This window comes from Manis javanica, chromosome 15 (genome assembly GCF_040802235.1).
Source record: "Manis javanica isolate MJ-LG chromosome 15, MJ_LKY, whole genome shotgun sequence".
Lineage (NCBI taxonomy): Eukaryota > Metazoa > Chordata > Mammalia > Pholidota > Manidae > Manis > Manis javanica.
In genome coordinates, this window is record NC_133170.1 from 49,908,655 (window position 1) to 50,052,833 (window position 144,179).

The following is a 144,179-nucleotide window of genomic DNA, read 5'->3' on the forward strand; positions in this document are numbered from 1 at the left end:
CTAAGAGGGCCACTTTGGCACCAATTGTTAATGTCTCCCAGCTTTTTTCCCCCCCAAATTTCTGGCATTGCACACTGAGTTGGCTCACTCTATCTGTTAAACTGCAGAAATAAGAATATTAGCCTCCCTGTTGGGACTCTGAACCCACCTTCTCCTTCTCAGACAAAAGCCAATATCTGAAAATTAACAGGGAGACGTGGAGGGTAATGGAGATCTTAGGAAGAAATGAAATGCCTGAGACACACTGGTGATTCTGTCTTGTGCACCTTGGTCCTGATTTTAGTTAAGAGAATGAGAGACAGAGCGAGAGACAGAGAGACAGAAAGGCTATTTGCCAGGTACAGTGGCGTGATATACTACTATCTCAGTTGATTCTTGCAACCATTTTGTGAGATGAGTTTTATAGAATGGTTCTCTCTGATAGTTAGGGACACTGATCAGAGAAGTTTTAAAACTCCAAGTTTTGATCTTTCCAAGTTTAGGCCTAGTTTTAAAAAACACTTATTTTGAAAGTTTTTCATGTGTAGAAAGAAGTGTTGCAAAGAGAATACAGTGCATCCTCCTGTGCCCTTCACCAGCTTCCCCTAAGGTTAACATTTTGCATCATGATGTGGACATAGCATTACGAGCTTTATTGAGATATGAGTCACATACCATGTAATTTAAAGTATAACTTAAAGTGGTTTTTAGTATATTAACAGATAGGGGTAATTATCACTCCTGTCAATTTCCAAACATTTTAATCACCTCAAAAGGAAATCCCTTTAGCTCTCGTCTGACCCACCCCAGCCCTAAGTGATTCCTAATCTGTTTTATGTCTCTGTAAATTTCCTAATCATACAATATGTGGTCTTTTGTGACTGTTCTTTCACTTGCCATAATGTGTTCAAGATCCTTCCACCCTGTAGCATGTATCAGTATCTCATTAGTGTCAAAGCATATTCCATTGTATGGATATAACATATTTCATCTATCCATTTGTTACTTGATGTATATTTAGGTTGTTATCACCTTGACTTTTATGAATCATGTGGACCTAATTTTGATAGAATAAAAATGTCCACTGTATTGCTGTTAAGACTAATTCAGAGCATGATTTTAGATCTGTATTAGGAGAGGGTCCTAACACATCACTTCTGAATTAAACTGACTTATCCATCCAGTTGCCAACCAAAGAACTTCCCCAGAGGGAAAGCCCTCAGGTGCATGGCAGAAGGCGGTCCAAATATGCACGTCCCCTAAGGAGAGGGAAATGTAATGGACAATGCTCAGTTTTTTTCTTTCAAACCCATTGCTCAGGTAATCTGACCTTCTCTTTATGGTTCCGAATGGAAAATCCAGAGAGATATCCTGGCTTCGGTTACCCCAAAAGCAGACCCTAAGATAAAGGTAAGAGTTCAAGTAGTTTATTTGGAAAATTCTTGTGGAGGTCTAGGAAAGTTAGACATGGAAGGGAAGGAAGCCAGTCAAGGGCTCATTGTTGAGCAAGTTAGTGTTGTGGGTAATTGGGGCACAGTCATACCGAGGACCACTTGGACCGAGTGTAGAATGAGCTTCAGAGTCAAACCAACAGAAGAACAGTGCATAGGATGTTAATCCATCGACTCCATCGGTCACTGGGGGCAGGGAGTAACCTCTCCTGCCCTTCCAGGGCTCCCCGGGGAGCAGGCCTGGAGAAGCAGGTGCTTGCACCAGGAAGCGGTGGAACTGGGGATGGTGATGCCAAGGGAGCATGGTGGAGCACCAACAGCTACTAGAGACAGGAAACATGTGAAGTTCCCTTGCGGAAAAAGGCAAAGGGAAGAAGAGAACTGCCATCCCGAAATTGAGGCTTTTCAGGGAGAGACTGGCTAGAAAGCACTGGAGGTACACCACAGATCTGCACAGACCTGTTTGTAAAATAAAGACTAATCCTGTGTTGCTGAACTCCTCGATAATTAGAGCTGGAATCATATATGAAGCAATATTCCATTCTGACTCTACCCCCTTTCAATTTGTTGCCCCAAAAGAGATTTCTGCCCCAGGTGGTTAATATGTGATTGTGGTGTGTGAAAGAGAGAGAGCACCCATTTTTAGAGACTGATGCTCCTCGGTTCCAATCCTGACCCCAACATATAGAATCTGTGTGTAAACTGTTCGAGCAAACTATTAAATCTCTGCATTGAGTTCTCTCAATCCACAATTGCCCCCTACCTTCACTCCAAAGTCTGGTAACAAATTAAACGAGATGTTTGATGATACTTAGCTACTGGCTGGTTTACATGTGGTTCAATAAGCAGTAGTTTTTCCTATTACTGTTGGGAACAAGGAAGAGATACAACAAAGAAATACACTAACTCATTCAACAAATACTTATTAAGCCCTTACTCTGTAGAATTCCATCCTAGTCATTACGGTATAGTGACAAAATTTCCAGATCTCTGTTCTCCTGAAGCCTACATTCTAGTAAATCACAAACCCTGGGATCCTCCTTTGTATTTCAGATCCTCTTTTCATTGCCTGGAAAAATAAGGGTTCAAATGGTGCTATTCACTGGGATTTTCATGTCTCAAGATGTAAGCCTCATACCAAAGTGTCCCCAAGGACTCTCTCTGAACTTTAATCAAACATGTTCTGAGAAGCATTTCTCAAATCTTTCTTCAGTGTTGCATTAGTTAGAATTCTTTGGGTCCCAAGTGACAGAAACCAAATTTGAACTAGTTTAAGTAAAAAGGTGAAGCATTGAAAAAGGGGGATGAATTAAAAAGCTTTGGGAAAAGCAGAGACACGGCTAGACCTCCAAACCGCTGGAACCAGGGACCTAGACCCTGCGGGTAATCGCCCTTCCTCTGCCCTCTGGCTCTGTGTGGCACCTTTCCCCCCCCACTCTGCAGGTTGGCCCTCTCCACGTGGCAGACAGCATGTCTGCTCATGGCTCCTATGATTTACAGCTTGCACCAGAGAGTGTCACCAGAAAGAATAATCCAATCTTCCCAGTTTTCTGGTCCAAAATTTCCAAGGAAGAAGCTCAGTTCCAGCTTGTGCAGCGTCTTTTGTTGGATCATTCAGCTTTGTAGGTACATGGCATTTCCCACAGTAATTATATAGCTAGGGACTAAGAGTGTGCTCCTAGAAACCCACAAGTCCACACTACCTGTCAGGACATAGAATCCCGGGAAGGTTGATGCTTACATCCGGGCACCTTTCTGTCAGGAAGCCTATATAAATAGTAGCTCTGAAAGCTGGAGAAATGAACAAACAATAGAGCTAAGAGAGGCCACGTCTCATTCAGTCTACACAATGTGTCCAATAGTAGAAATGAGCCAGCAATACATTACTTTCTGCAAATTTGCCCAGTCTGTTCAAAACAAATACGTTAAAAATGGATTATTCACCATTTATGTGTCAGGGAAGTAATAATAATGTCTTTATTGCACATATTAATGTTTTTGAGTGCTTCCAAAGTACTGTGGAACTTCAAAACATTTTCGAGTTTCAGAGAATTAATTAGTTCCCCTGTGGAGAAGCTCACGAGCAAAATTGCCATTTTGGAGATGAAACGATTGAGTTGGAAAGGCAAGGGGTGTTAAATTATTCATCTTTTCAATAAGCAGGCATCAAGCACCCACTCCATGCATAGCTCTGGTTAACAGTTATGGGGCATAAACTGATTGGAATAATGTCACTGCTTTCAAGGAACTTACAGTCTAGTGGGGAAGTGAATTTGTCAACAGCTAGCTCTAATACAAGTCAACATAAGGCCCAGATAAGATGGATAAACATGAGAAGCTAGAGGAAATTATGATACAGGACTGGGAAGAAAGTTAAATTGCAGAGTCCCATAAAAACCATGAGAAGGAATTTGGTCTTTACGCTGTCATCATGAAAATTCAAAAAATATATATAGAGAGAAATAATTATGAATTAATTTAAATAGCTAATCCTCCAATTAAAAAAAATAAACCCATTTCACCCACCCTCCAAGCACCTCCCCCTGGGGTTGGGGAAGGAGGTCTGGCAACTATTGATTTTTTTTCTGTATTTAAGAGTGTTTATTGTTTTTACATTCCACATATGCATGTGATCATATAGTATTTGTCTTTCTGTCTGATTTATTGCAATTAGCATAATGTCCTCAAGGTCTATCCAAGTTGTCAGTAATGACAGGATTTCCCTTTTTTTAATGGCTAATATTCCATTGTGTGTATGTGTGTGTGTGTGCACATGTATGTATCATATTTTCTTTATCCATTCATCCATCAATGGATATGCAGTTTGTTTCCATGACTTGGCTATTGTAAATAGCCCATTGGACATGGGAATATAGATATCTTTTCAAGACAGTGATTTCATTTCTTTCAGGTAAATACTCTGAACTGGAATTGCTGGATCATATGGTAGTTATATTTAAAAATTTTTAAGGGACCTCCATACTCTTGTCCATAATGGCTGCATCAATTTACATTCCCAACTAGTCCTCCAGTTCTTAATGAAATGATCTCAAGAAATGGAAGAAAAATCGAACCATTTGCCTAAATCATCCAAATGATGTGCTAGTTCACTAGTTTACTTTGCCTGGTGAGTTCTGGGTTAAAACTTATACGCAGATGGAATTGTTTGTAAAATGGGCAATGCTTAGCTGTTGAGGTTTTCATTATCCAGGGAAGGTCTGATTGTTATTGGGGCTGCCTTTGTGAACTCAGCTGCATGAAACAAGGAACATTATGAGAAACTGTAAAGATGCACAAGAGGTACACGTGGAAAGAAACTGAGGTCCCTGGCCCTCAGCTCCCACTGAACACAGCATGTGAATGAGCCACTTGGGAAGTCAGTCCTCCAGTTCTGAGCCCAAGGGCCCTAAGCTGACCCTGAGGCAGCCATAAGAGAGCCTTCCAACCCGAGCCTTCTCCAAATTCCACATTCAGGCTGATAAGCCAAGAAACTGTAGGGTGGTTTGTTATTAACAATACTTAACTGAAACACCTTCCACAAAAGATTCATGATATTAATGTCTTCATGCCTTGATCCAATTCATTCAATAGAAAGCAGGATTTCAGGCACCTCTACTCTTCAGATTTCAGTAACTCAACTCAGGGCACATAGAAATGTATTTCCATTTCTGTAGAGAGTTTTAAAGGGAGAATACAATTCAGAATTCAAGGAATTTGCTTTACCTGTACAATTATTGGAACACATTGACTTTAAAACCATAAATAAACTGACCACACCAGTAAATGACATTTGCCTCTCTATTTCTGTAACATTTGTAATATACACAGACAAGTTTTACAAAAGCCCCACCTCTCTGAGGTCCATACTTTGTTTTGTGGAGTGTCACTAAGGTAGATGTGAAGGTCATTCAATCTGATGGCCCTTGAGTGCTAGGCTTCCTTCTCTAATTCCCTAATCAAGTTACAAATAAAGCTTTTCATACCTCCTCTCCTCTTCTTTTTTTATAGGCTGTCAAGACAAGTCAGGGGCAGAAGCCAATCAGCTCTCTGTATTAAACAACATATTTTGCTGAGCTGGACTTGACTCCCGGTTGCTACAAAACAAATCTAAGTTTATATCAGAGGTGACAAACTCCATGCCCTGTCATTTATCCTTTTTATAGCATGGGCAACACCAATAGTCAGCATGTCCTGTTGATTATGTGATCAACTAGAGCAGAAAGCATCCAAGTCTAGAGGTTTCTTGTGTCAATAGTTGGAAATTGTTTCCTTTGATTAAAAGAAAAACAAATTAAAAACAAATCCCTTTGCGTTTGGTTACCATATAATTTTCTGAACAGATAACCATAATCCCAGGGATAAGTACTATTAATACCTGACTGTATATTACTCTAGCCCTGAGTCTAAATATACATATTCACCTCTATACAATTAATGATAGTTGAAAGGAAAGCATGTTGAGATTTTACTATGCACTTGGCACTGTATTAAGTGCTTCAAAATACTATGTAAGACACAACACTATGAGGTAAATAACATCAAGACATTTATATAGTTGAGGAATTGGAAGTTCAAGTCCAACATCAAATAGCTAGCAAGTAGAAATGTCTGGCTCTAAACTTTAGATTTGTCAACTCCAAATTTTAATTCTTACTCTTCTATCTCTCATCTTGTGCATCTAATTTTTTAAACTAAAATTATATTATAATCATCTTTCATGACAATATTCAGCTATTCTTACAACAGTTTAATGTCTGGTCAGTATTCCATTTATAGATTTACAAATTATCTCGCCATTCTTCTCTTCATAGATAGATATTTGAGGATGGTTTTGTTAGTGTTTAATTTTCCACTAGTATAAACAACACTGTGATGAATAGTTTCACTGCAGTGAATAAATTTTGCTGTACATCTATAATTATTTCCTGGCGATGAATTTCTGAGTTGTAGGGACAATGGCATGCAAAAATTTTATGCTTTCAAGAGCAATGCCAAATTTCCCTTCAAAAAATTATACCAAATTACGTACCTGTCATCCATGTGTACCTGTGTCTGGGTCCTAAAACATCATTTTAACAACACAAACCAGACAGAATAAACAAAACTTCAAACCTCAACCTTTCTAATCACAGTATTACCTTATAAGTCCTTTTTGCAAATCTCCTACAAAGTATGGGACCTTTTTCATACTATATCCCCTGATCTGGGGTATCTACCCTATAATTCATAGGAAATGGGGACAAAAAAAAGAACAATTTTAAATATCCCCAAAGTACAAAGCACATTTCTTACCTCTCAGCAATGAATGACTGCTCAAACTGTCCTAAAATATATCTAGAATAGAAAACCTCATTGTATATAAGGAAACCTCGGCAGGCTTTCAACATACTTGACATAAGTCAAAATGATAAAATTTTTTTAGTCTTTCTCCAGCTGGAATGGGTTTGCTCTGGGTGTTAGCAGCTAGCACATCTCTCTTTGCTCTATACGACTTGATTTCCCTTGCCTCTGAAAATTCAGCAGAGGTTGGGTGGTCAGTGAGAGAAGATCATCTAGAAACAAAAATGAATTAAATAGTTTTATACTTTAGGCCAAACGGGCTGCATGTGTGACTATATGTGTCCTCTTGTTCCTCCAAACTCTTGAAAATTTCAGCGCCCAAGTCTCTAATTCTAGACACACTGTGATTTAACTGTGTTTGAAGGAGAAAATGACCTTCAACTGGTTAAGCTTTCCTTGAGTACCCACTATATACAAAACAGGGCTGGATATTGCAGTGCAAACCAAAAAAGGAAGAAAAAAAGAAAAAGTAAGAAAGAATCAATCTATTAAAAAAATCTATAAATATGTAAGTTCTGCAAATGATTGGCAAATACAGTGTGGCAACAAAGAGAAGGGAAAGATTAATTCTGCCTGGAGTGAAGGGTTGGGGGGGGTGGCAGGAAAAGTGTGGTAGAAGAAAGTGTCATTTGTAGATGCTGGGAAGGCCGGTTCCTCAGGCCTCCACCGCCCGCCTTTTTCCCTTTTTTTTTTTTTGATGCAGATCTGATAAATAATTTAAATCGTGAAATATGAACATTATTAAAACCAACAATTTGCTTTCATCTTAGGGCACGCTTCTTACAGGGCATATAAACTGTAGACTCCCTGTCGGCTGCACATTAAATGTCATCCCTGGAAAAGGAAGGAAACGCTGAATTCTCCTAAGACTTTCTTCTGCTTGGGGAAACTGGGCTGGTTGGGGGTAGGGATCAGGAGCCACCAGTCAACCCCAACATTCTGGGCTTCAGGAAGTTCAGGGGGGATCATTCTGAGATCTGATCACGGAGCGCTCAGGAGGTACCCCATCTTACTCAGTCCCCCGCCCCCCAGAAAAAAACCACTACAGTACTTGGTACCTAGTAGACAATCATTCGTGGAATGAATTTTAAGCATCTGCTTTTTTCCCCATTTAAGGACAATCAGCGCATCACCACGTTACGCTGCTTCTGCTAGTTTAATTCAGCTCTGATCTCAGTTGTTGGAAAAACGGGAGAAAGAACGGGGCTGTAGAGTCCTCAGAGCGGAGCTCTGCAAGGGGGTGTGAGGAAGGCAGGCGCGGGCGGCGGAGGGAGCTGACGCTCCCACCCAGCTCCGCGCCTCGCTCAGCAAACGCTCAGCCCCCGCCCTCTCTCCATTCCCGACCCCCAGCCTGGAGGGGAGAGGGCAGCGCCGGCGAGAGGGTGGCACGGCTCTGACCGTCACGTTTACTGCCTGCTGCTTTCCTAGTCCTCGGCCTCCTCGCTCCTCCTCCCTGAGTCCCGACCCGGGTTTGGAGGCGATTCCCCTCTAGTGACTGAGCTGGTTGCATCTCCTGGCCAACGGCGCTTCGCCTCCCTCGCTCCTTTGTCTTCTCCTGCGAGGCTCCGGGGCCGAGCGCAGGGTCTGCAGAGGCCGCCGCAGCAGCGGTAGCCCAGCCGGGCCCTGCGCTGCCGCCCGGGCCGCACCCTCGCTCGGCGGAGGTGCCGGAGGACGCCAGCCGAGCCACGCACAGCCCGCGTCCCGCGCTCCAGTCGCCGCGCACCAACGCTGCGGCCGCCGCGCACCAACGCTGCGGCCGCCGCGGCCGCAGACAAGCCCTCCCTCCCGGCTGGTCCCGGCAGAGGTGGGCAGCTCGCCGGGCAGCCGGCTGAAGAGAACGGCCGCAGCAGCCCCGGCAGCACGCACACCCCCAGGCACACGCATCCAACGCCTTGTCCCTGCGCCACGAGGATGAAGCAGCCACCCCGGACCGGGCTGGCGCAAGGTAAGGTGCAGCCGCCTGTTGCTTTTCGCAAAGCGCGGTGTAGTCCCTCCGCCAGGGTGTAGGCCGTCCCTCGCGGGACAAGTAGAGAACTGTCACCCCAGTTTGGAGCCGAGTCTAAAATCTATGGTCCTCTTGGGCGCAGACACTTGGAGAGACCCCTTCTGGCGAGGGGGAGGCGACCCTCTTTGCTCGCGTGCAGCCGGCTGGCTGCCTTGGCAATAGTCTGCAAACTTTTGTGCCCCCTCCCTGCCCTCACTTCGTGCAGTGCTCACCTGGGGCCGTGCAAGTTGCACGTCTAGTTCCCGCGTGCGCCCTCTCCCCAGCCCCCACCCTTCCCTTGCCATATGCTTCTGCCCATTTCCCCCTCTGTGTTCCTGCCAGTGGACTTTTCACTCCCTGCAGCTCCCACTAGAGAGGCGAGTGTTTGGGACCCAGCAATGCTCCTCCTGCCCGTAGGGGTTGGCTAGGAGCCGAGATTGTGAAATAGAGGAGGTGGGACGCAGGAAAAGCCTGCGGCCACACCTGGGGTTCGGTCTAGCGTGGCGAGAGTCGGGCCACCCAAGGGAATGCTACCCCCAACTCGGTAATGAAACCCTTGGAGTGGCTTGCTGCTGTGCGCCGAGGTAACAGCGAGTGCAGATTCGGGAGGGGGAAGTAAGTGATTCGGGGAGGGAAAGGTTGCTGGTAGGTGGGGGAGGAAGCTGAGGATCGGGGATAGATTTGGTTGAGAGGGGATCAGAAGGCTCTGCTGAAGTGGGCGAGGGGCCAGCCCAGAGCCGTCACCTGACCGGGAGGAAAAGGGATATGAGTCCGAGGGCGCTGGCCCGGGTGTGTACATACAGATGGGGGAAGGGGCCAGGCACCTGGGAAAGCGCAGAGGGGCCGAACGGAGCGCTGGGACGCGCCGCGGCCTGGGGGGTTTGGGAAATAAGACTTCTGGGTGCCTGAGATAGGGTGATCTTCCTCTCCAGGAGAAACAAACCTCCCTGCGAGATTCTGAATGCTGAATGCATCTTGGGCTGTGACAGAGTGGTCATACGGTGGACCAGGGATGCTTTTACTGGCTCTGAGAGGACCATAGTCCCCTTGCCCAGGACCTCGCTTTTATACCTTCCACCTCGGTACCCGGCCGGTAAACCCACGCCCACCTTCCCTGCCTGTCGTTCGGGAGTCCAGGACGCCTCCGCACCCGCAGGGTGGGAAGGGCATTCCTGGCCCCGAGCCGGAGGAGTTTGTGCAGGGCAGAGGGGAGTCAGAGGGAAGTCCCCAGCGCTTGGAGAGTAGACAGGGGTCCGAACCGGTTGGAGGTGAGCGCAGGGGCGGAGGCTGCGGTGGGAGCCTCCTTTCCCCCCGCCCCTCCGCAAATCGCACCTGGGCGGAGCAAGGGAGTGCGGGAGCCGGGCGCTGCGCCGGGAGGCTGGAGCGCAGAGCCGGAGGGCGTGCAGAGAAACGCAGGGCGAGGGGTGGGCAGCGGGTGAGAGAAACCTGGTTCCCATGACCGGGGTCCGGGCGGAGGTGGGTCTGTACGCCCTGCAGCCCCTACGTAGACGCTTCTGGTTGTTCCAGACGCTTTGGCGGATGCCGGAAGGCGAAGCTCTTTCCTCCTTTGCACCCCAGCAATCTGGAATAAAAGACCGTCTGCGGGAGGGGGCCTAGACTGCTGCGGAAAAGAAGGGGCAGACCCCGGGCTTCATTTATCCTGGTAGGGGACGCACTGGACTGCCAAAGGCCTGGAATCACCTCATTCAATCCTTCTCTTTCCGAGGAGGTGCACGCCCCTCTCCTAGAGGCGCCTTTGGCTGAGAGTCCCTTTACCGATTCCCACTGGCCCCATAGAAGAATTTGGAGGTTGCATCCACGTAAATCCTCTGGTCGTTCCTGTTCAGACCTCCCACATGCAGGTTTTCACGGGCACAACCTTGCCTGCAGTTCCCCTGTAGAAGTCTCCTGCCCTCCCATACCAACTGGGGGAAAGCAGAGCTCAGCGCAGTTCCCTTTTCTGGGCCCCAAGCCTTGGCCAGACCTTGCTGGAAGAGACGTCGACTAGCCAGGGCTCCGGGAGGAATCCCGAGGTCGGTCTCTCCTGTCCCGGGGCAACCCCGGAGCAGCGAGCTCCCTGTCTCCCCACCGCAAGCTTCCAGCCCAAGGAGCTGGACTGGGAATTCCCTCCGCACAGGCTCCGGGGGCACCACCTGAGCACAAAGGCCACACCCTCACGGGCCAGGCTTCTGCCGAATTACCGGGACACCTGAGGTAGGATCCCAGAATTCATTCACGAGATTTAGCTTCCAACACCCCAGGGCTGGTTTCTTTCTGAATACTTAGCACCTGGATGTTGCTCAGGCCATTTCGCTTTTCATGTAGAAACAAGTTGGAACATGTCCCTTGGGGTTTCTTAAAGGAAGACTTCAAATCCACAGTAAGGTGGTTTCTTCAGGTTGCTGCGCTATTTGGGGGAAGACAGGTGGTAATAATAATAAGGGGCACTAGCATGTACTGAGCTCTTATATTGTGCCAGGCACTATTCTGGTATTTTATATTCACTGTTGTAGTTGTAATCTTCACAACGACTCTGGAAGATCAAGTTGTTTTCCCCATTTTATTGGTATGGAAACTAAGCCTTGGAGAAATGAAGTTATTTGCTCATTGTTATTCAGCCACCAAGTGGTGGGGTTAGTTGGTTTTGCCGGTGAACGCTGGGTGTGTCTCATGCTCTCAGCCCTGTTTGGAACTGAAGACCCTTTGTCCACAAGGAAGCAGGGATTTACTGCAGACCCCAGGGGCATACTCTAAGCCCCCAGCCCTTGCCTGTGAGCTCCTGAGGCTGTAGCACAGGGCAGACTGATGGTGCATGTTGCCCTCTTCAGAATCTGTTTGGGGGTGCACCTTGGTAGGATGGGATCCTGATACTGGAAGCAGATTTGGGGAATTGGCTGCTGCATTGGACTTCTTTTCTGAGCCTTTGATGGTCATGCCTATGTTAAACAGGCATGGAGAGAGAAAGGGAAGGAAGGAGGAGAAAGGGAAAGAAGGATCCCAATGTGAGTAGAGATTTGCTCTGTGGTCACAAACTACCGAAACCATATTCTGCACCTGAGTCCCTTTCTGGAGACCGAATCACAGAATTATTAGGGCTAAAGGGATCTCAGATATCATGGTTCCCAGTCCAGATGCAGGGAGGCGATTCAGTGATGTGCTCAAGGCCACTGTGTTTCTAGCATGACTGGTACTTGAACCACTACCTTCTGACCCTTGGCCCAAAAAAACTGTTTCTGCATAAATAGATTGTGTTCACTGCTGCTGGTTTTCAACATCTTAAATTTAATTAGGGAAAAACTTGTTTATTTAACAAATAGACCATTTTGCTAATTTTTCATAAATGCCTCAATCAGCATGACCAGAAAAAGTCACTGTCATATAATGGATAAGCCACCACAAATGTGCTTCTTTTGCAAAAAATTGCAGTGGAATATTTATTAGCCTTCAAATCTACAAAAATTAACCATGAAAGCCTTCAGATGATTCTAAATGAAGTTAAATGGATTCTGAACCATTTTAGCATAGTCCTCTGTCAAGTTGAGTAGCTCTGTCCTGCCCTGCTCCCAGGGTTTGAGAAAATAAGAGAACATCAGGGAAAACTCCTTTTCAATACAGTGAAATTATTTTGTTATTACATCTTCTGGATATCTGACCTTTGGTTACAGTTTGGGCTAATGTAAATCTGAAGCAAAACAGTGTCTTTCTGGTGGACATATGCGGGGCTCAGAAAGGAGAACAGAGTTATCTGCCACTTTCTCACCCATGCACCCCTTTAGAAAAGGGGACTTTCTCCAGGCCCTTAGGAGTCCCATGTACCCCTAGGCATTCTTGAAAGATAGATTTCTGGTTTCTAAGGACACCCCATGTCTTCTCTCTGTGACTACAGTACCCGGATGCCCTTCCCCTGGAGACAAATCAACAAAAAGTCTGTTGGAGTAAAAGGTGGGGAGGACTGGGGGAAGCTTGTTCCTCAGATCACATCTGGACGGGAAGAGTTACAGGCACACAGATGGTGGAAACTTGGTGCCTTTTTTGTGACCTGGAACAGGATTTCCATCCCTGATGCAATGACAGGACAGGATAGGGGTCCTTAGGCTATAACTTGGGGTGGGAATAGTGCTTCAAGGGGGCATGGGGTGGGGGATGGAGATGAGACTTGGCTGATCAAGGGCTGTGGTGTGACAGAAATGGCAGTAGACTGCCTGACCTAAGAGGTGCTTTTCTTCCTTCTTCTCCTGATACTCACCACCTCAGTGGGCCATCAGTGTTGAGTTAACTGAGCTGAATCCCAGAGTCCCCAGTTATCTCAAGGGAAGTGTTCATTTTCTCGAGAATTCATTAGTAATGTATATTGTATTTAGGTAAGTAGGGAAAATGTAGTCACAGCTGCCCCATTCTTCAGAAGAACCATTGAGAAAGAGACCATCCCAGAAAGGTAATCTTCTGAAGGTCAGGACACCAGTTTAGCTAGACTATAGCAGCACTCCAGAAAAAACAAGACATAACACTGAAATCAAGTAGGACAAAATCCAAAAGAAACAGTCTCCCTTCCTGTCCTGACTTGTCACAACATCATGGAAGAAGAATCTGTTTGGACCTGAGCAGACCTCCTGGTTGGTAATTCTTAGCTTTTCAGGGATGTTAGGGGAGAAAGATGTAGCCTCATCCTATTTTGCTGACCTGCATCTCCTCTGTATACTTTACTGTGGCTCCTGTGTGGGGTAATGTTCAAGGGCCCACATGGCACTTTTGTTGGGGCAATTCTTTGGGTGTGTATTTATCTTAAATCATATCAATATGAGTTTGTTGACAGAATAATCATTATTATTATGTGACACGTTATGGGAGAAAGCTTATGAAAAATTGAAACCTTTTCAGAATACACAGAATCAATATGTTTATGCGATACACAGTGTGAATGAAAATTCCCAGTTTGGGTTAGATATTTAAAAGTAATAAAAAAGTGAGAGTTGCTGAACTTGACCTATTTTTAGTAACAAGAAAAGCCAAAGGATAAAATTCTATGGAATTTGACAAAGACATCAGCAGAGAAAAGAAAAAAAAAGGGATGGCTAAGTGGAACTTGAGAAACTTTACCCTCACAGAGTGTGTTTTATCTTAAATAAATATATATCTTGGTCTCTATTTAGGTCTGAATAAAACATAAGATTCATAATTTAGTATTTTATCTGCAGGTGATGACTTTGATGAGCTTTATTCTACAAGTGGTTGGGAACCAAAATGGAAGCTCTTATATCTGACATATGAGCATATATATCTGTCTATGCTTTATAAAACCTTAGTGAATTAATACATCACAACATGACATACAACATGGCCATTTTATATGAGAGTGAAGTTTGTAATCTTCCCAAGAGCTGATTGGCTTAGAACAAACTATTTCCTGAAGGGGATAAAAATTAATAGTAAGGGCGGAATAATTAATTTAAAATAAATAAATGAATGAATATTGGAAAAGAACAGCCCTGATCAAAAGGCAGATTTTTTTCTTTAAGAGGAAAAATGAACAGATCAGTAAAGTTCATAAAAATATATGGTTTCATTTTATCCTGAGCTCTGTGAGCTGCTTTTTAGGTTAGAAGTTATCCATTGCAAATGTCACTACACTTCCTGACAATTTTCTTTAGAAAGAATTTACGCCTTTTATTGTAGGTGAAATGGAAACAAACACACAAAAAATCAAATATTGGGAGTCATTCGCAAACATGGAGTAACACTTATAAAACTAAGTATGTTTTCAAGGGCAGATTAGTTTTCTTTCTTCCTCTTTGTTTTCTTTCTATCCTCCCTGCTTTCTCCTTTTCTTTTTTAGAATCTTTGATAGAATTTTCAATCTGCATGTAAGTATTCAGTACCTTGGTGGGAGAGATGGCTGTTTGAGGACAAATATTTCTCCTGGTGAGGGCAGGGAAGAGGTGCTATGTATTTGTCCAAAGCTAGAGCACAAAGCTCATGGCTTTTTCTCTGGTCTTCTAACCTCAGCTCTGATTTAGAAAGGCAGTCCTTGTAAAGGCCTGCTTCAGAGGGCTCACCCTCTTGGCAGTGACTAAGCAGTATACTTTCCTTTTGCTACACTGGGACTTACGCACCGAGAAGAACCCTGGTCCAGTCTGCTGGCCTGTCTAGAGGCCTGGTTATCAGGGATTATCAAACAGGAATGTTTTCCATCCTCCTGCAAATTATATCTAAGTGTCTGTTGGCAGAAGTGGGTAGCCTCCTGACATGGAATGTTTTGTAGTCATTTTTCTGGGTGGTCAGTCTGTTTTTTAGTTTCTTCTTAGAAACACTTCCTATAAAAAAATGCATAGCCTTCCCAAATGGAAGATGGGGTGGGGACTCTCAGTGCCCAAAGGGTGTACTCTAAAACCCAGGCAGGAGGGCTGGCTGATGGCAGCCCCATGCGGAGGGCCCAAGGAGGGCTGCAGAGAAGCAGCAGAGGGTGGGGTGGAAAGCCGCTTGGAGAGGTGGCCCGGAGGGGAGAGCCACCATCCAAAGGAAATCAACACGGGAAGACAGAGACCTTTGGTAGCTGAAACTGAAGGATAAGGATAAAAAGGCATATAAATAAGAACAGATAAAGAAAGCTAATGGGAGTGATAAAGACCCAAAGAAGAAGTGTACAAGGAAAAGTAATGTACCACAGTCCCTCCTGCTGTCAATGACCTCAGAGGCAGGCCAGCTCCTCCTCCAGGGGGCCTGGTCCATTTCTCACATTTGCATGTCCTTTGTTAATGTGGCTTCTCAGTCACCAACCCAAAGGCTCTTCATCCTTATGCCAGAGCACTCTCCGGCCGGTCGATACACCCAGGAACCCAGGTCTATGTGTTTAAATGCACTGTATGAGATTGTAACACAACTTATGTTTATAAACTATTGTGACCTACATACAGCAGGTGGGACTAATGGCTGCTATCCTTTCCAAGTCGGGGTCAGCAAAAATGCTGCTGTGACATAGTGAGCAACTGTACTGTGACATGAAAATAGTGGTGACCAAAATCGCTGGTGGACTACTACTACATTTGAGGTTTGTGGCCTGCAGTGGTAATGCAGTAGAATACCAAATTGTAGCTCCATGTTAGTAAATAAAGTTGTGACATTTTTTCCATTCAAGTTCATGGATACCTTGAATTCTGTTGATAAATGCCCTAGAGGCCTGGGACCCCAAGAGCTGCAGACTGACGCAGTATCTGCCCCAAGGTGTAGGATGGTAGGTGTGAATTGGGATGGGCTTGGGCACATTGTAATGTACTTGGATCTTCCTGGGGTCACTCTTTCTCCAGACCAGTTTTTACTTCTCTAGCTCAGGGAATTTGCTCAATCTGCCCTCTTCCTAGGGATCATGGCTGTGGATGCGACACACACTGGTAAGCAGAGAACTGTTAACAGAACAAGTTGCATGTTAGGACCATGACCATGCTGTGTAATGCCTCTCTAAGAGCTGTAGAACACGTTTCCGGAGCGGCCACCTCTGGCTCCTGGCTGGGTGCATGCTGGCCTGCGTTTCAGTCCCTGGTGGATGCCTTGGTCAGAGGCCCTGTAGCCTTCACCAATTTCACCTGAAATGAGGTTGAATTTTCAGGCAATATTACATTTCAGCCCAAAGTTTGAGCTTCCCCTCCAATAATTTTTTTTTTTCAAAGCAGAGCTGTCACAATGGCTTTTAAAGGTTCACTTCCTTTCCCTGCCCACTTCCTAGTTATCAGGAAATGGCCTCCGTGCAGGCAGGTAGATAGAGACCCAGGGGAAAAGGGCAGGATCTGGAGAACTCTCAAACTGGATAATGAGGCCCTGAGTGGTGGAGAGGGGACTGCGGTCATGGCGTGTCCCCCAAACAGAAGGCTCATATTGTCCTCTGTTGTGGGAAGATGACAGGGTGGCCCTGATCTGGGAGATCGTCTTGTTGTCATTTGCTCTAATTGTTGAACTAGAATCTGCTTAGTAGGAGAGAAAGCACTTCTAAGAAAACATTTGACTTTTCAGGGGAAAGCAACATTTTGGAAATCACCTCCTTGTGTGCACGTAGAGTATTTGACTGGGGACCAGGTAACCTAGTTCAGGTCCAGCTTTGCCCTCAACCTGCTCAGGGTCTCTGGGCTGTTAAGTCATCTGCCTTCTTCTCTAGATCCCGGGGACAGGACAGCTGGGGGCTTTCTAATGCCCTGCCAGCAATATGGCCTCTAATGTCCAGTAAGTGTCTGGCATTGTTTAATGTATGCTCCATTGGATGGCTTCTCTGTTTAGCTGGTTCAAGTTCACTGCTTGGTGTAGAGTGATTGGAGGCTGTCCTTGCAGTGATACTTGTCATTGAAGAGAGATGTGGGTGAGATGAAGGAGGACTTCCTGAAATTTTGACTGTGTGCCCTTCTTGAGTCCAAGTCTTCCTAACCATATGATAATGTCACTCCCTGCTAAAAACTTGTGAATGACTCTCTGTTGATGGAGGGGGACTGCCTCCTTAGAATGGTCTCACGGGTCCTTCATCACCTGGTCCTGCCTGTCTGTTCATCTGTCAGTTGCCTCGGCGTATCCTCTGCCCCAGGGTGTTAGAGCTGGTTCTCCGTACTGGTGGGGATGGCCTCTTACTCACGTTTCTTCTCTCCAACTCTGCATTCAGTGTTACCATGTTGGCAGCTTGAAATCATCCATGGTAGGATCATTTACCCCATGGAAACTGACAGACCTACAAGGCAGGGCTTTTTTTCCCAGAGAATCCGTTGTTCAGATTTACCAGGATGCACCACTGCTCCTCCCTCACCCAAAGAGCTGCAGTGCATGCCCTGGAAGTGCTCTTCCATGCCTCTCTCTGCTTATCATTCCCTGGTCCTGACCCTTCACCTGTCCCTGCTTCTCTCTCTCTTTCCTTTCTTCTCTGCCTCCCCGCCTTCTGTCTAACTGACCAAATACCTCCTCATCCACCCATCCATGCAGAGACAGCCAGGCTCTGATTCCTTCTCCGCCACTGGATAGCTGAGTGAGTGACTCAGGGACAATTTCTAACCTTTAAAATGCCTCAGTTTTCTCTGTGTGAAATGGGTATAATAATAATAGGTTGTTGTGAGGCTTAAATGAGTTAATATGTAAAAGGTGTTTTGAACAGAGTTTGGCATGCTAATGTGTGCCCAGCACTGAGTATGCGCATACAAATAGACGTTCAAGAAAACAAGCGCAGGAAAATGTTCATGAGCCCTGAACAAACCCTGGTTAGTTCTCCCAGGGGTGTCAGAACTAATTTCATGGTGCCAGGGACATTTGAACTGAATCCCGAATGATTAATCACTTCTACCCACCAAACTGGCAAGCCAGATACAGTTGTCCTGGGAGGCAGGAAATCACATGAACATGGAAAGAAGACACAAAAGAGGGAACAGCCTGATCTGTTAGGGTTTTATATAGTGAGCATGGCATCAGGGAAAGAGAGGGGTTTCTAGTCATGTTTGGGTTATGGGCTGTCCATGGGGAAGGGAACCGTCTCCTCTTAGCTCTGCTTTTCATTGCCTGCCCAGGTCTGAGCGTTGGATTTTCCCCAAGAAGTCAGAAATCCAGATTTTTATGCTAAAGCTCCTGATGTTTAATGGTAGGTAATACTAATTCAAGTTAAAACAAGACTAAACAAAATATAAAGCCCGTGCACAGGCTATGTGCAGCTCCCCCCAGAAGAAGGGAGTTCCAGGTTCCTGCGCCTGTGTTGATGCTAATATCTGCAATTCCTCATTTGGAGCATGATTCTGCCATTTGCTGTGTGACCATAGATAAGAGTCCCATAAACTCTCTGAGCCCTGGTTTTCTGCCAAATGGCTGTCATATTTCTTGTCCTACATACCTTGCTGTGAGAAGCCTTTGGACTATGGGGATAAAAGCCCCTGCAAAGAAACAAAATTATTCCTAGGCCTTGCATGCTGTGGCAGAGACATACACCCAGCACAACGCCAAGACAGACTGAAGTCACCCAAAGAAACCGGCATGTCCTCACCTGCCTTTTAAATGTTAACAATAGATGGGGGAAGAGAAATGTAGGTGTGGTTTTTCCCCTTCATTCTGTTAAAAACATCAGAAGGAGCTTGACATTCCATTTTGGAAGTCTGTATGTCAGAGATCCAGCCGAGAGTTACTGATTGCTTCTGCATGGATTCAGGATCCCAGGGAAGAGGCATGCTCCCCTTCCACAGGGTGTGCTGATGGTTTCTTCGCGGAGGCAGAGGACTCTCTGAAAAGAAGCCAGCTGCACTAGGTATTGGTCGGGGTCATGCCGAAATCTGCACTTGGATTTGTGCAATTTCTCCTCTTTTCTATCTCTTTCCATTCCAGGCTGGCTTTGATTGTATAGCTTTTAATGAAATAACCAAATCTTAGAAAAGTCTAATTATTTCTAGTTGAGGGGCCGAGCTTGGTAGATGTTGGCTTTCACTCAGCAAGGTGGTGGATAGGCCCCCAGCCTTCTTTGTCAGGCCTGGTTAAAAACATTCTGTAAACCAAGCTTTGTGGAAACCTCCATGCTTATAATGTACTTACAACTTGCTGTTATTCTGATTTTTGTATTATCTTTGTTTTGTCCCATTGCCTGATTGAACTTGATCATGAGAAGCTTCAAAGATACAGGCTGGCTGTGAAGTAAGGGTACTTGACTTCCTCAAAAGCACATCAGTTCTGGATTCTGGTTCCATTGCAGACAGCTTACGACCTCTGCTTCAGGAGCTGACATCAGCCTCAGCGTCTGTTTCCCTCTCCTGCAAGCCCCAAGCCACCCAGACCCTCAGAACTGAGGTGTCTGATGCCCTGTGGCTCTCATCCCTTGTTGGTGTCTGAGGCCCTGACCCCCTGAACCGTTTCAGAAGCCAAGACCCAGAGGAGCCAAGGCCCCACTCTTCTGAGATGGATTTGAAGCACCTAGATCTATTGAATTGAATTCACATTAGAGGTGGAATAGTATATTGATGTGAAGAAGGTGCTGAAACTCTATTCCCTAATATGATGGCCCTAGAGGTGGGGCCTTCGGGTAGGAATTAGGGCAGATGAGGTCATGAGGGTGGCCCCTCATGATGGGATTAGTGCTCTTGTAAGAGGAGATTCCAGAGACCTTGCTTCCTCTCTTTCCACCCACACCTACCAAGGAAAGGCCATGGGAAGACACAGCGAGCGTGTGGCCATTTGCAGCCGCCATGAGACACTGGCCGTGCCGGCACCTTGTGCTAGGACTTCCAATCTCTAGAACTGTGAGAAGTAAATTCCTGCTGTGCAAACCACCCAGGTGGTGGCATTTGGTTATGGCAACCCAGGCACAGAAGCAGAGGAGGTCACTAGAGGCTAGCCTGGGCACCAGGCCACCTGGTGCAATATGTCTTTGAGCAAAGGTGTGCCTGTTTTTATTCCACTGTGTCTAATGCTCACCATCTACCTAGCACATAGTAGGTGTTCCATGACTTTTGAATGAATGAATGAACCCTAATGAGTGGGGTAAAATAACATCTAACTTATCAGCAGGTATTTGGAAAACAATAAATACATTTGACTGTTGGGATTTTCTGCAGTCATGGTTTGAGATAAAGGAAAAATAAATTATTTTAGAATATATTGTCTGTGTGTGTGTATATATCCACACAAACACACACACACACACACACACACACACACACTCCCATATATACACACATACCATGCTGTTAATAGCCTGCACTTTTTTACTAACTCACCCCATGAAGACATAATGATAGTAAAATAAATACAGTCAGCATGCTTTCCTATTTACCCAGCATGGAATCCAGTGACTATTTCTAAGCGTTTGCAATTACATCAAGGTCTCTTAGAACTGTTCTCCATAAAGAGATGCTGAGTTGGGCTGCTGACCTGCTAAAACCTAATTATCTTAAGTTCAGTAAAACAAAAAAGAAAAGTCATTTCTTTATAAAAGAATTGTAGAACCCTGACACTGGAAGGGCTTTTGAAGTTCCTTTTCATGGGCAGGATGCTGTAGAAGGACGCTATTTTAGTGACAAAGAGGTGGCTTCAGGGTTCTTTCTTGTTCCTTGGGGAAATCCCTCAGATACTATGAGGTGTTTGCTCTGTGGCTTTTGCCATTTGAGAATGGAGAAGCTATTTCCTCAAGATGCTGTTCATCTTTATTCATATCTGGGTGCAGATGAGTTCAGAGTGTGTGGGTGTGGGATTCGAAGTCTGAAGTGCTTAGGTAACAGTTGGCATGCCGGTTGTGTAATGAAGAACATGTATTGACAATATTAAATTGTGGGCTGCATCTTGTTTTTGGTGTTTAAAGAAAAAAAAAATAGAACAAAATTTCTAAAAGCGACAGTTTTGTTTCTCTGCTGGGGGTGTTTCTAAATGCTGGGATAACAGTGCTGAGAAATCTGTGCCTCCAAAATGCATGGCTTTCTTCTGCCTGGCCTGGTTCTACTGTAGAAGCAGCCCCAACAGGCTTCTTTCGCTGGGAGGGACTGTGGTGTTTCTAAATATACATTCATACTGTGCTCAACTGACTGAAGGAAGTGGCTTCAGTAATACCAGGCAAGATTTGAATTCATGTTTCATATGCGAGGTGGAAGAGCCAACAGGCTTCTGAAAAAATAAATAGTAATTTATTGAGTTATTAGGAAGTTATCATTTGTTTCCAAGCTCCAAAACTTGTAAGCTGTCATCAACTTCTAGGGCTTTCTCAGGTGAAACTGTGCACCATTACTTCTTTGAAAAAGTCACATTCCTTTCTTTTCCCAAGAATAGAGAAATAATACAGAGAAATCTTCTTTCTGCTTAGTTGTGAGTGGACGGGAAGTGTGAGCATGTCTGTGGTCAATGCGAGGTAACAACTGTGGACTGCATGCAGAGCAGGCATCTTTAGTAAATGTGACAAGGATAGTCAGGGTCCTAACATTGTAATATGATGCCTGATGTCAGGGGGTTGAACCGTTTAGCCTGCTGTGTATCGTTTTGGCAGTCTAATGAAACCTGTTCACCCCTTCTTATTTTTTTAATGTGAGGTCTATATATAATTATTTAAACTAAATGGAAAAATATTTTTAAATGCAAAAATTAAAGTGCATAGGATTCCAAGGTACAAAAAACACCCCCATAAAGCACTGGGATGTTCAGGGACTCCTAGGATCTCTGCTGTGCTGAGCTTACAACATTATATATGACCTGTGTCTCTGCCCACCGGTCATGAGTATGAAAAAAATTACTTTAAATAACACACTTCAGTAGTGAATTTAACTGGCAGATGTGTTTGAACTTGCCTCATCTAGACTTATATCCTATACACTTATATTTCAAAAGACAGTGCCTACTTACAAAGAATTAAACATTCTCATTTGAACTGTCCAGTTTTGTGAAACTGTAATGAATAGTTTAAATGGCTGACTTCTTTCCAGGTCTCTGTGAAGAACAAATAAGTGTAGCTAGGGATGACCATAGATCCTCCTAGAAGTCTGGATCGCTAGGTAAGAAGATGCATCTTTCCCTTTTCTGGCTGAATGACCACCAGGTGAGAAATTGACCAGTGGTTGCCTCTGTGTATTATGATGGGCTATAACCAGGAGGAATTAACTATCATAATTATAAAGTTGTGATGTGCATAAGTGATACTTAAAAATTTCTGGAACCAACTGTGATGCCATATAAAAAAAATGCTGTGTTTTTATTAGTGGTATTGCAGGTACTGATAGTAGAAGTGGAGTCTGTTGCTTGCCTTTAAAATGAAAGGGAATGCCAAATGACAATTGATGATTAGTGGAAAAGAAAGGGAGAAGAGACCTCCTACACTCACAAATCCCCACATTCTAGCGGAAGCAATGGACCCCACATGAAAAACCTTTGTCTAAGGGTGTGAGTCAACACCTGATAATGTGGAAAACAAGATCCAAAGCAGTTGACAGACAGATGAAATCTGTAGAAGGGATTATGAAAGAATGCCATTTTCTGTTTGGTAGTATATTTAGTAAACATGACAAAATTCAACCAGCTTCATAAATGGTCTCTTTGGAGAGAGATAGTGTTGCCTTTGTTCAAAATAGTGTTAGGTCTTCTTTGAGAGCCAGTGGTGGAATGTTTTGAATGCTCTCATCAATGTTGATTCTTAAACTGTTTTGAGGTGGGTTTGGTGTTTTGAAATAAGCCAACATTAATTGAAGTATGGGTGCTGAATGTAGAGGGTATCCAGGTGTGTCAATGCCAGATGGGGACTTGAAAATTCTAAGGCTTCTTTTCAGAAGGGACTCATTAGCCACCCTGAAGGCTGCCCCATCGTGGATGGAGACAGAGTAGCTTTGAGATCTCGGAAAGATTGTGTGTCCAAGATGATAGCCTCCTTGGAATCAGTCTTCAGTCCCCTGGAGTGAGTATAGTGGGGACCCATTTCCCTTTATCAAGTGGTGGCCCAAGGTGGTTTAAAATATTTACTGGCAACATTCTATAGTCACATTTTATACAGTCTCGAACAGAATGCACTATCCAATAGAAATATAATGCTAGCTACTTATGCAGTTTAAAATTTTCCAGTATCTGCATTGAACATATAAAAAGGAAAGGTGAAATTAAGTTTAATAATTTATTTTGCTTAATCTAGTGTATCCAGAATTATTATTTTAACATACAATCAAATTAAAATTTATCAAAAAATTTTTTCACACTGAGTCTTTGAAATCTAGCTTGAATTTTATATATAAAGGGCACATTGTACTTTGGACACTGAATTTTCATCAGAAACATTTGACCTGTATTTGTAGAACTGATAGTTGAAAAAAAGAGGTCCATATATCCAGGTTGTTTCAGATGCACTTAGATGTTTTCCAATAACCAAATGGAATGTTCAGTTTTGAATTTAAATTTAATTTAATTACAAATAAAAATAAACATTTACTTCTTTAGTCACAGTGGCCCCATTTCAAGTGCTCAGTGGCCACACATGACTAGTAGCTATCATGTTGGATTATACCAGGTCTAGATTACATGGAGAAACAATGGAGAGGAATCCATAGGCACAGGGTAGACATTTACACTCTGGAAAAATTAAGGAGAGATTCCCATTGTTTTGTCCCTTCTATAAAGCAGTTTTTTCAGTCTTTTTGTCAAGCCAGTATTTTTCCAGAAGCTCCCCATCATCTCCTTAGAATACTTTTATATTACCCCCAAAGAGCCTTTCCTTATGAGTATTCACCATTTACATCCGGGGCACCATATGGCCTCTGCTTCATAGACAAAAGGATCAAGGACAGGTTTAGATGATTAGATGGAGACAGGAAGTTAATGCCGTGCTCCATTTCTGATGACTAAGGTCATCCACAGAAATAAAATTTCCTGACTCTAAGCTCCACTGGACACCCACCTCTGATTCTGATTCTGAAGGTTCAGGGTGGGGCTCAGGAGAGCGCATTTCTATCAGATTTTCCTTGCTCTTCCCACCTCCCCCGCCGAGTGATGCAGCCAAGCTGAACTTCAGATCTACCCCACCTCCACTGTCTTTTTGCTGGTGGCTCTTAAGGTGTGCTCTGAGGCCCCCCTTTTCAGAATGCCCTGGGTTTTGTTAAGCTGAAGAGTTCTAGGCTCTGTCCCACACCAGCTAAGTCAGAATACCTGAAAGCATGGCGCTGGGAGTCTGCACTTTTAACAAGCTCCGTAAGTAATTCTTATGCCCAGTAACTTTCAAAGCCACTGCTTGAACCCGAGCCCTCACCAGCTTAGATATAACGGGATTCCTCCATCCCACTCATTCTCGTTCTTCCTCTTTCCCCACGTCTGATGTTTATAAATCCACAATGTCATATTTATTCTATATCCCCTGTGTCAGGTCATTTAACAGGTATGCCTTTGCTCCAGGGACTGGAGATATACAGAGAGAGATGTGAGATGCTGTCTCTGGCCTCAGAGCCTGCAGGCTTGAAAGAGAGAGAGAGATCTATGGAAAGCTGAGTTCAGAAAGCATCATAGGGGCCGTGCTACATATATGTGCTGGTGCAGTGAGCACACGAAGACAAGGGCTGTATTCACCTGGGGCTTGAGTTGGTGAGAATGGCTAACCAGGGCTTCTGGGACCCTGGACTGATTCAGGGAAAGACAAAATTGGTATTCCACAGATAGATGGCAAAAGGGAAGGACACCAGAGGCTTAGTGTGAGCTAGGATGTGAACAGGGAAGCAGAGCCATTATGAAGGATCTGGAATAATGGACTTGAGTAGCTATCAGACCTAATGGACTTATGGGGGCTGCTCGGGATGCAGAGTCTGGCAGAGCACGGGCAGAGGAGCAGAGAAAATCCCTGAGCAGGGACCTTGAGGGGAGCTGATGAGGAGATCTGCAGGGGGTGCTGGCTTTCCCAGTGGTGGGCCTGAAGTTGCTGTCGGTCAGCAGGGCACAGAGGGGAACAAATCAGGACTGCAGGGAAAGGAGGCAAGGACATGTTGGAACCTGTGTGGGTGAATCGGAACCTGTGCCTGTAGAAGAAGCCAGTGCCCTGTGCCCAGGAGCTGCACACGCAGGCTCAGAAACTGAGGGTGGAGACCCGGTGTGGCTCAGGAGAGCCATGGCCATCTCTGCCCTCCCCAGCGAGTAAGCCAGCCAGCCAGTGGCAGTGTGTGAGAGCTGTGTGGAATGCTGCCACTTCACTTCTGCTTCCAGATTTCACACAGATTTCTACTGTGGCTATCCTTAACTTGAACCCAATAGGGAAGAGAATTCTGGGAAACATGCTCAGATCGGGCTAAGTAGGCACAATGCAAAATGGTCACCATTGGCTTAGGAAACCAGTGCTGGGGTGGCTGGATGAGGCACAGGGCGTATTGGGCTGGTTGTTAGGTAGTGAGGCAGCTATGAGCCCACGTGAATAAGAGATAAAGCTGCAGAGGGTGGCCCTGTGGGCTCTACTGAGTGGAACGGGCTTTGTGCTCTGGATAGCAATGGATTATGAATGGAGGGTGATATGATAAGGTGGGTCTTCTTCAAGAAAATAACCTAAGCAATGGTTCTCAAACTTTCTGATGTCAAAACCTTTAATCATTTAACAATTATTGAGGATCCCTAAGAGTTTTTTGTTTATGTGGACTGTATTATCCATATTTACCATATTAGAAATTAAAACTGAGAAATTAAAATAAATGTTCACTGATTCACTGAAATAACAGAAATAAGACCATTACATGTTAACATAAAAACACATTTTTATGAAAAAACAATTAATTTTCCAAAACAAAAATTCAGTGGGAAGAGTGGTGTCATTTTACATTTCTGCACATCCCTTCAACGTCTGGCTTATGAGAAAGATTCTCGTATCTGCTTCTGCATTCACTCTGTTGTGATAAAACCTTTGGAAAACTCCTAGCCCAACCGTAACAGAATAAGAGAAAAAAAGCCAAGTCATAAGAGAAGAAAAGGCAAATCCTGTCTTCAGTGTCATGTCTGTAGTATCATGGCAACAGTCTATATCATGTCTGTAGTCAAATCATGTCCACAGTATTGCAGAAATCATTTTGTCCTCATGGATTCCCTGGAAGGTTCTCAGGGACCTCTAGGAGTCCGTGGACCACACTTTGAGAGCCATTGCTGTAGATGGCGACTTGGCAGCAGGCAATGGGCAAGGAGGGCTAGGAGGAGATCTTGTAACAGTATAGGGAGGAAGATGAGGGCCCGCACAAAGGAGTATTAGCAGGGAAGAAGAGAGTGGAGGAGAGAGGTGCTAAGGGGAGATGCCACAGAATGCAGTAACCAGTTGGCTGTGGGAGGAAAGAAAGGGGAGAGTGCCTGAGAGGCACTGGACAGCTGGATGTCTACAAGCTGCCCGTACAGGCGCCAATGCTCCTCAACCCAGTCCTCACCCAGCCGGGCCGTCTGCTCTATGAGGGTTTGACCTGAGATGGAAAGGAGGTGAGAGGTCCAGCCCTGGACTAATTATCTGGAGGTCTGCAGCTGACATTATAGTGTGATTTTACATGGGCAGAGTTACTAAAAACATTTGAGTGCAGGCTGGCCCAGTCTGCACAGTTCACGTATGCAGGGACCCAGGGGGAGATGGGTGTTTCATGAGTAGCCAAGATAACAGGGTGAGGTTTGGAGACTGCTCTTTTCTTTGGGGCTAGACACATTTGTGATTGCAAGAGCATTTAGAAGGGATTCAGGAAGCTAGAATGTGGTTTTATGTGTGTGGTTATATAGTTATACTGTTATATATGTATGTGTGTATGTGTGTGTATGTGGTTATGTAGTCATATTGTTATATATGTTTGTGTGTGTATGTGATTGTATATATATGTTTGTAAATATATATGTGTGTGTGTATAATTTTATAATGAATAGCTCTACAGGCTCAGGCCTCAGCATGGGTAGTGGCATGAACTAGCCTGGGCATCTGATGTTGTGAATAAAGGTCCTGGTTTTCCACCAACCAGTGTGTGACCTTGGACAACCTGCCAAGCATCTCTGGGCCTCAGTTTCCTTCTGGGAAATGTAGACAGTGTGAAACATCAAGAATTCTGTGATCCAATAGGCATGCTTTTCAGGCCCAAAGGGTGATGTTCTGCAGCCACCATGATTCATTCCATTAGTGTCAAGAGTCTGACTGGGCAGCATTTTCAGAGCCCCATTTTCCATTTTGCCTGTTGAGCAACAGGAAAATGAAAGGAGGAGCAGTCAGCCTGGCATCAGAGGGTTGGAGAGAGCAGCTGCAGCCCTCAGGCTGCCGTGCTTGTCATTTGTTTGTGTGTTGTCTGCAGCTCAGCCTGGCAACCTCAGCACCTCTGGTTTCCTTAGTTCTTGGGAAGGTCTCTTGTGTCACCGCTGTTCATATGCACATGCATGTGCATGCACATGTGCACACATACACATACACACTTACACTCAAAGCAACTTGACCACACTGTCCTCAGGATTTCCCCAGGGTATGGAAGGTAGTTTTAGATGTGCAGATTTTTTTTTTTGGTGTTTATGTATACTTTGATTTTATTAAAAAAATATAGCAGGCATAGCAAAACCATTTACACTGATAGTTCTTAGGATAAAAATATAGTTGAAATAAGTGTATTGAATTAAAGAAGAGGTTGCATAAACACTAATACGGGCAGAGCTTTGTGTAGCAAAATTCTTGAAGGCAGTGTGAATGACTCGTGGGGGAAGCACTACCTGAATTGCAGTAATGAGGCTTTCAACAAATTCAGAAGAGACTCTTTATCAGGTGATACATAGCACCTATGTCTGAAGTGTTTTTATTCATCATTGGTTGGTTATTTCAGCTGAAAAATCTCTTTTGGGAACCTGAGCTATTTCATATCTACTTTATATTGGTCATGTTAGGTACTTAGAATGTTAGATCTTAAGCTGGATATAATTTGGGGAAACATTCAGGCAAATTAAAATGATGGGAAATCCTATCAAACTACTGGCCCTGACTTTTACAAAAATGTTAATGTCATAAGGGACCAAACCCCCCCCCCACAAAAAAAACAACAAAAGATGAAAATACCTGCCTGGAGAGCCATCCTAGATTAAAAGAGACTAAAGAGATGTAAGAACTAAATACAGTGTGTGATTCGTTGACTGAACCCCTTATCAAAAACAGGAAGTTTAGGGACACTTAAGGTTAAGTTTGAAAACCAACTGCTTATTAGAAAGTCATATAGTTTTAAATTTTAAATTTCCTGAGTGTGTTAATTATAGTAGAGGAGACTATTCTTGTTCTTAGGAGATTCATGCTGAAGTATTTAGGGATGAAGTACATCAGTGTTTGCAACTAATTCTCGAATACTTCAAGCCAAAATATACATACATGCTACATGCTCACATGTATACACAATACCCATACACACATGCACACATATATGTAATACACATGCACATGCATATACAAAGATGTACGTGTCTGTACTCAGACACATATATATGCATGCATGTAGCACACACTCATACAAATATGTAGAGACATTCATATCCATACTCAGACACACATGTATGCATTCATGTAATGCATATTTGCATATACATGTAGAGATATGCACTCCCATACCCATAGACAGACATATACATGCATGTAATGCACATTTGCACACACATGTATGTGCACATTTACACACACAGACATGCATGCCCATACTCATAGACATGTGCATAGACACATATGTTTACAATCACACATACATATTCATATATGTACAAAGACAGGGAAAGCAAATGTAACAGAATATTAGTGGTCAATCCAGAACATTCATTGGGCAGTTCTTGCACTCTTTCTGTAGAGTTAGGCTTAACATTTTTTTAAAATTAAAAGTTGCAGGGAAACATTAGACTTCTTCAGGTAGAGAAATCTCACAGGTAATCTAAGATTTTCATCACGTAGATGAAGAGGTAGGTGCTGAGGAGCCAGATACCATTTTTCATGAGCCTACTAAGAAGCATGCTTATGCTGGTGCAGAGAGCCGCAATTGCTCTTATCTCACAGCTAAGATTCCCTCCACCAAACAAACATGACGTTTAAAGGTGTTCTCTGTCCAGCAGCACTGAAATGATTCATGGGTACTGCTTTGATTCTAGCTTGCATTGGCTTCATTATTACAGCTGATAAAATAGGACAGTTACGTACAGAATAGCCTCTGCTGTGGTGTAATGAGATTTTTGTGGATTCACAAGTCCTTCACTAAATAGCTGTCGAATACCTACTATGTTCCCAGCCTTATTCCTAAGGTCTTATGGAAGATGGTTGAGATCCTCCTTGCATTGGAGATCATTTTCTGGAATGGGAGGGATAGGAGTGGCCAAGCAGGCACTGAGATGAATCAAGTGATTTTAAAACTTCTCTACTTCAAATAGTCTAATGTTCTCCTGGACAAAGTCTGCATTCTCCGAACCTTTGAGTTTGATGTCAAGGTCAAGGGTCTCCTGACACCCATGCAGTGGGGCTGCAAGGGGGTCAGTGTTCCTGTTTGGGTCCACAGAGTGGGTCCATGCTTCGGTGTGCCTGTTTCCCCTTTTGTTGATGAATGTAGAAGTTCCCTCTACACATTTTATCTTTATGATGGACTTTTGGGAAGTTTAATCCAAAAACCACACAAAGGCCCATCATTTGCTTATACCGACTCACGGTGATGAAAGTGAGTTATTATATCTAAATAATGCTACAGGAAGCCTTCCAACCAACAATTTCAATACTGCCACATTGGCACCCCACTGAACTACTATCTGCTTTTGCTAATTCAATGTGACAGGTTTCTAAAGCAATTTGACCCCGTGTAAAGGCAGGGACAGAGTATTCAAATGTGCTCTAAGGAGGGCAGGGGAAAAGGACATACATTGAATTCTCCTTGTAATACTGATCAAGATCCATTTGGATTCATTTCTTAGAGGCACTAAATATGTTTTATTTTTTTATTTTCCAGTCATCTTTTCAGTTGCATCTATCTGCAGTGCTTGAGTTTGCCCCAGAACGTAGACTCGATCAGCTGATTCTGCAGCCCAGAGTCCTCCAAGGATAGGAAGTGGAGACAGTATTCTTTCACATTTAGAGAAATTCCAGTTTTTATAATTCAGGCAGAAGGTATGCTCCTCATTTGAAATCACTCAGGAGACAGGCTGGCAGGTAAAAAGGATCCTGTGTGGGATGCAGAATATCAGTGTGCCTTCTCTGTCCCATTTCCTCCTGGGTGAACCAAAGCTGGCCTTCCAGATGGCAGGGTGGTGGCCGGGCAGCGTGCTGTCATATGAGACAGACAGGATTAGGAGCAGAGAACCTGGTTTGGGTCCCAGCTCCAGTGCCTGTGACTGTGAACTTGGCTCAAGGCCTGGCCGGAAGTAAACAGTCAACAGCCATGAGCCTAGGGGCCGCCTTCTCCGCCATTTTGGTCCTTGTGGGTGGGTATGTGTTTTCAAGAAGGGAGTCCCTCCCCGCCCCTCCAGCTCAGCTCTCACGTTCCCTCCCTTGGCTCCTGCCAGTCATGCTGGTCGCTTCTCTGTTTGTAGAGCAGTATGCCAAGCATACTGCTGCTTCAGAGTTGCTGAACTTTTTCCTCCTTCTGCCCAATTTGCCCCTTCTTCACATACCCTTGGCTTGCTGCTCACTTCTTTCAGCTCTCATCTCAGGTGTCACCACTAAGAGCAGCCTCCCATTTCTAACGTATTGCCCCAGTGGGTTTTCCTCTCAGCTTCTCTCACAGTCTTAAGTTTTCCTGATGACTTACTTTTGTTGTGTGTTTTTTAATCTGTCTCTTCCCTCAACCCTGAGCTCCATTGGAGGAAGAGCCCTGACTATTTTGGATATAATACCCAGTCCATCCTAATTGCTCAGTACATACGTGTTGCATGGATGTTACTGGGAACTCCATGAGAGATGGAGCAGCCATGCAGGTCTGTTCTGGAGATTTGATGATATCAAGTTTTGAGAGTACTTTGGAAATTGAAAAACACTGCAAATCACACTTACTACTAAGCTTCCCCCAGCCTCATCCATGAAACAGCCCTTCTCATTGCCCTGGACTGAAGAATCCTCTTATTCCTACAGCATTTTCTGTAAAGATCTGGCATGTCTGACACATGTTTTAATTTCTGATGTAGTTCATTGGCAGGAGTTTCAAATGAAACTTGGAGGATTGAGAAGCAAGAGGAAAAATACCTCCCATTTGACAATTGGTCTTCAATAAATAGTTTACAGGTATAAGTTTCAGTCCTCTAGAGCACAGTGAGTGTGCAGCATTTAAACAATGCCCAGCATCAGAGAAAGACTGTATTAAGAATGCACATTATTCAGAGAGCTTCCCTGTACCATGGTTAGCTTAAAGAAAATGTCATCATATGGCTGGTTTTGGTGCGGGACAGGAAATCAATGCAGGGGGTTCAGCTTGGAGGCCAGCACAGTGGTGCCACGGCCCCTTTGCATGCCCTGTCTTTCTTAAACACAGCAGCACAGCGATGGAGGGGACAGTGCTGATAATGAGCTGTGAATACATCTTGCCCCGGTATAGGATATGATTCTTTTTTCATCTACCTGCTTTTGTATAAAAATTTCAGCCTTTACTATTTATAACATTTTTCAGGTTTCAATCAAGATGTAGTATGTTGGCTTTCAAAGAGCTTGATTTAAATTGTGGAGGGAAAGGAAGGGGATTTGTGAAATCTCAATCCATTATTCATGATGTTTAGAAAGATGTATTTTTTTAGAAGTGTGAAAATCATCCTGATGGAGACAGAACCCGACAGCTAACAGTGCTGATTTCATGGTGAACACCCCTCTCTCGCTGCCACCTTGTAGACACAGTGTGCAAGGATGCCGTGCCTTGTCCCCTCCCAACTCCTTTTTTTTTTCCCCAGGAATTAAAAAGAGATTCTTTAAGTTTCAGTGTAAATTAAAATCTCTAGTTTAAGAAAATGAAGCCGTATCTTGAATTTGGGAAAAATGACTTTACCTGCGGCTCTCAATACGGATGTTCTCCGTGTTTCTTGGAGTATAGGAATTTGGTAAAATGAGTCAGAAAAGGAGACTGAACATCCAGCCTGTTTTTCTCCCCTCCCCAGATGAACAGCACCCTGTGTACTCCTACCATGATGTAGGGTCTTTTCTCCCTAGAGCAACCTTCACATACATGCTCATATCTACTGAAAAACAAATATACATAATGCAACACAAGGATTTTGATGCTTGGTGCAAAGATATTTTAATTATATTATTTTTAATTGGAGTTATTTGAAGAATGGACAATTGAAACACTAAATTTGTAATATGGACCAAGTCTTAACATCAGCAGTTTATCTATAATAAAGAAAATATGCTAACTGTCTACTTAAACTCTCATTTCTCCCTTAAAACAACTCACAAATGAGAGTGAAGTATTTTTCTCTTTGGGAAGCTGAAGATTTCTTGTAGCTTTATTTAAAGAGGAAAAGTGGGTTAAGTAGCAGAGGAGAAATCACAAATTAAGTGCAGCCCTGAAATAGAGCTTGTTCAGAGGATTTAAAACACACCTCTTTTTTAAAAGAGTTTATAATTGAAGTTACTTATGGTTTCAAAATTAAAAGAAAGAATTAGAAGTAGAAGGTAGATCTTAAATTCCTAAAGAGGTTCAAGGGTTTCATATTGTTTTATGGGACGTTAGGCCAGGTGGTTCCTGGTAGGGTTGACCACTAGACAGTTTTCTAGGAATGTCCTGCCAATGATTCTCATGTTGGTTTGCTTGTTTTTGTAGACAGGAAGCTGCTGACTTTTGTGGAGAAACTAATATTTGAGTTCCAGTGTTCAAAGAGAATTATTTGCATCTCTTATTTCTCTATACTGTTTCCTTGGGAATCTTTGGGTCAGATACCATGTCAGTGAATTAAAGGAGCTTACCTAGATGGCAATTTGTGTGACTGTTTTCTCCAGACCCTTATTTTCATATTCCATAAGTTAAAAATTACTTCAAACTCTGGATTTTAATTTTGTGATGTTTGATGCCTTAACTAATGTCATACATGCCCATTACCTTTGAAGGAGAAGTTCCTCAATTCAGGGTTTCATCACTTTGTGCCTGTATCCTAATTTGCTCCTTATTTACCCCTTTACCTTTATTTCAGTCCTTGCTTCATGTTACCAGGAGATTCGCTTTCCCAAGATGCCACTTTAATTTGGTTGCCTCCTTGCTTAAGTCAGCAAACTCCTTAACGTGCTTTCAAGTCCCCCCATGACTCTATTCTGTCTCCTAATGATTTTCTTGGTGCATGTCAATGCTCATGGCAAACATCATCCAAAATGTTGCTTGACTTTTTAACACACTTGGCATTTTTCTGCACCCCTGACATAGTCTCCACTTAAGCCTTTCTCCCTCTCTTCCTCTTCTCTTACCAAAAGCTTCTGCATCTTTTTGCAACTCGGGTCAAACACTAATGCAGAAGTTTTCCTTGACCACCGGTGATTAAAGCAATCCCTCCTCTTTAATACATTTCTATTTCATGAGATTATTTGCTTTATGATTTTTGCCTTTTATGAGCTCTGTCCAAGCTATGTCTTAAGGTCCAAGACCACGTGTCATAACTTTGGGTACTCTATTCACTGCATACTTTGCCATCTCATACATTATTGGTACTCAATAAATATCTGTTATCCGCTCTCAAAAGTGAGGTAATGCTCTTTCTAACAGATACAAAGGCTGGGTGGCTCCCATTTGTATGGGAGTCAAATAAGCTTCTTTGCTGACTCTCAGCAACCGTGTCAGATCACTTTACTTCCAGGATATGGGCTTTGTGTTCCAGGGTTGGAAAGGTCCATGAAAGACAGCATGAAACATTCTAGAGGAAAGGATCATGCTAGATACGCAAATGAGGAGAGAGGGGTCTCCCAGCTTATTCCATAGGGGGCAGGCAGGTCTCCGTTGGGGTGGTGGCAGTAACACAGTGTGGGGACAGATAATAAGCAGGTGTTTAGAGAATTTAAAACTATCCTAATGCCCACTGAGCTGTTCTGCTTCTTATGATCACCAGTGTGAGTGATAAAATACTCTTTCCGCCCCAAAATACATGTTACTATGGTTACTGTTAGATTTTAATAGTATACGTATGCTCCAAATTAGCACGTTATTATTATTATTTAATAAATTCTGTATTCTGCCTGCACATTAATTCAGAGAAGTCACAGTTAATTTGACCTGCACACGCGGCCTCGGGTACCTGCTCAACAAGAAGGATGTAGCAGATCCGCAGCCTCCTGCTTCGCACACAGCTGTGCTCCCATGTCTTCTTGTATTTAAATCATAGATTTGGGATTAAAATTGGAGCACAAGGATTGTGAAAATGAATACACCCTGGGTTACACTGATTCTGTCATTCTCTGTGACCACTTGGGGTTTTTATTTGTGTTTCACATTTGGGTGCTTCAAAGTCTGTGCAGCTGTTTGGTGAGCGCACAATTTAGTTTATACCTGAAATGTATTTGTTCTAATCCATTGTTATCACTGAAAAATCATTATTTTATATAGCGGAGAGATATGGTACTAATGATTTACTCTGAGAGTCATACTGAGGTTTACTGAAGAAACAGTTTCCAATGAGGTCTCCTGAGAAGGCTCTACTCAATGTCACCTCATTAGAGGGGCTTTCTCTGATGGACCATCTGAAATATGTAATCACTTCCCCACACCACCTGCCCCACTGTCCGTCATTGTTACCCCAGTTTGTTTTTCTTCACAGTACTTATCACCTTCTGACATGTTGCACATGTGCGTGTGTGTGTGGGCGCGCATGCATCCACTTGTTTAGTATTCTACTCCCTTGCTTGTCTCCAGTTACATGAGAGATAGGAAATTTGCATTATCATGGGACCTATACAATAGTCTGGCATACAGTCGATGCTCAATTAATATTTAAATAAATCAATAAATGAATGAATGAGAGAGGTGTCATAATATATCCTGTAGAGAATTTTCATATTCTTCTGTCTGGAGCTTATCTGAAGTGGGAATGAACACAGCTTCAAATCGGTTATGGAAGTACATGTCATGCCTAAACTTGGAGTAGATGGAAAATCGCTCAACCTCCTTACCCATTGGTTCAGACTGTAAGCCTAACTGAGAAGTGGTTGTATAATAAAAATGACCATATATTGAGGCTTTACTAGAGTTAAGTCCTTTAATATGTATCATCTCAATGAATTTTAAAAAAAAGTCATACTATAGATGAGACAGTGTCAACCCTAGTGTGATCATCTGGGCCTGCCCTGTCCCTGGGGTGCGAAGGAAGGAAGGAAGGAAGGAAGGAAGGAAGGAAGGAAGGAAGGAAGGAAGGAAGGAAGGAAGGAAGGAAGGAAAGAAAGAAAGAAAGAAAGAAGGAAGGAAGGAAGGAAGGAAGGAAGGAAGGAAGGAAGGAAGGAAGGAAGGAAGGAAGGAAGGAAGGAAGGAAGGAAGGAAGGAAGGAAGGAAGGAAGGAAGGAAGGAAGGAAGGAAGGAAGGAAGGAAGGAAGGAAGGAAAGAAAGAAAGAAGGAAGGAAGGAAGGAAGGAAAGAAGGGAGGGAAGGACATCTGGGGCCTGTGAGGAGAGCCCAGCCCTTCGTGGGAGCTCCTCTGCTTCTCACACTCTCTGCTGTTTTGGCACCTGCTCCTGCCAGCATATGCTGCTGGGAAGTGTGAGATGTCACTGCACAGCTGTGAAGTGGGGTGGAAGAAAGAAGCAGAGGAATAGGAGTAAGAGCCCAGGAACTAAATGCAAGGCTTTGAAGGGTCGGAGAACAGTGTCAGCTCAAATCCTGCAAGGATAAAAGACATGGTCCTCTGGGGAAGTGCAAGGATCCTCTTGTCTATAGAGTCAGCTGTGCACAGGGAGAGCCAGCCAGTGTCCCCTGCCCATGTACTAAGAAGGCCTCCACAAGGGCTCTTATTTGCTTTCTCACTCTTTGAATCGCCCACCCACCAGCCCCATTTTTTTTTAACAATCCACAGGTGTTCCAGAGATTTTAAGTCAACTTTTAAAAGAGTACATGCTATTTTATAAGTTTAAAATTCTACCATAATATGCTACCATAACAAACTTAAAACAACACTAAGGAGGGTAAACAAAGCAGCTGCCTGAATTTCACTGTGCTACAACACATTTTCATATTTTTTCTGGGTTCTTCCTTTTCTAGTTCCTGCCCATAGCTATGTGCATTTTTATTACAGCATAAGCCAGTATTGCCTCTGCTGGAATCCATTTCGAGAAGGAGTTTTTTCCATTGCCACCAGTGCAAGGCATGGCCAGGGTCAAGGAGGAGGTGAAGGGATGACAGCTCGCAGTGGTAGATTCACACTTAGGGAACCAGGTGCCCACGAAGGGCTGGGCTCTCCTCACAGGCCCCAGATGTCCTTCCCTCCCTTCTTTCCTTCCTTCCTTCCTTCCTTCTTTCTTTCCTTCCTTCCTTCCTTCCTTCCTTCGCACCCCCAAATCAGAGGCTGAGCTCATGACATAAAAGAATGAACAAGATGTCAGGGAACAGACTAAGGAAATAAGAACAAAAGTACCTACACCTATGTCTGTAAAAAAAACCCAAAAAACTAGACATAGGTGGGCAAAGAGAAAAAGGAGGGAAGGAGAAACTCTTCACAGGAATTAATGGAAAGAAAACACCTGTCCTCTCCTGGCATTCAGTGCAGCTGACTGGTGTGGGCCACAGCCCACATCTAGACAGTTTCTCCATGAAATCTAGAATTTCTGTCATTTGTCCACAGCTAGAGTAACAAAGACTGCAGAAGGGCTGATTTGAAATATTTCCTCAGATGGGCTTGGGTATACATTTGAATCCCAATGTTACAGAAATTGGTCTGTTATCAGTAATGTTTTAGGAGAAACTGACATGTCATTTCTCACTGATGTAAGCCTCTGGGGGGATGAAAGAGATGGCCTATAAAACAAAACATGCAAACTGTCAGAAGGAAGAACTCACAGGGAAGACATCTGACAGTGTCCTTTAAATAACAGTAAGATAACCTGAAGTCTAGCAGAGATTTTTGAGAACCAGGTGCTTTAGGCCTTTAAGTCATTCCTCTGATTACGGCTCAGGGCCAGGCATTAGGTTTTACTATGAATTACAATGTCACTCATTTTAACTTAATCTGAACAGTTTGTTTTTGAGAACAGAATGTACCCCTGTGTGTGTCCTGAGGTGTTAGACAGGGCCACACTGAAAGACACCATGTTGGAAACAATGATTCAACTAATTAGTTGATAAGGAGGTGAATTATATCATGTGGATATTGTAGGAATAACTTATCATGTCCTTACTTGGTGGCACCAGATGTCTTTTTTTTTCCCATGTCTAATAACTTAAAAGAGCCTCCATGATACATTTCCTTTATGTGGACACAGTCCAAGGCCTGGCTGAATTGTAATCCCCTCCTGTTCCTGGTGGTTTCTTCTAATAACACCATAACATAATAGAACCATGACTGAAAACATTCGGAAATTTGGGTGTCCTGCAACCAAACCAGGAAGGACTTAGTTCAGGCCCATATCTGGTTGGAATGCTGAAATGGATGCTTGAGTCTTTCCCACAGGCATTCCAGCTCTGCAGAGGTGAGCAGACATAAGAAGTTCACTGTCCAATCACAGGGACCCAGGAAAGCGCATAAGTGTCTGTGGCAACAGTTCTCAAACTTTGCTGCCTACTAGAACCCCTGGGAGAGCTTCTGAAATACTCCCGTGCCCAGGCTGTACACTGCATACATTAAACCAGAATTTTTCAGGCTGGGGTGAAGTCATCAGGAGCTAAAAACAATTTTCTCTGGTGGTTCCCAGCTCCAAAATAAGAGAAGGTATAATAAATGCTGATGAGAAATGTGGATACACTGCAGGTGTGCTTCAGAGAGGAGTGAAATAGAAATGACTTCCTCAGCAGGGAGTAAGGAGGGTGCTGTAGGCAGGGGGAACAGCTTAAGCAAAAAAGATAAGGAAGTATGCAGTGGGACTGGGCAAAGTTCTTTTTGGCTGTAGCCCAGAGCTGTAAAGGGACAGCAGGAGAGGGTCATCGGGGAGCATCAGGATGTGCTGTAAAGGGGCTTGGATACCAGGCCAATAAAACCTCATATGCAGTTTCACAAGGCAAAGATAACCATTGCAGAGAAAAGGATTTTGTTTTTTGTTTTGTCTTCTAATGAGCATAGCACCAGTGTGTAGAAAGTGCCTAGAAGAAAGCAGAAATTATAAACCAATATCACATAGGAGGCTGGTAAGGCTTAAAAATGACATTCCCTGACTTTCATCATTACCTTACATCTTCATGATTTTTGTCTATACCTGCCAAATATTTTTCATTAAATGGACTTATTTTTACTTAAACATACCTATAAAGAATATAGATTGATATGTGTCTCTATCTATCTACCTTGATATGTGTCTCCATCTAGTACTTGGATAATTCCCTCTGTGGAAAACTAGTATCACTTTTCACAAATAGAAGTTTAACCTTAGGAACCAACACCACAACAATAAAACAAAGGCATTTCTGGATAGATACTTTCACCTGCTAAGGATTCTGAATTTGAGGCATGGTTTCTTTTTGAAAAGGGGAGATTTGCAAGGGGTGTTAATGACAGTTGCACGAAGCAGTGGGGTGGCCACACCATGGAGAAGAGGGAATGGCTATGAGAGGGCTCAGAGAGGGGTGCACCCAGGCTTTTGCCTCATTGACTCTGCATGGGGGTGATGCACATTTTGTCAGTGTTGCCCCAGAGGATGCAGTCAGAGTCTGCCATGTGTCAGCTTGGATGATAAAACACCTACAAGGAATGTGCCTGAGAAACATGGTAAAAATCACAACAGCGAATCTTTGAATGTGCTTTCAGATCTAATCAGCCCCTTCATTCTACCTGCAGAAAAGGCAGCTCCTGATGGTTCAATAATCTCAGGGGGATGTGCTTAACTCTCAGTGTGAATGAACTTAACCGGTAACATATAATGTAACAAAATACACTTGGATGTGGTGACTGTCATTTTTAAAATGCAATATTGAATAACAGAATTTGAAATTCCAAAGGATTTAAAAGTAAGGAACTGCATGGCTATAGTTTTCTGTGGGCACATCTTATTTTGGTGATGGTTTAAGTTTGAAGTGGTGGGAACACTACGGTTTGAATGTCTGTTTTATATTCACCAAGCACTGTGGGAAATGGGAACTTCCCAAAGAAGTTTCAAAGTTACTGGGCAAAGACAGTAATGAACAAAATAAGCCTGCAGTCATAGAGCAAACATTATGACCCTATCTTTAAAGCCAGTGACCAAGGGAGAAGGAAATGTAATTCTCTCTAACCCTCTGGAATTCTCTTAAAGTCTTTGAGACGCATAATGATGTCCTTATCTTGAGTTACATGCTGCTATATTTATGTAGACTATTAGTAAAATCCAATCTAGAGCCTGCTACGACTGCATGACTAAGGCATTTTGCTGATAAGTCCATCTTGCTTGACAGGTTAACCTAGGATTATTAGCAAAATCCAGTAGTGCTAGAGAAAAATATGCTTCTGTTCATTTCATGAACTCATCTGCCCTGTTTGCAGCAATAGCCTTTACCTTTATCTTTTTTAATTGTCTTAACTGTCTTTTGTCTCTGTGTCCTCTTTAGAACACCGAATGAGGAAGAGCTCGTGTCTGCTTCCCCACTACTAACCACCCCTATTACCTTCAGCTGCAGTTCTAGTTGTGTTCGGGAGTCAGATAATCTCAGCAGGGCACAGGCTGAATATTAATAATGCCTGCAGGTTAACAAGTATCCTCACGCGCCAGGGTCTCTGACAGGCCTATCGCTTAAGTTGTGATACAGTTTGAAGTTCACTATAACATTATTACTGCTTATTATCATCATTTTACAGATGAGAAAACCAAGACTCAGGCTAAAGGACCAAACAGAGTTTGCATAGCTAATGAATGATAGAGCTAGACTTCAAACCCGGACTTGTTCGCAAAGCCTAATCTCATCTGCTTACCTACACCTTCTCTGATGGCTGGGTCTGGCGCTCATCTCCACAGGTTATTTTTGGCTCAGGGATTTGAGTGCCCTGAAGAATCCCTGCACGGCTGGATCTGATAGTCTCTGTGAAGCAGAGCCAGATCAAGGCTGCTGCCGCCATGCATGAGTTGGTTTGCAGGGGGCTGCTTGTGTGTCGTAGACAGGAGAGTCTAACTGCTGTAACGAATTGACCCAAACATTCAGGACTCAACACAGCAACAGTTTATTTCTTAATCATGTGATTGTCTGGGGAAGTTTGAAGTTAGTGGTAAGGAAAGAGGGGAAGGTGACTTTGTTCCATGCAGTCATTGGGGGACCTCCGCTGACTGTGGCTCATGTTATTGTCAATACATGGCTTCCGAGTTTGCCATCATTATCGCCATTTCGATCAGCCAGAAGAGGAAAAGGTCTAGAGGAGTGTGCCTGGGACGCTTTAGGGGGCTAAGCACTGGAAGGGCCATGCATTCCTTGCACTCCCATTCCATTGGTCAAAATTCAGTCACATGGCTGCACCTAATTGCAAGGAAGGCTGTGACATATAGTCAAGCCAGGTATCCAAGAAGAAGAGGACATGGGTTTTCAAGAGTACTCATGTCGGGGAAGCACAGGAAAGTTCTCAAGCCCAGGACTGCAAAGCTTGGGGCTTTGATCCTGGTGACCCACTACAGAAGCCACTGGACAAGTTTCTCATCAGAAAATCAGAATCATTGGTGCCTGCTGCTCTCTACTCCACAGGGTGACTTAAGATCAAAATTAGAGTGAAATAGGTATGTGAATATGCATGTAAGCAACTTGGGGCTTAGCATGGGAAGTAGACAAGGTTGTAGATTGAGATACAGAATCTAAATTCAAATTCTTTTCCCTGCCACTTCATAGCTGTGCAAACATGACTCACTCATTTGAGCTCTCTGAGCTGCAAAGCCTTTCCTCTAAGTTTTTGTTAAGTTAGGAGGAAAAGCACTTGCCTTACCTTATTTATAGGGACCCAGAGCATATACACATTGGAAGCCTGAATGTCAAAGACATACTAAAACTTTTGTTTTGTTGTTATCTGAAACTTCTGCTTAAGAACCTGTTATCTGGACTGCTTTCCAAACCCCAAACTCATTGTTCTGCCCTCGACTCCTGACTGAATGAAGTAGAGCCCGTATGCATGAAAATAATTTTTCTTCAAAAATTGATGTTCACTATCAACACACACCATGAATGACTGTAAGCTCCTGGGAGGACAGCCTGAATCACCTCCAGAATTGAAATTCCCACCATACAGGGTATATAGTTGCTGCCCCATTGACACTCACTGAATTATATTCAATTTTAAAACACCTTTCCTGGCCAAAGACAACATGACCAGGGGCTGGTCTGATGACAGTGGCTGCCTCCTCTGGGACATGATGTGGAGCTTTGTGGCCCCCCTCTGTGGTTAGGCTTTATTCCAAGTGGCATTCCAACTTTATTATTTGCTAAGTCACTTTTCTGAATTGATGGTATTAGTCAATTAAACAGATTCATACTTTCTTTCATGCATGGAGTATTTCCAGAATTCGAGTGATTCATTAAGTTATTTTCCTTTTCCTCTTTTTAATTTTTTGTTCTGTTAGAGCCTCCTGAAACTTCTTAATTCCAGCCAAGGCACTCATTACCTTCAAGGTTGCCTTCTGAGCCCAAGTTCTGCAGCGGAATGACTGTGTGCCTGGCGCTTCATTCATTTCTGGGCTCACTGAGCTATGAATGGGCAGGCAGTGCCTGCTCTTCTCATCCTGGAGTGAGATGACTCACACTTTTATTTTTCTGGGTTGTTGCAGGTGAGGCTGCATCTGCTTTTTCAAGCTTTAACAAGTAAGTAACAAGGAGCATTAGGGAAAATCAGGAAGAGCCTTGGCCTTGTGTTCTAGAATGGTCACCTGAGTGTATCATAGTACCAACTAATCTTGTCTTTACCCACCCATGATCAACTAGCAGAGTGCCATTCTTTAAACAGCTCCTCCCATAAAAGAGAAAACTGAAAATAAAATTCCTGCATTAAGGTTGCCCCATGCTTCTCAAATTTTCATATACACAGGAATCACCTAGAGTCGTTCTTAAACTACAGGTTCTGAGGCAGCAGATTCAGAGTGGGGCCTGGGCTTCGGCATTGCTGACATGTTCCCCAGGACTGCCGCTGGTCCAGCGAGCACCTTTGGAGGACGAAGAGTTGATGAGGCATTTCCCATTCCTCCCAAGGCCTCATTCTTTATACAAAGCGTTTTGAGATGATGTGGTCTCTGTAATAAGGAGTAATAACCAGGCTGCGCTTGTGGAAGAAGATAAAAAATTTCAATCAGGAGGACAGTGGGAGCCTTTACATTTTGTCAATCTGCAGTGTTTTATAAAGTGCTGCTGGTCATTGTGAATGTGCATAATTTAGGCAGCTCTTGTTCTAAGATTGCTTCTTCACTGACAATGAACAGGAAGGTAGTAGGTCCTGTTTTATCTGAGTTGTGGCATGGGCATGTCTACAACCAATTGCCAGACAGAGGACTGGTTAAGAACAGGAGTGGGTCAGGGGCCCAGAAAATTAAGTATCTAGGTTGGGATCAGATGCTAACTTGGTAAAAGTTTTGTTTAGTGCATTGGGAGTTTTGGGATATCCAGATATAAACATTTGGGATATCCAGATATAAACATATATATATGTTTAAAGGAGGAGGTGGAAGCAAATTCTGCGTGTAGGTTACTGATAATCAAGTGTATGGTGCTTACTAGGTACCGGAACTTTGTAAATATTAACTTATTTTATCCTTACAACAGACCTGTGAAGTAGCTATTGTTGTCTCCACTTTAGAGATGAAGAAACTGAGTCACAGAAAGGTTAAGTACACTCACCAAATCAGCAGAGCTCATACTTTGAATTTGTGCAGGCAGCGTGCTCTGTAATCATACTTTTCTTCAGGGATCCCATAAGGAGACATGAGAGCTCAGGTTCAGGTTCTGCCCTTTGCATTTGTCCTCCAGTCCCTCTGGTTCAGTCCCTTCATCTGTGACATGAGCCTAAAGCTGCCCTACAACCTTTCAGGATTGTTGGGGAGTTGAAATAAAATAATGAATGTGAAATTTTGTCAATTATATACAACTGTACAAAAACAGATTCAAAGATGAGATGGCTGAGTTGATTACCTTTGGTATATTTTGAGCAGCATTGTGTAAATATCCCATGTATGTTTCTTTAATCTCTATTTCTGCTGCCTCCTCAAGAATTTGTTTTATGAACAACAAACAAAAAAATTCATTTTGGATTTGCTTTCTTGAGGTTTTCTGAAAACAGAGTATTCCGTAGAGGCTAAAAACTAATAGAAGACCATAAGCTGATTTCATTCATTCCTATTTTATGAAATATTATTCCCCATAGGTTCTTCTCAGGAGTGTTAGCCCGTCTGGACTGAAATGATTCTCCAACGCCTCTTGCATTTAGCTCTTCATTTGGAAAGGTGTTTTGTGATGAAATCAATTTCACCATAGAATTTTGCACTCAGATTTAGCCCGTGATTTTTCTTGTTACCTTGTCTTGTCCCAGCTTATTCCTTATTCTGCAAAAGCCCTCACTTCTCTTAGAGTTTTAATGTTACTTCTGTGCACAATTTTCTGCCTCTGAATTTTAGTGGAATATAATTTAGGGCTCCTCTCATAATTGTATTACTATGTTCTCCTCAGCCCAAGAATTCAGGGGACTTGAGAATACGGAGTTGTAAACAGGAAGGATTGCAGGGCCTTTGCTCATGTTGCTGGAACCAGGATTTCTATGCCTCAGGTTCCTGGTGGCATGGGATGGAGGTGCCTCCTGATTATTAAATTATAAAAATTATAATTAGAGACTAATTTTATTTTCTTTTTGTCAGAAAGCCATGGAAGTAAGACAAGTGAATTTTAAACCAGAATTTTATTCTATCTTATTTAATTGAGCCAGATGAGAAGTTGTTCCCTTTTTGGCAACAGATCACGATAAGTTTTTCAGAGTAAATGTTACACATGAATTGCTCTCTTAAATACATTTGTGAATTCAAAACAGAACAAAGATGGAATGAATTTTATGTGTGCAAACAGGTAACACTTTAAAGCTGATTTAATAAAAGGAGACCTATCAGACAAGCACATCATCGTTTTCCTTAAACTGTGCCTTGTAAGATAGAGTTCATTTAGATTTCTGAAGTGGCCAGCATAAGAAACTCCAGTAGTTAGTATGTGTCTGTGTCTGTCAGCATATTACTTCCCTTCTCTGGTATGGTTCTAGAGTAAACACTGATAGAGAAGGATGGTCTGTGAGAGCTACTGACTTCCAAGGTATCTAGGTGTGCACTACTGGTGTCAAAAACTGCAGACTATGTGCAATAGTGGTCAAAAGATGCAGACTTTGAAGTCAAAGAGTACTCAGTTCAAATCCCACTTTGTTCATTTCTTAGCTGCATGATCTCACGTGAGTTGCCTATCTTGCGTTAGCCTCTTTCCTTATCCTTACAGTGGAGATAATAGTAACCAACATAGGGGGTGGGGTGGGGTGGGGGTAGAAACTCTATCATTCATGGTGTGTGGCATGTCATGTATTTCTTAAAAATTGTTAGGATGAGTTATTGGTGAGATAATTTTATCTTTGACCTACTATTAATCTACATAGGATTCTAAAAGCTCCAATATTTTCCTGAGACATTTAAGAAATTTCAAAACTCCCTGAGTGGGTCATGCGTGCTTTTCAAACCAGTCCATAGAAATGTTGACCCGAGAAATGTGTGAATCTTTAATAGAAGTACACTCACTGCACACACACATACACACACACACACACACACACACACACACACACACACACACACACTAACATTGTCCTTTGTTTAGAGAAGGTCTTCTGTGAAGATAATACAAAATGTTTTGGCTTCTAATTTGGATCCAAAAGGGTAATTCCTCTCTGAAGACCACATTTAGTACCTACAGAATTAGTGCAAATGCCTATAGTTTATCCAAAGCACATTGTTGTTTTCAATTTATTTTATTATTATATCCTTATTTAAAGTAAACTTGGAAAATACTAATAAATAGGAGGATGAAAAATGCCCCTCAAAAATCTCAATCTCCACACCCAAATACTAGTCATATTATGGTGATTTTTATAACTTTTGGTGCTTTATTGTGGTTAGTTGCAATCATATTGAATGGACATGTTGTCCAATGTTTAGCCACCTTTATAGAGCACAGTATTCATGCTTTTCCATTTCCTTGTGATGATACATGCTGCTGCCATGAATATCTGTGATGCTGAAACAGCGTTTATGGCAGCGGCCATCCGAGTGCTGCACAGGCCACATCTGTGAAGTCATTAGCATTGCAACTTGGTTGACGCAACTGCCATCAATTTTGTACTGCATTTCGTGGTGGTCTTAGATTCCTCCCAGGTCAAGATCAAAACTCAAAGTTGGTCTCTGATATTTCTATGCCTTTTAAAGGCTGGAAGGTCAGGAACATGCAGCAAGAAGAGATTACTCATCCTGCTCAGATCATGCCCAGATTCCTATATTTTCAGGATTACAGGTTCTGCTCTCTGTGACCCCTTTGAAACTTCTAGTAATTATCTGAGAATCCTGAGACTTTTCTGAGAAATGCTGTTGTCTTTAACCTATCATCCCAGCATCCCCTTATCTGTTGCAGAAAACCAATCATATTAACATTGCTTTTAAAGAAGTACAAATTTCAGATATTTAATGAAAGCCTTCCTTTAACCTCTTGAGTTATATAATTAAGTAATTTTGTCTAGCTATTAAAGCTAGCCTGTCCTATCCCTTTTTTTCCTAGATCATTATAGTTAATTTAATTCATTGCTGTCCTTAGACTCTCTGCCATGCCCTACTTGAGCTCCAAAGACACATTTTGGGATCTGGACAGCTTCATACAAGAAAAATAGTCTTGTTTGCTAGGACTGATTTTCATCTGATATGCATGGCACTAGCGTGCTAGTTGTTGAAATACTCAAATGTCTCATTACTGATTAGTAAGTGGTCTGCCACTATGTCCTCTTGCAGGGCCCGCCTGCACCCCTCATTTACTCCCACTCCCAATGTACCCTGCCAACCCCAGCCTCTCTGAAATGCCTTCCACCCAGCCTCCCAGCTCTGCTGTAACTGGGGCACTGCCCATGCTGATTGGTTTCTGTTTATGTCTCCAGACAGATCGCGCACACGTGTGTGTGCATGCATGTGCACATATGAGTGTGTTTTAATACCACCCTTTGCTTTTCTCAAATTGGGATTTAAGTAACTATAAATTTCTTGGGGAGGGTGCAGCTACTTTGGTTGTAGGCATTCCTACCACCGCCTCTTGTTCTTACCAACCGCGCCCACCTCTTTAGAGAAACTCTTTTCTCAGATTGATGGTGGGAAGATGAGGTCAGTTGACATTTCCATTGTTTTTTAGGAGAGCCTGAAACTGGTCTTGCCTGTTGCTCTTTCTCTCATTTAATATCAAGGGGTTGAAGTCAAATGAGCAGAAGGAAGGAGAGATTGAGTGTGTACACCTCTGTTCTTAGGGGGCCTTTCTAAGAGTCAAGAGGCTGAACACATGGGGAGAAGGAGGAGCTGCGTTCCTCTGCCAGCTCTGTCATTCTGTCACTTTGCTCCCAAAGCATCAGGTGTGAGAGGATGGGGCTAGATTGTACTCTAGACCCTCCAAGGAGCCATGTCATTGTAAAAAACCTCCTTCAAGCCATTTCCACAGGCTTCTCCCTTTTTGAAGGCAGCTTTTAGCCTCATCAAATTCTGCCTTTGGGAAAGGGCATATTTAATGGTGATATTTATGTAGCAACGTTGGGTATTGTGTTTCCTTCTGTCCAAATAGTCATTTGTGGAATTCACTTTGCAATTTTCCTCATTGACAGCTCACATTGGTTCTGTTTTTGCTCCCCGTACCCCAAAACCCACACATACATTTTCATGTCTGTCTGTTCTAATAAACTTTTGCATGTCTCTCCATCTAATTGTCTCAAGACTTAGAAATTGATTAATTACTTAAGAAATGCTGGAAATTCCATAAACTTTCCATTTGAGGTAATCATGCCTAAATTGTGTTTAACTGAAAGGGCTTGTGTATTAATTGTGCCAGGGCGTTTTGTTGATTAGGCAGTCCTCCTCTGTGCTGATCAGAACCGCCTTGTGTCTGTCAGCACTATGGAAGTTTTCCATCAACAGTGTTGATTTAGAATATTAGCTGCATCTAGGGTAGGGGAGCAATTCTCAGCAGGACTGTTTTAGTCCTCGCTCTGAACTGGCAAAATGGAAATGCTGATGGCTCTCAGTTAATTGCATCACTGTAGCCAGGAAGCTGGGTTTGTCCTTGCACCGATCCTCCCTGTCGTTCAGTAGTGCACATATTCAGTCAAAGTCTTACTGATTTCACCTCCTAAATATTTCTTGGGTTCTGTCTTCTCTTCCAGATCAGGCCTCAGTTATGTCCTGCTTGGACTATCACTGTCGTCTCTGACTCGGTCTCTCTGCTCATAGCATCACCCCTCTTAATTCAGCCAGAAGGATCTCACTTCTGAACATGTCACTGTCATGCCTACAGCCCCTTAGCGGATGCCCACCATCCACAGCATGAGGGCCACACGACTCAGCAGGACATTGACGTCTTCTGTGCTTCAGGACTTCCCCATTTTTTTCAACATCCTCACTTGTCTCTCTTCAGTCTGAACTTGGCACCGCATGAATACCACATAGTGCATGTTTTTGAATCTGTTCCTCACTTCTGTGTTCTGGTCCATGGTCTTGACTGGAGCATCTGGTTCACTTTCCACATCCTGACTCACGAGTCCTCATCGGCTCTTCGGCAGTTAGCTGGGCCTGTTGCCTCTATCAGGGATTTGGGGAAAAGGTTTTCCTAGCAGTGCTGGGAATTGCAGGGTTGTTAATATTGACAATATCCATTCACACATCTGTGCCCCACTGCTACTGCCACTAGCCCCAAGCTCTCTGAGGCTGCCCAGAGTCCTGTGTGTCCTCTGGTATGGTGCCTGGGGTCTAGTGACAATTGATAGGTAATGACAGGCCACTGGCTGTAACTGGTGAAGTTGAAGTTTTCACGGAGTATTTTGGTTTAGTTCCCTGGATGTAGACGCTGAGCTGAAGATTCATGTGAAATTGATTTATTAGGAAGTGGTCCTAGGAAAGCCTGGTACCTGGTATGGTAGTGGGGCCGTAGGATGGGGAAGTAAAGGGAAGGAGGCCAAGTAAGGTAAAATATCCAGAGAGTCCCATGGGGGGTTATTTTGGGTCAGTTGTACAGGGAGTTCTGGGGACAAACTGGGTGCCACCTCTGATTCATCCTCCAGAGGTGATACAGCTGGGGTTCTGACACTCCCACATCTACTAGTACTGGCTAAAGGCCACCTGTCCTCAAGAATATAAGCCCCTTGTCAATGGGCTTTCCATGTATATATAGGTTATTGGGGCTCAAAATTGAACATGTGTCAGAATCATTTAAAAGATGTATTAAATATGGATTTTTGAGCCCTACCTCTGGAGTTTCTGATTCAGTAGGTCGGGGGTCCTAGTGAATTCAGTAGGATCCAGGAATTTGCATTTCCAACAAGTTCCCAGGTGCTGTTATGTTCCTGATCTGCAGCCCAGGCTTTGAGAAGCTCTGGTTTAAGCAAAACGTCTACAGCAGCCAGAGGGGCATCCTACAGTAAAGGCATGGGCACAGGTGGCTACGAATGAAACATACCAGAAGCTGGTAAATTTGAAATCAAAGAAAGGGCCCAAGGGGATAGGACAGAGCTTCTGCTTCCAGGGATTGGGACCTTACTAATGCCCAAGAAGACTTGAGCTGTCCAGAGCAGAGTACTCCTGGCCCCCTTTCTAATCCAAGACCAGGTCCAAATTTGAAGGACTGACTTCTATGAGTATTTAACTTCTACACCAAACTTCACTTTGCTGTGACTGAAAATCACACTATTTCATAAACTATTTCTTCTTATCATCCTTGATTCTCTTCTTGTCCTCCTAAGGTCTGCTAAAAATACTTCCTGGAGGCACCAAGGGACATTGTCTTGTTGATGTGTTTTTCTTCCCGCCTGACTTCTTTGTGTGTTCTTGTTTATTATAATTTACTAAAACAAAATTCAACATGCTGTTTTAAAATCAGGGAAAAGTACAGTTCATACTGATAAGTGTAGAAAAGAGAGTTGAGGTAGTAAACCAAAATAATCATCATACTAGCATTTAGTGTATAAATAACCAGACACTAAAATTGACTAAATGAACAAGAAAGGACTTAGAATTAAAAAATAAGTTCGTTTATTTTGCAGATGCTCTTTGGAGATAAATGCGCAATCTTTGGGCAAATGGGGGAATTCTGGTCAAACCTTAGGCATGCTGTTATCTTACTAAAAGAGGATGTCCTTCACTGTATTCATCCTACCCATCCAACCCTTCATCCCAGAGGCGTGTGACGTTCATGAGGTTGCCTATGTACTGTCAAATCTGTCCAAATTGGTGCTTTCTTAAATAAGAGAGCTCAAAGTTTAGTGTTGTAATTAAAGCTGACATCATGCAGGAGTGTTTGCAAAGGTGATAAATCATTCAGGAATCATGAAACAGTCCTTCCACTCCTTGTTTATTAATTTAAGTCAATTTAACAGAAACAGAATGTGAGCCTACTCTGTGTAAGACCCCGGGAGGGCGAACCATAGGGAGAACAGAGGACCTTTGTTCTTAAGAAGCTCAGTGCAGATGCCTTTGAAGAACACACGGTGTCATTTGGGTCCTGTGTGTGCAGTGTAGAAAGATTACAGAAGAAAGAAAGACTTCAGGGAAAGAAGAAGAGTAATTAAGAGGAAAACAGGTTATTTATGGTTGAGAACAGGGCAGGAAAACATAACCACCTTCAAATTTATGAAAGGTTATGTTGAAAGATTGAACTGCTCGCCATGCCAAGTCAAAGGACGTACCAAAAAATTTATCTGATAACAAAAGTCTTGGTGGGATTTTAATGGTTGACTTGGAAGGAAGGATTTTACTATTTATCGGATCCCTTCTACAAGCCCATGGCTTTATACCTATGAACTCAACCAATTCTCCCAACAACTTAGCAATAGATATTGTAAGAAAAATCTTTTAAATTTAGAGTGATTTTAGATGTAAAGAAGAAGTTGTAAAGATAGATCTTTTTCTGTAGTTCCTGTATGCCCTCAGCCAGTCTCCGGGTTGCTCACCTCTTGTGTTAAGTCTGGTTTATTTGTTACAAGTAGCACCCAATATTGGCACATCACTGTTTTCAATTTCAGACTTTATTCAGGTGTCCCCAGTTCTCCCACTTCAGCGTTTTCTTTTCCAGGATCTACATTGGCATTTACTTGTCGTGCCCCCTCATCTCCTCTGATCCACGACCCTTTCTGAATCCTTCCTTGTCTTTCAGGACTTTGACACTTTGGAAGAGCACTTATTGGGTATTTCGTAGATTGGAAATTACTGTTCTTAACAGAAGTGTATCAACTGTAACATTTTCATTGAAGATAAGGATTTTGGCTGAAAAGAAAGGTATCACTAATAACTCTTGCCAGCAACAACATTTAAAACTAAGAATGAGCTGTTTTATAGTGACTTCTGGGCTCCTCGACTTCTGGGAATTTTCCCTTTGTGACTTTTTTGTTTTAGGAAAACCTCCATTTCAAGAAAAAGAAAACAACCTGGGTTTAGACAGGTGTACCCAGTCCCGTGGCCTTCCAGCCCCTGGGATATTTGATGACGATGCTCACCTTCTAAGGGAATTCTTAAACACTCAGTAGACACTAACTGAATGTAGTTGCATTATTACGTTTATTAAAGGTTCTAATTCTGAACTCTGTTAAAATGCGTGGTTGTCATACACAGCTCCATATATCCTTTAAGAGTAGGTTTGGCTGCAAATACAAAGATCTAGGGGAGGAGTGGGGATTGGACTGCAAATACAGAGACTTAAAGAAGGTAAACATTTAGTCTTCTCACCTAGAAACGGTTCAGGGTAGATGGTCTGAATTTCAGAGTTGGAATGAGAGCTACAGGAACTATTTATTCAGGGATCTAGGCCCTTCCCTGCTTACTGTTCTGTCATTCCTAGAGTGTGGCTCCATCTTTCTGGTCCACAATAGCTGGCAGAATGCCACTCATCACATCACATTCCATGCAGTAGGATGGAGCAACCGAAGGATGGGCCTTCTCCATTATAAGATTCTCTGGAAGCAGAGTACAACACTTACTTCTTTTTATCTTCTTGGCAAAATTTAGTCATATGGATACTCCTAACTACAAAGGAGGCTGGGCCTATGATTTTTATTGTAGGTGGTCATATGGCTAGCAAAATTAGGATATTTCTTACTGCAGAAGAAGATGAGACTGGGAATTGGGAGATAAATAGTGGTCACTACAACACTTGGCAATGTGTGCAACCCTCCTGGAGTATATATAAACACAAATCATTGGGTTACTAACTATTTTCAGTGCACCATCAATGTTGAGTTTTTGGACTCAATGTGGAATTTTAAGTCTGTCACTCATTTTTGCACTAACAGTGTTTTGGACCTATAGTTTTCAAATAAATAGGTGATAGGGATATATCTGGATTACAGTCAAATCCAAGAGAAAATGGATCTGCTTTTTTTGTAATCTGCCTTGGGGATGCATAGCATGGTGATGCTGTCTTTTTTTCCTTCATAAATGAGCCCTGTTGTAAGAATTGAAGAGCCTTTTTTTCCTGAGCATGTGCTCCAGTAAATGACTAGCAGCCACCAAGAAGTGGCAAGCAAGATAGCTCTGAAGGGCCATGACAGATCTAGAGTTGGTCTCAGCACAGTGGGGAGGCATGAGGCTAGGGAGGTGAATGGACAGGACCAGAAAGCTTACCTTACAGGTCAGTGGGGAGTCATTGAAGGACTTAAGCAGAAGCATGACAGGATTACGTTTGCAATGAAAATGTAGTTGCTGCCAGAAAATTAGTTTTTAGTGGGCTGTGTCCTGGTAGCAGAATGTCCATTTAGGTTTCCATAGTTTCCTACATCACTTTGCAGGAATGGATCCCCATAAGAGAGTAGGAGCAGCTATGAGGGACATTTTCCAAGAATTTGAGTTTTTAAGTTTATGGAGTATCATGGACACCTTTTGCTAAGTTTTTTTGTTTTACTTTTCATTTGTTTTTATAAAAAAATAAAACAGAAAAATAATTATTGCTGGGAATTTGTAAAGTAAAGCAAAGCAAATAAACCTCCCCAAACTATTCTAGCCAGAGGTGAACACTGTTACCATTTCAGTGTATGATATTCTGGCTCTTTTTCAATGCATATAGACTGCAAATTTTTGCAGGATAATATGCTGGAATGTCTTCTGAAAGTCTATTTTTAGTTCATGGAGTCTTTAGTAGAAGAGACAGTATTCAGTAGTTCCATCTGGCGGCTGAAAAATCCTGGGGAGCCATGGATTACTCATAGGGTCCTCAAATACACTTCTCAAACACTGTGGATTGAACAAATTAATATGTGTCACACACATGTTCAATCATTGGATAAACATTCACAGATGCTTTTCACCCAGATTAATAAATGCAAATTTATTCAAAAGCATTACTGAATTTAAAGTAGCTTCTCCCATTAGTTATTTTTTTTAGTCAATGAAAATTAAACAATTTTATGGGAGGTCCATAGATGCACTAATGTTCCAAAGGAGTCCTTGTGCATGTGAAGGGGCAAACAAAAATTTGATGAAGGATGAGTGACTTGCAGAGTCATTGCTGTTTCTGCCATGTTATACTTCAGCCCATCCGAGTTGCATGCTTCTATAATACCTCTTTTGCCTTCTGTTTTCCTATTTATGTCCCTTCTTAAGGGGAAGAAAATTGCTCATATGGCCGGGTGATATCCTTCTTCCATAGCTGGATTAACTAGATCCAGTAAATGAAAGATTTAATTACTAAAGCAAAAACATGGTCTAAATATACCAGTATTTGTAAAATAAAGAGATGGTGATTTTTATCTTTACTCCATGATAATCCAAAGAGCTATTTAATTCAATGCCAACTTTCACTAACTGCTTGATGCTTAGTCTTTAAGATTTACTCTTTTAGTAAAATCTGCCCTATTTGAAGAGAGCAAAACCGTAACTTGGAAAATAGAAGAGATTTTCTAATTGCCATTGTAAAGAAAAACATAGTTTCACACTTCATTGTTTGTCTTTCCCCAAAGTTAAATCTTAAAGTCACTCAGTTGCTGGTGAAATATGGTTTCTTGGATTTTTCCATAAGCAGGCTATGTTAACAGATGCCCTTTCCAAGCCAATTATTTCAGTTAGGTCCAGTTTGGTTCGGTTCATTTCTATTACTTGGGGGTGGAGACTGACCGCCACATGGAAAGATCAAGTCTTCCTCATCCTGTCCAGTACATTCCAAACTTAATCACATTTCCCTGAGCTTAATGAGATGCTCTTGCCCACCTCCACCCTGCTTAGCCTACTCAAGTTATTTGAATTAATATTCCTATCCTTTTCTGCACCTGATTAAGTTTGCTATCAGTTCAGCACTTCATTCTCATCATTTCTCTCCTTTGTCCCATTCAATTTTATCCTGTGTGTGCTGTTAATTAATCTATTTCTTTCATCACAGGAGAAGTGAGGGTGTATATATTTCCTGGTGGATGTTCAGTTCCAAAGAGAAGCCATTTCATCACTTTTCCTTTCAGAAATGAGAGATGTGCAGCAGTCTCCTAGAGTACAGAGAGAGACCCATTAGTAGTGTTTCCCAAAATAACTAACGGGATTTAATTTGGAGTCCTGTCCCCTCTCTCTTACCCATTGCTGAATAGCAGGTCATAGAGGACTACCCAGGGGGGATGTTCATTGTACTATTGTTATTTTGAAGACTGGATCGTTGTCCACTCTCCCACTCCATATCCTTGGGCAGATTATTTCTTCTTTCTGAGCTTTGGGTTTTAGTCTATAAAATGGAGCTGATGATATTCTCAGGTTGTTTGGGATCCTGTGAAATACCACAAATACTATAAAAATATCAGAAGTTGTTACCACATTAAAGGTTTTCTCAAGCTGAAGGCAAAAGCCATTTGTTTCTTTATTGTCAAAAGAGACAATAAGTCTGGGTATGAATTCCCAGGCCTACCAGCTAACTGTGTCCCCTTGGGCAAGTTCCTTGGCCTCTTTCCATCTCAGTTTCCCCAAGCATAAAGTACAGATAAGCATGGTTACTATCTCATTAGGTTAAGAGAATGGAAAGCAGTAACCCATATAAAGAGCTCACGGTGGTATTAGGAGCATAATAAAAACTCAGTTCCCATTAATGTCTTTAACAGCAGATACAAAGAACCAGGAAAGAGAATTCTGGTGTTCTCCTGCTCGCAGACAGTGTGCACCCATTGTCTGCTATGCCAGTTGCTCAGTATTGGAGAGGTGAACACAAGCCTCTTCTCATGTATCTTGCAGAAATAGTTTCTATTTTTAGAGTATCAAAACTAGCTCCGTTTTACAGATAAATTGAGGCTCAGGCATATGAAGCAAGTTATTTCAACCACTCCACGTTCTGGGCCTTCAGGTTTCTGTTCCAGCGTGCTTTCTTCTATATTTACAAACTTGAGCTTGACTTCCTTCCCTAACAAAACTCCAAGAATTGAAATTTTGTGCATTTTAAACACAAGATCTATTTTGTTGCTAGAAAATTGAAAACCCAATAAAGTAACAATGACTCACTGTTAAACTCATTTTAGAGGCTTTTCAAAAACATGGTGTTCTGTGCACTCTCCTTCCCTCCAGCTCTGGGCTTCAACCAGTTGAAATAAATTACTTTCCAGTAATTGAGATGTTTATCCCCTCCCCCTCAAAAAAATATGCTTTCTGGTTAAATAGCTGTCATTCCATATATATTTTGATTTACAGGGAAAATACTAGATATAAAAATATCTAATATACACACACATAATAAACATACACACACAGGAATGGCAATGTCAGTCTTTTTAAATGGAATCCTTAAATTTAAAATTGAATAAGTTTCTTGGAAGACAAAATGCATTTTGAAGAAAATAATCTTAATTTTTGAAAAGGTGAAACAGAAGCAGTCAAGGAAGAGGGATCACAGCCTTTAATTATATAGTATCCTATACAGTCAGTAACTATATAATGTCCTGCAGTCAGTAATTTTGGGGGAAGGAAAGTGGTAATATAAATTGGTTGCAGCGGGCCATACAGTTGCCAGTCCGATTTATTATTTTCATTTTTTCAGTTGCTGGTTCAGTTTTTAATTGTTTGATAAAAGTTAGTTGTGATACAGGCATATGGAAAGATCTCCCCATAAGTTCAAGTTAATTGGAAAGAATAAAAAATGAAGGCCCTTCACTTGAGTCATTGCATTGGCAAGACCACCTGTCTTTTGAAAAAGTCCATTAATTTTAAAATCCTTTTCCTGGACTGGCGGTTGGTTCATCCTGACTCTTTGCTCCCAACTCCAACCTGGCCACCCCAACAGTACTACCATTGCAATTATTAGACATAGAATTGCAAATTTATTATCCAGTTTACATCAGAGACTGAAACCTCAGCCCCAAGTCTATCATTGAAATTGTGGTAGCTCCACTAGCAGCTGCTTAAGAGTTTTGCATTTGACATGTTTGCTCTTTCTTCCTTTTCATGCCTTTGGAATAAATTTCTAGTAGAATATATCCTATTCTTTCTTGAGCATCTTAATTCAGAAACAACTCCACAGCACACTTATTTTTAGGGACTTTTTGCCGAGTCACAGTATTTTTATCATTTCACCAACGTTGCCATGTGAAAGGAATCTTGCAGATCACTCTTGAATAGACCAAATGTAGGTCTGCTACAGTGGTGAACAACTTTTTTTGCACAAACATCAAATCAAGAAAAAATAAAGTGTTCATAGATTGCTTTTATTTGTTTTTATAGAAATCATCTCCTTACATAAACCAGAGCATAATATATCTAAAATTGAGCTTATGAGGTCTTTTATGTTTCTTATGCATTTCAAGTAGTAACTGTGGTGTTGTGCCTGGAGACATACTTTGTGTGGGATGAAAACCAATGATAGTGAAAGGGGTATCATGAAATATGTAGATAAGCAGGAAAAAATGACTCCGGAGTTGAGCCACAGTACAGTGAAAATGTCTTCTTATAAGGTTTCCTCAGTGTGGGGATGTTTTGAGGGGCAGTCTTAGGAAATGGGACAGTGCAAAGGATGGGGTGGATTCAGGGTCTGCCAGGGGGTGCTTGACTGTTTCATACCATTCCCAGCCTGTAATACAGACATACAGACAGAAGAGGACATTCCAGGGATTCCAGCCCCCTGCCTGGGATGGGGTAGAAGTAGTGCCCTCAATCTTGCTTCCTGGCTAAGGTTTCTCTGGCTATTCTGCCTCTACCATATCATATGCCCTGTGAGATCCCAGCTGCCACCACAATGAGATTGTCCCCATCCCTGCTTCAGCTCATGGGACAGTAGTTGCCTCAAGCTTCTCCAAGAGGCATCAGGCCTGACACCTGTATGCCAGTGTGGGCCAAAGCCTGCCTATTGTCCCACCTATTTATAAAACAGTATTTGCTTAAATGCAATTTAAAATGGATTCAAAGTAGTTTCATATTGGGCTATTGTATTGATGTTCTATGACTTGATTTGAAATAATTAGGAACACCCTGGGGTATAACAAGCAGAAAGGACAAGAAATTCTTTTCTGGACACTTTTTAATCTTTGATGCGTGTTTTCTGTGTACTTTAGTAGATTGTCTGCGCTGCCACAAGGATTGATGAATGACATTCACCTTCTTACTCTTTTTGAGTTCCTTGTTCCTGTAAGTGGACCATGGGCTGTGTAGCACATTAAAAAGCTATGAGGCTACAGGAGACTCAATCCCATTTCCTGGCTTAGTGTAGATTGTAAATAACAAATAATAATGAATAAGTAACAAAGAAACAAATAAGTTTGTTGACGATGAGATTTTGGACTAAGTCAATTCTGTGATGTGCTAGGAGTAATTGAAACCACTTGAATCTTTGCAGCAAGCATGCTTTGCATTTTACAAGGGAGGTTTATGCTGAGTTAGTTTGTGGGTTAATGATGCAGCAGTATCAGAAATAGAGCTGTGACTTTCATCATCTCCCAAAGTTAATTAGTGGATATCTTTCTTAAGTCTGTGGGAGGTTGCACAATCTCCAATTTAATGGTTAATTATTGATATTTGGTAAATATATTTTGTCATGCTGCCATAGGACAAAAGCAAACACATTTACTCATGAATGTGAAAAAAATTAAGATGAAATTAAGTGGACTAAAATAAATGTAAGCTCCTGACTAATTTAGCCAGATCAAAATAAGAAAAGTAATATACTGGGATTATGCAAATATGACAACACTTGGCTTCTCTTCCTGTTTTCTTATTTTAAAAAATGAAAGATGTTTTTTTAAATTCCCAATGAGGTATATGTTTAAAAACAAGTTTTCTTGAAGAATAAAAGCATTTTATCAGTTTTTTGCTGGGCAAAAATTGCTGCCATTAAAATCTAAGATCTCTATGGAAGCAGGGCCCATGTTCTTTCTTGCAACTTGCACCTAGCATGGGGTTTTGATGGTCAGTAAATGTGTATGATAAATATTTTTAGATGACTCAGTGGGTTTACAAATACCTAATAGACCTCACACCTGGAGGTCCTACAAGTATGTCAAACTGAGCATGCCTAGAAACGAACTCAAACTTAACCCTTTCTCATCTGCCCCAACTCACAACCTACTTCTCCTATTTTTCTTTCTCAGTGGAAGCATCACCAGGTTTGACCTCAGTGCCAGCATGGACTGAGTCCTGTCCATTGTCCCTCCTGACTATCTCTCACATAGCATGTGCTCAAGTATGATCTCAAATAGATTCAACATAGTTTTGTATTAGCTATTGTGTTGACATTCCGTGACTTGACTTGAGATGAGTGAAAATGTCCTGGGATATCACAACGAGAAAACAGAAATCCTTTTTTTGACATTTCCTAATCCTTGATGTATGTTTTCTGTGAACTTGAGTAGTATGTCTTCCCTATGGAGTTCTTTCCCACCTGATTTCTACTGCATATAAGAAGGGACAGGTAAATAGATACCATAAAGGTAGAAACTTGGGTCATTTTCTTAAAATAAAATGGAAATATTCAGGCATAGCATTAAACAAAGGCAGTGATTCTTAAGATCAAGTCTGCCATATAGGTGTCTGTGATACTCTGACCACTGGTAACTGATACTGTGGCGGGGCTGTGAGTCGACCCAGGTCATTGTTGGCCTCAGGTCTTAGCAATGGCTCTGGGCACCACATGCCACTTCCTGCAGCACTTGCTACCTTCAGCCAGGTGCATACTCTGCCAGCTACCACCGTCTTCCTGGCATTCCAGGAAGCAAAGCGATGGGTGGTGTGGAAACAGTTAATTCTCAACTTCTTTCAGTTTGCCCAGAATATTCCAAGCTGTGTGATGAAGTTCCAGCAAGTGTCATTTCCGTTTTTGCCAATCAGTGTGTGAAACTATGGAGATTTGATAATGATATTGATAAAAATGAAGCTCATTGGAATAGCTTTTTCCATTTGGGTCAAATATATATGGCAAACTTGTGTCAATTAATAATTATATACAAAACATAGCTAAAGGAAAATGGCTTTCATTTTTCTGCATTTTGAATTTGAAAATATAATTATATTTAAAAAAAATAGAGTGGCACAGAATCTTTCATGGTAGTTTTTTTTTTTAACAGACTAACCCCTATCCTAAAATGTTTCCCTTCCTATTTTTATGGTGAGCATGTTACTTCTTTTATGAAGTGTTGGTGGCAGGTAACAAAATAAAATGTGGCAACCCTATATCAGTTTTTGGTTTATTTCATTTTTTAATTTTGCATGCCCATGAACACTGGTCTAGAGGCATGGTTTTGGAAGGTGGGAGTCTAGGCTTCACTGCAGGCACTTCCTGGATGGCTGTGTAGAATAGAGATGTTTGTACTTACAAATCACAGTATAAAGTAGGAGCAGGTGAGGTGTCATGGTGGGATACAAATGGCAGGAGTCTTGGAGTCAGAAAGCAGGATTCTCATTCTAGCTCCATCATTGACTAGTCATGAAGATGAGTCATCAGTCTCTTCATCTGCAGAATGGAGATAAAAACTATATCCACGTTACTCACAGAGATCAACAATCAAAGAAAATAAGGTGTATGAAGCACTTTGAAAATTGTACAGAACTATACAAAAATGAGGCATTAATCATATAAGAAAGCCATGTTTTTCTCTGTGGGAGTGAGTGGGTTGATAACAAAAATATTTACCCATCATTGCCTTGTGCTGTAGACACTGTACTTTGCATAAGCTTCCACACGAGGATGAATCTGAGGAAGGTTTGGCCAGTGACTGACAAAGGTCACATGGTGGGGTGGAGGTGGGCGGGGGACGTGCCTGTCATGGAGCCAGGCATGGAGCTAGCATGGCAGCCATGAGATAGGCTTCTCCACCACGGTCCGGGCCCATGTGGGGCTGATGGGCTTGTATGTGAAGAAGGGATGGTCTGTGTGAATCAAAGCAGATTGGCCAGTGGCCAGTTGGAAAAAGGACACCCCTGTGCCAGTGCCATCAACATTTTCAGGTTATTGAAAGCAGTTAAGGACAATAACGCTGTAAGCGCAAAGAAACAGTGTACACATTCTCATTGTTAACCAAAACTGAGCTACCAATATTTGGATGAGTAACCAGATTAGGATTTTTAAAGGTAGATATGAAAGCCCCAGCAAGGCCTTCTTCACGAAACTTGTGAACATTTGCAGAGTAGGGATTGTTGTTCAGTACTGGTGCCTGAGGAAGAAGACCTAGCACCTGAGGCCGGGGACTCTCAAAGCCACAGGCAGATCATGGTGCTGCTCCTTGAGGCTTATTCTGGAAACACGGTTGGGAAAGCACCATAATAGAAGGGCATAAAATCATAGATTCATAGAACCAGAGGTAGAAGTTACTTTGGAAGTCATCCAACACCCATCTCACATTCTGTTAAAGGTTAGTGTGAAAGCCTTTGAGTTGGATAAAGAGGGAAGAAGAGCTTTCTGGGAGGAAAGGTTATGAATTTCTTTTTGAAACTCTACCTGTAAGAGAAATGTATCATTCTCAAGGTCTCCAGTGAGAAACGAAGTGAAAACTGGAGTTTCCCTGAGAAGCTCAGGTCTTCCAGGAATATTTGGGTGGCCTTTGTGTTGACAATGTCTGCCATCCTATAGCAATTGTAAATGCATTTGATGAGAAAATATCTTTATAAGTATGGCATAGCATAGGATTGTTTGCCTTAGGAAGCCAAAATTTATGTAACTAGACCCATTCATTCATGTGTTCCTTCATTCAGTTTTTCATTCAGCCATCTGATTTTTGAACAAGGCAACACAAAATCCTCGAGGATGGACAGCCTTGTGGCACTGTAGGTACTTCAGTGAGAACAAGGATGGCGGGGGGCTTTGGTGTGATCACAGCAGCCAGAGTAATGTTGATAGTGTGTCCATCAGACTATCTTGCTTCTTTGCTCATAACCCTCCAGTGTGCTTAACATAAAGCCGACCTCCCACCACAGTCTTTGAGGACCTCCACAGTCTGGCCCCTGCTGACCTCTCCAAACCTGTTTCTAGCTCTGTGCCCCTACCCAGTTTGCTTCAGCCACTGAACCTTGTACTCGATGAAGGAAGCTGAGGGTGCCTCAGGGTCTTGACACATGCTGTTCCTTCTGCCTGGAGAACTGTTGCCCCCAGTTACTTTCATGGATTGATTCTTTAGCCAGTTCTCTGCTCAAAAAGTTCCTTGGAGATGCCTTTATCAGCCCTCCTATCTGAAATAGCACCATGACACCCCAACATGGTCTTTTATTCTGCTTTATTATTATCCAAAGGAGATGTTACTCCCTGACATTAAATGTTTATTTATTTGCCTCCTGTCCACCCCACTCTCCTCCACCAGAATGTGAAGCTTTATGAAGGCAGGGACCTGTCCTGTCCTGTTCACTGTTGTACCCTCAAGGGGGAAGATAGTGCTGGCACAGAGGAGGGTCAGATGAAGATAATTATTGGATGAGCAAATGAATGACTGGCAGTAGAGTGAGGCAAGCCCTGAGGTGGGTGGAAAGCAGAGGGACGTCACACACAGAGTGCAGGGACTCTGAGCATCATTGTCTCCACTGCCACAGTGATCACTTGCTTCCTCCTTCAGCCTGCAGAGCGTCACCCCTTCCTGTGCAAGAAATCACCTGGGTCTGGTGAAAATGCAGATCCTTATTTAGTAGGTCTGGGGTGAGAGTCTGTGTTTCTAAGAATCTTGGAGGTGACCCCAATGCTGGGGGTCCCCAGGTCAGGGGAGGATGAGGGTCACGATGCCACCCTGTGGCCCAGGCTCTTCCCAGGCCTTTCGGTCCCTCCCTGCCCCTGCCCACCTGTGGGTCTCAGGTGAAGTGGAGCCAGGATCAAAGAAGGACAAAATGCAGGGCTGCAGGAAGGTGTGAGCCACCTTCCCACCACAGGACAATTAAGAAAAATTCCCCTGAATGAGTTTACCTGAGGATCTAATTCCATGCTGTTTTTTTATTTTTAAGAGTTATAAAAGGTCAAGGAAACTATAAAATAACAAAACCCAAACTATTTGGAATTGCAAGATTTTTTTGACCATATTTATTTAAAAAAAAAGAAAAACCTTGTTTTTCTAGGTGTTGTTTTGCATTTCAAGGGGAAAGCAGAAAACTTGTGCTCAGTCCTCCACCTCCTTGGGAAGTACATAATTTCAATTTCCATGTGTCTCATCTTTGCAAAAGTGTCCAAATACTATAAGAGTTTTTATTTGGGTAGTCCTTTAATGCATTTTGATATCAATTTATAAAGTGCTATTTGTCCTTTTCACTCTGTTTCTACTGATTGTGGAAAAGAACACCCACTGTGACAGGCTGGGTATGAATTCAGGAGACTGTTAACATGATTGGATAATGTCTTAAACAGCTCAGCATCCCGGGGTAGCCAGTGAAATGGGATGCTGGGTCATCTTCTCTAGGAAATGAGAATTGTGTGTTGGATAGTGTTAAGGACCCTCTATCTATAGTACTAAGCATCCTATATGGAAAGTCTGGGAGATTTTCTTGCAGAATAAGAAAGTAGCTTCTGTCTATGTGTCATTTATAATTAACAGGTGAACACTATGGAAGATACATGAGGGGGTCTTGCTCCTAGTTGGTAAATGGGCTCAGAGGATCTTAGAGCAGTGAGGCCACTGCCCAAGAATCACACCGCCCAGCCTGGACTGCAGGCCCTCCAGCTTAAGCTCTTTCTCCCTTTCCTGATGTCAACTTTGCCATCACTAAGGTGTAGACACAGGAACTATTTATCAAACAGGGAGGTGGTGCCCATCTTGCCTGTGTGATGGCTGAGGACTTGCTCTGTATCACTTGTATTTATCTCTGTATCCACTGCTCCTTCATCAGTGCCCAGCACATAGTAGGCCCACAGGATGCAGCCACACCTGTGCCAGACACAGAATAGGGCACACTGTTGTGTCACTTGTCACATTCTACCCCTCCAGTAACACTTCACATCTTCCTTGGCTTCTAAGGGTTTATTCTCTTCTCTACTTCCCAGCTTTAGGGGCATGAAGTCACCCCAGGGACCCTCCCCCAGTAGCCCTCATTTCACATCTCAGGCCCTTGGGGCTCTACTGCCCCTCCCCAACAGATGCATGGAAGAGAAGCGAGCCCAGCCCTGAGGCATGCTCTGTCCGTAAGGGCTGCAGTTTAGAAACCAGTTACCAGCTTACCACCTACCTGTCATAATCCACCATGAAAATCCAGAATTTTATAACTTCATGGATATATGATTAGATTAATATAGGTTATGTCCATGTTATATGTGGCAGGCCGAAGAAGTGAATAGCTGTCCTGAGGACCCATTTCATTGCAAGTTTTTGTTTTTTTTTAATTCTAGGAGAGGGGTGTTATGAGCACTTCCTTTGCAAGAGTACCCACAGTTACCCGGCTGCGTGAGCCTCCGTTTCACCTGTAGGCTTGGATCACCTGTCCTTATTACTCCATCTAAGTGTTCAAATTGAGAGTTAGTAGGATTACTGGAAGCATTTAAGTAAATCTTAAGGTAGGTGCCATTGTTATCCCCATTTTACAGATAAGGAAAGAGGAGTTACCGAGAAGTTACAGAGAGATTAAAGTAAACTGCTGAAAGTTACACAGTGGAAAAACTAGCAGAGTTAAGCCTAGGATGGCAACTTTGTTTTTAAAAGAGATGGCACATGTGTTTGATATGTAAGCCTATTTTTTTAATTGAAAAAAATGCATAGAGCTTTCCTATTAATGAAATTGTTGGGGGAGCCTCAGGAAAATTTCCATAGCAATCTAAATATCCTGTTTTTTGCCATGTCAAAAATTTTCCTTCCTATATTAATTCAAAGGTATCAGTAAATTGTGTTTTTTATCCTAAAGTTTCAAGAACTTTCCCAGTAAAAATATTCACTGAAGAAGAAAAAAATTACATGTAAAAATGCTCTTCTTGACGTTTCTATGTTTAGGAATAATGCTAAGTTGCACTTTTGAAATATATGTCACGTTACTCTATTTAGGATTTGACCATGTCTTGGTTTCACAAATAAAGTAGAAGAAAGTTCTGATGGGATTTCTCCTGGATGAGGCCAAATGGCATGGACAGAGATTGTAAATTTTCCAAAGGGCCTGGGAAATATGATTTTATATCTTAACCATTTGCTGGAAGGGCATCCTAAAAATATCACATGTAAGGCACCTCTGTCATTTCCTGAAGATGCTTTGTCACTTCAGCTCACAAGCATGCAGTACCTACTCTGCAGCCCGGAATTGTTCAGTTGACCTTTCATACCTTGAAACAGAATACTGAAAGCCTGTGTGTAATACTCAAACATTGTTTGGGTATTGCATTTGGTAGAGCCTACTGCAGCTGGTTTCTCTCTCTCTCTGGGTCTCTGAGGTCTTTTGTTTCATCGTGACTAAAGGAACTAAAGCACGGTCCAGCCTAGAGAGAGGATCTATTTTGGCATATCTTAATGCACAGATTTCTAAATATTTCAGATGAGTATCCTAATCTAGAAGAATGGAATTTATCTCTCCTATTCATTATTAGTCATAAGATTTCCTTTTGAAACTAAAACCCAAAGGTAACAGTAGACAGAGAAGAGAAAATCTGTGCTTTTGTTCTCTCAGATATTTATTTCTGTCACTTTCATACTACGTTAGACAATTTAAGTATCGTGGTCTGGATCAGACTTTTAAAAAAATTGCTTATGAGGAAGCGAGAAAGAAGTAGGGAGTAGTTGAATGGTAAAATTATTGATGTATAGTCTGTGTTCTCATTAGCATTTACTTGTCCTTATTGTTCCTTTGTGTTTATGGAAGTTCTCTTAGACATAGGTAATCCAATGTTAATCCTTTGGGATTGCACTAAATTGTGCTAACAAACATAATTACAGGTGTTGATTTTATGGTGTAAAAAAATGTAATACTGAATATGTAGTTGTAACAGGGAAATCAACTTGGAATCCAAGGCTAATTAAATATGTTTATGGGAACATATTTGTGGAACATGAAACCCATCTTCCTCACAGTCTGATAGGAAGGAACAGACATAAAACCCATCAGTTCTGCTCCACAAGAGATGATATACCATAATGTTTATGAGCTCAAGGTCTTAGATTGGCAGGTCTGGGTTGAAATCCAGGCTGTGCAACCAACTCAAGAAATCTTCCCTGAGCTTTGACTTCCTCATCTGCAAAAGGAAAAAACAGTGGCTCACACATTTCCACATAGCTGTGAGGGTGGGATAGGATGGTGTGTTGTGTGTAAAGCATATAGTACAAAGTAAGGGCTAAGGAAATATCAGTCACTAAGCCTATTTTTTTAAATTGAAAAAGAGATAATAATCATTCTTACCACTATATTATCATTAGTGTCAACCACTATCTGGTACCCGATCATTGATAAACCTGGCATAAATAAAAATGCTGCCAAAACGGGCAAAGGCTCTTGAACTGAAAATTTAAGCAAAGTGAGTCATTCAGTGAATCAGTGTGTGCAATGTATTTACCAGATTTAGAAGTTAGCTAGATGCATTTTGCACTTTAGCCAATTTATATGGTTAACCTCCAGTGCCCTCTCACTCAGGACTTGGCAGGAATGTTGTAGCCAGTGCCCCCTCTTTGTCCAGCCCTTTGATTTCATGCTCCTTCTGCATTTCTTACACATTGCCTAGGATTCAGACCCCTCTACACATAACCTGCACAGCTACCTTTCCCCTGCAGACTCTCAACTTCACCCCCACGTTCTCCTCTGCTCCCTGCCCCCATGCAAACACACATTTAGCCTGAGACGAGGACTTCGGTTGCTCTCTTGTCCCCTCTTTGCTGGATAACTACATTTCCTTTTGCTTTTGTTCCTGGTGGGAAGAACTATTTATTTTCCCCCAGGAAGTCCTGTCATTGAGATGGGAAAACATGTTTCCTGGCTGAGTGTACTGGAAAGACAATCCCCAGCCTGAACAAAAATCATACCCTCCTTTCGGTGGTGCCATTGTTCACTTTAAAGCACCCCTGGATCTTCATGCAGCCCCACACATCAGGGCTCCCACACTGGGGCCATCATTACCCCAGTGGGATGGTTTGGTCCCTGCCCCTTGCATATTCGTATGGTGTTCACCCAGAGACCATTAGCAGCAAAAGATTGCTATTTTTCCCTCTTCCACATCAATTAGCTCTGTATTTTCTATTCACTTCTCCATTGTATTTACCCAAAACAATACAAAGTCTGAGATTTCCTAATTTACACCCTGTATTCTCTACACAGGCACTCTTCAGCATGTATTACGAATGACATGCAAAAACAATTCCATCTTCTTTTTTTTTTAATACCAATCAAACCTGAGCAACTCAATTCTGAGCTCTTTTATATTCTAGTCATGCTTAGTTCCAAGGCATGCTGGGCTTGGGAAGCACCTTTTGGAAATGGGAGGAGGTTAGGAAAGGTCAGGATCGGGGGAAAGGAAATTAATGAGGCTCTAGGGCTTCCCTCAGCCCAGCTGGGAAGGGGGCAGCACTTCAGATGAGGCCCTCTAGGGGCCTGGTAAAAACTGTCTTCCTACTGGATGGCATTAACACCCGGCGGGAATCTCCGAACAGCTGCAAAACCAGATTTGAGCAGTTGTGGTATTGTAATTCCTGGGCCTTCATTGGTTTAGACCAAACATAAGCTCTAACAAGGCCTACAGAAATGACAAAGGGATTGGCAACGATATGCAAGGAGCTGGAGCATAGAGAGAGGCACAGGAGGGTCCCACCAGAGGTCGTGGGAAGCAGATCAAGAATGAAAGCTTAGCTATTTTAGGCCTCTTCCAACATAGGCTGTGGCTCTGTGGATCCATGGGTATCTGAGGCTTCTGCCCTCTTGAGGCAGTGAAACTAATCCCATATTCCATTCCTAAAGTACCACCTACTCAAAGCAGGGCAGCTTCCACTACTGTGTCCAGCCTGGTAGTCGTTCATCCTTCTGACTAAAGAGAGCAGCCTTGCCACATTTATGCTGAGCTGAGATGCCCATTTTTCCTAAGATACATGCAGCAGCATTTCTTGTGAATAAACCTCTGTTCTTACTTTATAGCACTTTACCAGGCAAATCTTGGCACCACCTCTTTGGACTCTTTTCTGAGTGTAAGACATGGTGATGCCTGACAGGACTGATCCTTAGCCACAGGCTTGTTCCTCTTAATATTTTGTCAGGATCCTTCTGGCTGAATTATCTGCTGTGGCCTTGTCCCATTTCTGCTGGTGAATCAGCCAGTTTAGATGGTTTGCTTGTGTCTCAGTCAAGAGCATGGCTAGATGAACTTGGAAGGCTCTTGGAAGCTTCCCTCCCCCATCTGCCTTTTTAAAAAACAAAGTTGGGAAAGTCCCAGTTCTGTCTGTGAAGGTTGTGCATTTTCTCACAGTGGTCAAAGAACCAAAGGTGAAAGCAGATCACATGGAACTGGTTGGTCTAGCCGGTTCCACGTAATCAAGTCAGAGTCTCAGTCTGCATGGCATTGAAAGGACAGTATCGGGTTGGTAAGGTCAGTCTTAATGATGTCCTGGCCTTGACCGTGATACATGTTGCATCTATATTTATACTTCTCTATCTCTTCTCTGACAATTTCTGGCCCTTTGTTCCAGTTCTCTTACTGACTTTCTATAAGCATAGCTAAGTTCAGAATGAACTCATTATTCATGTGGCATTCAGACGTCTGATTTTTACCTCGGTCAGTTCTCCATTCCCACACACCCTGGAATACATGCAGTTGTTTGAAAACACTTTTTTTTTTTTTGCCTTCTTGACTTTGCTGAAGCTGTTCTTGCTTCCCAAAACAATACACCCCCTCAATCTCAGTCAAAGTGCTACCCACCTGACTAGTATGTGGCTATGGACAAGTCATGAAACTTCTCTGAATGTTGGTTTTTTTATCTGTGGAAGGAGGATGAGCAGCTGTAATGGTGAGGATGGAACTGGTAATGCCGCAGGAATCAATCAACCCCATATTTCAGGGGCTTCAAAGGATGGAAGTTTATTTCTCATTCATGCTGTGTGTCTAGCATGGGTCAGTGCAGGGATCTGCTTTTCCTAGTTACTCATTGATCCAGGAAGATGGAAGGGAGCTGCAGGTGGGTTTCAGGAAGGCCTTGACATTCATCTATGTTCTGCTCAGAATTCATTAGCTCAAGTGATCATGTGGTGACACTGAGGCAGGTAGAAAAGAGGGTAGAAGAAGGAGCACTGGACATTTTGTGAAGCACTGTGATGACAGCCACACCTCTGGAAAGGCGCGTGCTAGACCCTTAGACATCATGCAGATGTCAGCTGGTGTCATACACATTGACCCTTAAACAACATGGGAGTCAGAAGCAACAGCCCCTGCCCACCAACATGGTGGAAAATCTGCATGTAATTTTTGACTCCCTAAAAACTTAGTTACTAGCCTGTTGTTGACTGGAAGCCTTACTGGTAACATAAATAATTGATTAACACGTATCTTGTATGTTATATGTATTATAGACTGTATTCTTACAGTAAAGTAAGCTAGAGAAAGAGGTCATTTTCAGATTGCTGCCAACCTCCAAAAAATTTTCCAATGTATTTATTGAAAAAATCTGCATGTAAGTGGACCCACACAGTTCAAACCTGTGCTAATGGTCAACTGTACTTATCTTTGCAAGAGCCAGCTTCAGTCTGGTGATGGGAGAGAGACAGAGAGAGAGGGGGCGAGATTGAGATTTGAGAGAGATTTTTTTTATTAACTCCAATAAATAAGTTCTTTGTTTTTACTTTGTTTCACAAAGTGAGAGAGAGCCTAGCAAAGTGGTTAACACAGATTCTGCATTGGGTCAAATCCTGGCTTAACTACTTAGTAACTCTGTGACCTTGGGCAAATTAACTAACTTCTCTGTGTTTCAATTTCTTCACCTGGAAATTGGGGACAATAATTGTAAATTTCTCAGAAGGTGGTTGGTTATGTATGTTAAATGAACTAGTATTGTGAAATTATCACATGTAATACCTGATGTCATGTACATGTTTGCTGATTGGAATGGAATTATTATCACCACACCCACTGTTCCACAAACTGTTTTTTTTATATTTTAATATTAAAACTTGCTAGAATTTGTGTGTGTGTGTGTGTGTGTGTGCTTATGCATGTACATATTAAGACTTGGTAGAATTTGTGTGTGCTTGGTAGGATTGTGTGCTTGAGTGTGTTTATGCGTATGTGTATGCATGTGTATTCACCTTGTTTTCAAAATAGCTATATATTATTCTATTTTGTGGCTTTATTTTGATTTTCTTAGGCAGTTCAGTTGATGGAAAATTGCTGTAAGACAGAGAGACCATGGTTTTATGAATCTCCACTCACTGAGTGGTTGCCTGCCTTACTCGTCTCAGGTGTAGGGTGTAAAGCCTGTCTAATGCTATTCAGGAGGGAAGTACATCCACATCTATTGATAATTTAGTCCAGTCTCTCTCTTAGAGTATCTTTATCTTGTGGTGAGCATGCTCTAAAACTGTATTGCTAACAATTTTCCAAGTAGAAGGTACCATATTCTTAAGCTTAGCTAAAAAAGGTTACTTTCCCATTCATGGGCTCAGTTATGGTAGAGGATTTGCACAGACCTGCCCATTCCCTTGCTTTGCCCAGGTGACGCCATGCTGTCCCCTCACTGCTCTCTTCCCAGTGTTTGAACGTGACTTGTGTGCCATAAATATTTCCTGAATGATGTGATTGTGACTTCTTAGTGCTTCCTGCTCCCTATGGTCACTTCAATGCCGCTGCTTTTAATGTTTGCTTTGAAGCCCGATATCTGTAATCTTTTCTCGTTTGGCTCATTCAGAGCCTCTTTCTCTCCTTCATCTGCCACATCCCCAATTTGCATTTTGTCTTTGATGTGTTTCATAGCTTCTCTTCTTGCCTAGACCAATTTCATACCTAAAAGTAAATCTTTAGCTCTGCAAAAGGGATCGACTATGCATTCCAGATAGGGTGAGGAAAAAGTAGTAATCAATGCGTGTTGAGCTTCCAGGGGAGAAGATTCTGGAGATGGGACTCTGCATGCAAGAGGTTTATTAAGAAGTACCCTTGGGACCATCATTTGTGGACGGGATGGGATGGGGTGGAGAGAAGGAGCAGTGCTGCGATACAGGCCCAGTGACACCTTTAGCCAACCCTCAGGCAGCCCTTTGGGTCTGGAATGGCCCCTCCAGGCTGTCCTAAGTTGGAACAAGACGACCAGGCCTGTCTCCTCCTCCCACATTAGTCAGCCATTGGATGTTGACTGTCCCTGGAGGGCAAAGTGACTCTCTGCCTTAGACAATCCCCAAAAGGGCTGAGAGCTGAAAGTCCTCTGCCACCAGTACTCCCGGCTACTGGGACAAGCCCTTCATTGCAGGGGCATGCAGGCAGCACATCACAGTGACCACCGGAGAGGGCAGGACTTGGTAACCGTGGCCCAACCCCTTCCTAGTTCATAAGCTGTAAGCAAAGAAGCCATTACCAGCTGTCCCATGTCCCACTTGCACCCTTCCACCCTATTTGTGTTGGTAATAGTGGGCCTAAAGGTCTTGCAGTGTTTTTCTTGCTTTTCATTATTCTCTGAGGTTTTGATACAGTCCTTACTTATTTCTGCTTTTTCTGTCCTTGGCTTCATCTTTTAAGAATACTTTTCTTATTTCTTTTCTCCTGCTATGACAATCAGTGCATCCTCTGCATTATAATTGCTCTAAATATGGTCTCAGCGTCTCTTCTCCTCTAATTCTGAGGCAACAAGATGCTTCCAAACATGAGTTTGTTTAATAAAACTTGGGCTACTCTGTGTGGCATGCTGCCACTGAGCATATAATTCGTTTTCCTTTTCTTTGAAGAAGCTACTGTTGGGGGGAGGTTCTCCCCTCCTTTCTTCTTTCATCCCACAGATCATTATCATACAGCCCACTCGATATTGCCTGGCAGCCTGGGGGACAGGAACAGCAGGGAGAAGTGAAACCACAGAAGCACCACAGCCTCCTCCCCCTTGCACACTTGGAGCCGAGCCACTGACAAGTGGCAGAATGGACTCATTTGAATTTCATCTCCCTTCATTTCCTCTGCCTTCCCTCTGGCGCTGGTGATAATGACCAGTGAAAATGACCCAGGACCCAGGAGGCAGGTGGAAGGGCGAGACAACCCAGGGGTTGAAACCATCCATAGTTTGAAAAATCAAGAGTTGGTACCTTCCCACCCCACAGCTTTATGTCATGCGGCCACCGGACAGAGCCACCAAACATGAGGAGGTCACACAAGTGGCCTCTGGAAAGATTACTGTCAGATTCTTATTTTTGTTGACAGTATAAAGACACCTCTTTGAAGCTTCTTCCATCTGGGTCATCTGAGAAAGAGGCTCGGGTGGCCCAGGTGCACCTGGCAAGACATAACAAGGAAGTTTCATGATGATAGATTAACAGAAAAGGGATGAACCTTTAAATAAATGCCCACACCCAGCCACCCAGGCATCTGTCTTCCATGGCCAGCAGACAAGAGTAGTGCTGCCCTGCAGAGGCACATGTTTTAAATAAAGGGTAGTACTTGCTGCTTTGTGCCAGGAGATGAAGTTCAGGCTAGTTAGGAATATTTGCCAGCACCAGTAGAGAATAATCTCTGTGCCCATCCTACACCCATAATCACTGTCTGGAGTATACTTTTCAACTATTCCCTCCTAATTCTGCATATAGGAAGGCAAGCATGGCCTCTGCTATATATATATATAATTGTTGGTTGGAACAGACCCCAAATAGACAAGAATCTATCACCTGGATATTAGAAAAATCATCGCTTCATATGGCCAAGGCCCCAGTCTCCCCATCATGGGATGAAGACCGTCTGTTTCTGCAGCTGGAGAGAACTCGGTGTCTCCAGCCAAACCATGTTTGTTGTGACTCCAAGGAGTCCCCAGCAGCTGAGCGCGAGCAGGCTTGCAGACTCTCAGACGCTCCATCTCCCTAAGGGTTGATGAGGATGGCTTACCTTTTAGAGCTAAGACAAAGTAGAGGCAAAGAGAGAGATGCTGCAAGTTTAAGGTGAAAAATCTACTCTATATAGATCCAGTCTCATTCTGCCATTTGTTCCCCATAAATATTTTACCTTCATGTTTTGACTATGTGTTTCTGAAACAGCATCACAGGCTTGATGACAGTGTATCTGGGACACTAGAACCTATCCTGACATGTTAAACAGTGGTAAGCCCAACCTCCTGTGGCCATCCTGGGGGGCTTGTGGGGTGTAGAGACATTATCTTCCTGGTCTCACCAGGTGCTGCTTTTCATGAATCAAATGCTGCCTCCTCCATTTCCACACAGACCCCCATACCATGAGAGGTGGGCAAGTCTGCACTGATGGGGTGGGGGGGTGGCTCATGCTCAGGACTCCACCCTCAGCCCATCTCTCTTCTGGTTCTCAAGAAGCTTCCACTTGGTTTTCAACCATCCAGTCCTTCACTGAGCAAACACATCCTAGCACCCACCATGTCATTGGCCCCCAGGCAGCTCCTGGGATGCCCATATCTGTGACATGCAAATGGCTGCAGGCCCACCCACATGTGGTTGTTCTGCTCTGCTCTGTCTAGCCCTTCCATCTCTGACCTTAGGAATTGCTGAAATGGAAAGAGAGAAAAAGAAAGATGTCCTGGGGGTGGGGGTTCTCATGCTTAGACCAAGTAAGCATTACAAAATCAGGGCATCAGGGAGACCAGACCCACTTTACCACCCATTCCATGCTCACATCCTGAGAACCGGTGCAAAGCAAAAGGCCACAGCTGGGGTAAAAACAACACATGCTTATCTGACCAAACATTATTTGAGTTGAATGTCTAAGAATTGGTTTAATACAATAGCAATTTGGGCCCAGTTCCTGAAACCACCCCCCAGACAGTGAGGTTTGTGACTGTATGTTAGGATTGTGATGATCTACTTTCTCAAAAATTGTGCAAGCATTTTGAGGAGATGGGATGGGAATTTATGTTATCTTTTTCTGGAATGGTTCACTCTCCTGTTTGACTTACCTTAGCTTCCCCATGACTCATTACTTATCTTAACCTAGGAGTTGGTTCACCAAGACAGAGTAAATACTAGGATGGAGAATTCCAATCTAGTTTTCCTTACATGAGCACATTATGTCTGAGCAAGGAGATAGGGGAAGTCTTACTGCATCATGCAGACAATTAAATGAGTTCGGAAAGTTTTATTTGGTTTGTTGTTGACAAAAGCTAAGTCCCTGAGTAGTGGTTAATTTTTCCGGGTAATTCCCAGAGGAAAATCAAGCTAACTCAGGGCCGTATATTCCCCTGTGGAATTTCAATGAACTACACAGTATGGAAAAGAAAAAAAAAACATAAATCTCAGTTCAGATCTCCTTTTTTGTTTGGTGGGGCTTCTTTACTTTGAAAGGAAGATTTTTTGGGGGGGATTTAGGATACTATATTTAACTGAGAAGGTAAAAGTTTCATGTGGGGAACAAGAAAGGGCAATCACATTTCTGGACTAGATCCAACCTGTTGATTGGCATCATTCACCCATTGTCATAATTAGGTAAACAGAGGGCAGCCAGTCTGATGGTCCTCTTATTAGAATGAAACTGCCATTGATGATATCCAGCTGAGTGCTTGGTTCAATTGTTCTACAGATATTGGTTGTTTTTCTGTTCTGTCTTCTTCTTTAAGGAGGACTTAAGTTTTTTTGAAAAGCATATATCACAGGATAAAATAAATGAGCAAAATGTTGATCTTATATGATCCTCAGGTGATCATTGAGAAGATGAAATTTGAAAATGTACATGAGGGTGTTAAACAGAATGAAGAAGCAAAATCTGAAATCAAGGGCAAATTACAGGAAGATTAGAAATGATTTATACAATGTTTGGTTTCTGCTAACAAACTGGAGGGACAGCAATTCTACTTCGCTTGATAGACAGTGGTTCTGGAAAGGAAAATTTATGAGGTTCTAGAAGGAAGGATAATCTGGTGCAAATTAAATTCTCCCTTCACTTTTAATTGAAATCAGGGTCTCGGTATCAACCTCAGATCTTCAGTGACCTGGATTAGTCAGTGAGAATTTGTGTGCAGTCTCAGGTCAGGGCAGACTTGTTGATGGCTGAATGGCCAGAGTGAAATTGGAGAAAGCAGCCACTCGAGATTCTGCCCATTAGTCCTGTGCAATGGACAGTGGTTTTCACTGTAAGGAAACAACAGGTGAGAACCTCAGAGTATCAACACGCTGACGGTAGCTTCTGAATTAATTTAAGTTCTTTATTCAGCTCTGTTTCATCATGATTGCTGAGACATGACATTTAAATTCTTCACTGAATCTCTGGAAACTTTGCTTTCTTTGCAGTTTTTCCTTTGATGTTTGCCTTTGTGTTTGCAGGATAGCTTCTGAAAGCCTGAGAGAAGCAGCCAGCTCTGGGATGGTCACACACACAGAACTGCCATGCACGCTCTGTTTCCAGGACTGTGTTTACAACAAAAATCACTCAACAAAGAGAAATAACTAATGTTGACTGTGCTTTACCCAAATAAACTCATTTACTCCTTACTACAAATAGAAGAAGGCAGTACGGCTGTTAGCCTCATTTACAGGTGAGGTAACTGATGCAAGGCAAAGTCATTGAAGGAACTGGGTTTCAGACTCAGACAGCCTGACCCCTGAGCCCTTGTCCTAACCACTGGACTATACTGGTGGAGCACTGACTCCATGAGGGACACTGTGCCAGGCACTAGGTATATGTGAGCAAACAACACTTAAATGTATTATTCAGATTGGATCTTAGAATTGGATAGATACCACCGATCTGTGTATCAGTTTTTCTGGGCTACCTGGGCAATGCTGACTCTCATGGGCAGCAAACAGAATTTAGTAATTTGCTTTCTAATGATAATGTCACTGTTGATGTCCTTCAGCATCCAGCAACTACAATATTCTCAAATGAGGTCTTTATTACACTTTTACTAAGAAGCATACTCTTCTATTATTGTTAGTGTATGTATGTTAAACAAATGTCAATCAGGCCTTGTGATAAGAAACATAAATGTTAATTTTTTTAATTGTAAAAGTCATGTGTATCATCTAGCTTTTGCCACATAATAAGTATCCCCAAGCTTACTGGCATTTATTCTTACTCCTAAATTCGTGAAGAGCTGGATGGTTCTTCCAGTCATGGCTGGGCTCACTCATGAATGAGTCTGTAGTCAGCTGCATGTCAGACAGTTTCTCTGATGATCTAGTCTGGGCTTCCTTGCATGTTGGGAGTGTGGCTGGCTCTAGACCAGAGAACTTCAGCTGGGACAACTGGCCTTTTCTTATATGACCACTCATCATCTAGCAGGCTAGCCAGAAATTGTTCACACTGTGGCTTAAGGTGGGGGGGATTCCAAGAGGAAAATCTAGAGCATGCATGCTTCTTTGAGAGTTAGGCCTGGAACTGACATAATGTCACTTCTACCTCACCTATGGTCAAAGGAAATCCCAAGGCCAGCCTGTATTCAGGGGGTGGGGAAGTAGACCACCTCCTGATGGGAGGAGCTTCAAGGTTACCTTATAAAAGAGCATAGATAATAACAGGGTGGGGAATATGGAAGCTATTTTGAAAATGATTTACCATACCCTGTGAAATAAGAATTATCATGCCCATTTTATAGTAAAAAAGTTGAAGTCTAGTGTTAAGTAACATTCCCTAAAAATCACACAACTAATAAGTAGTAAGTTACTAGTACTAATTGTCACAAGCTTAGGTATATCTAACTGCAAAACCCTTTCTTTGAAACACCACTCTATATGGATTTCAAGACCCTTAAGGATCATGTTACTAAATGATCTTTTCAAAACTGAAAATAGTATCTGAGGATGAAGATAATGGAGAGGATAAAAAATAAAGATAATAATAATCCATTCATTTTCATTTACTTATAGATATGAATACTTTTACAAAGGGGACTTTCTTTACTTAAATGCAATGCCCCTAGGGATAGCTATGGATTAATTGTTTCATCTCTGCCTGCAGTAGACATTAGTTGGTGTTGGGTGTTTCTCTATGGTAATATTGTACAGCCTGCAAGGGGTCAACTGCAAATAGAATTCACATTTGCAAAACTTGTCATCCTCTACTCTCCAGGTATTTGGGTAAAGTCAGTAGCAGTACATTTGGTAATAAGTGTTGTTTAATTAGGTCTGAATTTAGCAAGTATCACATTTGGTGGATGGTTGTGAGTAAAAATAATGGGGCACAGGGAGGCCTTTATTGGGGGACCAAGTATACCTGGGAAATTGGGTTAACAGGTTACTTTGCTGTAACTTCTCAGAACCTTTAACAGGGTGATATCCATTGTGATCCTCAAAATGGGTATTTCTAAGACTTCTGTGACTACAGAATATTTGTTTGGTGGAGCTTTTAATACCTTATATTCCACAGACCCCGTGGAAAATCTCAACTTGATTCTGGTCTCTCTGGAGATATACTCAGAGCCAATAGCATTGTGTCAGGCATCTGCTATGTGATAGACACTATCAGAACTCTGTGAAGTAGGTATTATTCTTATTTATAGCTGAGGAAACTGAGCAGTTAATTTGCTTGCCCAGGATCCCCCAGCTGGGACCATAACTGAGAGCTGAACTTTGTTTGACTCTGGTGTTTCCGGTTCACTCTGCTGAGATCAGAAAGTTTAAATGACTGTCCGCAATGACTCAGCTGCTCAGAAGAGACACCACGTCTCACATACTTTTGTAATCCCTTTAGTTCCTAAGATAAAATAGGTGCTCAGTCAATTCCTACTGGACAATCCCTGTATTTCCTGGTTATTATGGTTATGCTCATGACAAAAAAAATTGCAATAGTAAAAAGGATAGAAGAAAAAAGAAGTAAAAATTCTCCTCTATGCTATCATCTCTAGAACCATCCCTTAGGGGTAAGACCATCATGAATTTTTTTTATCATTCCCACATAACTTTTTAATTATACATGCATGTGTGTTTGTGTGTGTGTGTGTAGATTGTTCTGTTTCACACAAATGTGATCACACTTGTACATTTTTCATCTAACATATATTTGATATCTTTTCTACCAGAGTTTGTAGATTGCTTCTTTCTTCTGTATTGATGTACAATTTAATCAATCTTTTTGTGATGGGCTTTAGGGTAATTACAGTTCTTTTTTTAAATTCCTTCTTTTTTGCTGTAAGAAACAGTCCCTCAATCAAGAAGCAATTATACTCATCTGTTTGCATTTTTAATGGCAAATAAAAACAAAAACATGCAGGGCATCATTATTTCCCAGTGGCTCCTAGGAAAAATACTGGACTCTTGCCAAAAAATAGTTACAAGAGCTGTAAATAGTTTTTTAAAATACAAATTTTTGACTAAAAATAGATTCTGCTTCTCTGGTCTGCTCTGTTCTGACCCGGGAGCAAGTGGTCTGAGTGAGTGGTCCTGTCAATTGCCATTATGGTTATGATGCACAACAGCTACAGCCAGCAGAGGACGACAGGCCTTTGAGCTGCTACCTCCCTATGGAAAAGGTCTACATAGTTTGATTTTGACATCATGGACGACACAGATTCATTGCAACTGGACAGATGTAATCAACTCTTTGTCAGTTTCAGGTATTGCCCATCACCTTACGCAATGGCCCTTTCAGTGATGTACACCAAGAACAGAATTCAGATGAGAAGCTGACAATCCCTGGACTCAAGTAATTCCACCTCTAGGAATTTACCTTAAGGAAATGATCCAGAGGGGAAAATGTGTTGACTCAAAACATTCACTTTCATTCCACATTATTTATGATAAATTATTAGCAGAAATGGGAGAAAACCAAAATATCTAACAAAAGAATAATGTTTAAATAGATCTAATCAATAATTTCATATCCTGAGGCATTATGCAAGTATGCATTAAAATGATGACATGGCCATGACAATTTAGAACCTTAAGAAAGAAAATCTTTATTTATACTAAGATGGCAATTATAAAATGATGTGAGTACACATATTTTATAAAGCCTGGAAGAATAAAATATTTGATTTGTTAAGATGTGTGAATTCTGGATAGCCTTTATAACTTAAAAAAAAAGCAAATCTGTCTTACAGTATTATTTGTAAAATTACTGAATTAATAGTCCACAGGCAATAATTTACATGGATGTTTGAGAAGACTGAAGCTCTAAACAAAAGTCTGTTTTAGTCTCACACAGGAATCAACATATTCTTTTTAAATGGCATACTGTAGATTTGACTAGGCTCTTTCCTAACTCTTAAAGCATGTTGTCTATATGCAACATGACCATGTGTCTCATTTTTTCTGGGACATCCCATTTTGAGCCTGTTGTCCCAGTACAGTTGTTACTAACACTGCTTTCACCATCAAAAGTGACTTGTTTTATATAATAAACTCACTATAAGGGACTTGCTAACCATTCTGTTCCACCACATTTTCTGTCCCATCCCTGTTTTATTATGCACCTCTAGCCCATATCTGCCCTAGATGAGAATTTAGCTTAGATGGTCTTTCACAGAGTAATGATTTCATCTTATGCCTAAAGCCAAAGACAAATACATATGTATCATCGGTGAAGTTTTGAAGATGCCCTCCATTATGAAACATGGTAGCATTTTCTTGGGATCTCTGAAAAACTCTTGAGATTTGAAAATGTTTCTCTCTGCTAATAACTAATCATCTTTCACTATATTAGGTAATAACCATTTTGTCACTTGACATTATTGTCTTCTTCCTTTGGCTGCAAGCAAATTCGGACCTAAGCCAGGTATTTAGCTGCAGCACAAAACCTTAACCCAGGGGAATAGGGAGTTAAATAGAACGGACTTCCAGTTCTGTTCCCCATATACTGCTGTGTTAGGTTCCTATGGCTCTGTAACAAACACCCACAAACCCTGTGGCTTAAAACAACACACATCTGTTTTCTTATTGTTCTGGAGGCCAGAAGTTTTAAGTCAGTTTTACTGAACTGAAAGTCACTTGTCAGCAGGGCCTGTTGCTTCCCGCGGCTCTGGAAGAATCTACCCCTTGCTGCTTCCAGCTTCTGGCGGCTGCCAACATTTCTTGACTTGTGGCCACATCACTCCTATCTCTAGTACTCAGACTGCCTTCTTCTTTTCTGTGTCAACTGTCCCTCTGCCTCCTTCTTTTAAGGACACTTGTAATTACATTTAGGGCTCACCCAGATAGTCCAAGATAATGCCTCCATGTCAAAATCCCTCACTTAATCATATCTGCAAAGTAACATTCATGGGTTCCAACAATTATGACCTAGATATTTTGGGGGCATTTTTTTTTAGCTATAGTCTACCTTTGGCTCCAAAGATTCGCATCCATCCCCCATGCAAAACATATTCATCATATCCCAGTATCCCCCAAAGTCTCAACCCATTATAGCATCAACTCAAAATCCAAAATCTCATCTGAATACTATCAGCTTCAAAGTCCCAAATCTCATCATCTAAGTTATATAAAGCAGATAACTCTTACTGAGAGTTTATCATGTAACAGAACCTTTTCTAAGTGTTTTATATGTCATCTTAGTTAATCCTCATGAAACCCCTTTGGGGTTGATACTCTTTTTATATCCCTGTGTTCAGTGGAGAAAACTGGGATAGGGAGATTGCCTAACTAATAAATGGCCAAGCCACGATGTGCCTGCTACCTTGTTAAAAGCAGGATCACCCTCCAGATTTGTCCTGTGTCAACAGACCAGTCCTTTTTCTAGCCTGGTGTACATGAAATGCAGTTTTAAAGAATCACTCTTCATTTCTTCTTGGGTTTCTGTTTTGTGTCGCTATGGGGAGATAAGCCATACTCTCTGACAAGTGTTCCTAAAACCGTCCTGCTTCACCGGGAAGGAATTTCTTCTCCTCCTGAAGTTTTTTTATGTTTTTATTTATTTTTAAGCCATACAATCTCTCCTCCTTCAAGTTTTCATTCAAAATACTTAGAATTTTCAGTTAAGTTGAAAAATTGGTAAAAGAACACTTTCATATCGATCACTTTCTATTTACCAGTTGTTAATCTTTTGCCACTCTTGTCTCTCTCTTTCCACATATCAATACGGTTTTGTTTTCACTGGGTGATTTGAAAGTTGGAGTTGCCGTGACACTACCCCAGAATAACTCGAGGTGTACCTCTCAAGATCAAGAACTGTCTCCTTCCTACTGCCATCCTATGTATATGTGGCCTCCAAGAAATTTAAATTTGATACACTAATATCTTACATACAGTTTGTCTTCACATTTCCCCCTAATTGTTTCAATAGTGTTTTCTGCTGTGTTTTTTTTTAATCCATAAATCAGGCTCTCATATCACCTGTGGTTGTCTGGTCTCTTCTCCCTTTTATCCAGGACAGTTTGCAGTTTGTTTGTTGGTTTTCATTTTTCCACTTCACTGACCCTTGGAAGAGTTCTCATCAGCCACCCTGTAACATGTCTCATGTTCTCTCGGATTGGTCTGATCCGTTCATCTTGATTAGATTCTGGTTAAATATATTTTTGCATGAATGCTGTCTGGGTGAAGTGAGAATCATTTCCTCATTGATTATGCTTAAGAAAAAGAAATTCAAGGCCCTGGAAAAAGAATAACCTGGTATTTTTTAGAAAAAAATAACTGAATATTGAAACCCATAATAGACCATACATAAACTTTGAATGGTCCATGACACTTTCTGAAGCACATTTCACATATTTCACTTTATCCTTATAGCTATGAGACTGATGAGGTGGATATTATTGATGAGAGTCCTAGGGCAGCTAAAGCACGGGAGTGTGAGTGATTTGCAAAGTTTTTGGAATTCATTCCTCAGAAGCTGGGGTTCGAACCTACATTAGGAAAAAAACATGTAGGTCAGGAACCTACATTATATAGGTTATGCATGAAGAGTTTGCAAAACTCTCACTGTTTTCCAGACTTTAGTTTTGGATCTCAATCCTGTATTTTTCCCACCAAGTCAATGAAGTAAGGTTAAGTCAGATACAGTCTTTTTAAATGGTACAGTTGCTCATCCTACTCAGAAATGTAACTGAACCCAGCAGAAGTTAGTGCTTTATAAAAGCAGCTTTCAAATTGTCTCTGGTCCCTGGTGAGTTGTTAGGAATCTACATTATGTAGGTTATGCATGAAGAGTTTGCAAAACTCTCACTGTTGTAAATGTCATAGGCATTTACTGGGAAATAATAATAGAGAAGCAGAAAGAACCTGAGATGTATGGATGCCCACTCAGTCTCCCTCTAAACTTGCAGCATGTTGAATATAAATACAGATGTTAACAAAGACACTGTCCTATCTTTATTCTCTCTTTAGCATCCACAGAGGGATAGATGCTGGGTTCCAAAAAAAAAAGAAAAAGTGGTTTTTGTTTGTTTTTCCAGTAGGTTCACGGATGTGAGGAACTTTTAAATCCACCCTGGACGTCTTTGGGCATTACATCATGTAGGAAGGAGCCAGTGTGTTCATAAGAGGATTTTTTTGTTTCCCAATAAACTGAGGGTTTGCTTAGAGGTTTACTTTGTGAAGTAGGTTTCAAAGGAGGAAAAGCAGAGCCTGAACTAACTGAGATCTGGAGCAAATGGATTTCATGTAATTTTGATAAAAGTTTTGGCCTTGAAAATATTCTTGCAGGAAAACGGAGTTTCGTATCCCCCTTACTGACTTTCTGTAACTGTAGGAAATGGTCAGGCAGAGGGCTGGTTTAGCATTTGAAACTCAGCATTTGTGTTTACAGACTCTCCATATCAAACAGTGGCCAGTAAAAGAGATCTACAAACCAATGCGTGCTGAATGGGATCTATTCTGCAGGGCACCTGAGGACCCAGGTTCTGTCCTTCTGCTAACCAGCTGTGTGACTTTGTGCATTCTCCATTTAGCGACTCATATACTGTCCTAACATGGGACTAATGATGTCCATCATGTGAATATGACAGGTTGTTTAGAGAGAATTAAATGAGAGCATATCCATGCACTTGCCCACAAGGATCTTCTAATGTAGTGTTCACAAATGTTAAGGCAAATGTATAATTTTAGAGGTTTTTGGCTTAGATGTATAAGGGAGGAAAATTTTTCCTCTGCTCTTCTAGGTTCTTTTGGCTAGTCTGTTAATTAAATTGACATACAACAGATTATTAGGAGAAAAATAAATTCAATTACATACCCAAGGGAGCCCCACAAAGACAATAAGAAGCTCCCTGACAGTGAGGCAGTTGAGTCTGACATGCTGTTCAGAGCTAAGATGAAGACGGTAACGGTGTGGGGCTTCAAAGGGAAAGAAGACATTCACAGGAAGATGGGAAGAACAAATGTTTGGTAAACAAATGTTTGCCAGGCCCTGTGGAGACGGTGGGACCCCGAGAGGAATTTGAACAAACAGGCCCTGCAGAGCTCTCCCCGCAGCCAGCCACCTGCTTGGACTCTTCCTAGTTGTTTCTGGTGAGAGGCCCTCTATTGAAATGCTTTTCTGCAGTTGAGCAGGAGAAAAAAAGCTCTTCCTCAGTCTTCTGGGCCTCCATCTCATATTCCACTCAAAATTGTTTTCATGCCCAGGTGGCCCCTGTGGTGAGCCTTGGTGAAACCCCTTCAGAAGCATCCATCTGCCTTTCTCCCTCCCTCCTCCTAACCAGCCAGTCTTTCTTTTCAGCTTGCATGGCTCCCCCAGTGTAAAATCCATCATCTTAGTGGAGTCAGCAGAGAAGGAGAAAACAAATTACAGTAGTTTAGCTGGAAAGAGGAGTGCGATGCCATGCCTGACCACACACTCTGGAAGCCACGGGGCTTGAGTTCACATCCTGTTTCCAGCACTTCACCACTGCAACAGTAGACACGTTATATCACCTCTTTATGCCTCATTTTGCTTATCTGTACAAAGGCCAGAATTGCTACCTTTCAGGATGGTAGTGAGGAATTTGTAAAGAGATGTATGGGAATCCAGAATAAAATGCAGCTTACTCTTTGCCTCCACCATCCCTTTTATTTCTGTTCTGTGATCCTCCTCCTCTAGTCCCTGAATGGAAACATCAGTTGGCCCCATAACTGTGTGCTTAGTCTTAGGTTACTTTAAGTCACAAACTCAGTTGAAACCAAAGTAAAAAGTAGATGTGATCATTGAAATGGCTAGTACAAGAGATTAACCAATACCCTAGATTTCATTTAATATTTAACTAAGCTCCTCTCCTCTTTGTTTCAGGCAAAAAGGGAAGGGAGAGATTTCTCCTCTCTGCCCCTCCACCCCACCCCTCTCCCAGGGTGTCAGCATGAATGGGTTCCATCTCTCTACTCAGGGGCTCACCAGGAGGAAGTAGAGTAGGGCAGGCCTGCTGCTTCCCTTTCATGGCCCCTTCCCACCCATATCACTCTCTGAGCCCAGTAGTGGATCTATTCCAGGTGGCCAAGGGGGTTCTTTTCCCCAAAATCTAAGCATCCACCCTCCAGTTGCTTGCTGTTTGCACTACCAGGGAGTGCTATGGGACAGTGAGTCAGGACCCGAGGTACTCTCCTCTGGGGATCTTATTCCCCCAGGTGGCCATCCCTGACCCATAGGAAATAGTTTTCCATCCCTGGTCTGACAAACTCTGAGAGTGCAGGCTCACCCCAACACAGAACCTCACCCAACTCCCCCCTGACAGTGGGTCTCCCCAGTTCCTGTAACAGGACATTCTGCCCCTGGTCCCAGGAGTCATGCAGCAAGTTTCTCCTCCCCTTTCATGTGATTTATTGGTCATTTGTATGGAGGTGACAGGATAGGTACCTCTTGATGCTTTTTACCTTCACGGTGGCTAAGGAGATGCTAGACCCACAGAACGCGGTCAGCCAACCTTCACATGGCAAGTTGACCTCTCACTTTGGAATTCTGTATCCATTTAACCAGGGCCCTAGTCAGAAGTTCAGTTTTACCATCCTGTTAGATGAAGTGATCACTTCATAAATACCTAGCACATAATAAATCCCAAGTGAATGATAACTGTTTTATGATGAAACAAGGAAGGATCCTAATTCATCCCAATAAACACTTATGAAATTCTTACCATGGGTGATGTGAAAATATAAAAAGAATAAGACACTGGCCCTACTCTCTAAAGTTTATGGTCTGATAGCAAAGACAAACAGGTATCTTTAATTTGAGTGGAGAATGACTAATAATATAGTAGAGGCTAGGATATTAGAAAAGGGAGAGTTTTCTATAATAGATTATGAAGCTAACTTTGGAACTATTGCTTTGAAAATGTCACATACTCAAACTTTAGTCTTTATGGAAATAAACAGAAACTACCCAGATGAGAACAAGCAATGGCCATTTTTTTCCAAGCTTTCTACGGCAAGGGAGTCAGCCACCATTCCTTGCATTTGGAAGAGCCTCAGACACAGGCAGGGGAGTGTAAAAGCTTTATAATGGATAATGAAAGGCTTCGTATATGCCTGGATTGAAGGCTCTTGGCATGGGAACACTGGAGGCACACAAGCTAGAACCGGAGCATCCTGTGTGGTTGGTTAAAGGAGCAGAGTGGCCCTCCCAAGTCAGTCCTAAACTGGAAACGGACAAAAATCAGAGAAATGGGCAGTTACTGATCAAGACCTGGCTGGTCTGGGCTGATTGCTAGGGAGGCTGTAGTCTGGCTCTCTAGGCTGTTCAGGCAGATTGTGAGTCAGGGGTCTGCTTGTATACATGGCTTCACCATTGCCCCTTTGCATATTCAGCCTCTCATGGTGAAATATGTTCAGCCTGTTCAAATTGATTGTCTTTCCATGTGTCTGACCCTTTTGGCCACCACTGTCCAAATCTTTCATGCTTGTAAAAGTTGCTTTCTGAGGCATTATATTTGGGTTGTTTTTTTTTTTCAGCTAAACCCCGATCTTTTTTGTATTACATTTTTCAAATCTGTATTGTAAAAACAAAACAAAAACAAACAAAACATCTTTACATGACACGAAGTTAAAACCATATGAAGGGTGTAAAATAGAAAGAGAATTTCTCTTCTCTCCCTCCAGCCCAAGTCCCACTTCTCAGAGCTAAGCACTATTACTAGTTGCTTATACCTCCTTTCAGATATGGTCTTATGGTTGCATATTTACCTCCTTTTAAAAAACTTTTACAAATACAGGATTATACTATAAGAACCCTTTATTTCAAGCTACTTTTTGGAGGTCATGTGGGTAAAATTGCAATATTTCCAGAATCTCTCACCTGGCCTTAGTGCGTCTCCGTATCAATACGTGTTTCCAAGGGTTGGAGAGAAGTTGTGCATCTCCATTATCAATAGGTGATTGCAAGGGAGGTGGAGGGGCAAGTGAGTGTGGGAACCAGAGAGGATTTTTTGGCTTCTTCCGGGCCAGGATGGGGAGAGACTTGGACGAGCTGGAATAGATGACTTCTTGTAAGCAGTAAACAGCTTCTCCCACTTTATTTTTTCCCTTTGAATGCTTTTGGCTGCAAAGGTTTATTTGCCCCAGGCTGGGAACACATTTTTTTCCCCCCACAGGAGTTAATCTGGCATAGTTGGCAGGATCTGTGAACCTGAAATAGGTCGTTTTTAGAGATCTTTACATCAATACAAGTCAATCTAAATTATTGTTAAATTTTAAATTTTTAGTAGCTATTCCAACATTGCTCATACAAAAAGAATGCCTTTCACCAAACGTTTGAGGGATAACTTGTTTTGTTTTAAACCATTTCATTATCATTACATAGTCTTCCTAATTTTAACCAAGGTGATAGGTACTTTAACACAAATTTATTTCACTGTCAGTGAGATCAAGAATCTTTTCATATGATTTATTGGTCATTTATGTATGTTGTTTTTCTGTCCCTTTTTCTAGTTAGTTTCTTTTTTCCTTGTATGAACTTGTATACTGAAGCAATCAGTATTTTATCATCTGTCTTTTCTCTTTGTGGTCTTACTTTTTGCCATGCAGAAGTTCTCATATTAACTACTTAAATGTATGGGTTTTTTTCCCCACTGATTTGAATTTTATGTCCTGAACTGTTTTACTATTTTGTGCTTTTTGATCAAATCCTTCTGTTTGGTAGCAGAATTGCATAGGTGCAATTGGAAGAAATTTGTGCGTGTCTGGTATTTCTTTCCAAAATGGTGCACTTAGTTATCTCAGAAGAGTTAATGAAAGCATTTGGGTTAGAAGCCTTGAGTATCCCTGCGTGTCCCCGGAACGAGGAGTAAAAGAAGAAGGAAGCAGATAGAGTCGTTAATCAGCTGTTGAAAGAACCATCTCCTCAGGCAGCCTGCTAAGTGCCTTTTTTTCTTTTTCATCTGGAGTCACTATTTGATGGTTGCCACCGCATCCTGGCATTAATGGCTATAGGTCAGAAACCTGTGTGAAGGAAAAAAAAAAGAACAAAGCATGGGTCTAGCGATTCCAGGGCCTTCTTTGGGGTCATAGCTCATACCCGAGCACCACATGCAGAAATTCTGTAGCTTCCTGATTGCACCAGCCACATTTGAAAGGCCTAAGTGCAGAGGGTAGGAGAGTCTAATGAGTTGAGAATTGCAAAGGGGAAGTTAGGAGAGAGAAAGATAGTGTTTGATTTGCTCTGTCCCAGTAAAAGTGGATCTTGCTGTTAATCTGGAGGATGGGCAGCAACCACTGCTGCTGTTGTTACCATCTTTGGTGTGACCGCAGCCCTTTTGTGCTCTGCCTCCTCATCCTGAAGTTAATAAGGTGGCACTCCCTTCTTCCTGGCAGGATAGCTAGCTTGCTACTTTGGGACTGTGGTTACATCTGACTGGTAACAGAGCAGGAGGGAGTTTGGGGTTTCCAGCCACCTTTTTAGCTTTTTACCTTTTTAGCTTTTTATCCTGCTGGGTGATAACCCATGTCAGAAAAATGCCTACTTATTTACTCTGGGGCACATCTCCCCTTGTGTTCCTTTTCCACAAACCACCATTGACCTATCTAGTAATTTAGGTGAATATCAAGCTGCTAATCCTTTTGGAAACTAGTTCAGCGTAATAGAGAAGCAGCTCTTCCATCCTCCTCGCTGGAGATGAGCTTGACTCAGTGTCTTTGGCCTTGCTGCCTGCCTCCTGGACATCCAAAGGCTCAGCTCTCTACATGCTGCATCTCTGGTCACTTTGTCCTGTCTGAAGGCGGGAGACTCTCCAGGCCAACTCATAGCATCCCAACAATCTAGACGATCCTGGAAGCTTCTATTCCCCTTTCATCAAATCAGAGAGAGAAAGTGAAATGCTTGGTTTGAGTCTAACCTCTTTGAATTCAAGGGATACTCTGCATTTGTACTCCTCATAGGCATCCCATCGGGGTACAGGTGGACCACTGGGGCATGAAGGATTCTGTCCCAAGAGAGATTGCAGTCTGGTGTTGAGAACTCAAGATGTGTCCTATTTCTTGTGTGTGACCATGCCCATCGGACTGATCATTCTGGAGAAACCATGAAGAAAACTATGAAGCCTACTGAGAAAAATTCCATTTTTGCTTCCGTCAAATAGGAGCCTGCACTCATGATTTTTCTGAAGACCACTGTGTTAACATGTAAAACCAATAGACATTTGATGAGCCAATATTTGTGTTAAAAATAATTACCATAGGGAAGAAAAAGAACAGCTAGATTCTTCAATATTTCATTGGTTCATTCATACAAAAGAATGTATTCGGCCCTTACTACATGTCAAGCACTATGCTAGGAGTTGAGAATGTATCTGGGATAATAATAGTAACTGTAGCTAACAGGTATGGGGCTCTTAACCTTTCAGGCATCATGCTAAATGCTTTATGTGAATTATCTCACATCAATTCTCAAATCAACCTGTAATTAGGTGTTTTTATAACCTCTGTACAAAGATAAGGAAACTGAGGTTTAGAGAGGTTAAGTAACTTGCCCAGGAGCACCCCCTAATAAAGATTAAATCTGGATGCAAATGAATGTGCTTTGCTATTTTAATTGTTCCAATTTTAGTTGTTACCTCTGTTTCCACAAGTTCCTGCCCTCATGCAGCTTATAATTTAATTAAAGAACTCTTTTCCTCAAATCTGACTCTGAAGAGCTGTGGAGTGTCCTCCAGGAAAAGGTCCTTGACGCTTTTTAGCAGGATTTCAGCAGGCAGTACATACACAGCTGGTGGAAGTTGCTTGATGACATGGAATCCCTTTATTTTCTTAGTCGCATTGATTGCTCCTATCTCCTGTATCCTTCTCATGTCCTCCTAGAATCCTTTCTCTGTCCTTCTGCTTCCTTCTTTACTCTCTTAGTGCCTTCCCCTCCACACCTGTTCATTTGCATCTCTCTCCCATCTATACAATGACTAGTCCCCAAATGCCCTGCAATGCAGTTTTGAAGGAAAACTTGGAAGCAAGGGAAACTTTCACTGCAAATACAATGAGCTCTTGATGGATGGCTTAGTAAGCCTAGGGGTCCTTCTTTAGCATTCTCTGGCATTTAAGGGATTCAGGATTCCAAAAGCACATCCACTCCATTCTGCTGTTGCTAATTTCATTTTTTCCATGATTAACAACCCAGTTCATTATGTTTTCAGCTCACATTAATCTTCTCTTCTGTGAGTTTGGTAACATTTGGAGTCATTTCCCTCTGTATTTATCCATCTGGGATCTTTAGAAAAGATAAGTTTGCCACGAGTCATTTGTTGCTCATGCAGAAAGCCATTTGCTGTGAGCAACTGTAAGAGGACTGAATATTCTCCTTGTTTCTCAGATCCTGAGACTCCTTTGAAGTCAGGCATGGTTTCCCTCCACAGTGTAGAAAGCCCTGCGATAGAGCTCTACGGGGTTCTCAGTTTGGATTGAGTGACAACATAACAGCATCAGAAATCACAACCAGCAATGCTCCCTGGATCCTGACTGTCCTCATAGAGCAGATGGAGTTGGGAGAGAGCTGAGGGGGTGGTGGGAAGAGTTTCAAGATTAATGAGTCAGAACAAAGTCTAGCTTGCATCTAGTTTCACCACCTACAAGCTCTTTGACCTTGGCCAGGTCACATCATCTCTCCAAGATCCACTTGCATCCTCTATGAACTGGTCCCAAAGATGCCTGTCCTCCTTACGTGAGAGAGTAATTTTGAGGGTTAAGTTCTCATCTCTGTTTTTGAGTAAACTCAAAACCTTGCTTATCTCTCTTAATGTCTGAAATTTCTGAGACCCCTTCCAATGCTAATAATACCTGTATGTGATTGGGGGAAAAATAGGGTTTTGGGGGAGTCTTAGAGGCTAGTATTTTGTAATTCTTATTTTTTAAAAAGGCTAGGAGATGTGTGTCATATTTGAAAAGCTACCATGGAGGGGATATGCTGTTTAGAAAATGGAGAGAATCCTTTGGAAATTCAGTTAAGAGCATCTCCCAGGTGTAATATAATCTCTCAAGAAGTCACAGGGAGACCACTCCTGGGCTCTTAGTTCCTAGCAACATTTTGTTATGAAGGTTGCAATGCATTCATTCATTTCTTACTTCAAATAAGATGTTTCTTTAGAGAAAATATCCCAATTGGGCATTCACTCAAAATCCATGACAGATATTGCTATCTATGGTTATTAACTATGAAATATCAGTGTTTTTTCTTTTTCTCATTGCTGCCCAAGTACAGGGCTAAATTGTATTAATGCATCTGTTACTTTAGAAAGGGGGAAGGTGTAATTAAATTTTATCACTAGAATTTAGAAGGGGTTCAGGATGTTGAGAGACCAGTAGAAATGAGAGGTATTTGGACTGTTTACTTAAGGCAGCATAACTTGGAAATGTTGTCATTTAATGACAGTCCTCTACGCCAGCACCTGGGATTTGAGCAGGACACTCCCATTATGCAGATAACTCCCAGTGGTGTTGATGGAAATTACCTGCATAACCAACCCTCCTGCCCATATAAGAATGCCAGATGCATGAGAACACTTTTAATTGCAATGTACCTCCCTTTGCAAAGAGCTAACTGCATCTGCTTCCCTTTCCTTTAGGTGCCCAAGCAAGGACAGGAATAATGAAGAGACCCTTGTGTTAGTTGCAGCCTCTTGAACCACTCAACAAGGACATCAACAGTGTGGACAGGTCGGAACCGTTGCCATGCTTGCCAGTCAGAGCAAATGAGGAATGGGATTGTGATTATGCTGACATTCCAGCATGAATCTGGTAGACCTGTGGTTGACCCGTTCCCTCTCCATGTGTCTCCTCCTACAAAGTTTTGTTCTTATGATACTGTGCTTTCATTCTGCCAGTATGTGTCCCAAGGGCTGTCTTTGTTCTTCCTCTGGGGGTTTAAATGTCACCTGTAGCAATGCAAATCTCAAGGAAATACCTAGAGATCTTCCTCCCGAAACAGTTTTATTGTATCTGGACTCCAATCAGATCACTTCTATCCCCAATGAGATTTTTAAGGACCTTCATCAACTAAGAGTTCTCAACTTGTCCAAAAATGGCATTGAGTTTATCGATGAGCATGCCTTCAAAGGAGTAGCGGAAACCTTGCAGACTCTGGACTTGTCCGACAACCGGATTCAAAGTGTGCACAAAAATGCCTTTAATAACCTGAAGGCCAGGGCCAGAATTGCCAACAACCCCTGGCACTGCGACTGTACTCTACAGCAAGTTCTGAGGAGCATGGCGTCCAACCATGAGACAGCACACAACGTGATCTGTAAGACTTCTGTGTTGGACGAACATGCTGGGAGACCCTTCCTCAATGCTGCCAATGATGCTGACCTTTGTAACCTCCCCAAAAAAACCACCGATTATGCCATGCTTGTCACCATGTTTGGCTGGTTCACCATGGTGATCTCCTATGTGGTGTATTACGTGAGGCAAAATCAGGAGGATGCCCGGAGACATCTCGAATACTTGAAATCCCTGCCAAGCAGGCAAAAGAAAGCAGATGAGCCCGATGACATCAGCACTGTGGTATAGCATCCGAACTGACTGGCATTGAGAAAGAAATGTGTTGCATTTGAAGTAGAATAAGTGGTTTACTTCCCCCTTCCATTGTTAACATTTAAAACTTTGTATCTCAAGTTTCTTTTGAATTATGCCACTGTTGAACTTTTAACAACCATGACAACATAACAAATAATTTTAGTTTAGGTGACCCACCCCTTAACTGTACCCCCCATGGTATATTCCTGAATAAGCTACTATCTGAACATTAGTTTAGATCCATCTTACTATTTAATAATGAAATTTATTTTTTTAATTTAAAACCAAATAAAAGCTTAACTTTGAACCATGGAAAAGAGAGTGACTTATTGGTCAATAAAAGAGTACAGTCATTCCATTGCTTTAAAGGGAAAGAGACAACTATCATAAAGAACTACCATACACTGAAAGATGTGTTATGAAGCCATACTGTACACTGGGGAGCCATAGCTGAATTATTGGCCAAGTGAAGCATCTGCCAGACTTCAATATACTGAGCCTTTGCAAACCCAGGTGGCCACACCGAGCATAACATCTTTCAGAGGCTTAAGTTGGGATGCCTCTAGGTGTTTGCTGTCTAAAAGTTGATGTGTTTAGCTGTAAAGATCTCTCTGTAGCCAAGGATACCACTTGTACTCTAAGCAAGACACTTAGAAAAGAAAAAGAAAGACCATATTCTATCCTCAAGATTATCTTCTGGTGGATGGGGGTGTTGTAATACAATCACAGAAATAGTTATGCTGAAAAGGAAGGTCCTAACAGTCAAGTAGCATCAGCTGTGTGCAAGCACTGTGCAAGGCATTTTCATATATTATTGTGTCTCTAAACCCCTTAAAGAGGAGGGAGTGACAATTGCCCCACTTACATAGGAAGAAACTATGGGTGAAGAAGTCTCAATGACCTGCCAAGTGGACAGTGTCAGAATTTGAATTTGGACCAAGTCTTCATCTCTCCAAACACTGAGTTCTTCTCATTATGTTTCTCCTGGGTTGGATTATAGAGAAACAATTTACATGTTGAAAACTGCATCATGTTAAGTGAACACTCCTGTAGGTTTTGACAAACATATACATCTGGTTATCAAGATATTGTGTCCCTGATGTTATTCAGAGGTAGGAGAAAGCTCATTCAGTCCTTGGAGGAGGTAATAGTGTTCTTTTTGCCTTTAAGATGCCGCAACAGATAATCCTTGAAACATGGGTGGGATCTCATCAGAAGGTGATGTAGAGAAAGCAGAAGGAACAAAGGAAAAAAAGTACTGAGAAGTATTTTTTCTTCTCTGGAGGACTCTAAGCAGGGGAGAAGGGGGAGACATGACTGAGGTTTTGTCATGGGGATCTTGATTCCACACTCTGGAATAAGACTAATAGCATTTATGGAACACTTACTATGCACCAAGTACTTTCTTTGGGGCATCTAAATTAATTTTTGCAGTTACCCTATGAGATAGCCTTCTGTGCATGAGAAATCAGAGAGGAGTTAAGTAATTAAATTCAGGAGCCTAGGGCTTATAAGAAGTATAGTAGATACTGAAACCCAGTTTATTTCAGAATCTTTGGACCTCTTAACCAGTGTCCTGAATTACTTTGCAGTCATAGACTTCACTACATCAAGTTGCTTGTTCCCCAGACCTTAAGGTTTGCAGACTCCTAAGTGATGGTTGCACTAAAAATAAACAGCAAAAATAGCCCTTTGTGGGACTAAAGTAGGAAGGAGGAATCCTTTGCCATTTGATCCACATAGCCTTCTCCAGCTCACATTCAGTTCTCTTCGGGGCTCCAGGAATCACATTTCTGCCTTTGGAAAGCACATTTTCTATGCACCGCAATAGTCTCTTAAAGAGTTATAATGTTGACCCTTAGGGCCAGCCAGGCTGCTTTGACACACACCCCAGGGCCATGGGCTTTACTAAAAAGAATAAGGTCTAGTTAGAAGCCTGTGATGTGAAATTCAGGATGCGGGTCCTCAAGATACTGCTGCATCCTGGTGAGAAGTCAGGCTGCTTTAGCTAACTGGATTCGAACTTTCTTCAAAATTGAAACTTTGCTGAAGATTTAACGCCCCCTGGAGGACACTGTTATGCTATATCCCTGTAAGTACCACCACAGAAAAGTGCTTAACTGGAAAGCCCCTTCTTTTTCTAAAGAACAGGGAAATCAAGTCTTTCCTAAGACAGCCCTTTTAAAAATTACATATATTAATTGTGCTGTTTGAGTGTGTGAGCCACATTCATTTTAGAAAAGCTGTCACAAATCACATAATCCAGTCCAGAAAATAGGTTGCACCTTCCTAAATAATCTTTATATTTTTACTAATAAGAGCTTATTTTCCTAATGGCCAATTGCATTAGTCAAGTGAAAGTATTTGTAAAGGAAAAATCTCTGAGGAGTGGGATGTAGTCATATTCCTGTTCAGCTGTGGCAAAATGAACTCCACACATTTTAGTTTGTAATTCCCTGCATAGATAGGGTTAAAAGGTACACCTTAGGCTAATAACCATTTCCCTGCCTGAATCCTATATGTAGATTTTTCAGTCAGTGTTATAAATGTGAGCACTTAAAAAAAATTTTTTAGGTTGTCATGAATTGGAGTATATAAGCTTTTAGAGGAGGAAAATTAATTTTTTTAAAACAAATAACAGGTGATAGGGCCCCTTCATGACCAGGACTAATAGGAAATACTGTTCCTCTCAGCCTGTAGGGATGTTCCATCCCACTGGACCAAGAGCACACAGTGCCTGTGAGTAGACAGAGCTTTCTTAGGTTCACAGCTGGCTGTGCAGGAAAAAGCCCCATATCCATGCTCTGCGTTTGATCCCAGCATGCTCCTTAATTTTCCAAACCTTTGTGTGTGTTCATGTACAGGGAGATGATGGTAAGGGACTTGAAATTAACTGTCATCTCCTTATCCGAAGCACATAGCATCTTACCTTCTAAATAGTTTAAATAACAGCTTCTTTGCTCAACCTTCTTTGGTATCACTCTCCTAACCTAACCTTTTAAATTCAGAAATACCTGGGAATTTTAGTCTAATCATCCACCATGTGTTTATCTCTGAAGTGAGGCAAATCATAAACCACACCAACCCAAATGGAACATTTTTAAGAAGAAAGTGATAAAAAGTTATGTAATGGAAGCTTTAACTTTGAAGAACGCTTTGGCAAATTATAACGCACTGATATACAAATTCTGCCAGGTACATGTTGTTCTTTTTTATGTCCTTCTCTGATTACCCACAATAACTCTTACTCTGACATCAACAAGCATAAGGCAGTCTGGGATGTGGGTAGGTTTTCCTTATCGGCTTGAGACTTTGAATTCATACAGTAAATTCTCTATCTGGCACAGTACGGGAATGGAAAATTCTGCTTAATTAAATGTTCAGATTACCAGAGATGGGCAAGCTCCTAAGATGTCAGGACTGAAAGGGGGAGAGGTGATCTCACCTACCAGTTTTACAAGTGATAAAGTTGCAACCCCCACAGGCTTGGGGATTAGCATTCATGTCCCCATGTTCTACATCCAGTGGCCCTCACTGGACACCAATTGCCTCTCCAGATGAATTGTTTCCCAATATGCAAAGAAATGGAACAGCACAACAATATACACTATGAAATTGTCACTATCAGCAACAGAGCTGTTGAGGATTCAGAAGGTTTTTAAGCTTCCTACATTGTCATGGAATTGTAATAAAGAATATCTGTGATTCTAAAAAGGGTCTTATTCCTTTAAGTTATATTAAAGGGTCTGTTTCTCTTTCATAAAAATCCCCTGGATAACATGCTTAATGCTGTGCATGATCTACTTTCCCAGGGGAGAGTTAGAGGAAATGATCTTGATGCAACTTCCTGGGGAGAGAGAAGTGATTAGCATTTGCTTCCTTGAGTAGTAACATAAACCCTGAATGTCAAGGGCAAGCCTACCGGCAGGAGGAGAAAAATAGCCCTTACATGATGTTCTCCATTTCCAGAGCTCCTGTCAGCCTGGCTTCCCAAAGTGGTGTCACTGGTCCATCGGTTTGGCCAGGTGGGACCCAGACAAAGCAAATGAAGGCAAACTCAGCACACGTTTGTAAATGTTCTGCCCAACCTTTTTCCAAATCTAAATAGGTAAATCAGAATTCCAGGCCAAGGGACACCTGAATTCTTTGTCCCCCATTTGCCCACACTCATATGGATGGTCCCCAATGCAAATGAAGTAGTGGGTCACATAGACCCAGCAGGGGGCCCTCCCCAAGGTCCAAGACTTTCTCCCTCTGACTCAGGGAAATTAGGATCTTGATTGAAGCCATAAGATGCACATAGAGTTCCACACTTTGTGTGAGAGGGGTGGGGGGTGGTGACAGCTAAAGGAAATACACCTAAGTTATGACTCCAACATTTTCAACATTAAAAGTACCAGAAGCTAGTATAAATCACTTAAAAAGTGTGCATGAGTAAGTGTGTGTGTGTGTGTGTGTCCCCGTGCACACTCATGTAACATAGGAACTGGACCCTGGAAGTGTCAGGAAAGAAGATAATGAGAATACTAGAACAAAATCCATGTCAAGAATTTGGCCTAGAGATGGCCTGGGTTTGGGATTTCCAGAGAAATTATTAGATGTATTTTCAAAGCTGTCCCCAAGTACAGTGGTAATATTTATGCTTGTCACTAATGAATGGCAACTGAGTTGATCAAGTTTGTGAGCTGTGCTTCTTTGGCTGACAAATGGTCTGCATTTGCTCCCCTCAAAAAGAAACCGTGCATTTACTCTTCTTTGCCTGTGGATATGTAAGCATCCAACTGATGAAGGTTTCTGGATTTGACCTTAAAAGCAACACCTGAAATGAATGCCTTGTGCATCTCTCTGGAGTTGGGACAAAAATCCCATTTTTTTTAATGTATATATATTTCTTTTCTTCAAAGAAGAAAAATGGAAGTTTGCAAAATGGAAGGCAATCTAAAATCAGGCAGTTGGTCTAATGATTCACAAGGCATCTGTTGTGTTAATGGCATTGACTGTGGAATAGATTTTAAAATAAAATGTCCCATAGGGAGTAGGGTGTAGCTAATTTACACAAATCCTGCTTCCTTAGCATTGTCCATACTTACTCTGGAAGAAAAAATATATGAAAGATGCTGCCTGCACTCCGAGTCTTTCATCCTTTCAGTCTTGCCAATTCCCTGGCTCTCTGCAGAGCGAGCTGCAGTGACCAGAGAAGAATGTGAAATGAGAAACTAAGAAAAACTGGGACACCATCACCTGGAAGCGAGGCTTTGGGGAAACAAACAGGACAGATTTAAACTGGCACTTTCCACACTTTACCATTGACAAGACCTATCTTCATATGAAAACATGAATGGAAGAATCTGTATGTTACACCACAGATAAAGAGCCTTCTCTAAAATAAAAGAAATTCTTGTCAAATAATTTCCACTTTCCCTAATGACAGTTACTATTTACCTGGTGTAGCATGAGATTCTGTTTCTACCTTCCCCAGTCCTCACTAACAGCCTTGCCGAGAAGACGTTGTCATTCTTCCCATTTTACAGATGAGGGAACTAAGACTCAGAATGTACCCTGCCCAAGATCACAACCGTGGAGGCAGGTCTAGCTACCTGCCAAGCCCTTTGTCCTCTTAAGCCACATGGCCTAGTTTTGCTTGATCCTCTAGTTTTATGAAGTTTCACCTTAAGGCCCACGCTAATAAATGGAGGCAGATAGGACATTTTTCTTAATTTGCACAAGAGAGAAATGAAGTTCAAAAGAAAAAGGCAAGCTTTAGCCCACTCAGCTGGTGAGCATAGCCTGGTGTTTGGGGATGGCAATGGTTCACCCCTTTCCACGCCTGTCCCGCTATGCCCAGCCCTGAAGCCCCATGTGCACATGGAGGAAACCATGCTCCCAGGCAGGGCAGGTGTGCATACCGCTCTCAGTCATGGGAATGATGACCTCCCATTCAACAGTTGCTCCTGGGAAGGTAAGGAAGATTGTGTCCTGTGCATCGCTTTGTGGCCACCATATCAGCCCTCCTTCCCCTCAACCTCCACGTATATCAGCCAAATTCCAGTTGGCACCCACTGCCTGAACTTGCCTGACCGTTTCTCTGGCTGCAGGAAGGCAGCCACCCTCGCAGGCAAGCACAGAGACCAAAGAAGAAATCAGGCCTGCTGACACCTTGATCTTAGACTTCCAGAAATGTGAGAAAATAAATGTCTGTTGTTTACCAGCCTGTGGTATTTTTTATGGCAGTCCTAGCGAACTAATACATCATATTAACCCTTGATCTCCAGCGAGTATTTTGGAAGGTTTTCTTGGGAGGTAATATGAGAAAGTTTTAGGAAATGCTTAACCCATTAATGTTGTCACTTATCTGCATCATTCTGTGTTGCCCTTACCTTGTCAGAAACAATTTTGCATTTGAAATGGATCTAACTCTGTCCTATGGAAGTGTTCCCAAGCTGAGAAGTGAGTATAACTCTGAGAAAGGAGGACTTTGTTGTAGACATGTGAGAGCAAAAGAGACAAAAAGAAGAAATGATAAGATTGTTCTGGCTTCACTTCCAAATAAATAAGACTGTTTTTTAAAGGGGGAAATGGCCATAGGTAGTACAGCATCTTAACTGGAAGAATGATATAATTATCTGTGTGTCCCATATTTAGTTATGTCTGAATGCCTACTCCATTCTCTTGTCCCAGCTTCATTAGGAATTTTCCTCAGAGCTAGTCCACAGCTATCCTTCAGAGCAGGGACTTTAAAATGGGAAGGATTTTATTGATTCCTTTCCAGCAATTTTTGGAGTAGATCTCCTCAGTGTACAATTCTAATGATCACTTCTCTGATTAGGGGCTCTGAAAACTCAGACCATCATTGTAAATGATGACAATTGCCTCTCACCTTTCTGAGGGCAACAGAAACACTGTAATTAGAACTGGCTTGCCATTTGGTGGGTGATGCACACAGCTGGCTGTCCTCAGTTAGTTGCAACTGGTTCAGTTAGTAAAATCTTGAAAGACTCTGCAGGCAAGAAACTTAGAAGCCAGGGACAGTAAGAAGCCTACTAGAAAACAGTTCAGGTTGCAGATTCAGCTCCTGTGAAAGCCTTGAGTTCAAAGGCCCAATTAACCCAGTGTTTTAATTTGCCTTGTGAAGTGGTAAAAAACCAGCACAGGACTTGTTTTATTTTGCTTGCAAAATGAAAATGACATAAATCTTTAAAAATCTGAGAATACAGAATTATGTAGAAAATTAGAATACTAGTAAAGAGTGTAAAGAAGAAAGTATAAATTACTTTGAATCCCACCACTCAGAAGTAACTAGTCTTGATATATTGAATTTGCTTCTGTACCTCTTCCTCTTTACATACACATGTAAAATTTTATATACAAGGGACATCTGATGAACATTGTTCAGACACATTTAATGGCTCCCTCTTTCCTCCTCAGTAGTGTTCAGGCCAGACTCCTTAATGCTAATGTGGCCCTTCCTGACCAACTCTGTCCAGTTTTCTAGATGATCTCTCACCTCTATTCCCCAAACCCACTAGGTCCCTACCTTTCCTATCTTGAATTCCTGAAAACTACCTCCCATGGAATCCTTTGAAGAGCTCCATGCTGTAAAGAGTGTGGTCAACTTTGCATTTCTGAACGCTAAGTAGTAAAAGTGGTCAGGATGAGTTGTCAGGGGTGAGGGGATGATTGGAGATGATGAACAATTTGTTGCACTAAATTGGGCTTTAAAAAAAGCTAGTGGCTTAGGCAGGGATTGTGGCAGTGGAGACAGAAAGTAAGTAGATCTGAGAGATGTTTGGAAGATGCAGTCAGGCATGTGGGAGATACTGCTACCATCACCACCACCATAATCATCACCATCATCATCACCGTCATCACCATCAACACCACCACCATCACACCATCACCACCACCATCATCACCATCATCCCCATCAACACACCATCATCATCACCATTATCACCATCACCATCACCACCATCATCACCACCACCATCATCAACCCCATCATCACCACCATCACCATCATCGCCATCTCCATCATCCCCATCAGCATCCCATCACCATCACCACTGTAACCATCACCATCACCACCACCGTCACCATCACCCCATCACCATCATCACCATCACCATCATCACCATCACCATCACCCCCATTGCCATCATCACCATCACCATCACCATCACCATCATCACCATCACCGTCACCATCATCACCACCATCACCAACACCATCACCACCATCATACCCATCTCCATCACCATTGTCACTGTAGTTGTTATTGCTGTAGTTGTGCTCCATCCCTGAAGTTTAATGATTATGCATTAAAATAATGGAATCAATGAAAATACATAGAAACAAGAAGACTTCATGAAACCAGCCTAATTCTAGTCAGGCCAACATGATTTTACTGTCAAGTTCAAACTGATGTAGCTAAAAATAGGTTTGACTTCAACTGCATCACTGATTAAATAATTTTAAATCTTTTCTTCTGGTTGTCAGAAAATGATGAAGTTCATTTTATTGGAAGACCTCTTTTAATGAAGGCTTTAAATCAAACACTGTAAGTACTTGTCACCTTGCAGGGAAAGGAATGAGCTCATGTTAGTGCAGTTTATTTCTGGTCTAATTCTTGACCTCAGAGTCATCATCAGCTCTGTCCTTCTTGCTCCTCCCACAGCACCACACCCAAAGGAAACACTTACTTGGGAGGTGTGGGCAATCTCTGAGCTTTCATTCAGATTTGGGTGTGAGATGGTGGTGCTTTGGGCTCACAAAAATAGATGTTCTTCAGGGTGGGTGGAAACAACTGGAATGTTCTTTCCTATGCTACTACTCAAATAACATCTCATAGAGTCTAAAAGGTCAATAAAATTATTATATCAGAAAGCAGTAATGTCTAGTTGTCAAAAAAAGATGAAATGGGTTGTTTTTAAGATGCAATATAATAAATTGCTCTCTGGGACTCTTTTGTGCTGTGGAAGTTGAACACATAACAGAAAATAATAAAATTCATCATTTTTAGCTGATAACATGTATTAAACAGTTACTCTGAGCCAGGCATCATGCTAACCACATTTTGGGCCTTTCTTGGTTACTCTTCAGAACAACCTTCAGAAATAGATACTATTATGATTCATATTTTACAGATGAAGGAACTGAAGAAGGGAGGGATACTTAACTCCCCTGAGGTCACACCTTCTCTAAGGAACAGCAGGGACTTCAGTACAGGCAATCCAACTCCAGAGGCCTCATCACCAACCCCCAGTTTCACAATGCTGCTCTATGCCAGGAGAACATGGGTCTACGTGTTTTTCATTACCATGATAATTAATATGGGTTAATTGATTTAAGCCTGAGAACATTATGTTTCATTATTATCCTCATTTTATAAGCAAGGATCTATACCAAAAAGTCTTTAATGATTGATTCATCAGTGTCCCCATGTTAATAAGGCAGAATATGGACCATAACTTCAGTCTTCTGATACATGGAGAACTGTGTTGCATCTCCTTGTGTGAATATTGCATAACCCATGCTGAACCTGTGCAGTCACTCCTGAAGTTAGTTACAGGCTGTCTTGGACAGGCATAGCTGGAAATTTTGGCATTAAGGGACATTGGACTGCATCAAAGTTTATCATTTTATGTCTTAACCAAGCTGCCATGATTTAATAACTCTTCTTCATCATAAGTAATAAACTATACAATTTCATAGCTACATGAATGTTTGATTTCTACCTATATTACAGTATTGAGAATCTACCAACAATTTTAAGAGTGGACAGCTATGGTCAAGATAAAAGCTATTACTTAAGACAATAAATTACAATGTATAACATTATGAGCACATGCTGAACCCCAATTCATGAATGCTCTTCTCTAGGATTCTTTTCTTTGGAGAAGTATGCAATAAATTTAGTTTCCAATTTTCTAAACAAGAGAGATATCTCCAAAACACAACTTTGTGATTCATCAGAAAAAAAATAAAAAGTAAGAAAAACAGCAGATTTGGAGGGTGAAGTAATCCTTGTACGATTTCAGTCTTCTTTTACCTAGAGTGTTAGCCCTGCCCAAATTAAATGACATTTTGAAGTGGCTTTTCATGTATATATAGAACATGAATCAGATGACATGGCTTAAAAAGCCAATAGGAGGAAAACAAATATTCCTGTAGTAGATGGGACCATGCTCCTGTCACAGCCTACCCGGGGCCATGTGACTTGCAGTGCCTCATTCTGGGCAGGAGTAATAGAGGGCCAGTTCAGGGTCTAGACCTTAAGGCATCAAATGCTTCCGCTCACGCTCTTGTGTTCCTGCTATTCACCATGAGAAAATGTATCTCAGACAGCCATTGGTCTGAGGGAAGTAAAAGACCCACAGGACAGACTTTGCAATCTCCCTGAATCAGGTCATGTGGTGGCTTGAAGAAGAGTGTCCCCAGCTGACTTTCAGAACTGTGAACAAGAAAAATCAATGTTTCCTCTTTCTCATACTCTTCTCGGGCTGTTGTAATAAAAATATCTTAGAATGGTTGGCTTAAACAACAAACATTGATTTCTCATAGTTTTCAAGTCTGGGAAGTCCAAGATTAAGGCAGATTCATTGTCCGGTGAGAACCATGTGCCAGTTCATAGATGGCCATCTTCACGTTATAGCCTCACCTGGCAGGGAGACCCAGGTGCCCGCAGAATTCTTATAACAGCACCAATCCCTAATTACCACCCAAAGGCCCTAACTCCTAATACCATCACCTTAGGGTTAGGGTTTCAACATATGGATTCTGTCCATAACTCCTTTAAGCCCTATGTTGAGGTTGTTTGCGATACAGTATTATGCAGCAATAACTAACTACTACAGTCTGTAAGGAATAAGCCTAAAAGGACATCTAAAGGCAAAGAGATGAGTGAAAAAGTGTCCTCAATGATTCGGCCAATTGCTGTAAGGGAATGGTCCCCAATGTCACTGAGGATAAATAGGTCGGTGCTACCGTATTCTAAGCCTGGAGGTACACATTAAGAAATACACTATGTGATGTGCATAGAGACAGTCCATGTTCTTCCTCAATACAATTCTTTGGGCAAGCCCTTGATAATGTCAAAGGGTTTGTATGTTCAATCTGATTCTCACATAAAAGGCAAAATGACTATAGGCAGGAATATCAATCAGTATTTGTTTAGCTCATTTCTAATAATCATCATAGGTAAGTCTGATTAGAGCCAGTCCAAGTCATGTGTTTACATTTTCATCTGAACTGTCTCCCTGAGATTGGCCTGAACACTTCATAAAACTCAAAGGACACATTATCTATGGGGGAATGGAATGTGTTGACAGTTTGTAAGATAACTAGTGCTTTGCTTAGGGACCAAGGCACTCTGTTCCCCAGACTTCCTATCGGGGGAGAAGCAGCTCATTAGTAGGTGGCAGAGCATCAGGAACTTCCACTTCACTTTCTCATTCACATCCTGGTGTCAGATACATTGTTAATTGTAAGTGTATGATTTGCAAACAAGCCCTCACCAGCTGTATCACTGCATACGTCACAGCTACAGAATAAGACAGATTCAGCTTTCAATCCTGGGTTTTCCATTTCCTTGAAAGTCACCTGGGGTGACTTGAATTCTATGAACTTCAGTTTCTTTGAATATAAAGTGAGAAATAATATCTCCTGGGGTTATGATGAAAGCTAAATGAGGCATTGTGTGTCCAGAGCAGGGTCTCAAATCTACAAGCTAAAATTAGAGTTCACTGTTATGCTGCTTTGATGTCTGGTGAGATTGGGAGGGATGTGAATGGCCTAACTGCTAATTTCCTTCCCCCCAGCTCTGCTCCCATGGATGAGATCTCCAAGCCAAACAACCCTCCCTATCATGGGGACCAGGCACAGTGCTTGCTTATCTCCAAATAGGGGGCTTCAGTTTTCTACAAGCCAATCACTTCCTCTGGTGGGAATCCAAGAGCACCTCACCCTCTTGGTCCTACAAAACCTGCCTCCAGAGCCCACGGTGGTTTACTGTTCTTAAATGCAACCCCTGTGTAACCCTGCATGAGATACGCACTGTCATCCCTGGGCTGTGAGCATATGCAGCTAATAAATGCCTGTCAGTCTAATTTGTCTAGAGCTGGATGTCGTGTATTTGGCCATCCCTGTAGGACAGGCATCTCTCTCTTAACACTATGGTGAAGAGGAGACGATCAAATCAAATACTTAACACATTGCAAACAATAAAAGGTAAGTGATGTCATAATTTTTAAGAAAAATATACCCTGAAATTTGTCTCTGGCCTCTTAGAAACTCCTTTAAGTTGCTTTATCCCAAAGCAGAGGAATGGCCATCCTCTATCTTTTGTAACCCAGAGCTGACATTTACATCCTGGAACCAAGAGGGGCAAATGAGGACCACGACTGGTGACCTTTTAGCCTATATGATTCCTGCTCAGTGTGTCCCATGAAGTAAAGGAAACAGGAATAAAAAGTCAGGTTCCATAGTCACTATAATTCTCTTGGCATTTCTAGGGTGCCTGTCCCACTGTGATCCCTGGGATCACCCCTGGGACATGTCAGAGTCGTTGGCTGTGTGTCAGCATGCTCAGTGCTTCCCAGTCTGTGATCCTGGATATATACCCCCGGTGGATGAGGAGAAGCTTGAGTGCAGAGAAGACCTCTGAGTGTTCTTAGGAGGCCAGCAGTGCAGACAATGCATCCTCAGTTGCTGGGTGCTACTGCGGCCTAAGGAACACTTCTTCCCGAAGGTTCAGTTGTTACACTACAGAAGACATAGTGAGTGTGTTGTTTACAGGGCTCTCAACAAACTTGTGCTGAATGAATTCTTGATTGAATGAAAAGTCAAGTGAGTTTACCCTGCACATAGCACCCTGCAGGAGTGTGAGAATAATAAAAACATGATCCCTAAACTTGAGACAGAACCCAGAAACATGGAGGTCAAGGCAAAACTCAGCGTGGGAAGGAAGCTGGTGATGGCTGCTTGAAAAAGGAAGGGGATGGGGCTGAGTTTGGAAAGAGGATGAGAAGGAAACAGGTGTCTGCTGGGAGGGGACCATGGGGAATAAATGCAGGTGCTTTCCGTAGGAGAAGATGCTCTGTGTCGCTTGCCCTTTATTTCCTGAAAAAGGAAGCACAAATGTAGGTACACAGGCCCAATTTTGTCCTGTGGGAAATGTTGGACGGCCTTTAAATCAAATCCTCATGCTCAAAGTATGCAAATTAAATCAAAGGATTTCTTGGAAAAGAAAGAGATAGGGATTTTGTCCCATTTAGGTTTCTTTTGAGCAGCAACATTATCAATTTTGAATGTTCTGATCTGTGAAATTTAGTGTACCCAGCGTGATACTAAAATATCGTTGATACAATGGAAATGAATTCCTACCTCAGGATAAACTCATGAAAAATGTCAGTTTCCCCTTGATGCTCTTTTTCATTATGTGCAAAACAGGAGACATGGCGTGATAAAGACTTGACAAAGCAATGTTGAGGTGACAAATATCTGAGGCATAGCAGTTGAAATGTGACATAAAATATGATCACTAAAGGAAAATAATGGTACCTTTCAAACTTTCAAGAAAAAAAAAATCCCATTATCAAAATAGAAAACCAGGACTCATGCTTTTAGGAAAAGACTTACAACCAAATTCTTTCTCTCCTACTCTGGGGGTGTGGTTCTATGTCAAAATATTAGAATTACAAGTTGAAATATAGTCTTAAAAGCCTGGGTTAATGGACAAAATCACATCAGCAACCCAAAAAGAGTTGCTAATCTTCAGAATAAAATATATTCTTACATTTTGAGAAAATTTCCCCATTCCACTGTAGATAGGAAAGATACAGGCCATTTACTGATGTTTTAAAAATATTTCATGGGTGATGTAAATAGTTTCTGAGTATCAGCTTTTAACATGAGCACACACACACACACACACACACACACACACTGTTCCCTAGATAACATTTCGGAACAGAGATTTCATTTTTAGATCAAACTAACAGTACTATTTGTTTGATGAATTTGTCTAAATATCTCACAACTTCCAAAAATCTGAAGCATATAATTTCTTCCTTTAGAAACTCAAGATGAGTAGCATTGTGTGGTGTTGACTAAGCCTTCTCCAGGGATTAGGGATTTGTGATTTGGGTTTAGAGAGTCTCATTGTCATGGTAATGTGAGATGCTTTTTTGATATAACTTAGGGGAAGTGGTGAATGCTTTCTTAGTCATTATAAGGCCACACTGTTACTTCATAAGAAAGAAAGTCAAACTTAAATTAATGAATAGTTTTTCCGAAGTTGTCCAGACTTGAGAATCCAGGAAGGAAATTAAACTTTGCAGGAGTGTGATGTGTTTGAATTTAGACAATTCTGGAGAGAACCATCCATTTCTTGGAGTAGAACAGTCTTCTTATTCTTCCCCTAGCCCCTGCCCCCTTCCCTCCTTCCCCACCCTGAATGCACAGGAGCCAAGCTCAGCCCCTCCCTGTGGGAGACTTGGACACCAAGACCAGGGTGATAGCAGCTGAGCAGATAAAAAACATTGTCAATCAATGCCCAGGATTGTAGAATTTATAGGACATTAGAAGACATAGTGGAGACAAATATTTGACTGTACTCTTGGTAGATCTGGCGATTTCCAATGGAAAAATGAACAGTGGGGACACTTGAATAAAGTGTTAAGGGGAAAATGTTTAGGAAGTGGGAAGAGAAAAACCAAGTAACAAAGAGTTCCACATAACACCTGCTTTCAGAGGCTTACAGGGTACTGCCTGTTTCACAGCTGTTACTAAGAACTGGGTGTAGGACAGAAGCTAAGGCCTTAAATCGGGCCCTAAGAGCTGAGGGCCCATGCAGTTGTGGCAGCCACGAGTCCGAGGCCCAAAGAATGGACATTCAGCTTTTCCTGAATGGAGACAAAGTCCCTGTAGCAGTTTCCTTTACTCAGGTCTGCTACATTGGCTCTTGTGGAAATTTAGCAGCAAAGAGATGGGTAAGAAGGAGGAAGGGGAAAGTGGCTAGGGCAGTGTCTTGCCAATGGGTTTCAGCCCCAGACAAGTTCACTATGGAGTCAATGACACCAAAAAAAAAAAAAAAAGATGACAGTGGAACATTCTTGGGGTGAAAGGGTTTATACCCAAATTTATTCCCACAGTGGCAGGTCAGTCACTAGAATCCCATCCACTCAGAGCAAGTCTGCATGCAGCAAGCTGGTCTCTACCTCTGGGCCTTCCTAGCTGCACAGCCATCTCCGTCTGTCCTTGGCACTGCCACCATTCCAGCCTCTGCTCTCCTGCAGCTGTGCAGCCCAGAGCACTGGGCAGTGCTCTTTATATAGAGTCAATAATGACATATTGCTCACATGTGTGTAGTGATCAAGCCGACCAGGGCCAGGTGAGAATCCTGGTCATAGGAACCTTCACTTTCTCCATAGGCAGAATGATGTGAGCTCTGTGGCCTTTAGACTCTTGTCCAGTGAGTTCCACTCTTGGCTGCACATTAGAATCACCTGGAGGAACTTCCAAAGTCCTGATGCTCATGGCACATCCTGGACTAATTAATGCAGAACCTTGACAGGTGAGACCCAGGTATCTGTGTTTTTTAAGCTCTCCAGGGGATTCCAATGTGCAGCCAAGACTGAATCACGGCACTGGTGCATTGTCATTTCAAGAAGCTACTAGGAACCAGATTCAATTCCTCAACAGCTTGAGAGTTTGTGGAAACTGTGTGGCAACATGCAGACTCTATAGAAACTAAGCTACTGAGGACAGTGACACTGATTCTCAAACTTAGCTGCATATCAGAATTACTTGGGAAGATTAAAACCTCCCACTGTCTGGGTCACAGACTAGACCCATTAGGTCAGAATTTTATAAGGGTGGAACACGGGCATCAGTATCTTTTGTTTCTTGGATTACTGCAAGTCCCATTTCTATAGCTCAAGAGCTTCTCACAGTTTAGTATACAGAGAAATCACCTGTAGATGCTGATAAAATGCAGACTCAGATTCAGTAAGTGTGGCCTAGGGCCTGTGATTCTGCATTTCTAACAAGTTCCCAGGTGGTGGTAATGCCTCTGGCTCAGGGGCCACCCTTGAATCAGCAAGACTTTAGTCTATTGTCTCATCAGAAAGCCACCAGGGGGCATCAATACAAGTCATCAACTGCTTAGGAGTTTCAGAGAAGCCCCTGTGCTCCTGCCGGTGATGACAGAGAAAGGAGAAACAAAACCACAGACTCATCATTTTGCAACACATCCGCTATCAAATCACTCAGGTGTGCACTTACAGTTGTTACAAAGTTATATGTCACTTACATCTCAATATAACTGGGGGAAAAATCATGCTCCCTATCAATACAGTACTTCTATAACCATGTTCCCAGGAGATAAAATGTGCTCACAGTTGTGTGGTCTGTGGGTCTTCGTAATGTTTTCACATTAGGTCCCACTTTTGCTAGTTATGTTGTAGCCAATAAAGCAACTTCTCTTTAAGTGACCATCCAAACTCCTAGGAGTGAATTTTGAGGTCATCTTTAAGTAGGTGCACACAGAAAACCTATGGGAAGGGTGGGATTCCCAAGAGTGGAGATGTGGCTAAGAAAACAGAAATTACAAGGCAAACCATGGTTCTCTAGCTTCCCCAGGAAGACACTCGAATATATCCAATGCCATGTCCTGCTCCCTTCAATGGGAGAGTGTGAAGAAGGACACCATAAAGGAGCTAGTCCACAGTTGTCAAACTAACGAGAAGAGTTAGGGAATTAGATCCAAAATACATATCATATATACAATCAGATCTAAAACAATAAACCCTGTTATAATAAATGAATTATTTCACAGCTCAGGTCCAAGAAATCAACTGCACAAGTTTAGGATGGAGAAATCCAATCTAACAGGAGAAATGACTATAAAAGATGTATATATTTTAGCCAAATGAGGTGTAAATTAAGTCAATAACATAGTGGTGCTGCCCTTTATGCATTCAGTTATTCAAAACGTAGGTTGGGTGCTAGACTATAAATACAGAAAATCAGATAGGGTTTCTAGTCTTTGTACATGTAAAAAGTAGCAGTGAGGAAGTCACAATTAGTGTAATCAGGTACAGAATGAAGTGGAGAGTCTAGAGCCAGAGCCCTATCTGTCTACCTCCTCTGCACTGGTTGCTTTTCATCTGGAGCATGTTCATCTCTGGGAAAAACGTCTTATGAGGAACATCGACAAAACATGTCTTTAGGAAGCTGCAATTAGACTAAGTCTACAAATGCAATTAATTTTGAAAAAGAGGGGAGCCCAGGGGAAGCTTTGCTATGATTTTTCAAATATGGGAAGAGCGGTTATTCAGAAGTGGGTGGGAGCTCATTTGTAAAGCTCTGGAAAGATGGCTCAGCATGAGTCACTTTAGGAGAACTTCCGAATCCGAAAACCTGTGACTGAATGACAGCCTACATGAACATTGTCTTGCCTGTGGTGATGAAAAGAACAATTTTAAGCTGCCCCCAAATTTCCCAGACCCTCTTACGGTTATAAAGCCACACATCTAAAAGAAGGCAGGTTCTTAATGTGCTCAAGGTCCCGACTGCAGACCGGAGTTGCCTCAATAGGAGTCACTAACAGCCCTGAAGGTAGAATGTCCGAGAAGACAGAGCAATCAGCAGGAGGAGCCTACCAGCAGGACCGAGGAATAAAAAGTAAAATTGGAGAAAAAGTTGGGGGGCTGAAAATAAAACACAACAGCGAAATAAAGCCTTGGGAACATGATTGGTTCCCCCTGGTCTGTGGACTGGAAGCTGAGGTTGCACAGAAGGTGGATTTGAGTAAAGGACTTTGATCAGACTGTGGAAAATCCTAGGGTTTCACAGGCATCTTTGTGAGCTATCAGCTGTGTGATTTAAGCTACCCAATGATTCTGGAAAATCAGATACATCGCCTTAGCCCAGACAATGAGAAAACAGGCAGGCCTCATATCCATGCCAAGGTGACTCCGATGAACTGGCCTTCTTGCTCTCCTTCCAGATGAATGGTGAGGGTAGGGATTGTGTCCATCTGTGGCAATGTCGCCGTTAGTTAATCACAGGCCTGATTAACCTCAACCCGATAACTAGGGCTGAACTTCCCCTACCCAGCATGCTCCAGAGTGGACGATGGTTGGTACTGGCCATGGCAAGAAGAGAGAATAAAGTTTTCTCTTATTTCTAAAACCCCAGGTATTATAAATAGTACCTTTATAGGTAATAGTACCTTTGCTAACCTGAAAGGATTTTAAACTTTAAATCCTTTATGTCATTTTCATGCTTTACTTCTTCTGCACAAGTGAAGCTCAGGATCAGCTGCCTAATGAAACCCACTCCATTTCATTTCTCATTATCACCTGTGAGTCTCCAGTGATGCTAAGAACAACTGGCAAAAAGTCACTTTATTTGAAGTTACAGTAAAACAATTCTGAAAAGAGTCCCATCCTCACTAGAATTAATAATGAACCCCTCACCCATCCCACTAGCTTTTTTAAAATTCTTACTTGAGCCATTTTTGAGTCTAAGTCATTGAATTCTTCTCCTTTAATCACCAGTCAACAAACTTTACTTGAACATTATAGGATTTGGGTTTAAACATTAGGTTTACCAAAAAAAAAAAATCAGGATGAAAGAAGAAACAATTCCTTGGCTCAGCAAGTTGATCTGGATAATCCAATGGCAAATCCCCCTGTTCAGAGCAGATTTGCAAACCTCAATCAACACAAAGGGAACCTTTCATAAAGCTTTTTTCTGCCACATAATGTTTTGCTGCCTTATTCCCCCAAAGCAGGCCTTTATGTCAAGATGCCTAACACACTACATGATTTAAAGTCTTTTTATCCTGATTAAAATGTTGCTGCATTAAAAAATAAGATTGGAACAGTAGGTGTCACAATAATGACATGTCCATACAATTTGAAAAATTGTCTTATCCTTTTAATTGCTTATTTTACCCTATTACTTTCCTTCTTTGAGCTTGTCTTATCTTTTTCTATTTTCAGTTCTCATTCTTGGCTCTCTCTTTCATTAGCCTTTCCTTCTTTTTTCCCTTTTGCTTCCCGGGGGCAGAGCACTAGCATATATTCCTTGTGAAATTTCTAGAGAAATGTGTCTTTTCATGAATTTTCAAAGAGATAGCTTTCTTTTCATGCAATCATGTCTCCTTTGCAATAGAAGGTGGCATTTGGGTTACAGGGTACTTCAAGACTTCTCAGCGTCTTTGGATTTGGAGATGAAGGGGGGGAGAATGGAAACTGGTGACTGGCGGGAAGTTATCTATTTTTATCTGTGAGACTTCCATCCAACAACCCTGCTTGTAGATGATTTTTATCACTTTAAAAGTTTAAGGAGGACAAAGATTGATCCACTTCCTTTCCAAAGAAAGAAATCTACAGCAATTGTAATCATCTTGTAGAAATATTGCCCTTTCAAAGACAAATTGCTCTCATTGGAGAGGTTTCTGGAATTCTGCAACATTCTTCTGGAAGAATGACCAGGTGTCCAAAGAATGGAAATTGTTACAACTCAACTGGAGGTCATCCAGTAGGAAAACTAATTGTTCATGTCCAGGAAGATGTATCACAATGCGATTTGGCACTTGTGGTGAACTTAGTCAAGAGCTATAGCTCAATACAGGGTCAAGATGTAGCCCATCTCACTTTTACACAGCACTGTCTAGGAAGGATTTATTCTGGTCAATTAAATATGTTGACTGTATTACTCTAAGTGCTACACATTAATTCTACGCCAGCACTTAGCACATTGTATTGTAACAATTGCTGTATGCTTTCCCTTCTCTTCAAATAGCTGTTCACTATTTGAAGCCAAAGACTACTTTATATTTATATCTTTGTGGCCATATACCCAGTATGCAGGGGACACTGACATGAGCTAGGCTTTTGTTTTTTTAATGTAGTAGTGAAAAATGCAACTTAATTGGTGTAAATAGTAAAGGAAATCTGAGCAACCTAAAGGTCAGTCTAGGTGCAGGTGAAGCTTGATCCAGAATTAAGGAACATGTCTTCAAGTGCCTAGTTTTTTCTGCGTCTTCACTTCTGTGGTTCAGCTTCAGTTCTAGCTGTGGTGTAAAATGAGTGCAGCATTTCGGAGTCTCCTACACTAATGGAGCATTCTGAAAAAGAGGGAGTGACCCCTAGGAAAGAGAAAAAAGCATCTGTATTCGGAAGCCCAATAAACAGTCTCCTTAACCATTTCAGTCACTTGCCCAGCCCTGGACCAATAAAGTATGAAGAGTGGAATGGGATACACTATTGGGCTTAAGCCAATCAGAAGCTTCCCTCTGGAGTCTGGTATGATCAAATCCATCCAAATGACATTTGCCAGAATATGGAAGGGGTCAATTCCAAAGGAAAACTAGGGTAACTACGGTAGACAAGGGGAAACGGATGCATTGGAGAAAAATCCAAAAAACATTCTCCACAGCACTATTTGTTGAACAAGCAAATTATCTTTTTTTAAGTTAAGAAATTTTTTATTGAAGTATGAGAAACAACATACACTGTTTACTAAAAATAGACCTGTGAATTATTGAAGGGATGTTTATTTAAAAGCAATCCAAGTCCACATGGTCATCAATGTGGCAGATTACACTATACAGGTGTAAAAACAATGTTTTCTATCTCAGCTGTGTACTTGCTTGAATTCTAGGTGAACGTACTGGTTTCACAAAGTTTAAATACCAAAAAGGAAATAGAAAAATATGTGAAAAGCACCCAAGAATGTATGCAACAGCAAACCAAACCAAAGTCTTTACTAGTAGACTTAGAACTCAAAATATGTAAAAATTATTCAACAGTCTATAGTCTTTGGCAGACTCAGAGTCTGTGGTACTAAGGGAAAGGTGTTCTATAAGACAGGGTTCTATAAAGATTTCTAAGGCAGTCCTTGGGATCAGTGGGAAGGAGTTTAATTAGCAACTGCTGCTGTGGCCAGAGCAGAAATCGTGTCCTAGTACTAGACACAGGACTAAAGATATGTCTTCCTCATACGGTCATAACGTAAGGCGCTCTTTCACTTTGCCTCACACTTCTCTAAATGACCTACAGTCCTTTGCTCTGTATCCTGTACATAGTAGCTGCTCTATCAAGATATTTTAAATGAATAAGTTAATATTTAAGCCTTGAAAAATTCTAAAAGCAGTCATTTAAATTAAATCAAAACATATGGAAAGAAATACACAGACTTCTTTTCCCAAAGTGTATTTTTTTTCAAGCGTTTATTTTTACTCCACTATCCTAACACTTAAAATGTGGGTTTCTCTGGACAGATTTCCATATATCCAATGTGATAATGGAAAGCTTTTCAATGCCACTAGAGGGTTATAGCCATATGCTTGATGAATTCCATATGATCAGGTAACTGAGATGTTTCTCTTCATTTATATGCATTTAATTTTTTTAAAATAGCATCATGTATCATGAAGTTTACCCCTTTAAAGGGTAGAATTCAGTGGTTTTTATATTTACAGAATTTCACCCCTATCTAATTCTAGAAGAGTTTTATCACCCCCAAAATAGGCTCTATATCCATTAGCAGTTACTATGAATTTCCTCCTTTCCCTAGGCTTCAGCAACTACTAACCTAAATTCTGTCTCTATGGGTTTTCCTGTTTGGGGCATTTCGTATAAATAAAGTCATACAATATGTGGTCTTTCGTGTCTGACTTCCTTCACTGAGCTCAGTGTTTTCAGGGTTCCTCTATTTGCAGTGTATAGCACTGCTTCATTTATTTTTAAGACTGAATAACATTCCCTTGTATGAATGTACCACAGTTTGGTGAACATTTGAGTTGTTTCCACTTTGGGGCTATTATGGATAATGTTGTTATGAACACATACAGGGTTTACATAGACATTTGTTTTCACTTCTCTTGTGTGGGGTATTGGGTCAAATGATAAATCTTTAACTTACTGAAAAACTCCCCAAACTGAGTTATTGGGGGATATGCAGGTATTGCAATATTTTAATTATTTTGTACCCAAATGATAAGTTGTAGTTTATCCCTCCATTTATATAATCAGGCAACTTAGTAGCATACTTGATCAGTAGCAGAGACACTGAGGAGGAAATCGGGCTTGAGTAGAATGAACTAGCAGAGAGAAGGAAAGCCTCCCCATAACTCTGTTCCTCACAGCTTGAGACAATGAGCCAGTTTCTAGAAATCAGTGAGTCAGGAAGGAGTTATCTGTATCTTTTCAAGGGAGTGAGTCCTGAGTCTGATATGCACAGCACAGGCAGATACCAACCTTTGGACATCATTACAAATGTGTGTTAATACCAGCAGCTCTTTATCTTTCTCTTTCGCCTCCTCATTTTCCTAGAACTTCTGCCTTTCCTTCTTCCTTTCAAAAACAAATTACTTTGACCAAGGATCTGGGAGCAAATTTGTCATTGAGGATCAAAACCTTTAGAGAAGGCTAGCTCTGATACAGACTCTGGAATTTATCACCTGGATATATTTCCCAGCTGTGCCCATATTTATAATAATACCTAGTACAGGGAATTGTTTTGAGGAAATAAATATAAGATAATAAATGAAAAGCCCTAACTAAGATGGTGCCTAACTATAGAAAATTTAAATGAGTATTTCAGGTATTTCCCCTTCTCTTCAATGTGATGCAAATTTGGGTGGTCCAAAGAGTACTAGGCTTGCAATCAGAAGATGCAGATTAGAGTTTTAGCTTTGCTTTTTACTAGCTTTATGAACGTGGACAACTCAGTTTAAACCTGAGTTTCTTCTGTCTCTAAAATTCAGATAAGCATGTCTCCTTCCTCTTCAACAGTCTACCTCCAAGACTCTTAAGAATGTACGAAGAACTTTGTAAATGTAAGAGGGTTCTATAAATGTGTATTAATAGGATTTTTATTTTTGCCCTCCATTCCCCTGACAAGGAAAACTCGAGCCCAGACTCCAAACATCTGAGCTGCTGTGAGCTGCTATTCTCACCCATCCTATGACTTAAAGATTCCACAATATTTGGGGAAAAGACTTTCTTCTCTCAAGACTGACACAGATGTGATGCTGCACTGACATAGATAGAACTTTCCAGTGTGGGGCAGTAGCAACTCCCTAAGTTACACAGATGCCACAGAGTCACAGAGGATCTGTCAAGACCCAGGGTTCATGTAATTGTTATTAACAACCTTCCACTCCAAGCATGCAATGCCATATGCATGCCCCTGCGTAGCCACTGAATGCTTTATTTTTTAGGAAAACAAAAATGAAAATCTAATACTTATGATACATACTGTAGATTGTATGACTCATACTGACATCTGTATTAGATGCCAACTTGCTTTCCTGAGGTATAGAATCTGACAAACTTAAAATGACATTTAAAAGCTGTCATAAAGGTAAAAATCCACAAGTGAACTCAATTTCACCATACAGATACAATTCCACATGTCTCAGAAGGCAAGGGAGGAAACTGAAGGCTTGCCCTGCATTGGGAAGACACAAGTTTTGCCAAGCAAGTGTATGGTTATTCTGGACCATAGGAATGTTCTGAGGTCCAGGCCTTAGCATCCTATTGCTTGAGTGGTAGGTGGGATCAGCAGTGATGCTTCTAGATGAGAACTTCACAGTACATTTTGTTCCATTTGGCTGCATTGTTCTTCACTGAGTATCATCTAAGCCTGAATCCCTCTGAACTCTTTAATACCATCTTGTATCGCTTTCTGATTAATAGCTATTGTGGATTCTGTTGTCAGGGACTAACAACCTCAACTAAGGGTGCTCCATCACAGAAACCTTATGAGAGGAAAAAAGAACCACTGAATTTAGATTTAACCAAACATTTGAAAAAAGAAAAAAGAGATGTTAATTTTTGAAATTAGTTCCATGTGATATCTCTAATATTATGAAGTTGAGAGAACTTGAGTTCTCTTTTCTATATTTAGTCAATTTAGTACTATATGTATGCAAAGTTTGTGCAGCCATAAAGTTGTTTTTCTTTATAAAGCCTATTTTTCTTTGAATATTTCCAAACCTTCTTCTAAATCTGTTTTCCTCAAATTAAGCACAGCAGTTTGCCTGCCAAAATTTAATAAAGGGATTTTAATTAGTTTTAGGAAAGCCTCCTAATTTGCAAATAGATATTTTTAAATTATTATTTGTAAAATTAACACACCATTAACCATATTTTGCCCTTTTGGGGAATTTTCTGCTGGAGGACTCTTAGTTTTTTGGGCCCAGGATCTTGAGGCACTACATATAAGTCATGGCTTGAGTCTTAGAAGAAATTTGAGAGGCAGAGACATGTCCTGTATTTATTTTAGACAAGAGAGCTAGCTAAAGGTCATTCTAGCAACTCGCCACTGCCTTATTCTTGAAAGAGAGAGATGAAAGGAGGAAGGAAGGAAGGAAGGAAGGAAGGAAACCTTCACATTACTTCCAGGTCCAGGAGCTGGATCTTGCCTCATTTCTCCTAAACTGGAGCCCTATTTTATCCTTGCTTGAATTATCTAAGCTACAGTCCTTTAAACACTGATCACTTTGCTAGGGAACTATAATCTGTTGCAGAAAGTGAAAGATGATCTTCCTGTCTACCCAGGGCAATGCTTGTTATCTTCTCATAGTGGATTAATTCATCTGTGGTGTAGACTTTATAAATTCATCACAAACTATTCCCCTTTGTGGCTGAAAGAATAAGGCCCCCAAAGATGTCCAAGATGTTTATACCCTAATTCCTAGAACCTGTGAATATGGGACCTTACATAGGGAAAGGAGATTTCCAGATGTGATTAACTTAAGGATCATGAGATGGGAAGACTATCCTAGATTATCTGGATGGCCAAATGTAATCACAAGAGACTTGTGATCAAAGTAGGATCAAACTAAGAGAAGGCTATGTGAAACAAAAGCAAGGTCAGAGAGGGAGACAGACATTGAAGATGCTATACTGCTGTCGTTGAAGATGAAGGAAGGTGCCATTAACCAAGGAGAGCAGATAGCCAGAGAAGCCAGAGAAATCAAGGAAACAGGTTTGCCTTTAGAACCTCCAGAAGGAAGGCATCCTGCAACACTTTGATTTTAAGACTTCCAACCTTTCAACCTTTAAGACTGTAAGGTTGTGCTGTTTTCATTTACTAAATTGGTGGTCATTTGTTAGATCAGCAATAGGATACTAATACATTCCTCTTGGGCACATGGGAGATTACATTCCCCAGTTTCCTCTGGGGTTAAATGTGGCCATTGGACTGAGTTCTGGCCAAAGGAAGATGGCAGGAGTGAGATCCACCACTTCCAGGCCAGTGCAATAAAATCCTTTCTCATGATCTTATATGACACCCATTTGCTGGGTGTATAAAAATGAGGCAACAGAGGACTCTCTGACTCTATGAGAGGCTAAAGCCAGAATGTGGAAGGATCCTGCTTCCCTGAATTTCTGCATAGAAAGCAGTTCACCATTGAACAATACTGAACTGTTAATATAAGCAAAAAATAAAGTTCTAATGTGGTCAGCCTCCGGAAACTTCGGTATGTTTGTTACTCAGTAGTTATCCTACCTGACTAGCACATCATTCAATCAATCTGTATTTATTAAGCACTCACACTATACTAGGCTTTAGTAAAATGGCTAAAAAAATAATAAAAATGATTTCTGCCCTCATAAAATTTATAGTGTTCTTAGACATCTTTCTATTTGCTTAGTGAAAAACCCAATAGCTCTTATTAATGCTAGATTATGTTAAAGCCTATCACCTCGGTGGTAGTGGTGGTGTGTGAAGCAAAATGTGAAATGATGTTAGTGGCCAGGTTAATAATAGATTAGTGACTCAACTTCAGAATAAAAATAATTCCTATTTGTTGGGCTATGCAAACTTTATTACACATAGTCTGAAAATCTCAGTGTTTTAAGGCAATAAAAGATGTTTTTTTCTTCTCACTCCTGAGAAGTCCACTGTAGGGTGAAGCTCTTTTGGACAGTATGAGAAGGCAATAAAGAATACTAGTCAAAAACATAAGGGAAATGTACTATAGAGGTTTGTCAGTGTGGGGAAGTTGGGGTTCCTATGGCCAGGATCCTCACTGAACTTAAACCACCTGATGATGTAACTGGCCTGTTGCTAAGCTACAGCTTCCACACCTTTAGGCAATAAACTATTATTGCGCTATATAGAGAGCTTGGCCCAGTGCTCTGGGCAGAGGCAGAGATGCTAGTGCTCGACCTACTGCCGGAGAACAAGCCGGGTAATAAACCCTTTCACCCCAAAGAACGTTTTGCTGTCAATTTCTTTGGTCACATTGAATCCATAGCGAACTTTCCCGGGGCCGAAACACATTGGCAAGACACTCAGATATAATAATAACCTGATATTTGATCTGGAGAGATATCTATTTTTCAGCTTAAATATTTTGAAATTAATTGTGATAACATAATTTACATAACCCAATATATTGAAAAATTATCATTTCAACACATAAATCAATATACAAAGACATTAACAAGATATTTTACTTTAGATTTTCATACTAAGTCTTGAAAATTAGGTGTGTATTTTATACTTATGGTACATCTCCAATTGTATTAGCCATGTCTGAAGTGCTCACTAGCCATACGTGGCTCGTGGCTATGGTATTGGACCACACAGTTCCAGAATCCTCCCAACTTGGCCATCTACCCTTCTAGTTTCTCTTTCCTCCACCACTGGGTCTTTCCCTAGTTAGAACCCATTCAGGATAAAGAGCTGAGAGCCCTTAGCATACCACACAGGGCCTACCATATAGCCCTAAAAGATCCCCATGATTATATCTCTTACTCTCTGATACTTTCTTCCCTTTAACAACAAGGAACATTTAAAATTCTCTCAACAAATATTTATTGATCAAAATAAAATTCCTTGACCATAGCAGATGTCCCATCTGCATGTATATGTGCACATGCAGTTCCCCCTTTCTGACATTTCTGCTCCCTTACAGGGCCCCCTTACTCCTTCCAAGTTCAACTTCTGCAACATTTCTCTCTGGCAGACTACATTCCTTGCACCCCATTTATCAGGATGCCTGGCTCTGTGTTCCTATAGCTCTTAATGGAAACCTTAAGATGTTCATTACAATGTTCTGTGCTGGCTGATTTTCTCATCTGTCTCCTACACTTATTTGTATTGAGAGTAAGGACACAATCTGTTGTAAATTCCTTATTTAAATTTCTTCTCAACCATTCAGCATAGGGCCTGGACCACTGGAGGTCCTCAATAAATACTTTTTGAGCTCACAAGTGAAACCAGAAATAGAAACAGCCCCCCCACCTCCGAGTCCTAATTGGTTTGTTTTTCATCAATAAAACCTAGTGTTCATCTTTTAAAAGGTGAAATAAGGCATTTCCTCCTACTGTTTAGCAAAAAGGACATTTCCCAGCCCCATTTGAAAAGGTTACTAAAAACCTGTAGGAGAGCTTTTAAAATGTTTTCAAAAAACATGCTCCACACAAAGGCATCCCAAAAGAAGATAAATACACATTTACATAAGAAAATCTGACAATGGTATATTTATGTGGGAGTATTCGGGGTTCTCAACGATTCCAGCCAAGAAAAATACTAGCTTGTGTTCTTGTCTGGATCTTGTTAATAAAAAGTTTCACTTTTAACTAAATGTTGCAGCATGTTGCAATAACAGCAAAGTGAGCAGATGTGTTCTTCTTCAGCCAACTGATTCATACAAAGTCTGATAAATTGGAAAAAGAATAATAAAGGAGTATTCTTCACTTTATAAAATTTACTTACCATGTCTGTCCATGTAGGACTCTCTTCATGTTTAGTGTGATTTGCTTTATTAAACATATGTATGTGAGAATTTTTCAGAAGTAAACACTTTAAATTGTTGAGAGATTTAATACCAATTTGCAAAAATGCATTGCCAATTAATATCTCATCTTATTTTCACAAAATTCTCTGAAGTTTGGAAATCAATGATAATTATCTAAATTAATAATTAATAATGATAATAACATTAATAAGTAACATTAACAAATAGTGATAATGATGATGGCTAATGCTTACCGATCATTTACCATGCACCAGATACTGTTTCTAAGGTTTCCTATATAATGAACTCTTTAATCCCCCCACTGCCTCTATGAGGTAGCTGACTGCTGATATTCCCATTTAACAGGTGAGATACTGAGTCCCACTCCCCTGAATTATGTTCAGTTTCTCATATTGGCTGTAGTGGGTTGAACATCATCCCTCTAAAAATATGTCCCAGTCCTAACCGTTGGTACTCTAAGCGTGACCTCATTTGAGCTAGGGTCTTTGCAGATGTAACCAGGTTGAGGATCCAGGATGAAATATTCCTGGATTTAAGGTGGGCCCTAAATCTAATGAGTGGTATCCTTTTGAAAGAAAGAAGATTTGAGTCACAGAGACATGGGGGAATAACCCATATGAAGATGGAGACAGAGTATGGAGCTCCCTGCAATCCAAGTCTGAGTTAGATATTTCTCCTACCTTCTACTTGCCTTTTTATATTGCTATGACACTGGATAGAACTCTTAATTATTTGCCTCCAAGATAGGCTTGAGTTCAGAGAGTAAAATGCTCACAGCTTAATAAATGAAGGTTAAATAGTAAACAATCATGGGGTAGATCATGCTGTTCATAGTTACTACTCAGTCTAGAGGTGGCAGGGGGTTCTTTTTGAAATGTCGTATCCTCTTAGACTACCAAGAGTATCAGTCAAGGTCCTGAGGAAACAGGCCTCACCTCAGACAGCTGGAATGGACTATAAAGAGGAGTGGACAGAGTTAAGGAAAAACCATCAGAGACCCCCAGTTGTGGGAAACCGTTACCTCCTGTGGTTGCTTTATTGCATTAATGGCCTCAGTTAATTTATCCTACAACATTCTCTCCGTAATGCTTAATTTTATGTGTCAACTTGACTGAGCCACAGGGCACCCAGATGTTTGTTCACATGTTATTCTGAATGTGTCTGTGGGGATATTTTAGGATAAGATTAACATTTGAATCTACAGACTGAGCAAAGCATCTTACTTTCCCTAATGTGGGTGGGCTGCATCCAATCAGTTGAAATCCTGAATAGAAAAAAGGGCTGACCTTCCCATGAGTTTGACTGTCTTGAGCAGGGATGTTGGTCTTTGCCTCCCTTTGGGAAATCTATATCTATTTATATCTATATCTATATCTATATCTATATCTATATCTATATCTATATCTATATCTATATCTATATCTATATCTATATCTATATCTATCTATCTATATCTACCTATATATTATATATATATAATTCAATATATGTTATATTTATTATACTTTTATATTTATATTTTTTTATTTCTCTGGAGAGCCAGACCAATCCATCCTAACTCTGACTCTCTTGCTTCTCCCTGTAAAGACCTTCATGATCACTTTGGACTCACTCTGATAATCCTAGATAATCTCCCCATCTCAGATCCTCACATATCTGCAAAGTCCCCTTTGCTATGTAAGGTGACATTTTCACAGGTTTAGGAAATTAAGATGACATATACAGGGCCATTATTCTTCCATGGGCTTTCACAGGGCCAGAGAGTGGCCCATTTCTTCACCTCTGAACAAATCTGTGGTTGTGGAGCTGAGGTGCTCTGATTGGCATCTCTGACACATGTGCTCATGCCTGTGTCTTGGGAGAGGTAAGGAAAGTAGCCCCAGCCACACCTGAAAGGTAGACTGAAAGCGGAGGCAGGTTGGTTCTCTATGGGAAACTCAGGTAGGATTTCCAAGATAAGCAGGGACAGTGCTGGGAAGGCAATAATGAAAGATCCTCTACAATGTCCAACCCCAAGGTGCTTGTAAGGCTCTAGGACCTGTTGTAACACAGAGAGCTCAGACTTTGGAGTCAACACAACCCTGCTTTAAATTGCAGTTTACCACTTCAGAGATGTCTGACCTTGAGTGAGTTACTGCACTTCTCTAAGCCTTAGTTTCTTTCCTTCTAAAAATAGGGATAAAAATATCTATCTTGGCTGGCTATCATGTTGACTGGAGGAAATCACATGTATAAAGTATCTAGAAAATGAGTGGCTCCTAGCCAGTAGGCAAGAAATGTAAGCTCCCTTCTTCTTTCCATTTCTTTTCTATGACATTTACTATCTAAAAGCCCCCTCTGTGGATTTATAGAGCCCAATTCTATAAATTGAGCTCTGGTGAACTGACGTTATGGTGATGTCCCACCTGGCTCGTAACGAGCCCATTTGGAGATGCTGACTTCTACAGATGGATTTGAGAAACCAAATGAAAATGCAAGGAGCTCATACTTCAAATTTCTGCCTGACCAGAGGGATTAAAGGCAGCAATTGGCAACATTAGCTCCTAGATAATTGAAAAGAGCAAAATGAACATCAGGAGCTGGGATTGAGAGTCCAGGAGAGTTTCAATACAGGATCTTCTGGAAGCTGGTCCCACATTTCTGTGGTCTCTCAAAGTGCCTTTCAGTCCTGCAGGGTCAGGATTACCGAAATCTGTTTGTTACTCAAGACCTAGAAATAAACAGCCTGACAACCTTCCAAGAAGGCTGGAAAAGAGTTAATTAGCATGTAAATGTTCTGTAAACAGTGCTCTGCAAAGGTTAAGTAATATTGCTGGGTAAGAACTGTCATGAAAATTTAGTTACTTTTCCTTCAGTGTTTATGCATTAATTGTAATTCTGGCATCAGAGAGGAGAAAGAGGTAAGAGCCAAAGCAGAACAGGCAAAGCGCGGGAAAGGAAAGCAATGTACAGCAATGTGAAGATATGGAGACTTTGGAGCTGATTATTATTTGTCCTTGGACTTTTAAAGAGTTGTCGGTGGGGGGGTGGGGGTGGGGGGGGCACTGAGCTGTTGTCTTGCCAATGGGTTTCAGCCCCAGGCAAGTTCGCTATGGATTCAATGTGACCAAAGAAATTGACAGCAAAACGTTCTTTGGGGTGAGAGTTTATTACCCCGCTTGTTCTCCGGTGGTAGGTCGAGCACTATCATCCCTGCCTCGGCACAGAGCACTGGGCCGAGCTCTCTATATAGCACGATAATAGCTTATTGCCTGAAGGTGTGGAAGCTGCAGCCTAACAGGCCAGTTACATCATCAGGTGGTTTAAGTTCAGTGAGGATCCTGGCCATAGGAACCCCAACTTCCTCACAGCTGTGTACTAGGTCATTTCTGGTACATCATCAAGAATAGGTGTTGGTCTCCATGTCTTTAAATAAAATTCCTCATTTCCTGGATCTCATCTGACCTAGACAGCCTTGGAACTTGGAGGTGTTACAGTATTTAGGGACCATGTGGTGTAAAAGAAGGAGACCTAAGAGTCAAGATCCTAGTAAGCCCCAGCCCAAACACCAGGTGCTGCTATCTTGGAGAAGAAACTTCAGTCTCTGAGCTCCTTTCCTTGCGGTTAAGATGCAGTGATCTGAAATGGTCCTTCAGCCACCATCATCCTCTGATTTTAACAGGAAAGTGGTTCATGCAGGACTACCCCTCATTGTCCACCTCTCAAATCACACAATAGAATATGAACAAACAGGCTTTAGTTCTGAAATTCAGGGTTAATCTCAATGAAACTACCAACACAATCTAGTCATTAGCAAATGAAAGAACAAAAAATCAGATGATTAAATCAAAGGAAAAAGACAAGTCATTTCATAAAATCCATCATGTGTTCCTAATATAATTCTAAATACAATAAAAATAGACATAAACCACTTAAGCCTATTACATATTGTTGCCAAAACCCAAGAGCATATATTATTCTAAATGATAAAACACCAAAAAATATTGATTAAAAACAGGAATAAGATCAATGCCAGTATCAGGACTATTTTTCACCAGGATTCTGGAGATTCTAAGGAACAGAATAAGATAATAAAATGAAATAGCATATAAAATAAAAATACATATAAGTAAACATATAAATACTTCAATATTCTTATATTACTGTAATAAGATAATATCTGGATTGAAGATAAATTTACAAGAAGCTCTCAGAAGATTGGAGACTGACGAGAATTAGACTTGAGATGGATTAATGATTGTACATTGAGCATTGACCCCCCATACTGAATTTTATTGTTGTTAACAACTATTTGATCAATAAATATGAGAGATGCCCTCTCAAAAAAAAAATCTGTAAGTTAAATTTTTGTAAATTTAATTGCTTTTAAACTCAATAGGATTATACCTCAATAAAAATATTTATTCAAAAATTAAAAAAAAAAAGAAAATTTACAAGAAGCTCAGTAGCTTTTTTCTATTCTAGTTAAAGGAATAGAGAGAGAGAAAAGCCAATGAGAAAATGTTATATTTGTGGTATTGACAGGAACTAAAGAACATTTAGGATAATTTATTAAAAGGCATAGGATAATTTTTCTATGAAGATAACTTTTAAACCTTGCTGGAAAATGTGACTAATGGAAATGTATATCATGTTCTTGAATGAGAAAGCTTAGTATGATAAAAAAAATACAAATTCTTCAGAATCACAGAAGCCATAAAATGAGATGGACGTATCTGTCTATAGAAAGTTAAATTTTTTTTTTTGAGAGGGCATCTCTCATATTTATTGATCAAATGGTTGTTAACAACAATAAAATTCTGTATAGGGGGGTCAATGCTCAATGCACAATCATTAATCCATCTCAAGCCTAGTTCTTGTCAGTCCCCAATCTTCTGAAGCATAATGAACAAGCTCTTACATGGTGAACGAATTCTTACATAGTGAATAAGTTCTTACATGGTGAACAGTACAAGGGCATTCATCACAGAAACTTTCGGTTTTGATCACGCATTATGAATTATAAACAATCAGGTCAGATATGAATATTCCTTTGATTTTTATACTTGATTTATATGTGGATCCCACAATTCTCCCTTTATTATTATTATTATTTTTATTTTTAATAAAATGCTGAAGTGGTAGGTAGATGCAAGATAAAGGTAGAAAACATAGTTTAGTGTTGTAAGAGAGCAATTGTAGATGATCAGGTGTGTGCCTGTAGACTATGTGTTAATCCAAGCTAGACAAGGGCCTTAAAACATCCACGGATGCAGATTTCTCTCAAAACAGGCGGGGAGAGGTTCTAAGCCTCACCACTGTTGATCCTCAATTTCTCACCTAATGGCCCCCCTGCGACTGTGGCTGTCTTAGGTTGTTCCTCCCTTGAGGAATCTTACCCGTCTCTGGCTAACCATCTTCCGGGGCCATACAAGGAGATGTAAAGTTGGTAAGTGAGAGAGAAGCCATATTGTTTGAGAAGGTTAGCTTTTTACTTCTTTGCAGATTTATGCCCTGTGGCTTCTATGCCCAGCACTTGTCTCGAGGTATGTTTACCACCTGGAGGAATTATGATGCTCGGTAAATTCGGTATGAGGCACGAATTCTATTTAAGGGTTGTAATTAGGAAGGAAGAAGAAAAGCTATAGAGGTAGCATATGGAAGAAAACATGGGAGGACTGATTATTTCTTTGCCATATCTTCTTGTAGAGTACCTTAAGCATGTATAGGTTTTAAACTACTAACTGCCTTGCGCACACATATTAACATAATAGGAATACGGTGACATAAACTAAGCAAATCTGTAATTACCAGCCATCTCCAGTGAAGCCAAGAAAACCAGTTAGGCACCCTAGGCATTTGTGAGAATTTGTCTATGATGGATATTGTCCAACTGTACTTGAACAGTCTGAGAGAAATCAGACAAATTAAAGCAACCCATTTCTGGGATCTGTTTACATCCCATATGTTCTTTTAACCATAGATAGTCTATAGTCGTAAGATTTTGGAGTGCTACAACTTGCACCCCTCCCAACTCCTGGTTGAGTTCCAACAGTACAGATCCACTCAAATTTGTTGTCTCACTGTATGCACATGCCAGCCTAGACATATCCCTCCTCATTTCAGTGGCAAGTCCAGGAAACGGTGGATGGACGCAGCCACAACCGCAGCATCGCCCGGATCCCTGTGGAGGCTTTTTGAGGATCATCCCCCAGCACGAGTCCTCCAGAGAGTGCTGATGCCAGAAGCTCCTCCACATATCGTATCTTAGTTCATTTTCTGGGTAGCCAAGCTAGGCCTTGATCTTCTGCATAGAAACAAACAGGCCCTTTGCCCACACTTTGACATGCCCTCTATACCACTGTGTAGAACTCATTGGAGGTCAGCACACAGGAACTGCTTTTTTTTTATTTATTTATTTTTATTAGGAGAAAGGAATATTATCAGAAAAGAGTACCTCCATAGCCGATCATCTGAAACCCTTTAAGTGATCAAAATTAAGGATATTTAAAGCATGCGTTAATCTCTGATTTACCAATGGTTTTATTCTATCAAGGAGTAATCCCCCTTTTCTTTCCTTTTTTTTCCTTTTTTTTTAAATCTTTAATCTACATTTACAAGAAGAATACTATGTTTACTATGTTCTCCCCTATACCAAGTCCCCCCTAAAAACCACATTACAGTCACTGTCTATCAGCATAGCAAAATGTTATAGAATCACTACTTGTCCTCTCTGTGTTGTACTGCCCTCCCTCCCCTTTCTCCCTCCCCCCCATGCATGCTAATCTTAATACCCCCTTTCTTCTTCCCCCCCTTAACCCTCCCTGCCCACCCATCCTCCCCAGTTTCTTTCCCTTTGATACCTGTTAGTCCATTTTTGGATTCTGTAATTCCGCTGCTGTTTTGTTCCTTCAGCTTTTCCTTTGTTCTTATACTCCTCAGATGAGTGAAATCATCTGGTACTTCTCTTTCTCCGCTTGGCTTATTTCACTGAGCATAATACTCTCCAGCTCCATCCATGTTGCTGTAAATGGTAGGATTTTCCCTCTTCTTATGGCTGAGTAGTATTCCATTGTGTATATGTACCACATCTTCTTTATCCATTCATCTACCGATGGACATTTAGGTTGCTTCCAATTCTTGGCTACTGTAAATAGTGCTGTGATAAACATAGGGGTGCATCTGTCTTTCTCAAACTTGATTGCTGCATTCTTAGGGTAAATTCCTAGCAGTGGAATTCCTGGGTCAAATGGTAGGTCTGTTTTGAGCATTTTGATGAACCTCCAAATTGCTTTCCACAATGGTTGAACTAATTTACATTCCCACCAGCAGTGTAGGAGGGTTCCCCTTTCTCCACAGCCTCGCCAACATTTGTTGTTGTTTGTCTTTTGGATGGGAGCTATCTTTACTGGTGTGAGGTGACACCTCATTGTAGTTTTAATTTGCATTTCTCTGATAATTAGAGATGTGGAGCATCTTTTCATGTGTCTGTTGGCCATCTGTATTTCTTTTTTTAGAGAACTGTCTGTTCAGTTCCTCTGCCCATTTTTTAATTGGGTTATTTGTTTTTTGTTTGCTGAGGAGTGTGAGCTCTTTATATATTCTGGACGTCAAGCCTTTATCGGATCTGTCATTTTCAAATATATTCTCCCATACTGTAGGGTTCCTTTTTGTTCTATTGATGGTGTCTTTCAGTGTACAGAAGCTTTTCAGCTTAATGTAGTCCCACTTGCTCATTTTTGCTGTTGTTTTCCTTCCCCGGGGAGATATGTTCAAGAAGAGGTCACTCATGTTTATGTCTAAGAGGTTTCTGCCTATGTTTTTTTCCAAGAGTTTAATGGTTTCATGACTTACATTCAGGTCTTTGATCCATTTTGAGTTTCCCTTTGTATATGGGGTTAGACAATGGTCCAGTTTCATTCTCCTACATGTAGCTGTCCAGTTTTGCCAGCACCATCTGTTGAAGAGACTGTCATTTTGCCATCGTATGTCCATGGCTCCTTTATCAAATATTAATTGACCATATATGTTTGGGTTAATTTCTGGAGTCTCTAATCTGTTCCACTGGTCTGTGGCTCTGTTCTTCTGCCAGTACCAAATTGTCTTGGTTACGATGGCTTTGTAGTAGAGCCTGAAGTTGGGGAGTGAGATTCCCCCCTACTTTATTCTTCTTTTTCAGGATTGCTTTGGCTATTCGGGGTCTTTGGTGTTTCCATATGAATTTTTGAATTATTTGTTCCAGTTCATTGAAGAATGTTCCTGGTAATTTGATATGGATTGCATCAAATCTGTATATTGCTTTGGGCAGGATGGCCATTTTGACGATATTAATTCTTTCTAGCCATGAGCAGGGGATGAGTTTCCATTTGTTAGTGTCCCCTTTAATTTCTCTTAAGAGTGACTTGTAGTTTTCAGGATATAGGTATTTCACTTCTTTGGTTAGGTTTATTCCTAGGTATTTTTTTTTTTGATGTAATTGTGAATGGAATTGTTTTCCTGATTTCTCTTTCTATTGGTTCATTGTTAGTGTATAGGAAGGCTACAGATTTCTGTGTGTTAATTTTGTATCCTGCAACTTTGCTGTATTCCGATATAAGTTCTAGTGGTTTTGGAGTGGAGTCTTTAGGGTTTTTTATGTACAGTATCATATCATCTGCAAATAGTGACAGTTTAACTTCTTCTTTACCAATCTGGATTCCTTGTATTTCTTTGTTTTGTCTGATTGCCGTGGCTAGGACCTCCAGTACTATGTTAAATAACAGTGGGGAGAGTGGGCATCCCTGTCTTGTTACTGATCTCAGAGGAAATGCTTTCAGTTTCTCGCTGTTCAGTATAAGGTTGGCTGTGGGTTTATCATATATGGCCTTTATTATGTTGAGGTACTTGCCCTCTATTCCCATTTTGCTGAGAGTTTTTATCATGAATGGATGTTGAATTTTGTCAAATGCTTTTTCAGCATCTATGGAGATGATCATGTGGTTTTTGTCTTTCTTTTTGTTGATGTGGGGGATGATATTGATGGACTTTCAAATGTTGTACCATCCTTGCATCCCTGGGATGAATCCCACTTGGTCATGGTGTATGATCCTTTTGATATACTGTTGAATTCTGTTTGCTAATATTTTATTGAGTATTTTTGCATCTACATTCATCAGGGATATTGGTCTGTAATTTTCTTTTTTGGTGGGGTCTTTGCCTGGTTTTGGTATTAGCATGATGTTGGCTTCATAGAATGAGTTTGGGAGTATTCCCTCCTCTTCTATTTTTTGGAAAACTTTAAGGAGAATGGGTATTATGTCTTCTCTGTGTGTCTGATAAAATTCCGAGGTAAATCCGTCTGGCCCCGGGGTTTTGTTCTTGGGTAGTTTTTTGATTACTGTTTCAATTTCTTTGCTCGTAATTGGTTTGTTTAACTTTTGTGATTCTTCCTTGGTCAGTCTTGGGAGGTTGTATTTTTCCAGGAATTTGTCCATTTCTTCTAGGTTTTCCAGCTTGTTGGCATATAGGTTTTCATAGTAGTCTTTAATAATTCTTTGTATTTCTGTGGAGTCTGTCGTGATTATTCCATTCTCCTTTCTGATGCTGTTGATTTGTGTTGATTCTCTTTTTCTCTTAATAAGTTTGGCTAGAGGCTTATCTATTTTTATTTTCTCAAAGAACCAGCTGTTGGTTTCATTGATTTTTGCTATTGTTTTATTCTTCTCAGTTTTGTTTATTTCTTCTCTGATCTTTATTATGTCCCTCCTTCTGCTGACTTTAGGCCTCATTTGTTCTTCTTTTTTCAGTTTCGATAATTGTGATGTTAGATTATTCATTTGGGATTGTTCTTCCTTCTTCAAGTGTGTCTGGATCACTATATACTTTCCTCTTAAGACTGCTTTCACTGTGTCCCACAGAAGTTGGGGCTTTGTGTTGTTGTTGTCATTTGTCTCCATATATTCCTTGATCTCTATTTTGATTTGTTCAATGATCCATTGATTATTTAGAAGCATGTTGTTAAGCCTCCATGTGTTTGTGAGCCTTTTTGTTTTCTTTGTAGAATTTATTTCTAGTTTTATACCTTTGTGGTCTGAAAAATTTGTTGGTAGAATTTCAATATTTTGGAATTTACTGAGGCTCTTTTTGTGAGCTAGTATGTGGTCTATTCTGGAGAATATGCCATGTGCACTTGAGAAGAATGTATATCCTGTTGCTTTTGGATGTAGAGTTCTATAGATGTCTATTAGGTCCATCTGTTCTAGTGTGTTGTTCAGTGCCTGTGTGTCCTCACTTATTTTCTGCCCGGTGGATCTATCCTTCAGGGTGAATGGTGTGGTGAAGTCTCCTAAAATGAATGCATTGCAGTCTGTTTCCCTCTTTAGTTATCTTAGTATTTGTTTCACAAATGCTGGTGCTCCTGTGTTGGGTGCATATATATTTAGAATGGTTATATCCTCTTCTTGGAATGAGCCCTTTATCATTATGTAGTGTCCTTCTTTATCTCTTGTTACTTTCTTTGTTTTGAAGTCTATTTTGTCTGATATTAGTACTGCAACCCCTGCTTTCTTTTCACTGTTGTTTGCTTGAAATATGTTTTTCCATCCCTTGACTTTTAGTCTGTGCCTGTCTTTGGGCTTGAGGTGAATTTCTTATAAGCAGCATATAGATGGGTCTTGCTTTTTTATCCACTCTATTACTCTGTGTCTTTTGATTGGTGCATTAAGTCCATTTACATTTAGGGTGACTATTGAGAGATATGTACTTATTACCATTGCAGGCTTTGGATACATGGTTACCAAAGGTTCAAGGTTAGCTTCTTTAGTATCTTACTGCCTAACTTAGCTCACTTATTGAGCTGTTATATACACTGTCTGGAGATTCTTTTCTTCTCTCCCTTCTTATTCCTCCTCCTCCATTCTTCATATGTGTGTGTTTTTTTTTCTGTGCTCATTTTAGGAGTGCTCCCACCTAGAGCAGTCCCTGTAAGATGCCCTGTAGAGGTGGTATGTGGGAAGCAAAATCCCTCAGCTTTTGCTTGTCTGGGAATTGTTTAATCCTGTCATCATATTTAAATGATAGTCGTGCTGGATACAGTATCCTTGGTTCAAGGCCCTTCTGTTTCATTGCACTAAATATATCATGCCATTGTCTTCTGGCCTGCAGGGTTTCTGTTGAGAAGTCTGTTGTTAGCCTGATGAGTTTTCCTTTATAGGTGACCTTTTTATCTCTAGCTGCCTTTAAAACTCTTTCCTTGTCCTTGATCCTTGCCATTTTAATTATTATGTGTCTTGGTGTTGTCTTCCTTGGATCCTTTCTATTGGGAGTTCTGTGTATTTCCATGGTCTGTTCGATTATTTCCTCCCCCAGTTTGGGGAAATTTTCAGCAATTATTTCTTCAAAGAGTCTTTCTATCCCTTTTCCTCTCTCTTCCTCTTCTGGTACCCCTATAATACGAATATTATTCCTTTTGGATTGGTCACATAATTCTCTTAGTGTTGTTTCGTTCCTGGAGATCCTTTAACTCTCTCTATGTCAGGTTCCATACGTTCCTGTTCTCTGGTTTCTATTCCTTCAATGGCCTCTTGCATCTTATCCAGCCTGCTTATAAATCCTTCCAAGGTCTGTTTCACTTCTGTGATCTCCTTCCTGACATCTGTGATCTCCCTCCAGACTTCATCCCATTGCTCTTGCATTTTTCTCTGCATCTCATCCCATTGCTCTTGCATTTTTCTCTGAATCTCTGTCAGATGTTTATGATTTTTATTTTGAATTCTTTTTCAGGAGGACTAGTTAGGTCTGTCTCCTTCTCAGGTGTTGTCTCTGTGATCTTTGTCTGCCTATAGTTTTGCCTTTTCATGGTGATAGAGATAGTTTGCAGAGCTGGTACGAGTGACAGCTGGGAGAGCTTTCCTTCTTGTTGGTTTGTGGCCTTCCTCTACTGGGAGAATAGCGACCTCTAGTGGCTTATGCTTGGCAGCTGTGCGCAGACAGGGCTTCAGCTACCTGCCCAGTTGGTTCGGAGTTTATCTCCGCTGTTGCTGTGGGCGTGGCCTGGCTGGGGCTGCTCCTCCAAAATGGTGGAGCCCCATTGGAATGGGATCGGCTGGGAGGCTATTTATCTCCTTAAGGGACCTCTGTGCTCCCTGTTACCCAGGGGGTTAGATTGCCCAGAGATCCCCAGATTCCCTGCCTCTGGGCTAAGTGTCCTGTCCTGCCCCTTTAAGACTTCCAAAAAGCATTCTCCAAACCAAAACAACAACAGCAACAACGAAAGAGAAAAAAAAAAATGGAAAAATGCGCGATTTTCTTTGTCCTCAGGCGCTGGTCTCAGGCACCCGCTCACCAGTCTTGCTGCCCTGTTTCCCTAGTATTGGGGTCCCTGTCCCTTTAAGGCTTCCAAAATGCACTCACCAAAAAAAAAGGGAAAAACGCGTGATTTTCTTTGTCCTCAGATGCCGGTCTCAGGCACCTGCTCACCAGTCTTGCTGCCCTGTTTCCCTAATATTGGGGTCCCTGTCCCTTTAAGGCTTCCAAAAACACTCGCCAGAAAAAAAAAAAACAAAAAAAACCCACTCCCATTTCTTTGTTCTCCAGCGTCAGCCTCAGGCACCTGCTCACCGGTCCTGCTGCCCTGTTTCCCTAGTACCCAGGACCCGACTCATGCATTGTGTCTGCGCTCTGGTCCGGAATCCTGGGGCTGGGTTTTCAGCAGTCCTGGACTCTCTTTCCCTCCCTGGTGACTCCTCTCTACCTGCCAGGGGCCGGGGGGAGGGGTGCTCGGGTCCCACAGGGCCGGGCTTGTATCTTACCCCCTTCGTGAGGCGCTGGGTTCTCACAGGTGTGGATGTGGTCTGGATGTTGTCCTGTGTCCTCTGGTCTCTATTTTAGGAAGGGTTGTCTTTGTTATATTTTCATAGATAAATGTGGCTTTGGGAGGAGATTTCTGCTGCTCTACTCACGCCGCCATCCTGGCTCCACCCCCAGAAAGTTAAATTTTTATATGGCAAAAGATGCTGTAAACAAAATCAACAGCAACTGATAGCGTTGTAAACAATATTTTTGATGCAGTGGACATCTGAAGGTTCACATATAGCCTATTAATCTACAAACTGTTCTTAAATATAGAAAAGAGACAAAACTTAGTAATCAGCTCAAATTCACTTTTCCACAGCAGCAGATCAAGGATTTTGCTCTGGATCTGGCACAAGCAGAGAGAATCATGGGGAGAGCCCCTTCTGGGTGGGTGCAAGTACATAGGGAAGCCTCTCTTGGGGAAGACAGATGAGGTACAAGAAGGAAAGAGGAAGGAAGAGCTGAGAGAGAGAAGAGATATGAGGACACTCTGGAGCCGAAGCCCCAAAGGAATTCTGGGGAGACTGCTGGAAGCATTGCCAGGGCACCATCAAGGTTTGTTTTCTGGTCTTTCTCCATGCTGCCAGAAATGTGAGGTTTGGAACCTTTTAAAGGCTCCTCTTTGCCCTTTGCTCAAGAGCCTTGGGAGGCATAAAAACCATAATAATGAGAAATGTAACCATAACCTAGGGAGGCAGCCATAAAGCATACCGTAGAGCCAAGCCAACCAGGCTGGCAGGAGGCTGGGCTGCACCCTCGTGAGGTCAGTTCTGAATGGGCTCCGTGGTGACGCACAGGCCAGGATGTAAGTCGTGACGCTGTTGGCCTGCAGAGTTGGGGAGGAGCCATCAGCAATGGGCTCCTGCAATTCTGTTGCCCCTGCAGGGCCCAGGCACGACTCTGTCCCCAAGTGTTCCTGCCTTCACTCAGCTTCCAGACCACTATTGAGGGCACACAGCAGCCCATTGTGCCCAAGGCTTCGCAAATACTGAACAACCTCTGAGATAAGTATTGACTTTTTACTTTGTGGATTAACTACTGGGAAGTTAAGAACTTGCCCAAGGACTCTTACTGTCTGACTGTGGAGCTGAAACTGATCCAATTTAGGTCTGTTGCCAGGTTTCAAAGGAGTGGAAAGTGCTGTGGGTTTATAGTGGGGTCTGGGGATAGAGGCAGGGTAAGGCCTCAGCCGGTCCAAGGCTCAGATGGTGGGAGGACCTACAGAGACCACTGTCCCTTTTAAAATGGTCCCCAACCCCCAGTTTTATTCTAGAACAACCTGCCCATTTTCTTTAAAGTTTCAGAAGGCAAGTTCCTTCATTTGTTTGTATCCCAGTTTCATCTTCCTGAAAATAGTTTACAACCCTGCTGTTAAGAGCAGGGCATGAATGCCAAAATGCCAGAAGGGCCATTAGAGAATTGTGATGTTAAAATGGGGAAATATATGTGATCAAGCTTTGGTAAACTGCAACTTCTTACTCTTTTTTTCTCCTCATTTAATTACTGTCATCAGCACAAGCTTCTCCAGTGAGCAGATGCATTAGAACTACCTGGAAAGCTTGTTAAGCCATAGAGATAAATTTCTAGGCCCTACCCCAGAGTTTCTGATAGTGGGAGGTCTGGGGTTTGCATTTCTCAAATTAGGATTTAATGCTGGTATGAGACCACACTTTGAAGACCTATGTCCTGGAAGAAAGGGGCCTTGCTCAGGCTTGAGTGAACTCTCACTTTGAAGTCTACTTAACCAGGGAATGGATGTTACAGGAGAAGCCCGTGGACTAACTGCTTGGCCCATAAAACTCCCCTCTGCTCTAGGAGTGGTTCCCAGTTATTCAGGGCTGAGGTCCCGTGATACTTGACCATAGCTGATTGACCTATAGGTAGATTGTTGGTATCTGCAGGGAAAATTAGGTACCCTCTCCTGAGAATCTAAAACTGGGACCTCTTCCACTGAAAACCCTTCAAAACCTCTCACAGCTCTTAGGTTAAAGGGCAAAATCTTTAATGTGTATATTAATCAGAGCAGGCTAAGTGCTGAAATAGCCCCACCATATCAGTGACTTAATCTAACAAAGTCTAATTTCTTGCACAGTTTCCATTCTAAAGAAGTAGGCAGAAAATTGGTCTGTACCATGCAGGGCCCAGGCCCATCCAATTTGAGGCTCCACAATCCTGCAGGGTTCTGGAGAATGTCCAGCAGACCAGAGAAATAAGAGGGAAGGTTGGAGTGGGAGGACTTATAGGACAGGCCTGGAGGTGATGTTTATCAATTCCCACCCACGTTCCATTGGTCAGAACCTGCTCAGACGGCTGCATCTAACTGCAAATCTGGCTACTGACCCATGGGGAAAGGGAGGGTTTGGTGCAACTGATACATTTGTTCTAACTGTGTTTTTTAAGACCCTCTGTGACCTAGTCCCTACCTATTTCCATAGTATTCCATTCTATTCCAACCTCAGGGTATATGCTTTTCTTCCATGTGACACAGTCTTTATCCTGCTGTTACCTTGTAAATTCTAGTCACCCTTCCAGTGGTAACACCCACTTGTTAACTTTTTAAACTTTCTGGAATAGATTGTCCTATTATGTATATTTTAATAGGGCCATGACTTCTCCTCAGATTTTGAATAGTGGTAGTTAGGCTTGTTTGTGTGTGATTACTTCATTTATATCTATATTCCTCATGAGGCTGTAAATCCCATGATTGCAGGTATTGTTCAATTTTGTTCATTAGATCACTATTGCCTATCATGGCATTGGGCATATAGTAGGTATTCAATTAATATTTCTTTAATGAGAGGAAGGAAGGAAAGAAGCAAGGAAGGAAGGAAGAAAAGGAGAGAGGGAGGGAGAAAGGCAGGAAGTGAAGTTGCTTTTGTTAATGGTGACATTCCAGAGAGAAGTTCCTGGTTCTCGACATAACTCCAGGGTGAAAATATTTTCCCAGCCTGGGGCAAATTACCTTTGAAACTGCCATCAGTCAAAGGGAGAAATAAAGTGGGTGAAACCCATTTATTGCTTACAAGCAGTTGGTCACTTCTGCTCACCTATGTCTCTTGTCAACCAGCTGCAAAAAGTGGCCCCCCAACCTCTCTGGTCTAGATGTGCCCTCATGCCTCCCTGTAATCACCTATTGATATGGAGATGGACTACTACTCTCTACCTCCTGGAAACACTTATTGATATGGAGATGAAGTAAGGCCAAGAGAGAGATTCTGGAAATATTGAAATTTTACCCACATCATGCTGTTGAGATTTCTTCCTTTTCTGACTCTTTGATGATTTGTTGTTTGAGATGCCCCAACATCTCTTTATATATTCTCCCTGGAAGCTTAAACAGAGACAGATTGTGTTGTTTCCTAAGAAAATAACTCTAAGTCAGTGTTTCTTAAACTTTAGTGCCTATGATGAATACCTGGGGATCTGGTTAGGATGCAGGTTCTGATTCAGGAAGTCTTTGGGGAGTGGAGGAGTGGGGCTCTGTCACTCTCACAAGTTCCCAGGTGATTCTGAAGCTTCTCATTCATACACTACATTTTGAGTAGCAAGGTCAAGTTTGTGCACCATAATTCACCAGGATAATGGTTGAAAGAATTTGGTCTGGAGTGCAGAAAAGAGCCTTTGCCAATGGATGCATGGAGAAAGGAATAAATTGCCCCCACTTACCCTGTCTTAACTACTAAAGCTCGATTTAGTCCATTTGATTTCAAATCCTCATTCTCTAGCTACTCTGATGGCACCCTCAGCACACCCAGAGTCATTGTCAGATTTGGCTCTCAGCCTCCCAACCTAATGTTAATTTTAAATCTCACATCACCTAGCCAGTTTGCTGAAATGTTTGAATATTTACTGCCAGCATTTAATTGCCTTAGACATTAAAATAACTATCAAAATGCCAAGCCTGGCAGACACAGCCTATTGTCTATAAATGGCACTTTCACCAGTTACTTTAAAGGGCTCAGCAGCTATCATCCTCTGGGCACTAGCTGGCCTATTGTTTTCAAAAATATAACTCCTTTCAAGATAGAAAACATTTTGCAGATTGTAAATGCCTCTCTCTGGAGAAATAATTATAATGCTTTACTTTTTGGATAGGTCTTCATATCTTACAAACCTATCAATGTTATTTCATTCTGTCAAAACTACTCTTAAAATTAGTTATTTCCATTTTACATAAAAGGAAACCATGTTTTTTAAAACTAGTTGTAAAAATATTTAAGCCCCTTGTATATTTCCTCATCCCTATTGATGTTGGAGTTGGTCATGCGACTTGCTTTGGTGAAGGGAAAATGGTGTCTGTCATGCAAGCAAACGCAGGAATCACGATTGTGATGCCTCTTTAAGCCTCACCCATTGTCATGTGAAGAGCTTCCACACAGAGAGCTGCTGGGCTTCCAGCCCAGGCCCTAGAATGGATCCATGCAGAGAAATTCTAAGTCTAATACACAACAAGGAGGTAAGCCTAGTTCACAACTTGAAGAATGCCACTCAAGGGAGCCTGGCCAAGATTAGCCAATCTGCAGTGGATTTATGAACATGAGACTAAGTACCCACTGCTGTAAATGAATTTTGTTACAAAGCATCATTATGGAAATAGCTGACTGATGTAAAACCTGAAGTTCAGAGAGGTTAGAAAATTATATAGATGTTAGAAAACTTTGCACAGCTGGTAAGTGTTCAAGATGAGGTTCACCCAGATCTGTCACACTTTGGACAGACTGCTTTTTCTACCGTATAGCTCAGTGGGCAGGAGTAAGAGACAATGTCCTTTACACACTTTTCCATTGTCCTTCAGAGGCATCCCCCTCCATAGCCCCACATCCAGTGGAATGGTTTTGTGAAAGCAGAACAAAGAAATATATTTTTCTCTTCTGGTAGTTTATGTTACAGCAGAATATTCTAGATGAAATAGAGAACGCTTCCCTCATGTCTTGTTAATGGCAGACTTGAAATCATAACTCCAGAAGTCTAGCAATAAAGGAAGATCATGGTTTCTGGAGTTAGGCTACCTAAGTTTGTATGTTTGATCTTTCATTTAACATGTGAATTTAGGTAAATTCATAAACTCTGTTCATTACTTTTGTACAAAATGGGGTTAAGATTTACTTATAAGGTTATTTCATAGGTTAAATATGATAATAAGAGTCTGACATAGCATATGTATGCATACATATGAGCTATTATTTTTCTTTCTTAAAAAAGCAGAATAAATAGTAACTTTATAAAAAATTTCATTATGATTATTCTACTCAAAAATGCTGTAGGGGATTGGGACATTCTAGTAAGTCTGAAATGTCTTTGTAGGGAGAATCTTTTGGGTATAAATCCAGTGCTGAGCATGAAAAGGAAATTTCCAAAGGTCAAGTTTATAAAAGCACAGAGTCTCAAAACCAGAATCTTGATCAAATGTTATATGAACATTTTTATTTTATAGAATGTTACAGTGCAGCAAAAGACCCCATAGACCTAATTCTTTCCCCTCAATTGCCCGTCAAAAATGGTGGTGGTGGTGGTGGTGGTGTGCAGGTAGGAGACTCTAAAGCTTTCAAGGGCCAGATAGGTAACATCAATGGATATGGAATCATGAGTTCTTAGTACTGGTGAAAATCTAAAAATTCCACTCTGTTTAGGTAATTTAATTTCCAAATTCTTAACACATTGTGTTGGCAAAACAAGGTACATCTATGGGCTACCTTTAGCTGCGGCTCACCATCTGAGATCTCTCTTCTGGTGGCAGGGTGAGGGCATTTGTTTCATAACCCTTCCTGATATTAGAGAGCAGTGAGATATTTCTGTGTGCACTGATGCACCAGGGTGTCCTTGAGTGTCTGTTTGCATGGGCTGATTTCTACTCAGAAGAGACCATTCTGAAGGAAGCTTGTGTACAGGTACCTGGGGACGGATCCTGCCAAGGAAGGGTGAACTTGCTGCCAGGCTCTCCATCTCCCTGGTGCAGAAGTACTGTGCAAAGTTGGGCAGATTCTGTCCTGCACAACCCGGAGGTTTCTATTCACATCATCATCTATGAGCATGGCACTTCCTAGGACTGTGCCTTAAGTCACACACATAGGGGCCTTGCAGTACCAGGGACCATAGATTTATGTATGAGCCTTGTGTAGAGAGGGTTGCTTTTTGAGAAGGTCTTAGACCCGAGCAGCACTATGTGAATCCTTAACACTGGGTAGCCAAAAGAACAAGTACATCTTCCTGCAACTGAAGAGACAGCAAGTGACTCTAACAGGAGGTGGTGTTATCCCCTTGAGGAAGCAGATCAGATGAGGAAAAGAATGTGTCAGTTTGTAAAACTACATCCCAAAATGATTTGACTATATTTGATTATTTTGCCTCTATTCAAGCAACTTTGATGGGAAGAGAGATATGATATTTATCTGTATATTAAGGAAACTGTGAGCCCTGCCATGTCTTATCAGCCATTCCAAGAGCTCCAGGTCTGGTGTACTTCACAGATTCCAGAAAACTCCTGGGCATACAGTCTTGGTCCTCAGTGCACGGGGGCCTTCCCCAGAGGGCTCTGTGAAGGGGCAAGAACAAGGGGTCTTTGAATTTAACTACCACTGCTCCTTTCCTCTTCTGCAGCAACTGATTGGAAAGTTCTGGGGAAAAAAAGTAGATGTGGCCTAGGTTTTGAAATGCCAGTTAATGTTGTATAGTTTTAATATAAGCTTGTTAATTAATTTTAGGAAAGAAAATATAAAGGTTTCTACTTTGTAACTATGTTTTGATGGTGACATGTGAAGCTCTCTCTGTATATAGTTTTTTATACTAACCCTCCAACTGAATACTGTTATCTGCAGTTTAAGGATGGGAAAACAGAGCTTTAGAAAGACAGGCAATTCTCTAACCAGGATTACAAGGGATGTATGGAAACCCAAGCTTGACTGACTCCAAAGTTCCCTAGTATCTTCTCGGCTTCCGTGACCTTTGGCCCTGCTGTGTGGACCATGTTGATCATGACATTGACACCACAAACTGCGGTACAGAGGAGAGCATGTTGCTCCATGATTATTTCTACTGCTTCTTCATGCTGAAATTATCCAGAACCTACTCAGGCTTCTGGCCACTGTCTGCTGTCTGCATGCACAGCATTTCCATAACATTCCATTAGGTTCAAAATGGACTCTATCTCATCAAATCTCTGGGTCCATGGAGAAATCTGAGTCATCACAGGCCTGCTATAGTCAGTGATCCCTGCAGCTGTTGTATCATCCACTCACCCCTTTATCAGATACCCAAGGTTTTGCCTCTGAATCCAAATCTAAGATTATTACAAGCAAGAAGAAAACTCCTGCCCTGACTTTGCAAAAAGGAAACATGGATTCACATGTATAAATATGCACCTGTGCCAGGAGCATTTCCCTCCTCACACCTCAGCAGGACAGAAATGTTACATCTTTCTAATGGAGAAGAGACTATTTCCTTTTAACTGTGGGTCTCTGCTTTGTATCATTCTTTCCAGGTTCTTTGTTAAAAAAATTTTTATTAAGGTAAATTGATATACAAAAATTGCACATATTTAATGTTTATAATTTGGTATTAATGATATATTTGAATGAATGTTTGGATATATACATATACCCACTAATGAAACCATTACCATAATCAAGGTAACAGACACAACCATCACCCCCGGAAGTGTTCTTGTATCCCTTGGTTTTCTGTTTGGTGTGTGTATGTAGTGGGGAGGGGGAAGGGTAAGAAAACTTGACATGAGATCTACCCTCTTAAGTTTTTAAGCACACAATATAGTTTTAATTGTATGTGCTATATTGTACAGCCGTTCTCTAGAATGTACTTATTTGGCATGCTTGAAATTTTATGCTGCTAGAACAATACCCCCTCCTATCTTGGCCACTGCAGAATATCCTATTTGGCTCAACATGATTTGGGAGCTACCTTAGAGCCTACAATGAAGCTAAGGAACTGTTTGTTGAGAAAGAAATTTCACAGGGCATGTTTACTAACCCCCTTTATCCCTAAACCCCAGAAAGAGATGTAAAATATATGCAGAACAATCATGTAAGTTTAATATTTAAAAAATGCATGACCAAGAACTTGCAGGCTGGGAGAAAAATAGGCTTGGCTGTACAACTTTCCAAAGAAAAAATTATGAGAGCTGCAGAAATTGTGGGGATATGGCAGCTTTTGTTGTAAGGCCCCTTTCTACTATGTCATCAAGAAACCCATAAGCATGGGGAAAGAGGTGCAAAGCATAATGATTGAATACCTTTCAGGTTTTATCCACTGGTCAGTACAGGGCAGGGGACCGTGTTTGAGCCGCAAGGGCCCTGAATGATGTGTTTAATGGGAGATAGAAACTGGGAAACCTTCCACCTCATGGTGGATGTGCATCTGATCACAGGAAGGAATCATTTTAAACATTATTTATTTATTTTGCACTTTTCCCCTCAGCAGCTGAAAATCTTCTTGGACTGGAGCCCTTAGCTGTGCTCTGCTTGAGTACCAATTTCCAGTGCTTTAAAATGAATCTTTCAAAGAATACTAATGTTTTCCTAAGAAGGCACCCAGAGGCCAGCAAAACTGTGACAAGAAAAAAATGTGCTTTGAAATGTGCCAAACATCTAGGAACTTATGCACATTGGGACATGTTGAGACTGTTGACAAATCCCAGAAGATACTGGGAGGAACGTTTCAGGAATATGAACCTGAAACGTCACCTCACCATTTAGCGTTCTCCAGAGAAACCTGGACACGGGCCTGAAGTGAATGAGTTCACGTTCTCTCTCAAGGAGGAGAAAACTGTCAGGCTGCAGATGAGGTTACCATGTGGTTTGTGCAATCCAGTCTTCAGCAAAATCTTCCCATAGAACCAGCAGATATATCATCCCCACAATGGACACAGAAGGAAAGTGTGTCAGGAGGGTGGTCAAGACTGGGAACCGCCTCCTGGGGGCTGGATACCACAACAGGAAGACTCTCATGTCTCTTTGTTGCCAGAGGGAGTCTAGAACTGTATTCATGGCTTCAAGATCTTAAAATGGGTAAAGCCCTGGGCTGCAGGAGGGATGACCCAGTCTCTGGTCCCAGCTCTGCTTTACACCCCTTCTGTGACTGTGGGCAATATATGGCCTGGGCTTTCTCCTCTATAAAATAAGAGTTCTGGGTTGTCTCATATGACAGCCCCTCCCTCTGTGTTAATTAAATTAAACTAAAATTTGCTTTCTCAGTAACACCGGTCAAATTTAGAGTGCACATGTGGCCAGTGGCCACCATATTAATAGCACAGATTACAAACCATTTTCATCATCACAGAAAATTCTTTGGAATAGTGCTGGGAGAGGTGAGGTATCTGGTTTTCTCTAACTCAGAAATTCTGAATCCATGCCCACATACCATCTGTGTAAATCAGGATGATAAGTCATGGACTCCAGGCCCTAGAACAGTAGCCCTTGTCTGCTTAACATGATAATGAGGGTGGCATTTGTAAGAGAGTGGGGAGGTATTGGCTGGGATAGGCATTCACCCACCAAGCAGATGCAGCAAGGAACACAATGGAAAACCCCACTCAGAGGGGATGAAAGAGCGAGCTGGCCAGCCAGCTGGCCCTCCTGGAGTCCCATTTCCAAACCACCCACTGGGCCGAACCCGAACAAGGGGTAGGAACATCAGACCCAGCCCTCAGAGAAGAAATTCTTTTACTGTCTACTCACCCGCAACCAACTGACTCAGGACAATTCACAGTTTAGAACCTGTTTAATGCTATCATAACTAAATTCCAAAACAATTTGCCTCCAGAGAAGCTCACGTCATAGACTCAGTGTCCCAGCAAACCAGGAGAAAAATGCAACTCAGTATTGTCTCTCTCTGGGCCTCAGAACACAGTGCTCACAGAATCACATCAGCATAGTTGTGGCTACTCAGCTCCTACTCTTGGGCCACTTAGCTCCTCTTTTTTCCTGGGACACTGCTGACCTTCATTTCCTATTGTGGTTGCTGGGTTTTTAATTTTTGAGACAGCTCTGAGCATAAGAAAGGGGCATTGTTGAGAGGTTATCAGGATCCAGGACAAATGGAAATAATTCCTGCACATTTCTCATTCTAATGGAATTTGAGTAAATCCACAGCTGACTCTCATTTAATCACACCTCAGGCTAGAGAGTTGAGCCAATGGAAAATCCACGGCAGCATCCTTCAGCCCAAAGTTTACATTCTCTACTCAACCTGAGTCAGCCGTGCTCTAATAAAATAGGACTGACCATGAGCATTTATCTAGCATTAATTTTGCACTTGGCATGCTTCTATATGCTTCAGATATATTTGCTTATTTAATCCTCACAGTAAGCTTATAAGGTCATCCTTGTTCCACAGTGTGATCCTGAGGCACAAAGAGTTCAAAAGTCACACACGGTCACACAGCTGGGAAAGGAGCAACATGGATTCTGCACTCAGTAACTCTAGCTTCAGAGTTTCTATGTTTAACCAGGATGCTCTACAGCCTTTCTAAGGGAAACAGACTTTTTAGCTGAAAGCCAGCTTGTAAATGGCAGGACTTTTGTTAAGAGAGGCGGTTTCAAGGTTAACATCTTAGAAATGGAGACAGAACAGAGTGGCTCAGACAGGAGGGGGGTAAACTTGGTTGACCCTGTTGAAACCAAATCTGTGGTTGTATGCAAACCATAATAATTATGCAAATCAAATCCCAAAACACATCCTTACAACTGAGGCTCTTAGCTAACACTGCAGTGGTTAACTGGATTTTGTCCTTTTTTTCCTTACTTGGAAAGTGCAAGTAGGCAAAAGGAAGGACATTATAAAGGGGAATGGGGCATAAAAGAGACAGAAAAGCAAGAAGTTGAGAGTATGAATTTGAAACATATGGGAGGAGCCCACTTGAGAGGGGCCCTGGCCTCATGGTGTTTGTCATCCTTTCAGAGAATTTACCCAGAAGTGCAGCAAGAGGCAAGGTCCTTCTTCTTGCAATCCAGGCGTGGTTAGAGAATTTCCTACAGCAGCAGTCAGTGTTAGACTGCGCCAGACACAGAGAAGGCCGAGGATAATGCACAGTCACAAGCCTACGATTACTTGTCTGTAAAATAACCCTCTCCTAGGAAGCAGTGATATGAAATGGTTTAATGCTTTCCCTAAGACAGTGAGGGACATGATGAGTAGCAGCTTAAAAAAGTCTACCTGAGCGCTGTGTGACAACCTCTTCCACGGTCCCTCTGGATCCATCTTTGCTACTAAACTTTCTTAAATTTGTGTCAGAGGCAGAGATCTGCTCTATAAGGGTTTTATAACAGGTCTAGTTCTCCCTTCTGCAACATCGCCATTTCCAACACATGTGCACACACCCACACCCGCGTGCAAGGTCTACAAGCACTGCGCATTCCTTTTTTCAGGCTCCATTATTTCTTTTCATTACCCTTTGTGACCCTACTGCCATCAGCCATTCCCTAAATGGTGAGCTCCTCTCTGGAGGCAAAATCTACGTAGTTTAGATCCAGCCATTACTAGGTTTCTGTCTTGTTTTGGCCACTTACTAGCTGTGTCAATATGGAAAATGGAAAGTTTCTTACATCCCGTGAGCCTCATTTTCCTCATCTGTAAAATGAAGAAAGCTGGTGTTTTCCAGCTTCCCAGGGTGGTTGAGTGCAGATGAAATGTCTGGTACATACCGCTGATCTGTTTCTTCTGCCTATTTCATCTTTTCTTGGCTCCAAAGGCTGGACAATATTAGATGTTAATACATGCTTATTGAATGTATGAATGAAAGAGGATGGGTTTTCAGGGCATAGCGATTGTTCTGAGCTTGACAGAGTGGAAACGTCCCCCGTGTACATGAGCTAACTAGGTTTGGAACCCTTACTTTCCTAAATCCTGTTCACTGTCTTTTTACAGTGTATGTCTCAATCCCTTTTGTTTATGCCACTAGAGTGACATGTCTGACTGCACAGATATGTGGGATCACTATGAGCTGGGTAGCCCTAATAGCTAGGAAGATGATGAAAATAATTCAGAATAGAACCAAGCAGTTGAATCCAATCACATGATAAGATAGCATGGATTGCAAATCTCCTAGAATATACAAAAGAATAAAATACTGATAGAATTCAATCTCAGAATGTTGGACAATCTGCCCTGTTCAAGTTGTGGAGTCAGTCCTTGCTACAGTGATCATAAAAAGATCTGCAAGTAAATTTTAACCAAGGTCCTAGACAGTTACCTCTAGTTCTTATGTAACCTTCAGTAGTTGAGAAGGTAACCTCAAAATCATTTAGATAATTTAACTCTTGTTAGCGAACGAGTAAGAATCTTGTAACCTTGAGAACATTTGGAAGTAAGTGTAGACATGCTTAAAGAACTATAATATTAGCATTTTGTATTAAATATGTGCTTGGTATTTTAAGAGTTTGTAATATTTTAAAGAATTTTGCCTTTGAGAATAACATATCATGCTTTATGATTCCAGTGCAAAATACATAACTGAGTAATTGATTTAGAAGTGTGGTTTGAATTAGAAATTTTACTCTGCATATATACAATGTAGGGCTATTTAATACAAATTTAAAATACCTATTTTTAAAAGTTTAATTTCTAGATTTCTTTGTATATCAGTTATTTGAAGGTCTTATAAAAAATTTAATGTACTAAATATATAAATTGAGTTTAAAATATTCAAGAGTTTAAAATTTAAATTTTTAAATAGGACAGAATATTAGTTGAATTCTCTTTAACAGCATTATGTTTTGCCAAATTTATAAGTACTATAAAAGATTTGTGAGTAGAACTTAAAACAAGAAAAACTAGAGTATTCAATTTATTTTAATACATTAAATATTAATACTAAAACCTAAGCAGCATCTGGCCAAGCTTTTCTATTAATTAATGTCTTCCT

The 144,179-nt window shown here is 41.6% G+C and overlaps 1 protein-coding gene across 5 annotated transcripts; it reads left to right on the forward strand.

Annotated features, from left to right (window-relative positions):
- Positions 1 to 7,970: 7,970 nt before the first annotated feature.
- Positions 7,971 to 91,019, forward strand: LRRC3B (leucine rich repeat containing 3B). 5 transcript variants are annotated; one of them, XM_017659603.3, is made up of 2 exons: positions 7,971 to 8,715; positions 89,754 to 91,019. In XM_017659603.3, exon 2 carries the CDS (start codon positions 89,917 to 89,919, stop codon positions 90,694 to 90,696), a length of 780 nt encoding a protein of 259 aa, XP_017515092.1. In that variant the 5' UTR covers positions 7,971 to 8,715; positions 89,754 to 89,916; the 3' UTR covers positions 90,697 to 91,019. The 5 variants fall into 5 exon arrangements, with proteins under 5 accessions (XP_017515092.1, XP_017515094.1, XP_036864486.1 ...); XM_017659605.3 differs by lacking the exon at positions 7,971 to 8,715 and adding an exon at positions 9,112 to 9,369; XM_037008591.2 differs by lacking the exon at positions 7,971 to 8,715 and adding an exon at positions 9,112 to 9,338.
- The last annotated feature ends 53,160 nt before the right edge of the window (positions 91,020 to 144,179 follow it).

Coding starts and splice junctions, on each gene's coding strand:
- LRRC3B (XM_017659603.3), top strand. CDS start 89,917: ATGAATCTGGTAGACCTGTGGTTGACCCGTTCCCTCTCCATGTGTCTC.